This window comes from Megalobrama amblycephala, linkage group LG13, assembly GCF_018812025.1.
Source record: "Megalobrama amblycephala isolate DHTTF-2021 linkage group LG13, ASM1881202v1, whole genome shotgun sequence".
Classification (NCBI taxonomy): Eukaryota; Metazoa; Chordata; class Actinopteri; order Cypriniformes; family Xenocyprididae; genus Megalobrama; species Megalobrama amblycephala.
The window spans coordinates 34218210-34328656 of NC_063056.1; the positions used below are offsets into that span (position 1 = coordinate 34218210).

General features: G+C 37.3%; 1 protein-coding gene and 1 pseudogene across 1 annotated transcript; one reads left to right on the forward strand and one right to left on the reverse strand.

The window, feature by feature from the left end:
* Window positions 1-1714: 1714 nt before the first annotated feature.
* Window positions 1715-71373, forward strand: efna3b (ephrin-A3b). Its single transcript, XM_048153487.1, has 5 exons — window positions 1715-2509; window positions 59672-59958; window positions 60595-60660; window positions 63795-63872; window positions 68735-71373. The coding sequence occupies exons 1-5, from the start codon at window positions 2403-2405 to the stop codon at window positions 68854-68856; spliced, it is 660 nt and encodes a 219-aa protein (XP_048009444.1). The 5' UTR covers window positions 1715-2402; the 3' UTR covers window positions 68857-71373.
* A 3942-nt stretch (window positions 71374-75315) lies between these two features.
* LOC125280816 lies at window positions 75316-79892 on the reverse strand (annotated as a pseudogene).
* Between the last annotated feature and the right edge of the window lie 30555 nt (window positions 79893-110447).

The window sequence follows — 110447 nt, forward strand, 5'->3', positions numbered from 1 at the left end:
GTCATAAGGGCCACGGTGTCACGGGGCCTGAAAATGATACACTACCATTTTTCATCATCTGCTCCTGAGACAGAGAGACACAATTGAATTGGGAGGCAGTATTGCAAATGAAAGATGTTTTATGAAAACTGACAATGGCCTGTCATGGTTATATAAAATGGTTTGAATCGTCGTAAATAAAGAAATGAAAAAAAGGATGGAATAGAAAGGATATGTAAATCTCACTCTAGGGGGAGCGCACAACTGACTTGCTTGAATATTACAATTTAGGAGCTATTTATGATTGCAAATTTCAAACTCAATTTGCAACATACTTAAAATACATAGAATCTTAGTTTGTGTGTGTGAAGGGGATGTTTTGAAGAGGGAATATTTTCCTCTAGACTTACCGTACCAATTTACATTTTTTTGCTTGAGTCCCAAAACTTGTGTGCTGACAGGGCAAAGGAACGACTGTTGAAAAGAGGAGTGAAATATTTCGTTGCTGCTATAGAAACTCTGGCGGAGAGAAGGATGGCAGGCCGATGAGAGTGAGGCACACAAAGAGGTGACAGAGGTAGATCACGAGAGAGTGAGTGAACAAAAGAAGGACTGAAATAGACTTCGAAAGAGTCAATGTAGCTTGACACAATGGGTGTAGGGCGAAGACAGGAGGAGCTGGAAAATGTGTGTGTGTGGGGGGGGGGGGTGCTATGCTTTACAAATGGGCAGGGAGGAAAGACAGGTGAGAAATAGTAAAAAAGAGGGAAAAGACAAAAAGACAGAGGGATTCCCCAATGACACCTAATCTCTTCCTCTCTTTCTCACTGTCCTCTCTCCCTCTATTCCCTCCTTTTCTCCCAATAAATCATTTTGACTTCTGCTTAACCAACTCATTCCCAGCAGACGGGAGGCAAACTGCAACTATCCCTCCTCTGCAACTCTTTCCTTCCTCTCGCTCACTTGCTTTTTCTCATTCTTGGCCAAAAAACCCTCTTAAAAAACCAAAAACTATCAGACTATCACCAAGGCAACGTGTCTCAAGGCATAATGACATCACCTTCATGTAATAAATATTACATAGCACTTTTCCTGTAACTATATTTCCAGCTATTTCTGTATTTGTGCATTTTCTATTCATTTGTATATATACATTCTAGATAGATAGATAGATAGATAGATAGATAGGGGTTGTGTTTGTATGTGTGTACAGGTGTTTATAATTATGGCAGGCTTGGCAAAAGGGACACATCTTTCATACTGATGCAATTTTAACATAAAACAAATTCCACGCGCGCACACAGGAGCACGAGAGACTGATTACTATCATATGAACATTAACATCAGCTCAACATCCTTTATGTGTGGATGAGTAGATCCCATGAGTGAAGGACAGAGATAGAGATGAGCCAATCCATCAATCCATTCACCCTCCTAAGAGGATTTCCCATAATTATTCCATATTAGAAAAGACTTACACTGTCTGGAGAGAGAGAGAGAGCAGGTGTGGATAGAAGGATGGAGGTTTGCGGATAATAGGATATTAAAGCACTGCACTCTGACAGACAGTAAGAGGATTGTGGTGGTAGGTAATTAAAACTGCACTAGGAACGGTCCACATAGTAATTGTTTAGTTAGCCTATATAAATGAAAGTTTTTCTCCTCCGTCGCGAGCGCTGCTGTCTGAAAGCATCTCTGAAAGACGAGAGCTGGAGCCAACGGACGCGCGCTTTTGTCCTGGGCAGGAGGCGGAGCTGGTGACTGAACGAGCACAGCCTACCAAACAGCGCGCGCTGGTGTGTGTGTGTGTGTATGTGTGTGTGTCTGAGAGAGAGAGAGAGAGCAGCAGAGCAGTGGATATGGCCAAAGAGAGCGAATAAAACTCGCTCGAGCACTTGTTCGTCACACAATTGTAAGTGTGAAACATCCCGCAGCCGCGCGCAGGATTCTCCACGCGCATCCAACCAGATACAATCTCACGAGCAGCATCAACAAAAGAGAAAGAGAACATAGTATTACAATCACGGAGCCTCGTTATCTCACGAGTTTCTCCAGCGCTACGGTGAGGACATATATCTCTCCTTCCCGCATTTAAACTCCCACCACCCAGCTGCCTGCATCTCCCTGCTCCGTCCGCGGAGATCCATCAGCGCGCGAACAGCGGTGGTCTCCTATCGGACCGTTGGATTGGGGTTGACGCCATGGGGACTGAGGGAGGGGGTCTTCGTCATGGATTCTGACTTTTTAAACACATAACATAACATATAGATTGCGAAAACCCGTATCTAAGTAGTTGAGCGAGCTGCGCTTTAGGTCGCATCTCTTCCTGTCCTTCTTTACCGAACGGGATGGTTCCAGCGCAGAGTCGCGTGGGGTGAGAAGATCTTGCAAGACTGGGAAGAAAAGCGAGAGATCGAGGGATTATGGCACTCTTCGCGCTCTGTCTTTTTATTCTGACGCTCACCTGCACGAACTTTGACCTGGTGACTGCAGCCAGACACGCTGTACACTGGAACAGTTCAAACATATTGTAAGTAGCTTTTATTGTCATTTTTCCACTAATAATGCCTAATTTATTAGAAACTATATTTTAACAGATTTCAAAAAAATGCTTAAAAATAGCTAAACCCCGCTTTAAAATCTTTTCAGCTGGAAGAGTAGCTACAAAAATAAACCAAATGTCGTAATTATCTATTTTGAAACCAGTTTACCTAGATTTATTGGGATTCCCTTATGGGGCAGGTGCATCAGTAGACCAGGACATGAGCAATTTTGGGATGTGTCATGTTTGTGTGTATTGTGGGTGTTTGTGCATCTCTCTGTATGACCATAATCAATGCATGTATATAATAATCAATAATCAATGCATTTGTGATAGATTTTCTAAACTTCTTGATCTTGAAAATAACTACATGCAGGTTATGTTTGTTGAATAGTAGCGCTTTGTAGTGCCTCAAATTGATTCAAATTGTAGCTCATCTGAGGTCTTTGTTTCATTTGCTTTTAACTAAAGTAATTGACACAAATCAGCTTTACAGTTTTATACCTCAAGCCTCAGTTGTAGTGTCAAAGTCGGCCAGAAAACATGGAAATGATCACTTGAAACTCTAGATGTATAGGAGTGATTTCTGCCCCAAATAGTCTAGTACAGTTACATATGTGCTAGAAATATGTTAGGTTTGCGCTTTTGTCCTCACGGAACCTCTTTCTCTCTCTCCTCCTTGTGTGTTTCCTTCCATCACTTCTCCATTCTCTCTCACTCCCGTATGTTTCTCTCAGGGAGTCTCCGTCTGTCTCCCCCCTTCTGCTTTTCGTTCTCCTCCTTCGTTCAGCATCACACATAGAGCCCAGTGTATAGTCCCCTGTTTCTTTTCATTCCATCTGCTGTAATTAGCAGCACTTTTTCAAAATGACCTCAATATGCCTGCATTGTGACACCATTCAATCTCAGCATCTCTCACTGTCACACACACACTCTCTCTCAGTCTCTCTTTCTCTCACACTTCATTATTTGACTTTATATTAGAATGACTGAGGTGTTTAGGTCACGCTCTGACTGAACGGTAAATTAGAGCAACGGTGCGGATATAGATGGGAGTGTTGGTGTGTTAGTTTGTCATCTGGCACTACCGGGTTTAAAACCTATGAAACAATGCAGGAATTGGCCTAGTTTACAGGTACTGTTCACACTAATAAGTAGCTTGGGGCAGAATACAAATTTGGCCTAAATCAAAATCAAATTAAACACATGGACCTGCAGCAGCCCACCTGCCTGAGAGCTTCTTATTTACAGGAACTCTTATCTAAATCTCAATCACCCTTCACACATTTTACAGTGATTATATGAAAATCTCGAGCCTGTTTTAAGCCGGGCACACACTGTATGATTTTCATGGTCCTAAAATCGACATTGAACACCCCCTAGATATAAATTTGCGTTTCATCCCTATGCGGTTTGGGCCTTTGTATATAAACATTTTATAATTCACATTTTACTAATTGGACTATTTGATCATTATATCGCCACTGTTTTGAATATGGCCATGTGGCTAAGTAATTTCTGTGTTCGTAGGTTGACAGAACTCGCACATCCTCCCAGAATTAATTGATTTTATCTCAGTAAAGCCATGCTTATGCAAACACTTACAGTCTGAATGGTTTTCAACAAAGGGGCTGGGACCCACTAGGGGGCCTCAGCAAGCTTCCAAGTGGGCCCTAGAATGACTTGAAATGATTCAAATGAATATATTGTTATTATTTTCACGAGTTCACACTTACAAATAATCAGATAGAGTAAAAGATTATGCGTATTTGGCGTGCTGTCCGAAGGGAGGGCTCTGAGCTCGCAATTTGCCCCGAACCCAGATTAGCCGTGGATGGGATAGTAACCAGCCGAGAGTGAGGAGTCGGGTTGGTGGAGGGATGCAGAAAACTGTCAAGAAACATAGGTGAGTCGGCCTCCTCTTGTGCTGATTGGATAGATCATTTGAAGACATGGCAAGCCAATTTATTTCTAAAGCACAATTACAAACAACAGTTAGTTGACCAATGTGCTGTAACACTTTTTAAACATGCACAAAAAGCAAAAACATACATTACACACCAATATTATACAACACAGACCAAGGCCGTAACCATGTCTTGAACACTGGGGGAGGGGCATGAATTATTTTTTTTTTTCTTAAGAATTAAATAATAAAAGATTAAAAGGGATTTAAGGGAATAACGAAAAAGTAATAAGAACGGCAAAAGTTATAGGTCTATTGTAGTTAAGTAATCAATTTAAACTATTTGCAAATAATATTTTTTAAGAAATATATTTAATTTGTATGTCTAATATGTCAAAAACGCAAAACGTTTCTTGTCTCGTCACATTCAGTTTTGAATTACATTACTCTATCATATTAATCAAAAAATAGCATGTTTTCAATTCAAAACGGCAAAATTTCATAAAATGTTGAGTAGTTTGCATCACTGGATATCACTGTCTATCGCTGAAAATTTCAATCATAAAACAGTTGTAAAATGTTAAATGTTTAGCTACTTACTAATACTCGCCATGTACTCTATCACTGCTAAAACAAAAGCGTCGCATTGGAATTCGCACTTGTCTTCTGTGAACAGTAAGCCCCGCCTTCTTTGATTTGATTGGTCAGCTCACTCATTCTGACAGTGATGACCGCTGAGGCAGACCAGCCTAAAAATGCAACTTTTAAAACTTTTTTTTTTTTTGTCATCCTAACAACAAATGGAGCGGTGCATAATAGAGTAGCAGAGCAGCATCAATGATATTGGCAGTTTGGCCATTTCTAATTTGGGGACTTGTCCCCCTCATTGTCTATGGTGGTTACGGCTCTGACACAAACATCTAACCGCATAACATTAAATGACAAAATATCAATAAATAAGGACCAACAAAAAAGCCAGGGAAAAAAATTAGTTTTTAAAAGAGACTGAACTCGTTCCTCTCAAACTTTGTTAATAAAACATTATCTATACCTTGAAATTTGTATTGGACAATGAGGGCCTTGAGTCAAAATGGATAAAAACTACTGACCTACATAAAGGGAAATATTTTACAATCCACAAAATTTGCATTTCTGGCCGAAATCATACAGTGTGAACGTATAGTATTTTGATGTTAATCACACATACTTACAGCAAGGCAAAATTCACAGATATTTTTTAAAGAATGTTTAGAATCTGTGAAGAAAATTCATGGCAAAAAGGTCTAGTACAGTCTTATTGGTTGCTCGAAGCAATAGTCAAAATATTTATTTAAACAACATGCAAGGGCCGTTTTGCACACGCCAATTTCGCGTGGGCCAGTTTACGCCTTAGGTGTTTAGCGCTACAGGATTATATCTGTGCCTCCATGTGCTTTTAGATTTACACTAGAGTTCTCTCACTGTGCAGAGAATTGAAAAGTGCCTCTTCCACCCAGTTTCAGCATACAGAGAGAGCCGTCTAACTGCATTAGCATCGGTAGCAGCACGGGGCGGATATGCTACGTGATAAAACCAAATTAAACTGTCTTATTTTCAAGGATTAAGTTTAATAAGACTTCTACAGCAAATGCTATTACACACTTTCGGCCCACTGCACAGTAGAAAGTGTGGACATTAGCCCCATTTTACTACGAGCTACAGTGTTCCTCATTATTTTTATGTGTACTTTGTTTTGGTAAAAAAAAAAGTGTGTGGGGAAATTAGCCTGTAAGCTAGCATTATATGTGTATATGTGTAGACTTCCCTCTCTCTCCATAACTGCTCGGCAACACTGATGACACCCTGTTACCTCAGCTTGGCCTAGTTATACAGCACAGAGAGAGCGATTTAGAGCTGTGATATTTAAGCATTGTATTGCTGAATGTCGCACTATATTCTCGCGCTATATGTCCGCTTAGTCTCAGGAGTCAGAGCCTAAATGTAGCACGGCATGCTAATAGCGCTAATAGCTGTGGTCAGTGTGCTGAATTTGGGTCTACAGCCAGAGCTGCACAGTCACTCTGTCTCTCCTCGCCGTGGACTACACCGAACAAGCTAGTATTCTCTGGATAGTGTTTTGACTCGGGGGTGTGATACAGAGCGCGTGTGTGTGAGTGTTCTACAACTAAACGTCTTTGTTTCGAGCAGAGCACGTTTGATGTAAACAGTAAGAGAGGCGCCGTCGGCTATGAGGTAAAAAACGAAAACAAAGCAACCAGACCACTGCCTCCTCATTCATCTTCTAACAGAGTTATAGCTGAGAGTGTACCTTCAGCTCGCACACATACACACACTGACAATTACTGAGCGCGGTGTGGGCAGTGATCCTAACGGCCCAACACTCTCGCTCCAGTGATGCGCGTCCCGGAAAAACTGAACCGTCTCAGATGCATAATTGAGAAAACAGGGTTGAATAAATACATACGAACTGCTGGTTTTCCTTGGCAAACACACATTCTGCTGACGAAAGGATTGATTCTGTTCACACATTCTCAGTGAATGCTTCATTACAGTCACATGAGGGAACGCTGTGGTATGTAATGGAGAAAAAGCACTGTAAACACATGTGTAATGTTAGTAGAGGTGAAGTGCGTATGGACTCCAGGGGCGAACAGCTCCGCTCTGTTAGAGCACAATTACAGAACGCAAGTGGAAAACACAATCCTGGTCTGAACACAGACAGCATTAAAACTACAAATCAGTGTTGGGTGAAACTGTGGGGCCTATCAAAGTTTGTTTTTGTGCTAACATCTAACTCAGCTGTGTTATTCAAGTCCAAAATATGATTGAAAAATTTATATGATTGAATCAACCTTTAGAATCAACCCATTAGAAGAACATTTTAAGGGTTAAAGCAGGTAAGGTAACTTCACATTTTTCCTTTTTGAAGTGGTTTATTGTCATGAATTATGTAAGATTGGTATGGGAATTGTACAATAAATTTGGTGTCAGGGTGTGGGTTGTATATAAGGGTCTAGATTTTAAAAAAAAATTCTATTTACTTTTTCGGGTGCAATCTGACAAGAGTTAACTCATACAATTCAAATGATTTTTTGCTGCCCCCAGCACAGTAGCCCAAACGTTAACTATCTTACAGTCTTTTTTAAAGATTCATTCAATAGTGCTTTAGCTAGTGTTATCATCGTTGTTCTTCGTGTCCTTTAAGTATGGATACCACAGTAGTGTATGGTCTGTCAATGTGGATTTTTATGTAAATTAGACTGATAATAATGAGTTTATAGAGAGCGTTTACACAATAATTAATTCACTTATTTGCCAACAAAAAAAGCATCTTGGGCATCATTACTGAATATTTTACTCATCATCAAATCTTTCCACCTTGTGTATGCCGTACAGATGTTTACACATGTTTTTGTCTTTGTCGCTCTTTCTTTCTCTTCGGTCTTCAGACCTTTTCTGCTTCTTCAGCCATTCATGTACTGATTCTCCCGCTGTCTCCGCCGATAAAGCTCGATAATAATTGTGTTCCATTGTCTAATTTTTATTCTTCGCATCCCCAAACTACACAAAACTATGCTACTAGCGTATCTACATTAATACATTAAGAGGGTGAACCACACCTTACATAATAAAAAAGAAAACTATTATGAGTACACATCTCATGTGACTTGAGTGTACACCATTCAGATGACTAGCTCTTCTTAAAAAAAAAAAACAATTTGTTGTGTAATTTTTTTTTTTAAATTGCCACCAAACTATGGAATAAACCTTTAATGTTTTTTGTGATGTATTTATGTATATGTACATTTATATTGAAAGTAATCATGACTGTATTCATGAATACACAACGCGAACGTAATTCCTGTTTTTGAGCATCTATTTACTGTTAGGTGAAAATGCATGGTCTGACCTGGCGTGTGCATTTTTTAGGTACTGAAATATTTGAAATTTTTGTTTAAATATGCTTGTATATACATTGATGAGCCAAAACATCATGACCAGTCACAGGTGAAGTGAATATTGTTGATCATCTCCTAACAAGGCCACATACGTATTAAGGTCTGGGTAGATTAGATGGTAAACAAACAATCAGTTCTCGTAATCAACGTGTTGGATGCAGGAGAAATGGTCAGGAGTAAAGATCTGAGCAACGTTGACAAGAGCCAAATTGTTATGGCAAGGCGACTGGGTCAGAGTATTTCTGAAACGGCAAGGCTTGTGGGTTGCTTCTGGTCAGCAATGGTGAGAATTTACCAACAGTGGAGGGACAAACCACAAACTGGCGACAGGGTGTTGGGCGCCAAAGGCTCATCGATGCATGAGGGCAACAAAAGCTATCTCGTCTGGTCAAAACAAACAGAAGGTCCACTGTGGCACAAGTCACACAAAATTGTAATAGTTATGAGAGGAATGTGTCACAACACACAGTGCATCGCACGATGCTGTGGAGCTGCGTATGGAGCTGCTAAGAAGGTTGCCTGGTCCAATGAGTGCTTTTTACACCACATGGACGGCTGTGTATGTTCGTGCTGTTTACCTGAGGAAGTAATGCCACCAGGATGCACTGTGGGACGATGACAAGCCGGTGAAGGGAGTGTGATGCTCTGGGCAATGCTCTGCTGTGAAACCCTAGGTCCGGCTATTCATGTGGATGTGAAACACCTAAACATTCCCTCATGATTAGGGTGTTTCCTGGAACGGAAGTGGCCTCTTTCAGCACCCTGCCACGCTGCACACATTATTCAGGAATGGTTTGAGGAACATGATGAAGATTTCAAGGTGTTGCCCTGTCCTTCAAATTCCCCAGTTCTCAATCCAATTGAGCATCTGTGGGATGTGCTGGACCAGCAAGTTTGATCCATGAAGGCTCCACCTCACAACCTACAGGACTTGAAGGATCTGCTGCTAACATCTTGGTGCCAGATACCACATGACACCTTCAGGGCTCTTGTAGAGTCCATGCCTAAGCGGGTTGGTGCTGTTTTGGCAGCACACGGAGGACCAAAAGCATATTAGACAGGTGGTCATAATGTTTTGGCTCATCAGTATATAAGTAATATGAACATTTTAACTTTTTTTGGCTTCCTTTAGGGGTTCAAGTGGGGTCAGACCCCCTAATCCTTTCAGAAAGTACACACTGTATAAGACGACGCTACTAATGGCACAACTGAAAGAGGATTTGTTTGTTGAAGTGGTGTTGGATCGCTGTCCAGACACTAGAACTAGAAAAAGGGTCTTGTTTACACCATGTTAAATACATGCTTTAGTTGAATAATTGCAGAAGTTTATCCCCCTTTTTTAGTTTAATAATTGTAAATTTTAAAGCTATAGTAAATCTGCAATAGTAAATTTTGACCATATGAAGATATGCCCCCTACTATAGGTGAAGTTTACAAACGTGCGCTCACCCTGCACTTTGACGATTTAAACTTAAGCTTTAATTAATCACAAAATAATTGTAGTTGTATACTTTGTTTTATAATATAATATTTTATGTAATATAATAATATAATAATTATACGATTTTTGGCAAGGGGTTGGTAAGATGTTTGAAAGAATGCTATTATTTGATATAAAAATTAAAATATAAAATAAAAATTATTAAAGCTGCTGTAGGTAACTTTTGTAAAAAAAAATTTTTTACATATTTGTTAAACCTGACATTATGTCCTGACAGTAGAATATGAGACAGATAATCTGTGAAAAAATCAAGCTCCTCTGGCTCCTCCCAGTGGTCCTATTGCCATTTGCAGAAATACACCGCTCCCGGTAAGAAACAACCAATCAGAGCCAGGAGGAGTGTCTTAGCAGTGTCAATCAATCAAGCTCGCGTGCGCGCTGATCACACCCCTCCCATGCACAGCGCCAGCGCATACAGGCTTCAAGATTACCGGTGTGCCGCAGCTTTGCTTAGGGCGGAAAAACAATCCAAACTGCCAATTCCTCGAGTGGCACCTGCTCATAAAATAAAGACGGGTAAACGGAAAAAGACAGATGACGATGATAAAAAAGCCAAAAAGAAAGAATTAGATAGAGCCCGAAATAAAACGAGGGTAAATATCGGTGCGGCTTTTCCGAGGTGGAGGGAGCTACGTGTCCTGAACGGATTAAAAACCGATGCAGAGTCAGCCACATTTCTGCTTGACAAGTAAGTATCCCTGCTTGATTTGTTTAATTTTTTAAGAACTACACAACTAAGATAATTTCAAAACAGGACTGACAAATTATGTATGGCGTGGTTACTTGTAGATTTCAGGGTGGTCCTTTGCATATAACATCGTTTTATTTCGCCATAAGCAAAGCTGCGGCACACCGGTAATCTTGAATTTGACGCCTGTACTCGCTGTGCATGAGAGGAGTGTGATCAGCGCGCACGCGAGCTTGATTGATTGACACTGCTAAGACACTCCTCCTGGCTCTGATTGGTTGTTTCTTACCGGGAGCGGTGTATTTCTGCAAATGGCAATAGGACCACTGGGAGGAGCCAGAGGAGCTTGATTTTTTCACAGATTATCTGTCTCATATTCTACTGTCAGGACATAATGTCAGGTTTAACAAATATTTAAAAAAGATTTTTTTTACAAAAGTTACCTACAGCAGCTTTAAAATATAACATAACTTTTCTACTTTAATATATTTTAAAATGTAATTTATTCCTGTTATGGCAATAAAAAAAATAGCCAATTACTCCTGTCTTCAGTGTCACATGATCCTTCAGAAATCATTCTAATATGCTGATTTGCTGCTCAAGAAACATTTCTTATTATTATCAGTGTTGAAGTCAGTTGCTCTGCTTATTATTTTTGTTGAAACCACAATACAGTTTTTTTTCAGGATTCTTCTTTGATGAATAGAAAATGTACAAGTCCACATTTATTTGAAAATTGTTTGCAACATTATAAATGTCTCTACTGTCACCTTTGATCAATTTGATGCACATTTGCTAAAGTAAAATTAATTTTGTTCCAAAAATTGAAAAAATCATACTGACCCCAAACTTTTGAAAGGTAGTGTATGTAAGACAGAGTTACTGTACAGCAGATTATTGGATGCGTAGGTCATTGTGTAGCTGGTGTGTGAGTGTATTTGTGTGTGTGTGTGTGTGTGTGTGTGTGCAAGAGAGAGCACAGGTGTGTCCAGGTGTTGTGCAGATGGCTCTTACACTTACAGGTTGGTTCAGGTGAGGTGAACTGATTTCACGCTGTGTGCAGGTTAAAATCTTTGGGATAAGCATCCACCTTGCTTATTTCCTGTATTGTCATTAGCAGTGCACAAACAAGGGATTTGATTGGCAGGTGGATGGAAAGACTGAACAGCAAAGCTCATAAATCAGATAACAGTCTGAGGTTTGCATATGCAAATTGCTCGGTGCATATTCATGAGTAAACGGAGAGATCTATCTAAGTGACAGAGAAGACCTGGCTCTCGTTCATCAACTTTGCGTTATCATTGAGTTGAAGCTGGTCTGTGCGCGTGTGCGCCTGATGTGCTTTATAATGTTTGCATCTACGTGAAGAGCAGCAGTCTTAATTAATAACGCCAGTTCAACTGAGGTTGATGAATGAGGCAGTTGTGCATAACCACATCCACTTATCACACCAATCACTTCTGTTTATTTATTCCTTGTCATGGTGAGGGGTTGCAATGAATGCAGGGGATGCCATGTAAGATGTTCCATGCTCTTTCTTTTCTATAACGGCGCCTTTACTTAGTCATTCATAATCACACTATTTATTCATTTAATGTTTTTAATACCCGCCTCACCTTCTGTGGCTCAGCCTCCCTTCATTTCATTCATCTCCTCTTTTTAATTCTCATTATGAATACCATTTCTTTATTTATTACACATCTCCAAACTGTGTGACACTCTCCAAGAGCATGATGGGAGCAGTGATCCCAGCAGTCTTGGCACACTGTAATAATCCAATAAATTACTGTTGTGCTTATGAGCATTTTGGAGTTAGTTCCATCATGTTTGGTTTCACTGATATATATTTTTAAATTATGGCAGATACATTTTAATGATAATTATTTTCATGTTATGGCCAATAGCCAATAAATGGTCAGTATTAAAATTCTATACTATTTTGTCTAAAATTAAAATGAAACACTTCTACAAGTGAATTTAGGCATCACAACATTATAATGTACAGTATGAAAATTTTATATTTATTTTGAGATTTGCTCAAGACTACATTTAACAGTGTTAATAAATTTGCTCATATAGTTTAAAAACTAATTTTAAGTGAGCAAAAATAGGCAGAAATGCACAATTATTTAATTCAATATTGGCCAATATTTATATACCATATGGCCTGATAATGATACATTAAAAAATATCTCTCTGCCAAGAACCTAATTAATATTTTGTGTATCCCTAGTTCCAGGTAGTATCATACCTAAAGGTTATACCTTATATAAGTATAACCTTATACTTAGAAATGTTAGTTCATCAAGCAAGTTTACACATCTATTTAAACTAACAAATGTTATAATATTTATAAAACAAGCCTTTTTGTGACAATTTAAGAGCATTAGACTGATGTGCACATGTACAGTGTGGTTCATGTTTGACCTGAAGGGGCAATGCCCCCTTTTGCCCCCTCGTTGTGCCAATTCTGGTTAAGTAGCCTACTTTTTGATTTACAGCTACTAAGCTCTGAATATACACAAATCTGCATACAAATATATATAAATATACTGTACATAATCCCCTGGATGTTTGCCCAGCTAGCCTAACTGAAAATTGTAAGATTTTCAATATTAAAAAAAAATGTTTTTTTTTTGGTCGATTTGTTAAAAGGGTTGGTGGTTCTCAGCATGCTGTGCAGCATTAATTAATTCTTTGTTGTTGTTGTTGTGCAAAGTTAAACAAAAAAAGTTGTTTGAGGTAAGAAAGTTGAGAAAAGTGAGTCTCATCATGTCACCATGGCATTTTTAGTTTTCTCAACTTTTCATTTTTGACAGTGCAGCAGTAGGAGGGGGTCTGTTTTGTACTTCAGGGAGGATGTTAATGCAGATGGAAATGATGTGTATTTTGAGCCTCTTCCAGTCTCCAATTATTCACTTCAAAAGCAGGCCAGGTTTGACACACCTTTCATTACTACGACTCATGATGATGAAACGAACAACACCGGCTCTCGCCTCACACCACTGTGTTTTATTACAAACAAATGATTTACATAGAAACACCATCTCTGTGGTCTCGTCAACCCTCTTTTTGTGAAATGGCCATGATTCAGTTCTTATCTGAAAGTTGGTTTTCTTAATTTTGAGATTTATGGTCAGTTCTAACTTGTAACGCCTCAAAGAGTAGAACAGTGCTCACGTCTCCTATTTGCAAGGCAAATTCCCCTCAGTACAGCTTGAGAAAAAACAGATTAAACTTAAACTGGTCTCTGAGCCTGACCAAGCTGGTGATAAGATGGTTTAAGGCCCCGATATACTCAAGGCAAAGTTCTTTTTTTGTTCTTTGCTTAGCATTAAAAAGAAGTATTTTTTAAGAGGCATGCTGTTAACGAACATCCCGATGTTGTCCACAAAAATGACAGTGGTGACAAAAAGTCACGTCACGTCATTTTATACAATATCTTGCTTTAAAGTACCCATATTATGCTATTTTAAAGGTTCCCAATTTTGTTTCGCAGGTCTCCTACAACAGGTTTACATGCATCAAAGGTCAAAAAACACTTTAATTTTCTCATAATATACATTGCACATCACCTAATTTCTCAGAGACACAAAAACGACTCGGTCTCTTTAAACCCCTCCTTTCCATGAGCCTGCTCTCCTCTGATTGGTCAGATGGCCCATTCTGTTGTAATTGGTCTACTGGAAATGAAACGCTCATTACCACAGCTGAATTTTGGCTTTGTAAATCCTCAGCGTTTGTACATAGTGTAAGGACAGTAACGATGGTGTCGATTATCAATTCGAGAACTAGTTATTCGACCCAAACCTCCATCGCAAGGATGACTTGAGCAGGACATTTCTCAGTGATACGTTTTACTCAGTTTGTCAATCAATTAAGTTTAATAACTGCATCAATTGTGAGATGCCTCTATCAGCATTAACAAGTGTATGTCCATCAACAAACCGATGTGTTTGTATTTTTTGCACATGTGGGAACTGTATCATTAACTGTATCAATAACAGTGCACATGTTAGCTGAGCACTAACATGAATGACCGATGTAACATTAAAGTTTGTAGAACAAATCTTGCTCCATCCTTTATCATGACTTAAAGTAGTAAGAACAACAGACAATCTGCATTAATTGACACCGTTTTAGGTAATAGTGGGCCCACAGCTGATTAGCAGAACTATTTCAGTAAGACCGTAATAATGTGAGTAAACCGATTAGCCGGAGAACTACACAAAATAAACAAAACTATGTATTTTGAACACTCAGTAGGAAATATATACATCAATAATTAATCATACTTACAGATTGTGATTCAGAGGAGCAGGTTGGTCCAAATGAAGTGGGTGTGCTGTCCCATATTTATTGGACAAGCGTTTTGCAAATCCTGAGTTGACCTTGCAAGTAGTCATCAGTAAAATCACGGGTACAAAAGAAAAGGTTTTAATGTTGTTATATCGCTGTGGACTCTTCACATCCTCATCCTTAAAGTATATACAAAGAGAATTTGTTATTGCAGAGCAGAAAATAGCATCTTCACAACATGTAGACAATACAAATACTGTTACAGTGTTTGAGGGCAGGTCAAAGTAGACTTTGTTCACGGGCGACCAATTCAGACCATAGGTGGGCATTATGCAAATTTGTTACATTGTTATGTATCAACGTAATGGAAGTGAGACTGGAATTACTGACAACTTGTTTTGACAGTTCAGAATCGATTCTTTCTTTTTGGAGACAACAATTTGATTTATCATGCACTTTGATCTTTAAAACTTTGCAATTTGCAGGCCTTTTACATTCACAGACAGCTATATTACACACTGCATGAAAGATAATATCTGAAAAAGCAGAATGGGGCACTTTAAAGCAAGCAGTTTTACAGTATTAAACATGAAAAACAGTGTGAGTGTCGCTTTCAATTAGAATTAAAATGTCAATTTCTACTATAAAGTACCTCTCCAGTGTGTTCATGTTTTTACTTGCATCTGACCTCGATAGTTCGAAGGTGTTTATCAGCCGGAGTGAACTTTTCCATAAAGTATCAAACTACTAAAACTCCAAACAACTTGAACTGACATCACATGACATTTGTTCATCAATTTCGCTTGAAGTGGATCAGAGCAGCCAGCTGACAGATGCCCAATCCCTCTTTAAAACCAGCCAACAATTATCTTGGGCTGGTTTAAGCATTTTTTTCTGCAGAGAAAGACATTAAGTGTGCTTCAGATCACACACACAGACATAAACGTGCATATACCCAGTAATGAATGAGTTTGTATGGTTGTGTGTGTGGTCCCTCTGAGTGTATGTGTGTGGTCTCTTTATCTGTGTGTGTTTGTCTTTTGAAGAAGGGGAAGTGAGCAGTGTAAATGTCTGTGATTTGAACAGGAAGAGCCGTGACTCCCGCTCATTTAAATCCAGCAGGCTGATGGAGGTGAATCGCTCAATGGAAGAGCCATCTCATCTTAATGAATAGAGGAGAAAAAGAACATTTGGAGTCTTTCATTCTGTCTGTCTGTCTCTCTCTATCTGATTCTCCTGTTACTCTGCTCTTTCGAGCTCTGGCACACAGAACAACAGCTATCTTGCACACAGACAGGCTTCAAAGCCTTCAAACACACACACACATATAGTGAAATGCTGCCTGGGACTCGTGTACACGTTGATATACAGACACATGACAGCAGGATATATCCCTGTCTGTGTGTGTTCTGTAAAATTGGGTGGTTTGAAGGCTTTCTGCCCTCTTTTTACATCAACAAAAGACAACTGGCTCATGTGATCCATTTGAACACACACGCAAGTCCACAAGTAGGAGATCGAGTAGCACTAATCTAGACAGACACGCTAATTCACAAAGTATCGTATATGCAAATGTAAACGTGAAGAGGGTGAAAAGCAGAGGCTTTTAAACAGGTTATAATCACAGTTACTGCTGCTTCATGTTAGTTTAGTGTGACCGCCGCGTGATCAGGGTTTTTAGCAGTGGTTAAATGACACTTTCATTTTACTTCTTGTCTACGCATCAGGTTAATCTGCATTAAGAGTGCCTTAAGGAGAAGGAGTGTGTAATTTTTTTATTTTTTTTAGATGTTGAAATACTTTCTTACAGTTTAATATGTAGAGACGACTGTAAGTAAGCTATTTGTAAACGCTGTGGCTCTGCGGGACTTTCAAATTGCTCTGTTTGTTTAAAAATCCTGACCAGGCTGACATAGCAACACTGGCTCAACTGAGTTTAGGGGTGTGGCTATCTGTTTAGCTGACCAATGGCAGATAGAGCGAGTGTTTGGGAAACGAGTTGGAAAACAGTCATTAGCTGAATTTGGAATAACATACTAATATGCTTTTCTATTTCTGCCATTTAAAGATGTATCAGACATTTTAAGAATAGAATTCAGCTATGGCTGCACGATATATTGCAACGGCATGCAATATATGAATGATTTTAATAGGCTACTACAAAACGTTGCACAAAGTCAAAGTTTTAGGTCAAACGCATATAGCAGTGAATAGACTGGGCATGTGACTGTTACTTACGTGACGTTAAAAAGGAGTTATTAACCGCAATAAGTTGCGGAAAACAACTCCTTGCGGTCTTGCGCTGCCTGCTCTCTGACATACACATCCGAAGCGTGCACACAAGCCGCCTCTCTGACAGCGCACGATCCCTTCAGTTCACGCCTTATTGCACTCGAACGGTCAAATACACACACTGTTGTGTCAAAATGTCTGTCTTGGTGAGTATTCATGTAAACACAGTCGGTTATGACTTAAGTGAACGTTATCAGTTGGGAAAGAAAGCGGATGTGTTTCAGTAGGATTCGTGGCTGTGCATTAGGTCTTAAAGGAACAGTATCCTAATACAGTAAACTTGCTGCTGTCTAGATTTATTATGAATCAATGTATATTTAATTCATGTAAAGACTATGCAGTGTTTTAGATTTACATTTGATGATTCAGTTTCTGTATTGTTTCTTACTTGAATGCTATTTCCTAGAAGAATTTGTCCTATTGTATTTGTTCTATTGTTTGTAGTTCTTATTTTTTTAATAACAAAGATAAATTAAAATAATTAAAATAACTAATCGTCTACCCCTAGTTTTAGGTGTTTTTGTTTACCTGGATGATGTTTTATTATTATTATTATTATTTCATTATTTAACCAGGGGAAGTCATATTGAGACTATAGTCTCTTTTTTCAAATTTAGGTTAAGGTTTAAGGTTTAGGTTGTTATAACTATACTTTGCACCTTGACTTAGTTTTATTTTAGCCTGAATTACATTTAATTGGATCAGAAGAATATCTGTTAGCCTACCTGTTTATTTTAGTATGATCATTACATATATAAATGATTTTTTTAAATAGCTAATAAAAATTGTGTTTCTCTAGGGAAATGTTATATTGCAAGAAATATCGTTATCGCAATACTCTACAAAAATATCGCATATCACATATTTTCCCAGTATCGTGCAGGCCTAAATTCAGCTAGACTCAAAATAGTTTTGTGAGGTAAAATTAAATGGTTATTTAGTTTAATATTATTTAATATGCTTGAATCAAACTACAACAACAGAGGTACTTTTTTAGTGTCAGTTCATGTAGAAACAGCTCCTTATGATTATCTACTGCTAAGAATGTATGTGCAACACTAATTCTTATTTGAGAAAATGAAAAGAAAAAAAAAATCACAGCTGCTTTCCATGACAGTTTTCCCATATTCCCCTTTGCATATAACATAATTTTAATGGATAATTGTGAGCGCTTACCCTTTATGAGTGTGTGTGTGTGTGTGTGTAGAATTGGGCTTTTAATGGGGATTTTTGGCCATTAAAGCCATCATTAGCCGGGCCACGAGTGTGCCCTGTTCACCATAATCATGAACATAATTAGAGAATTAGCGAGAGTTTGGGAGTAAGTGTGTGTGTGTGTGTGTGTGTGTGTGTGTGTGTGTGCACGTCATGGATTTTAATGGAGAGATTTTAAATGGACAAGCTAAATTATGACCTTGTATAATGGCCTTTTTTATCAGCCAATGTCAGACTGTGCTTCAGGAATGAGTCTCTATGTCACACTGATGAGTGTACGTGTTTGTGTGTGTGCATTTGTTATTGTGTATAATTCGCGGTTTTGTCTTTTTTTACGGCTGTCAATAGTTTGAAAGTTTTAACCTAATTTTTTACATGATATGTCAGTTAATAAATCAAATTAGTTGCATTAAAGTTCATATACCAATATTTGCTGAAAAAAAGCCCAAAATAAAGATATCAGATGCTAGAATATTTTAAGAGTTTTTTTAAAAATGTATTAACGTTTGCCTCTATAAGCAGCTGACTGCAGATTCACAAAAACACGAAGATGGTAATTAATCACACAAAATGAACAGCTTAAATTGACAGGCCTAGATTTTTTCTACAAAATCCATCTCATTGCATTTAAATCAATTTACCTCTCGAAGCATTTTCTGTCTGACTGCCCTTCTTTTCTGTAACACTCAGTAACTCCTACTCCATGCACATGTAATCCATATAATACAGAATGTACAACAGATTCTGCGAAATAAACTAGCTTCTGTGAGTGCCATCAGAAATGTGTGTGTGTGTGTGTGTGTGTACATAAGTCTTTACTTCCAAATCCTCTCTTGCCTGTATGTGGTTGCACAGAATATCAATGCCCTACTGCAGGTCCCACTATCTGAGTATGTGTGTGTGAGGATGTGCAGTTGTTAGCATTGCAGGCTTATGGTAATAAATGCATTTTCACAGCAGTTAACAGAATTCTGTGTCACATCCCGGGAGAAAGACAGAGAAAGGAAAGGAGATGTCTAGAAAAGAAGGATTGAGTAGAACACAGGTAGGTATTTATAAAGAGAGAGGGGGAGTCGAGAGAGAGAGCAGAGAGCTCTTTTCTTCTTCCACTCTGGGTTTACTCACACGTGCACACACACACACACACACACACACACACACACACACACATGCTAATACAGACTCATTTTTGCAATGAACGGATGCAACAGAATGCATGATTTTTCTGTGGGTTGTCAGGGGTGTAAAATGTACTGATAATTTGATTCTAAATTTAAGTACGGGTATAAAAAAAGTTAAATTATTTAGCTAAACCATGGGGTTTAAATTAGTTTTAATACTGTGCTGGCGTATGAGTTCAATTTTGTCAGCAACACAAGGAGGTAAGAAAGTATTATTGTAGTAATTGTACTTCATTTCTATACATAACTATTCAACTTACTATATACTTTATTTTTATTGAAGTATTTCTGTGAGGAATTTGTACTTTTACTGTACTGTAGTACTTTTAAAATGACCGTGATTTTAACAGTAAAAGACTGTAAAAATGCTGCGGTGAAAAACTGTCAATTGGTTTACTGAAAGTTTCCATACTATATATGGTGAATAACTGTAATAGATCTAACGGTACATTTAATTTAATGTTACGGTAAAATACCGTTAAATTCACAGTTTTTGGAAGTGAAAAATAACAATTCATTGTAAAATTTACAGTGAAAAACCGTAAATTGACATTCCCACAATTCCCTGCGTGACACTTCACATTTGATATATTTTCGTTGAAATAACTCTGTTTCTTCTTAGTTTTTCTCATTTTTTTCTAATCAGTTATGTACATTAGGGTTTTATGTTACATCTAATGTTGTTAAATTAATGTTTATTGCATTTATAAAATTTCATGCATGTTACCATGATGGTGTTTAGTGTGTGTGTGAATGACACTGTGTGCTCTTTTTATATGTTAGTGTTGTCCTTCTCAGCTTGTGGAAAAGCTGCTTGTGATGAACTTTGATTCATCATGTGACTCTTATCACCATTGTGTTTGGTGACTGTCAGTGTATTATAAAGGTACAAAACAGATATTAGTACTTCATTAGGTTGGTAAATTAACATTATATCAGTTAATGAAATATGTTATTTTACCGTAAATTTAACAGATTTTTTTTTTTACGTTGCTACTGTATTTTTTACGGTAAAGTTCTGGCAACCACAGCTGCCGTTTTTTTACCGTAAATTTTACTGGGATTTTTTTTACAGTGTACACTTTTATTTAAACTACAAAGTACATTTCTAAGGATTTGTTACTACTTACATTTTGGTTAAAGTGAGGGTCAAAATTGTACTCAATTAAAAGTCATATATCTAGTTAATGTTTTTAATTGTACTTAAATAGAAAATTAACTTGTTTCTTAAAGGATTAGTAAGGCGGTCTGGCGGAAGCTACATATTTTACTTCATAACTTGTTTAAATATGATTTTTTTTTTTTTTTTTTTACACAAACACATGGCTTCGCTTCAGAAGGCCTTTATTATCCCCCCAGAGCCATGTGGAGCATATTTATGATGGATGGATGTGGATGGAATCACTTTCTTCAGCTCATACTCATTGATCCCTATCACTGCCATTATAAAGCTCAGATGCGTCAGGATATTTATTAATATTTTTGCGATTATGTTCATCAGAAAGAAGAAAGTCATATACACCTAGGATGGCTTGAGGGTGAGTAAAGCTTGGGATCATTTTCATTTCAAAGTTAACTAATCCTTTAAGGCTTGTTCGCACCAGAACAATAACTATAAAGATAACTATAACGATAACTATATTCGTGTCCACACCGGTGCAAGATATTGTTCTGTTTATTCTAAGAACGCACTGCAGATTTGTTGTCTGCCGCCTGAGCTCTTGGATGGATTCTGATTGGATGTAAATTTTTTTGTCATTCATCAGCTGCAAAAAAATAGTTCTGAAAGTGATTCCAACGATATTGTTTCTCTCTGTCGTTATTGTTATAGTTGTGGTGTGGACTATACTATTCTTTTATATTTAGAATGATTTTTAGAACTATATCTGTTTAATTATTGTTATACTTACCGCCCTTAGAGCGAACAGACCTTTAGCTGTTGAAATTGACCAAGAAAACAGCCTTTTTCCATTATTTAAGTACAAAAACAAAGCAGCCCGTTTAATTAAAAGTTTCTCGATGACTCTGAAAGGCATGATACACCAGATGTTAAGTTAAAAATGATCCTGAAACATGTTACTTCAAATTGTTCATCTTTAAATACAGCAGCAGCTAATTTTATAGTTGTTTGACACCAGTATATAATATGCGATTTTGTTTATGCTTATGTCCAGTGCACCTTCAGTGACATAATTTCATATCAAAATGAATTTGACTTTACTTAAAATAGCCATTGATATCAATGGCAGTGTAATTTAATAGTTATACAGAAAATATAGCCCTTTTTTAATTTTTAAAACGACAGATTTATGTCATAAATTTTTATGACCAGTTTACATATGTACTTTGTACTCTGAATTTGTATAGGAAATTCTTTGCCAAAAATAATATTTTTTTTTTCCTTAGAAATGTACTTTTAGTACTAAAATTACAAGTATTCATTTTCACTAATAGTTATTCATTAACAGCACAAATCTCCCTAATAATACTAGTAAATTAGTGTTTGGGAAACCCTTGTTTCGCTAACAGGATGTCACATACGCGACACAATAGCACACTCCGTAACTGTATGAATCTCTGCCTGTTCCATACAATGGAAAATAAAATTTACATATGAACAGTAAAGCTATAGACACATACGCACAGACACTTCTATGAAGGTAAACTCATTTAAAAGTTGAATATACAGTTTCCTCAGTATTGCAGTTGTCACAGGTCTGAGGAGATATTTCTAACAGCTGTCATGAGTTAAATATAATTGAGAGAGGGAGAGGAGAGAAGAGGCTCGGGAGAGAGGGTTCATTAGAGGAGGGGGAGTGGAGAAAGAGAGAGGATGGGGAGATAAAGGAGAGATGGGAGAGAGGAGGGAAAACAGAGATGGGTAGAAAGAGAAATGGATAGAGGGATGGCATGTTGTTGCTATGAGATTGGGTCTTATCTGAGGCTCAAAATGACAGCAAGCTGACAACACTCTGCAGCGCTATGACACGAACAGACTTTTCACACACACATATACATACTCACACTGAGCAACAAGCGCTTACATGCACAATACGGTTGACACACATCATTATGCATGTGCACACATATACTTATTCTCAATCACATGCACGTGACCTAAAGCGTATCATGGTTATACATGTAATTTTGTGTGTATTCTTACACTCACACAGCAACATTTATGTTCACAGTACTGCTCATATACATAATTATGCAGATACACACGTGCATGGCCAGGCTCACACACACCGCTTTTGGAGCCTGGGTTCATTATTTTTGATGTGATGTACAGCAGCTGGAACATGCAGGGGTCTTATATTCTTCCACTGGGACTGCAGCAGACCAGCGAAAAAGCTTGTGTGTGAGGCAATTTATGATATGCATGGTGCGCCGGCTCTGAATACATTACTTGATCGTAATATTTCAGTGTTTTCATCTATTTAATCTACATAATATGCTTTTGCTACATTCTCAGCTTTTTAGCTGCATGTGTGTTTTTGTGGTGTGTAGCATATCGGTATTATTGTATCTTGTGTGTTCAGACTGTCTGGCCTATTTGAATTTGAATCAAACTGTGGAAGAGTTGAAATGAGAGTGGACAAGGCAGGAAAAAAGAGGGAAAGGAAGGAGGTGGGGTGTGGGGGGTGGTTAGTCTGGAGTCAGGACGGGGCAAGATGACAGCGAAAGAGAGGCCAGACTGCCAATCAATTGTAATTATAATGTGGGTCAATTGTAATTAGATTGAACTCTCATGTGACACTGCCACAGTGATATACAGTTAGCATTACGGACCATATGCTGTTTGTGTTTGTTTGTGTCTGTCTGTCACGCTCAGTCAGTCATACGAAGGAGGTCGGAGACAAAGTGGATGTGAATGCCACACAGATTTGACTTTGTCTGATTTTGGGGTCGGCAGATTGAAATACATTACCATGTCAAACACTGGTTTGGGCCTTCATAGTGTTGCATTTGAATTTACCATTTCTGTTTGCTTTATGATAGCATTCCCATTCATCTCAATGGCAGTTGCTCAGCTAGTGCAGGACTCAGCGAATGTATCCTTGTATTCGAATATGCCTACTTCCATACTATATTGATAGTAGGCAAAAAACATATGAGATTAATAGTATTGCCGAATTCATAGTTTTCATAAAACAGTAGGCGAAAAGGATCTGGATGACCTACTACTTCCGACAACATTCTGAAGTGCGCATCAAAATGTGTAGTGTACTATCCTATGAGGCCACAGGACAGCAGTTGTGAATGGCAGTGAAGTGATGCATGTGACAGTGACAACATGGCGGATGTAGTACATCCAAATTTAATTCATATTACCCATATTCATACTATATAGAACATATTTTTTAACACTCACAAAGTTTATCAAATGTATACCTATTTGGACAGTATGCGATTTCGGACACCTCTGGATGCAGTTGTTTTTGAGGCAAGATTGTGTCCCGTTTGGACCCCAAAGCAATTACAATGGCTGAGAGAACTTTTTTTATGGGTATTTTATTCTGAGCCTGATTAGAAATGACAAAAAATCATGGTAACGCTTTATTTTACAGTGCCGTAGTTACACGTTACTACATGTATTTTTTATAGTAATAAAAGTAAATTATGCATAATTACAAGTAACTAACCCTAAACCAAACCCTAACTGTAACTGGATAGTAAGTACATGTACAGTAGTTAATTAATAGTACTCAGTACTTATTTGAGTAATTACAATGTAACTACGGCACTGTAAAATAAAGTGTAACCAAAATCACTTTACCTGTATTTAGTCTTAAAGTTTATTTAATGTCATTTAAATTACATATATAATTTTATAAAACAGTTCTTGTCCTTGATTCTGATTGGTCAATAGCTGTGTTTTATTCATGATAAAACACGGCTATGACCGCTTCACCCAACGGTTCTGTGTATCACTAAACAACACGCTTAGCAACCACTCTTAGCAACGTAAACTGTATGTTCTCAATTGATAATGTTCATTGAAGCTTACTGTATTATGTAGAAGAGTACTGTGAGAAAGAGATCGAGTGAGCGAGTTTATTACCTGCATTCAGATTTAACATTTTCCTTCAGGTCAGTCCTATGTTCATAATAAAAAATCTGTTTAAATGTCCAATGTATTATTTTGTCCTTTTAACAGTTAAGGGGTTTTCCCATTACTGACAGTGCTAGTCAAAGCATTTGTAAGTTGCGTCTTGTTCCACGTTCACAACAATTCTGTCTTTTAAATGTAAAAGTCTTCGCTTTGACACACTCATAAAGACAGTCTTTGCCGCCTTCTAATGGCGTAATAATGTAACTTCTGTTGGTGTTCACGGTCAGGGACTATTTTTTTCCGGTGGAAGGAAGGCTTTAGTGAAAGTTTACTTCATGAAAGTTGCATTGATATATAGGGGTGTGACGAGACAGGTATCTCACGAGACGAGACGAGACTTGAGATTGAGTTTACGAGACGAGACAAGATTTTTACACACTATTTTTAAGAAATCCTCAATGGCGAAATACATGACTAGAAAAAATATTCTGCAGGTATATTTGAAATGTTTTAACTAATCATCTTGTAATGAATGTCATTTCAGTTCTACTTTCTGAGTATGAATTATCATATGCAGTAAAAGACAACAATACTCAAGTACTGTAAAAGGTTTTGCCACAAACTCAACTGACTGACTTCTCTTCTGTATGATTTCAGTCTCTTCAGACCTTGCTGTACATGATTTTTGAGCTTCTACAACCTTTGACCTCCTAACTGAACTCATTTCCACAAACTGATCATAGAAATAAAAACAGTATAAATAAAAATGGTAACACTTTACAATAAGGTCTCATTTATTAACATTAATGTATTAACCAACATCAACTAACAATAAGCAATATCTTTGCTACAGTATTTATTAATCTTTATGTTAGTTAATAAAAATAGTCATTCATTGTTTGTTCATGATAGTTCACAGTGCATTAACTAATGTTAACAAATGAAACCTTATTGTTTGTGCTTAATAAGATTAAGAGAAAACTGTTATTCATTTTTTATGGTAACAACACTTTACAATAAGTGCAACCATAATTGCACTTTCTCAATATTCAAAGTGCAAATAAGACCACATTTTTCTTTGATACAGAGCTAAGAGATGGTTACAACTACACTGCCCAGCCTAAGATAGCTTTCATACTGAGAGATATTAGCATTCCTCAGGGAGCCGCTTTCAAAATGCGGGGTATTGAAATCGCGTTTGAATGCGCGCTCGCGTTTACTTTCACTTCCACGATCGCACGTAACTCTGTAAATATGGAGCGGCGGCGACTGAATTAAATGTTTTTTATTTAAATACAAAGCAAAACCATAGTGGAGGCATAATGTAAACGTAGCGGTGGCATATTCTTTCCTAATCATCCTAACACTCTGTCCAGGGACGTGCACAGGAATTTTGAGGGACAGTTGCTCTGACCTAAAAAAAGGGCACTCCCCTACCAACCCGTCTTAACCGAATCACCGCTTCAGGTGTGCATTATTTTTCTAATAATTCAACGGCCCGTCGTCAATTATTCCTTACTTGAATCACAGCTTAAATAGTGTTTTGACATCGCCAACCCAAGTGCATTTTACCTCAAACTTGCGTCTAGTTAACTTTCTAAAGTAGCAATCGCTTCTCGGGTCGACATTAACACACTGACAAAATTATATTCAGAATTAAAAATATTTTATACCACTTTTTAATGTGTGATTGTGTAAAGGTTTTCACGAGATACCAACCTTTCGCGAACTTGCTTCCAACACTCGTTCTCATGGAGGCGCGGTGTGCACGGAGGGGAGGGGCGTGAGGGGCACGTGAGTGAGAGACGCAGGGAAATGAAATGCAGCTGAACGTTTGCTCTATGAAAGACATTGACAAAGACAAAAACTAAGGACATTTAATCTATAATTTTATTTTATTTTAGTTAGTTTTGCCAAACACACATTACAGTTTTGGTTAGTTGTCGTTTTTTTGTAATGCCTCGGATTTATTTTTATATACCACAATGTTTTTTCCCACCTAGTTTTCGTTTTTTCGTTCATTTTTGTTAACGATTATAACCTTACTCACCTTTCCGACAACGTTAAGTCATCTCACCCGACAACCGCAACAATCTCCTTCTAGTGCCGCTCATGCAGGCTCAGCTCAGGTGCCGGTCGCGTGCAGCGCTGCAGCCACGTTAACAGAGTTTGCCCTTCCCCTACTGACTTTCACTTTCGGACGGGTGCCCGAAAATGGAAGTGAATGAGGCTTTGAGATTTTTTTTTTTTTATTTGATTTTTTTTATCTAGGCCTACGTGAAATTCTGCATCCATTGTACGATTTATTTATTTATTTTTTTCCACCTCGGAAGGGCAACGTGAGTCGAGAAGGGCATATGGGCAGTTGCCCGGGCAACCTGAGCAACCCCCCTGTGCACGTCCCTGACTCTGTCATGGCAACATCACGAGACTACTTTTCGTCTCGACGAGAAATCTCGTCACATATTAGTCTCGCGAGATCTCGTGACACGAGATCTCGTCACACCCCTATTGATATATACTTTTGGCTTTAATATTTGTATTGTGTGGTAACAGTTTTATAAAAGCAATAAGGTACTCGTTTATCGTGAATAAGTCACGGCTGAAGGGGTTGCAGGCACTCCGCTTTGTGTCGTGTCTAACAACGCCATTCAGCCGTGACTTATTCACGATACAGCGCAGCTTCTAGTACCTTATTGCTTACATATTAACAAAATTAAATATTATTGGGGTTAAGAAGCTCACAGCTTAGCCATTTCATGCCTTACAAAAATGATAAGGAACTGTGACAACATCTACAATAAAATATTGAATTAAGCTACTTGCAATGTGTGCTGTCAGCATGTTGCTAGCAGCTTCTTTTGAATGGCAGTCAATGGAAAGATGTTTTTTGCCCTCAGAATGGCTTAATTGATGACCAACTAAGGGACTGAGCTGTGCTAACCAAACAAACTTTGACTTATTGTAGTCATGTGTCACTAGATGTGTCCAAAACTATGTATGTCATTTTGTTGTAGGCATATAAATAGTGTGAGTAGCATGTTCATACTGAAAATTTCAAAAAGAACAAGTGCACTTCAAATACTCGGATGATGCTCTTAATTAACACTTCATGCACTCAACTGTTGTAGCTTTCATTACGTAGTGGAAAGTAAGGGGAAAAATTCATACGCTGACCAGTGGAGTACATAGTGTATAGTATAAATGCATGCTACATTGTTTGGGACTCAACTACTGACTCAATCACACACTCGTACACTTGATATCTCACCTGAAAGATTAAGAGTATTAACTGTTAAAGTATCTAACAAAAGTGTCCAGTGGAATATATTTGTTACAGTCTGATTGTTTCAGTATTAATTTACCAGTCCATTTCACAGTTGCAGATACACATTTCATAATAAATGCCTCCCTCAACCATTACCAGTTTCACTTGGCTGCCTATATGATAGCTGTATGTGTGTTTGTGTGTGTTTTAGACAAGTTAACGGAGTGTAAAGCTGCAAGAGCTGTCACTAAAAGAGACCCCGGCATCACTGGGTAACTGAATGGACCGTATCGGAATCGGCTTATATTTTCTGGTTTTGACACGCCACTTTGACATAATTATACACCAGCCTCCATTCAAAGACAGCACTAATGTTGGAATGAGAGGTTGGAGGTGGGCCCAAAATCCAGCTTTGTCACTCGTAATTAGTGATAAACTTTTCTCTGAGCCTGACTGGGCATCGGCGTCTTGTTTTGAAGTTGGAATCAATCGACAGCGTAGCGACGCCCCATCAGGGATGTGAGTTTCCCACCGGCAACTTTGTCATTGATAATTAGAAGTGAGTTTCTAATTTGTTATTGGGCGTCTGTTGCAGATTCCTTCCTCCTCCTGTTTACACCCATCAGACACGTCTTGGATTATCAATAAGAAGGGGGAAGTCTGTCATGGTCTCTGCTTGATGAAATTTTAGCAGGCAGAAAGGGGTTAATGTTGAACAGAGTGGAAGTAGATGAGCTGAGCAAGAACATCGCTTAAATCAACACAGAAAGTGCTGGTCACATTGCGCTGCACAGTTCTTTTGATTTATATCTGTCCTAGTCAGCATTACAGCTATCTCCCATTGGGACAGTTAAGACTACACATAGCAGAGCCCCTACATACTTACATGTGGTTAACAAATGAAGTAGTGTCCGGTTTCATTGCAATGTCACACAATGACCTAGTAACTACAGATGAGAGCTAGTGGCCTTGGACTTGGACCTTGGACCACACGTCTCTAGCTGATGTGAGGCAGGCTTGTTAGCCTGGGAGAAGATCCTTAAGTGGTTTTTGTGCTTTCTGTCATCGGCTAACCACATAACAGAAGAGTCTCACACGGGATTTTTCACCTGTTTGCTATTTATAGCGAGTCCAAGGTCAAAGAATACCAGCTGCAAGCTGTGACTCGTAGCATTTCCCAGTGCATACTGTCTGCCAGGCTGCTGAAAGGAACATCGGATCTAACTACTAGTAGCAAAGGACTCCTGAAATCAACCTCATTACATTCATTTAGACTCAACATTCTACCAGATTTGATTGATTTTGCATGCCTGCTTTCATGCAGCTAAATTAAAAGATTAGTTCGCTCAAAAATGAAATTTCTGTCATCTCAAATCTGTATGACTTACTTTCTTCTGTGGAATGCAAAAGAAGATATTTTACATTTACATTTATGTGTTTGGTATATGTAAATGAGATATTTTTGCAGTAAGTTGGAATAAGTGGGAACTAAAGCTTTCAAGCTTCATATAGGATGTGAAAGATTTTTAAAAATGGTCCTATTTACTCATAATCTTCCAGTAAGCTCTTAGTTCAAGAACCATTGCGAGTCAGTGTGTTAGTCTAATTCTTTAATGAATCATTTGTGATTTTGTGAACCAGATCTATCAATTCTTGCTGTAATCCAATTAAAAAACTCTCTCATGAATGCTTCAAGAAGAGCTAGGGCATAAATGTGAATAAATCTACTAAAAATAAATTTAAATTCAACTTTCTCTCCTTTTTTTTTTTTTTTTAACATTATTATGGTATGGTACGATATTTAAAATATTCTCTTTTCTGATACTTTTCCACTGAAGAAAAAGTCATAAACAGGTTTAGAAAAAGAAGGTGAGAAAATAAAGTTTTAATGGTTTGCATCATTCATCAACTGCAGTTTAATATTACTAATTTCTCTGTTCAGAAAAAAAAAAAAAACTTCTCAAATCTTTTTTTAGCTGTGTGAAGATTGATTGGTAATGGCTTGTCAACACACACCTCCGCAATAAATCCAGTATCTGAGCCCAGCAAAAGCTAGCCTGAGGCGAAAGTAGTGCCACATCCCTTTGGGTAGGAGACTAGGCTTAAAGCCCTCGGAGCATATTGAAATGCCATGTTCGGCAGATCTCTCATTTGTGAAGCAGAAATCACCAACTAACCGTGCAAAGAGAGATTTTCAAATGGGATTTCTCACACTCTAACCTTGTAGTGCTGGAATTTCAAATGAGATTTCGCCACCTGCTAGCATGCTAGCGTAAGGGGGGATTCACCTACTGTGTGGGGGGCAGGGTTTATCAACCATTAACTACTGTTCATACCGTCGCAGTTTCCCGCCAAAGGGTTATCTCTACCGGCCCACCTGCCTTCCTCGCTGCTTTTCTTAGCGAAGCCTCAGCTAGCAGATATTTGCAGCATGCCTCACCTGTTAATCACAGCTGTGTTATACAGGGCTTTACCACACTACCAAACCCTTATATTCTTGTCACACTATAGTGCTTTACACTATGTGCAGGCTGTGCTATCTCCTGCAGGATTAACTTGCTCTTCGGATGGTTGTCAGATTAGCTGTATGGAGCTATGGATATGCTATCTGCATGATCAGAGGTGTTTAGTTATGTCGGTCACGGTGTAAACTCTTAGTAGTGTGTTGGTTTTGATCTGTGCTCTCAATTTGGATGACTAAAGGAAAAAGTTCAGTGCTATTGATCTCCAGCCAGTTTATTTAGGAGGTATCAAAGGTTTCTTGAGAATACAAACAAACCCGATTCTCGAATCAGTGTTCCCACACTTTCTGACCAAAGGCTTCTCATTACTGGAAAAAATATTTTGTAGAAATCATTTTGTAGAGGTTGTTGGGAAGGTTTTGATTTGTAAGTAAGTCATGAATTACTTGATTTTAATGAATGTATTTATTAGTGTACAAATTTCTCCAAATAGACCATAAACAGACAGACAACCTTGCAGAGGTTATTATCATGCTAAATCATTTAAATTCATTTAAAATATATTTTTTTACTTATTTCCATGACTTTTCCAGATCTTGAGTTCCATAGCCATCGGAACCCTGTTTGAAGCTCCCAACGCTGTCAGCCATAGCACAGAGTTTCTTAACTGCTTTTGCTTCAGGGCCCATATTTTACATTGACCCAACACTCTGTGGTACCAAAATGATTTGTTTCAAGCAAAGTTATTAATATTACTACGTACTGTATAGACTCTACATTATTCAAAAATATTAACATGACATAGGCTGAATATAAAGCCATATAAAAACCTTTCCACAAAGAACTTTTCATTCTCTGTTTTTTTTTTTTTTATGTGACCTAAAGATCATTGCACTGATCTGAAGAGCCTATAATAGAACTTTAATCTGTAACATTCTTGATAGGAAGAGGATTTTTTGGTAAGATTGAATGCGTGTCGGGAACCCCCTCTGCTCTGATGTCATAGGGTTTGCGTGTGAGCTTTACGGGAGCAAGGACTCTGATATTGTCTTACGCTGACCGAGGCATGTACAGTTTCATATTTTGCCAACACTGCATGTGAGTTTTCAAGTGATCGTTTAGTGTAACATTGAGATGAGTCTGCGTTGTGGCGTCTGAGCTGATCGAAAGACTTCTACAACTCGCATCTCAGCCTGTGAATCAGCAGAAGCAAACACCCACACCAAATTCACAATGTAAATAAATCCACATTATTTGGGGTGGAGAGATACATATCATCTTTACAAAAGAAGACAGGAGGAAAGGCAGTGGAAGCCAGAGAAGAGATGAGTGTTGGATCTTTGAGAGTCTAGTTGACAGCATGTAGAGGGCTCGAGTAAATCCTGGGCTCAGAGGAGCCGCAGTGTGAAATAGAACAGCTTACACTCACACTGGGGGACTTCGGGACATCACATTCCTGCTTTCATCCATTCCTTTCTCTCCTTCTCTCTCAGTTTTGCTCTTTCCTCCCTCTCTCCCTTTCTCTCTGGGGCCATGCTGTGTCTCCTCTGATGCCCCATAAGAAGAGCAGTCACGGTCCATTGAGCTGCATGGACAGCAATTTGGTTGAGCTGCACTCAAAGCTCAACTCATGAGTTTCTTTAGGAATAGTGTGACAGGAGTGTGTGCGTAGTGAAAGGTTTAAGGTTGATGCTGGGATCTCAAACAATTTATTCCAGAGATTTTGCTGTATTTTAATGCTAAATTGCTAAAGCAGCGAGTTTGATACTTTCCGATCGGTCTAAAGAACAGACGCGGCCCCTGGGCTAAAAAGACTCTCTGGCTACGCATTCATATGGATATGTGTGTGTTTGAAATGCTGTTTTGTGAAGCGCAGACTTTTTTTTCATATGTATGTGTCCGTTTGAGTCTGGCATTGCTACTTTAACCGCGCACGCTACCCCATTAGCATGTCAATTTGGCGGGTTCCCTCAGCCTGGGTTTGGATTCCAACTTTTAGTCTGAAATTAATCACAAATCACTCCCACAGAGAGTTTCACAGAGGGGAAATACAGCCCACTGTGACTGAATCTTTGTTCCAAAGGAAGGAATTCGATTTACTGTGAGAATTTTTCATCTTTTGTACTCAGTTTTGTTCAAATTGTTAATTTTCCTTTCACCCCGGTTTGTTTTGAAGGAATATCAGAGTTTTATTTAACCTAGCAATGTTAACATTAGCTATTTCCTCAGTCATTGTTTTGATTGAATAAAGCCTGAGAGAGAGAGAGAGAGAGAGAGAGAGAGAGAGAGAGAGAGAGAGAGGGAGTGAGAAAGGTACTTGAGGTTAAGATAAAGGCACTAGATTCCATTAAACTTGGATTCACTTCTTTAGTTTATATATTTAGCCGTTTAGTGAGTGATCTGATGAGTATTGATTCAGCAGAGTGGAATCATTGCTGCTGGGGCGGACGGCGTGTTCACACAGCTAATCTTTCCATTTAAATTATACATCTCTTTTAGAGCAAGCGAGCGAGAGAGTGACGCTGTGTTTCAATGCCTTCCAATGCGAATTTTGACCACTATTTCTATGCATAATGGAAAAAAGAATGGGGCCAGAAAAATTTTATTAGGTAATCAAATATTTAGAAAGATTACCTTGAGGTGTGCACTGAATGAGACCAGGCCACAGTCAATGGCAATCTTTATCCTCACTCTTACTGTGTGCCTGAAACCAGGGTGTTTGTGAGACTTTTCAACATGTACTGTAGAAATATAAATATTTAAATCGGACTTTTAGCACCTTGGGCTGTTTTTCACTCTTTGTTCGAATGTGGTCACTCGTGACTTATGCCACGCTCCGGTGCGACGCATTCTGGGCATTATATTTTACCATGGCGAGTCTGAGTTTGGGTTTAATGTTCAATAAATGAGCCATATCCTTGCTTCTAGTTCACACACACACACACACACACTCTCTGGCTCTCTGCAGTGCTGATTGGCAGTCATTGTGCTGGAGGGTGAAATATGACTCTAATGTGTTTATCTGTAAACTGTGCAGTGTGCGTTATAAAGTGCCATTCTCACTCCATACGACACAGCTGATTACGACGGCCTCGCTTAGTTTAGCCCTCAAGATAGAGAGAAAATGCGTAAGAGGAACGACTCTATCACTCCTCTTTTCAGCCTGACGGCATCAAACCGTGTCCGTTCGATCGCTCACATCAGCGCCGCAGGCGGATAACTATTTCGGAGTGCTCTGACCATTAAGGATGGCGCTCGCCATCATAATAAAACAATGAAACAATTAAAGTGTGTGTACGCGCACAGGAATTGCTTTTTAAACAGGTTTTTCATGCTTCGCCGGACTGGGAGAGTGACTCTATTCCACATCGTCGCCGCTAGTCTTACGAGAATAATCATATTACGGACTAATCGCTTGCGCACGCTCGCATCGTATGCTTGACCAATCAAATTAACAAGTCATCAAAGTGAACTTCAGAGTAATTTGCTTTTCTGGTCCGCCAAGTGAGACTCCCTATCTGAGCCACACACACGCGCACCGTGGGATGGAGGGATAAGCTCCTGGGAGAGCAGGATGGGAGCAGGGCCATCAGTAGTTAGTGGAGTCTCATTGGTGAAACACACACTGCAAATGGTTCAGGTGTACAACTATGCAGAGCGATGATTTCCCCTGTGTGTGTGTGTGTGTATTATAGGAGGAATTCGTGTCGGAGTGTTTAAAGCTGGATTTGTGGGTCGGAGGGGTCCGACTGTGCACATCTGTTGAGAATTAGAAATCGAAACCTATTTACAGAGCTTATGTACGTAAACTCAACCTATGTGTCTGACGTGAAATCGAAACCTTTTTCACTGACAATCTCTTTTCGGCTCCCTGGACTGAAGCATTACAGAATATGAGACTGAGCCTGTTTACTGAAGCTCTCAGCAGACAAACTCTAACAAGAGAGGAAGGCCAAGACCTGGAAAGAGAGAGAGAGAGAGAGAGAGAGAAAGAGAGGGAAAGAGAGGGAAGGAAAGAGAATGATGGAAAAAGAGATTGGATGTCATGCTCAAAGTGTGATTATTCTCTCTCTCTCCCCCTCTTTTTCTCTATTTCTCTCCTGCCCTCTCTGTCCATCAGTGCTGTTCATGATTAGAATTAAATTGAATTAACGCAGGCATGAATTTACCCACATCCTCATAGATTCTTTCTCACACACCAATACATAAAGTTCATAATCTTCATCCGTATCAAGGATATTATATTATATTATATTATATTATATTATATTATATTATATTATATTATATTATATTATATTATATTATATTATATTATATTATATTATATTATATTATATTATATTATATTATATTATATTATATTATTATACACTGCTATGGATGGATTATTATTTTTCTAGCATGTTATATGTTTGGCAATGGTTCTTTTAACCCTAAAAGATGGAGTGTGTTGCTTTTCATTTCTTATACAACCATGTATTAAGATGTATCATGGCCATATTCCAGGATGACAATGTCAAGATTCATCAGGCTCAAATTGAGAAAGAATTGTTTTCACACATGAATTGGCACTGACCTTAACCTCAGTGTAAGTTTTATTGTTTTTGATTAATTTCAGTTTTCATTTTTATTAAAGGAATCAATTGAGGAATTGTTTTACTAAACAAGCTTATTAAAGGGTTAGTTCACACAAAAATTAAAATTATTCCATGATTTAATCACCCTCAAGCCATCCTAGGTGTAAAATGCATCCATCCATAAAAAAAAAAAAAAAAATGAATCCATACAACTCCAGGGGGTTAATAAAGGCCTTCTTAGGTGAATCGATGCGTTTGTGTAAGACGAGTATCCATTCACAACCATTATAAACCTTGGAGGACTAAGGATATTTTTAAATATATCTCCAATTGTGTTCGTCAGAAAGAAGATTAATATTATTGAATATTATTCATATACACCTAGGATGGCTTGAGGGTGAGTAAATCATGGGATAATTTTCATTTTTGGGTGAACTATCCCAAGATAGTTTTTTACAAAAATGTTTTGAAAATAAATTTTCTTTCTAGTTTTAGGATCGGTGTACAATAATAACTGGAGTATTAGTTTGATCTTTCCCTTTGAGTAAGTTACAAGCCCATAACGTGTGAAATTTTCATGATGAAAGCAGTCTGCCAGTATCATCTTGTGAATTGCATATATGTGCATGTATTATGTTGCTGAAAGATGTACTATCAAAATTAGCATAAACATAGAAAATTCTAATTTAAATATGTCATCCGTATGAATATTTGATTAGATCCTAGAGCAACTCTTAGTTTCCCTCCTACTAGTGTGAATTCAGGTGAATGCTGCCTGCTGGAGCCGGAATGGCCTTGTCTGCATATGACTGTGACTCTAGGATGGAAAGCCAGTGTGCCAGGATTCAGGCTTCAGTGCTTCTTGTTCATTTCTCAGTGATGGCTCAGCAGCGATGGCATTCCTTGCTTTGTCATTGCTGAAGATCTCATCCAGCACATTACTGTGCGCGCCCTGTGGAATGGATGAAAACCTGGAGTCATAATCATTGCAATGAACACAGATCATCATTATGGTCCTTCTAATGTTTCGCCTGAGCTTTTGTGCCTGATGGATTGGAGACGTACTCTGAAAATGTAAAAAAAGAGAAGATAATGTGTGCTTCTGCTTACAGTGAGAGAATGTCTGTGTGTTTATGCGTCCACTGGTTAATTATTCACCATCGCGCCACATGCTGTTATTTTGAATTGTGATGTCATTTCAAAACACTGTATAGCACAGGGCACTCAGATTAGCTGGGAGACAGTTTTACAGTTATGACAAATACAATTATTTTTACCACCATGAATTTCAGGAATGCACTGATTTTAACATTCTTGTCAATACAGATACTTACAATAATTTTTTTGGGCAGATATTAAAATATATGGTATATTATTAATTATATTTTATAAAACTAACTTTTATCAAATAACAAACTTAACACATTTTTATGCATGGATAGACACAGTAAGATATTACTCTTAAAAAGACAGTACTCTTCAAGAGATGGTTCTCTTAAAACATTATATATTTGACAAATTATTGCTGCCCCTATATGTTATCCATAGATGACTGTAAATTACATCTAAAAATAGAAGAAAACAAGAGTCAACAAATAAATATCCAGTATCAGCCAGTAAATATCCAATTGTTGTGCATGGTGTTCACTATAATGAAGGGCAGTGCATAATTTGAACCAGATCCCGCCAGATCCTGTTCTGGAAAATGTCAGATTTTAGATTTTTGCTGTCCAGCATTCGTTTTTAAACGTTCTGGCATTAACGTGTGCATTGCATGTGAGACAGAGCAAGTGTGGGTTTATGCAGATGTATTTGGAGGTTATGTTTTGCTATTTGCCCTCAACCTATATATATTTTTACCAATCATCTTTCATTCTCATTGGATGGTGCTTAACACTTTTTGTGCGCAGTGAGCCAAAATGTCAAGCATATTTTCATTTTTCATATCCGTGAGGATTAAGTTACTATAGAACAATCTTTAAAGCCACCCCAAAAATGAAACAATTGTCATCATCATGACTTTCTTTCTTCTGTGGAACATAAAGTTCTGTAGATATTTAGAAAAACTGTATTTGTTCAGTCAATGAAAGTCAATGGGGTCCAAAAATTTGAAGGAATGTCTTATTTTGTCTTTTTTGTGTTCCTTAGAAGAAATAAGGTCATTTGGAATTACATTCTGTCATAATTTACTGTTGGAAAACAGTTTTGGTTCCTACTGACTTCCATTAAATGGGAAAAAATACAATGGAAGTCAATAACAAACAAAACTGTTTGGTTACCAACATTCTTCAAAATATCTTTTGTGTTCCAAGGAAAATAGAAATTCATACAGGTTTGGAAAGACATGAAGGTGAGAAAACGATTGAATTTTAATTTTAGTTCTTAAGAGAACTACTGGATAACATTAAAGGCCAAACCAAATTGTGCCAAAGAGGTCACTCACCCAAGGGCCATAAAAGATGGCTGAAAAGGGAAATAGGAAGAGAACCTGACCTTGTTGCAGCTCAATGCCTCCTTTCCTTCACCCATTATAATGAGAGTCGTCCTCTGCTGCACCAAATCTATTTATGATAGATTGCACTCTGGAATTATTTACGACAAAGGAAGTCTGGACATTTGGAGAGAATCTGTCCTCCAGACACCCACATACTCATCCTCACTTTAACACAAAGGGCAGTTTTCCACCTCAGGAGATGAAGTTTGAAATGACCTCCGGACACACATCAACAGCTGCCCCGCTTTTCCTGTCCATTTACACACTCACTCTTTCTCTGAAAGGGAATTGTATTGTTAGGGGAGCTATTCTAATTAGAGTTAATTACCGCAGACTCTCTCCTCTCTGTGGTAAAGTGAGCGCTCTGTCACACGACTGTAATGGAGACGGAAATAGAAACGGGATACTGGGAGACAGAATGTTTGAAGGGGATTTAGTGAGAGTTTGTGTGAGTTCCTGTGATGTTGTGTATCAGGATTGGTAGAATCATTATCTGTCACTTTGACTGACTGGGTTGTACATTTTCCATCATGCTCTATTTTTACGCATCAGTAAAACATTGTAATGCTTGACATTTTTAATGTGACATTTGATATCAAGAGCTCTTATACTCTTTCCAAGCGCTGTGTTCTTGATATTTTCTGTTTATTTCCTCAAGCAATGCGAAAAAGACCTGTGACACTGGTCTTGTGATCTGGTTACCTGATTTAATATGTGATCTGTTTCATTGGACAATCAAGCATTGACTCATTGGAAAAACAGGCATCTACCTACATTTTTGCAAAACTCCAATAACTTTTATTCCTTTTCACTATTCCTTTCCTTCCTGGTTCCTTGCAAAATTATGTTATGGCTTCAAAACACCTTTTACCATAGTGCATGATTTGAATTTGTCACATTTGCATCACACAACCAGCTCCATATGTCTGGCTTTTCTGACCTATAATAAACTTGCTCGGTAGCTCATCTGGTACAGCTTCGGAGTCCCATGGAACATGAATCACAATAAAAGAGCTCAAAAACTTGTAGAAGCAGCATAAAAATGAATAGCATAAATGGCATAGTTACTTCAGCTGAATTTTTGGTCACGCTGTCAGCAGTGTTGGGGGTAATGCATTACAAGTAACTTGAGTTACATAATCAGATTACTTTTTTCAAGTAACTAGTACAGTAATGCATTACTTTTAAATTTACAACAAAAAGTTACTTTTTCAAATAAGTAACGCAAGTTACTTTGTTTTCCCAAGTATTGACTGACAGCTCTCCTGTCCCCATTTTGAGAGAAATTGTAAGTGCCGAGGTGTTGTGTGCGCTGTGTGAACATGATGGTTATTGTAGTTCTAAACTAAATGTGAGTAGACATTGACTCATCAGTATTGTAGTATTCCTCAGTAGTCAGTATTCCTCAAAATGAATAAAACAGTAAAATACAATCTCAGAATACTGCACAAACCTACAATAATTAGATATATTAAATTAAACAAATATACTTTGTGTTTAATCACACTTTATTAACCAATGTCTTTGCTGCTGACCTTCAATGATCCAATTCAACCATACTAAAAAGCAAACATGACTTCAGATAAACATTGTTTATTTTTTTTATTATTTATTTTTTTATTGCTGAAGTAAGAGTGTTGAACTTTCTTCTCCCGTATCCTATTCTTCCAGTAGCTCCTCACTGCAGAACACGAGATCCAGGATCCAGATCCAGGGGGTGGAGATGGGTAGGTTTAGGAATATGTAAAGTGGGAGGAATTGGATCCAGATCCAGGGGTGGAGACAGGTAGGTTTAGGGATCGGGGTGGAGACCAGTGGCGTACGGGACACCCCCGCAGCCCCCGCGGTGCGTGGGGGCCCCCACCCTATGATGGGCCCCGTCGCAGATTCACCTATTTATGTTAGACTACTTTATAGCCTTTGCTTTTTTTTTTTTTTTTTTAGAACTGAACTCAATTGACTAAAGATGAAAATAAAGCATCCAACTGAAGCCCAAAAATGCAAGCAGAAGATCATAGAAAATAGTGCTAAATTACCACAAAAGGGGGAAAAATTCATCACCGTTGTTTCCATCGCCGTTTGTAAGGTAGCCAAGACAACAAGATTTGATGCGCTGTGTTACTGTTAGCGGGTGTGTGCCGAGACAAATAAATATGTTCGGTCTTTGCTGAGACATTATTATTGTTATTTATATTATTATATGTTGCCCAAACGTATTTACCCCATATTCAGCTCTGCTAATGGTCAGCAAACCGGAATGTCTGAAGTTCTTTTCCAAATGTAGCCTAGCCAATAAGTCTAGTTATTTCTTTATTCTTTTACTGTAACTACATGAATTTAGTTTAGGCCTACATCATTTGATGCACCCATCGAAATTACTGAAAATTTGCGGCCGAAACAGCAATTTACGTGCTTGTCTAGAAGGGAACCTTATATCCGCCTATACGCAAATTTGTGTCTAACTTATAATTTAGACCAGCTAAAATATATTGTTAGACCAAAAATATCTTATCAATTAATTAAGTAATAAAGACATGTAATAAAGTAATAAAGAAATTTAATAAAAACAGAAAGACGTCTATTGCTTCAGCCTTATTTAAAGGCCGCGGAAACATGAGTTCGTTTGTTACGCACTTCAATCCATTCCACAACCGACGTTTTTGGTTTTCTTCCTATTTATTAAATATAGGCAATTGGTTGATGAAACATTGATTGAAATTAAGATACAATTTCTACAAAACGAAATTCACTTTAAAGAAAGACTTACTATAAAACAAAACTTAATGAAGCGGTCAAATTCATGTCTGTCCCGCTGCATGTCTCCCGACATTGCGCATCCGTCATGCTATTCACTTTTCATAATCAACATAGGTGACATTTAAAAAAATAATAATATTAGGCTATAGCCCAATATTAAAATATAAATATAAAACTAAATTGGCTACATTTTATCCCTCTGGCCGACGAACGCGCCGGCGCTTTCTGATAGATTTTTTCCTCATGACATCTGAAACAACTTAAAACAGGCTTTCCGTCATTTTTGGCGATAGCCTACAGATTAGTGCAAGACTACAAATGGTCTACTTTTACTACATTTTATTTTATATTTACGCTCACAATAACAACAACACCTTGTAGGCGACTTTTGTAAAATAGAATAAATAAAAAAACAGGGTGCGCTTTCAGCTGTCTCTCTGCGAGAATCTTTCTGAAACGTCTCAAAAACTAATTTAAACTCGGCGAATAACTGTACCTAAAAGAAAGAAAAATCTCAATTTGATAAGAAATGTGTAGGTCTGTGTTAAATAAGAGGCGATCTATCCGCTGGAATGTATTGTTTCTGAAATCATGGCCTGTGCTCGTTGCGGCTGTTATCCGTTCGGCGCTCCTTTGGTTTTAATGAGTAAATTAGCCTAAATATTTATTCCTGCCGGTATTTTAGTCTGCGATATCAAAACCACTAAACATTATATAGGCCTATCATATAGGCTAGGCTATAATATTATTCGATAATAACATCAAATAAATCAATGCAATGATAATTCACCACATGATTCACTGTTAAATCAGTTTTTGTAAACTGTGGGGCAGATGGACTCAGGTGCACAACAAATTTTAACACATGACATCACAGCTTGTGGGAGGGGCCCCATCTCATTCTTTGCGGGGGGGCCTCACAGACTTGCGGTACGCCACTGGTGGAGACGGGTAGGTTTAGGGATCAGGGGGTGGAGACGGGTAGGTTTAGGAATATGTAAAGTGGGAGGAATTGGATCCAGATCCAGGTGTGGAGACAGGTAGGTTTAGGGATCGGGGGTGGAGACGGGTAGGTTTAGGGATATGTAAAGTGGGAGGAGTCGGATCTGGATCCGACCTCGCCTCCTGGATCTCGTGTTCTGCAGTGAGGATCATCTCTATTATTCTGCAATCCAGAATGGCAGCACAGCTGAAAGGTTTGTTTGATATGCGCTCTCTACTGTACAGGCGTAAAAATTCATTTCCTTCAGCTTATTCATTTGACTTTTGGTGTGAAAGGACCTTTACATTTGCCAAAAATATAACTTCTCTGTTGTTATTAAAAAAACTAACAAGCAAGTCCAGTCCAGGTGAGAAAAAGTAACACAAAAGTAATGTAACACATTACTTTCCATGAAAAGTAACTAACGCAGGGAGTAACGCAATATTGTAATTGCAGTATATCAGTTTACGGTTAATGGTAGGTGGTAAAATTATTTTCAAATGTGATAGAGCATTAAACATTTAGCGTCACTCACTGGACATTTCATCTCCGAACTCATACGATACCTACAACAACCAACATAATAAAACATTGCAAGATTCATGTTCATCTGTTTTGGATGAAACTGAACATGCTTTTTGTTGCACTCACTTCTGGCACATGTCGCAACACGTGCAAGAAGCTACGTAATATAATTTAGCAGAAATGTTACCACAAGCATGTTTTTTGAGTGAGCCTGAGCTGGAACAATCTTGTTTCTCTTCTGGTCAATTTTTGCAGCGACCGCACTTTAAAACTTCTACATCTTTAATTCTATTTTAACTGAATGTTTGGGAATAGCAGTAGACTAGATATCAGATTTTTTTTTTTATTTGTCAAAATAACAGAAAGCATTTTTTTCAAATTTGATAAATGTCTGAAAATTGGTCACATCAGTTTTGCTGGATTTCCTACAAATCAGGCTTTGTGACAGGCAGAGGGAGGGACAGACAGAGATAGAAAGCAGCCAAGAGAGGGAGGGAGCTGATGAGAGAGAAACAGATTGAGAGAAAACGAGAAAGGGAGGCTGGGAGACATGAAGGGGTCAGTCCAAGGAGATAAGGAGGGAGTTAAATGAGAAATGCACACAGAAAAACAGATATTTTACATATGGTCCAGTGACAGCTCAGAGGGAGGGAGAGAAAGAAAGGACAAAATGAAAAAAAAAAATAACAGCGAAGATAGTGAAATATAGAAGAAAGAGTTGAGCGAGCAAGGATACAGGAAAGGGACAGATTGTATAAAAAAGGAAAAAGAATTACATGACCCTTACAAAGAACACTGTGCAGACACACTGTAAAGAATATGTTATCAGGTAACCTAGAAAATGTGCTTCATGTGGTAACATCGAGAAGAACTGGTTTTAATGAAGTCATAAATATTATTTAAAAGGGTTGAATCCACCTGACTACATTTGGTTACACCAGCTAAGGTCATTTTTAAGGGTCAAATCAAGTATAATAGTGCCTAAAGATAGCAACTTTGTACTGTTTGGTAATTCGGTACTTTGATTTACTATTGTACTGAATGTTCACTATGTTCATGCACCATGGTAATTACATCAAAGTAGAAGGGATGTACCAATATTAAAATTCTGTAAGATAAGCAGATAAATATTTTCATGTAATAAATGGCAGATATTAAAATTTCATACTATTAGTAAAGAGGCTATTACAGTATCTGTACATGATGTGTATGGGTTATGTTCTCCTTTTAAAATTATTTTTACTATTTTTTTTTTTTATTATTTGGTAGGAATGGAAAAAATCCCAATTACTGTAATTTTATCGTCTTCATAATGTTTGACAAATAAAATATTAGTACAAAATCATACAATTATGTCTAAATACATAAAAATAGCAAAACACTAAATCATTTTAAATGCTACAAGTGAATGCTACAGGTATATAATGTACAGTAGAAAAAAATAGATATTCACCATTTGGATATCTGTTGAAAATTACATTTTTTTTTTTTTTTTAAAGTGAGGGTTTGACAGAAAATGTAAAAAAATAGAGGAAATGAGCTTGCACAATTAAATATCCAATATCAAATGTTACAGATTAAAAAAACCTGTATACAAATAAATTAATAAACTATATTGTGCAAACAGCATTTTGTACCAAAACTGTGTCGGAAAAGATCCCATCATGATGGGATGATTTATACAAGAGGAGTGAAAACAAAATGACATGTTCATTGGCATACAGAAACAAAATTAAAAGAAAGAACATCTGTGTGTGTTTATTTGTGTGTGCTGTTAGTGTCTGTGAACTCTATATGGCCGTATCGCAATTCCAGCGTGAGTGAATAAATGTTTCTCTTTCTCTTTTGCAGTCTCATTATTGCATCTCTGTAACGTTGCGTTATCTCTGTAATCTTGTAATAAGATAAAGCTTCTCATTTTTATTCAGTGTTCCCCATTTTCTCTCAGTTTTCCTTGCTTTCTCTGTTTTGTTTTATTTTTCTCCTTTGTGCCAAAATCAGCTCTTCATTAGTTTTCCTGAATCGCTTCTTTATCTCTAGCACATCTATTTCCTTCTCTCGTTCCTTCTCCTCTGTGTTACTACAGATACTCTCAGCTGGCTTTGTTTGCACGTTACCATAAGGAATGTGAACTTGTTCGAGTTGTACATGGAGAGGATGGGTTTTTTTGTTGTTGTTGAATGGAATGGACTATAAAGGGACTGTGAAAAGTGTCTCTCTCCTTCACTCTCTCTTGTTCTGTGATATTAAATTTTCATCCCCTGTAGCAGAGAAAGAGGAAGGCTGCCCGCTGACAATGGAAAGTGAGGAAAATAAATAGAGAGGGAACTGTTTGTGCGTATGCGTACGGTTTCAGTATTTTGTATGAATAAGCTCTTTTTCTGTATTTTAGACCTCATTATCTACACGAGTCATAAATCTTACTTGAGTTACAGATGTAATAAACCTCTGCTAATAAATTTCTTCTGATGTAAAAAAAGAAATTTTTTTGCCTCAACAATATGTATGTCCTCCAATAAGAATTAGATTATGGCCTTTATCAACCTTAAAGAGGATATTAGTATGATAAAGTGAATTTTTGATGTAAAAAAAAAAAAACATTGTAAAATTATTGGATTTGACAACACAACAAGTAAGATAACAGTCAATTAGCTTTTCATTTATAAAAAGAAAATGATTGTGTCTCAACTAAAATGACACCTAATTACATCTATTCTCAGATTATGATCTGAAAATATAAATTAATGACATTTCTAAAATTAATTCTGCTCTCGGTCACCTCTTATTTCCTCCTGAACTAAATATAATTTCTATCATTTAAATTCAATACTTGATCTTTGATTTTTTTTTAAATGCTGATTTATTAAAATAGGTTAAGAAATAAACTGAAATAATAATAATAGTTTATGATTAGTAGTTATTGTTTGATGTTCATATTTATGAATAATTTTATTATAAAAATAAACTGAAATAATAATAATAATTATTATTATTATTATTAAAATGTTAAATTCAATTATGTTTGTTATTTTTCAATAAAAAATAAAAACATGAAAATAATATTATAAACTGCTGCCAGTATTTAATAATAATAATAAAATTGTTTATTATTATTATTATTATTATTTTATTTTAAACTGGTTGTTTTTATGGTGTTATAATAATAATGATAATATTGTTATTAATAGTTATTGTATAATGATAATTTTATTATTTTTTTATTATAAACTAAATTCAAATTGGAATAATAATAATAATAATTATTATTATTATTATTATTATTATTATTATTATTTTAAATTCATCTCTTGGCTTTGGTTATTTGTTAATTAAAATAATATAATAATAATAATAATAATAATAATAAACTAATATTATAAACTTCTACCAGCATTTAAATATAGCATTTGACTCTGAAGCAATTGAAAGGATTTTTTTTTTATTACTATTTTATTTATTTATTTATTTATTTATTTATTGTTGTTCTTTTTATTTTTCAGCTTATCAATCATGTTCGGTAAACACCATCTGTCACAAACACGAAGATGTATCTTTAATTTCACCAAGCTGATTGCTCACTAAAACCCCCATAGTCATGATGTTTTCAAGTCTTTTCAAGTTTAATTTTGACGTGACATAAAGCGGTGAGATAAGTGGCTGAGCTGTTTACTTACTTTTCAATTAATGTTAGTCTTCTCATTTACGCCATCATTTTGTTAATTCAAGACTGATGCGCGGAATACACACATAAACAAGAGGCTGGATTTATCACACAAACCAGTCATATCCAATCATAACCAATTTCATCCAATCAAAGTGCGATGGAGGCATTGCCTCCTCTCACATGACCTTACCCCATTCATTCTCAATTAACCCCCACAAAACCCACCGCACCCATTTAGGGGGACTATTGATTTTCTATAAGGGGAAGGGAGGCACGAGAGACACAGACTCCCGCTGTAACTTTACCTGTGGGTGTCGCTATTGGACAGTGATCCTTTAGAAATACGAATGACTTTTTAATATCATATTTTGTAATATTTGCTTTGTTTTATTTTTGTAATATGGATTACTATCTAATTCTATTTTTTTTTTTTTTTTTTTTTTTTTTTGATGAGGCACTGTCTCCCTTGCCTCCTCGGAGGAAACGCCCCTGTTATATATATATATATATATATATATATATATATATATATATATATATATATATATATATATATATATATATATAGGTATGTAGGTATACAGAGAATGATTGAGAGATGTCACCAACATCCGTAGTGGCGTATTGACAAGTATGGCAACAGTAATCATAAGATTAAGAAGAAAAAGCAAAAAGAAGTGAGTGAGAGTAAAGGGGGGAGAATGAGTCTTGAGAACGATAGACAGCAGACAGAGATGTCTAAAAGAGCGCCCAAAATAAAAAAAAGAGAAACCAAGACAAATGGAGGATAGAGATACAGAGACAGACAGATGTGGAAGTGAGAGCAGAAAGTGACAGAGTAAAAAAAAACTAGTGAAAAGGGGAAAAAGTAAGCAAGAAGACCCTAATGAAAAAAGAGCGTAAACCAGCCTAAGCTAGTTTATTGCTCTTAAGCTTGTCGGTTTGCTGGTTTTAGAGGGGTTTTAGCCTGGGAGACCATTAAAAACCAGATATGACCAGCAAATCACCTTTTATCTGTTTTTTCAGCAGGGGAAAAACTAAAAAAGAATGAAAGAGAGGTCAAAGAAACAAAGGAGAGTGGTTTGTTGTTCTTGTTTGACAAAATGAGCTTTTGTATGGTGGGCAAAAGACTTATTAAAATATTTATCAGTAAGATATACACAAAGAGACACACACAGTCTATCCGTCCTCTTTTTGTTTTGCCGCACACTTTCACATCTTTGACAAGAGGAGATGGCAACATTAGACATGTGGGAGAGGAGAGAGGGCAGCGAGGTTAATGGAAACACAAACACACTTACAGCAGAGTCCTATGTGCCATTTACTCCAGCTCACATGTCTTTGGGACTCTAACTGGCTGAAAGTGTTCATGGAATCGACTGTGACATATACTGAACTGGACCCGCAGCTCACACATTTCTCCCCGCATCCTGTTCGGCTCAAAGCCGCTCATGGACAGAGACCCAATTGTGTAAACAGTGTTAGTGCGAGTGTAAATGTAGTTTAATGACAGCCCTGCATCTGTGTGTGTGGGAAAGTGGGTGGGCTCGGGTTTGGAGAAAGCGCTTTTAGAGTGAGTACTTGAGACCATTACACTGCTCCAATCTGCTCTTTTCTTAACCGCTGTATTGATTCTCCATAAGAGCCTCCAAACTACCAGTATCCAGGGCTGTAAACATGCCACGCGGTGGGAGTGCGTCTGTGCATACATGTGATGAGGTAGTGGGGCTTGGTTTGGATCAATGTGAGGGTCAGAGGTTAATGTCTTGAAACTACAGCTCGATAAAGGTGTGCAGGTTTTTCGTTTTTAGCGGACTGAGAGCTTTGGAGATTAGCTGAAACTGAAGTTCAAGAGTCTCTTTATTTACTCTGCCTTTTAATTTGCTTTTGTCTTTAGCACCTGGAATATATATATATATATATATATATATATATATATATATATATATATATATGGTAACACTTTAGGGTCCAATTCTCACTATTAATTAATTGCTTATTAGCATGCATATGATATTCTGGCAATGTTTACATTGTATTTTTGCTGAAATACTATCACCTTTCTGGCTATAAAGACAGTGATGTGGTTTATTTTGTGCTCAATGCTGCTAGTTTTTCATCAGCTGTCATGTCAAGTCCAAAATATCCTTGCTGCATCTAATTCTGTTTGTTTACGTTCGTTATTGTAGTACTGTTACTCACTGTACTGTAAAGTTTTCTCACTGGTGAATGACACATGATATAATCCATTAACATGTTAATGTGTTTTTGAGGAGGCGTGGCTTTAGACGGTGATTTGCAGGGAGGGTGAGACTTATTCTTTCAATGCAAGCAGGCTAAAGTTAGCATTTTCCCAGATCACTTACTGCACCTTTAACAACTGCCTTACTAACTATTAATAAGCAGTAATTCATTATTGAGGCTAAAGTCGTAGTTAATAGTGAGAATTGTACCATAAACTAAAGTGTGATTTTAATCCAAAAATAAACAAACAACAAAAAGAAAGTAAAGTGGCAGCCCCTCATGGACGACTGCCGCATATAAATATTATAAAACACCAACATAAATGTCCCAGGCCTGGTCCTCTCTCGTCCTTCACTATCATTACTCCTCCTTTTATCCTTCCAGAGCTCCTCCTTGGGATTTGAGACCGTTGTGGAGCCCAGGTCCAGGGCCTCGCTCCATTCCCGCAGCTCTCGGCTCCACCCTGCTTGCTAAAGTGACCACAGTCATCTAATTATGCTTAATACTCATTAAAGTCAAACTTTTGTCGATTGTCCCTATTACCTCAAATGACTATTTCTCTACAAGGCCAGAAAAATGCCAAATAAGACCAGAGTTACTGGCCGTAACAACCCTCAGGATGGTTATAGAGTTGCCATCAAATGTATGTGCTGTTAAACTGGTTGTTGTTATTATTAGGAAATGTACTCTTAAATAATTTAACCAACTTGCTCAGCAAAATGAAACCCAAAAACGACTGACATGACAAATTTATAGTCTTCTAAGCAAACTGTGGTCTGGGACCAAGTTATTATTGTTAACAAAAGTAAAACTAAAACCAAACAAAAAATTTTTTTCATTTAGTTTAAGTTGAAGTAATAAAATAACTAAAACTTAATAAAAAAACATTATAACATAAAAAAATAATAATGACAAAAACACTCAATACAATTACCACAACTTTACCTAAAATTAAAATGAAAGCAGAAAATCCAAATTAGAATTTTTTTTTTCTGGACTGTCAATGTTAACTAATAATACATTTGAGTTTGATTGAAAGTGTTTTTCTTCAGGTTTAAACATTTAACATTACTCTAAAAGTGGTGTAGAACATTAACAATAAAAAATCCAGTTATTTAATTTTGCATATTGTTATGCCTTTTTAAACAAGTCTTTATTCATGAAAATATGTTAATATATTTATATTTCAGGAATAGTGGCCCTTGCAAGAAAAGAAAATACAATCCACACTAAATTAATTACTTGTTCACTTGCAATGATAATAAAAATGGTTTGAGTCGACCACAATGTTTTGTTTTGTGAATTACAAGATTAATTTTTAATATAATTATTAATTGTAATTTGAAGAGATTAATTAAATTGTCAATTAATATTATTATTTTTTAAGGATTACTAATCGCACAAAAGTAAACAAATGTATTGAACAACTTTGAGTATAGAATGTGAAACCAGTTGAGTCTCACTGGTCTAGAGTATGTTTAGGACTTAAGCCTGACGGACACGTCCTCTTTCTCCTCTTTGGTTCAACGTCCTGTTTCACCTTCTCTTAGTCTGTCCGTCCCAGTTTCTCACTTCTGTTCCTGTCGTTCATTTTTTTCATTTGCATTTCTCTTCTTCCTCATCCCTTCATTCCTCCCCTTCACTCCCCTGAATGTGTCCATCCATCTCTGTCGTTCATCATCCATTTATTTGAGATGCGCACACACACAGTCAATGCTAATTCAATTTTAATTCATGACACATGGCCTGTACTGAAGTCAAACGCTCTTAGAATGGAACCCTCAGCTCAGACCCCTACTTCACTCTTTGTCTCTTTTTCTCTCTCTCTCTCTGTCCCTCTTTCCTTTCTGTCTGTCTAACAGATTGTTTTAGAGATCCATTTAAAGCTCCAGACTTGGGTAAAAAACAAACAAACAAAGGAACGGAGTGAAAATGTTTTTGCTCTTTCAAAGCTCAGGAGACATAAATACTGCATGTTTCATAAAAAGGGAAAGATCACCTTAATATAAAAATTCTGTCTTCATTTACTCACCTTCATGCAGCTCCAAACCTGTATGATGTTCTTTTTTCTGTTCACAAAATGTTTTTTGTGTTTGTGTTCCACAGAAGAAAGTCATACAGGTTTGAAACTACTTGAGGGTGAGTAAATAATGACAGAAATTTCATTTTAAAAATTTAAACTCTCTTTAAGTATCACATTAATCTCAGATGATTCTCCTACAATTTTACTGGATCATCAAAATAGTCACAAAAAAACTGTTGACAGAATGTAGGTCTATAAAATAAATGTAGATAGAGCTCACATGATGTGGTCTTGGAAGAATTTGATGAGAAATTTGAGTTCTCTGACTTTTCCTTGCAGATATAAGGATATTGGCAAATTTAAGCACAGTTTGGAACATTAAGATCTCTTCTGAAACGCTTGAGGAGACTCGTCTGAGATTACAAGTCTTATTCTCTGGAGGAAGATCTGAGTAGCAGGAGACTTTAGAAAAAGTTCCCATTTGTCTAGAAAAAAGAATTGATTTCTTAAATATATCTTACTTTGTGGTTATTCTTTGCTATGGGGATGGAATATACAAAGATAAAGGCAAAGTGGTAGGATTTGACTGAAGTGAAGTTTAGTATGTAGTCATCAGTATATTTGACACATATCTGGCGTGGCAAGACATATAACAATATTGTGGGTCTTGAAAAGCAGGAATTGAGCAATCACACCAGTAAAAGTCTGTGACTAAAAATTCAGTTCATTTTCCATATATAGAGAAAAAGATTTTTAATGGTGCTATAGAAATCTTTTGAAACCTTTCAAAACTTCCACATGTACAACGAGCTCCAGAGTTATTAATCAAAGGTATTGAAACTTTGCGTTCACTCACAAAACCTTTGCATTCGTTTGCAAATCTTTTACGTCCTCCTCCCCCAACATTTCTTATTATTATCAATGTAGAAAACAGTTGCGCTGCTTTATGATATTTATTTATTTATTGTTTATTTATCAGGATTCTTTGATGAATAGAAAGTTAAAAAAAAAAAAAAACAGCATTCATTTGAAAATGTGTAACATAAATGTCTTTATTGTCACTTTTGATCAATTTAATACATCCCTGCTGAATTTTTTTCTTCCTTTAAATTATGTTTTGCAGATTTTGCTAAAAATTCAAATATAATATTTATACACAGAGCCAATGAATTTAAAATCAACAGTTTTATATTGTACCATCCTTAGCAATGTTTCACTCATTCCCCTATAAAAACATATTAAGTATTTCATATACTTTTTATCTTTTTGTACTTTCATTTACGATTAAGCTTTGAATTAAAGGTTGTGATTTATCTTGGAGCTGGGGGTGGTTTTATTCATGGCCTAGAACTCCTTATTGAAGAGTTTTATAAAATCCCTATGGAGAAAATCAATGGGAAAACACTTCTGGAACCAAGGCTACTGACAAAATGGGCGGTTACTGTTGCGCTCGATATGCCCAACAGAGCTTAATCAACACATTAAAGATAGCCTCATACTGCAGGACAGACAGTGGCTAGGCTATAACAACACGTATGTGGTACATAGACACTAATATATATATATATGCCTTATTAGTGTCTGTTTCTATGGGCTGCTATACATAAGCTGTCCGCCATATTGGAACGGTCAAATCCAGTCCGTGGCCACTCGAGAACAAGTTCACTGTGCATCTGCAACCTACTTATTCACATGTATGCATATCTATATTTTCAGTTGACATTAGCAGATGATTTCCACAGCATTTAGTATATCATTAACGTGATAATTCCGCATATGGATATTGCATATTGAGTTATACATAAAAACACAAACCAGCACATTCTCGCATCTGAAAGGCTATCCCATTTTGTCTGGAATTTATAGCTCGTGGATTTTACAGCCACAGGCTGCACAATGCTGTGAAATATTTGATGAAAATTCATTGATTTGTTAGTGTGAGTGATGACCAGCACCATGTTAACCATTCTAAAATGGCGGACGCGTCAACATGTCTGGAGCGGTCGAATGCGGCATCTGCGTATATGCGATAACAAGAATTAGAACTAATCCCAAAATTAAACAATAAAAAACAATTGAGCAATCACTTAGATTATAAGATTTGCTTTCCAGGTGTATGATGGAAGGTCAACTGCCCACAGCTAATATAATAACATATATAATAGCATACAAGAATAAACAGACGTGCCTTCACACACACAAACACACAAAGAAACAAGGCCCGAAAGACACATACATTCTCCCTCTTCATTGCTCAGAGGGGAGCTGTGTTCTGTAAACTTACTTGAACTTGCAATAAAGAGAGCGAGGAGGTGAAGGAAAGATGCAGAGGAGAGCGAGAGAGCCATATCCTCATTGTTGTTCAGAAGAAAGGGGGTAATAAACAGTAAAGTGAGGACCAGTGAGTGTGTGTGTGTGTGTGTGACGCCAGTTCATCGTAGAGGTGACTGAAAAGAAAATCGAAAATGGCTAGACTGAACTGATATATTGAAAGGGATGAAATATTGTGTGTATTGAAAATCATATCTGCACCCTCTGTTTAATAAACAGACTCTCCTGGGTTGACTTAAAACTTCACATACTATCGACCAGCATCAGAAAGTGGCACTTTGTGTGTGTGCGTGTGAGTGAGTGAGAGTGAATTTATCTGTTGGATTAGTACAGTTCAGAAGGCTAAAACTTGCCATCAGTGCTGTGACAGTGAGCGACTGCATCGATACAGAGGGAGAGAAGAGGAAGGGAGAATGGCAGAAAGGAGTGAGATGTAGAGAATGAGCCGCAGAGAGGAGTTAAAGTGAGAGAGAGCAAGAGATTGGTTGGTTTCTAATTGCCTGTGGCAAATGGGCTTTGAAACGAGGGGAAGTGAGTGGAGGTGTGTGTGATTTACGCTCACACAAACACACACACTCTGCTGATGTGAGGGGAGCGGTGATGAGGTCGGCCTTGAGAGCAAGTAACAGCGGCTGAACTCTCCCCCACCGACACATATCAATTCCTTAGCAGATTTAAAACCAAACACACACTCTTTCTCTCTCCCGGCTGAAACACTGATTACGAGAAAGTTTGATTGATTAAAACCCTGCTCTGAACCCAGTGAATAGTAAACGTCTGTTTGGCTGCAGAGTGTAGAATCACATATTAATTTTATTGGGGTGGCATGTGGTACGTTTGCAGCCGCATGCGTGTGTGTGTGTGTGTGTGTGTGTGTGTGTGTAAGAGAGAGAGCCAGCGGCAGTGGCTCTATGATGCCTCTGAATTTAATAACCTTTCAATAATTTACCGCTGTAGAGGAGGAAAGAAAGGATGAGTGAAAAGAAAAAGAGAGAAAGAGTAACAGAATGATTAGAGTGATTGACCAAATAATAAGATGGGAGATGCAAAATGGCGAAAGAAACACGGAGGACTAAATACTATCAGGGGAGTCATGCACCTGTTTTTTGAGGCTCTTGGCTCATCTTCATAGATAAGAAATGACAACAAAAACAAAAAATATGCAGGTTAAATGCCTGATATGGTTTAATAAGCTTTTTTTGTAGGAAAATGGAATCAAGAAAAATTACAACAAATAATAATAAATAAATAATAATTTAAAACTATTGAAAATCCAGTAAAATTGAACTAAAAACTTGTACGTGCAGGTCGCACAAATGCGCATTTATTATTTTTGCAGTATTTAGTTTATCCACAAGGTGGCAACTGTGCCCTGGGGACGTCGATTTACAAGGTAGTCAAAGAAAAATGGCATAAGCAGAACAGGCAGGAACGCATGCAAGCTACAGCGACGATGGAGGCCTACATAGACGAGATTGTACGAAGTGGTTAGTTAGTACCCTCATTTGTACAACTCTAGCATGAAAGAATACTAAGATGTTTACATCGTGGCGAGAGACTACTCAAAACTGCACATGCGTCGAACGCATTTGTATGCGTACAAGTCAAATTAAGTATACTTTCCAAGGCTGCGCATTCGACTGTGCACGTACATTAGCGTACACGTAAAAAAAAAAAACACAAAGTATACCCAGGGCTTTAGTGGTGGAAATTTTTCAATGAACCTTTCTGCAAGTCACTTTGTTACTCCAGTAGGTGGCGACAAATGGTGACAACAAGTCTTTATAAGTGAGCAATTTAATCATTTTCTCAAGCGATTTATTCAAAACCCTGATTTATTCAAAACCCTGATTTATTCAGGAATGTAACAAGTGAGTGAGTCGCTAAATCATTAGGTGTGTTCAACTCAGGAAACAGGAAGTGAAGCTAAAAATTAAATTCGGATATGCCTTGAAGCCTTCCTACCTTGAAATGCATCCTCCAAAGGCAGCACTTTTAAGCTTTCGGACGAAGCCAACGGCTTACTCACTTGTTAATTTCTTGAAAGAATCAGTATTTTTTAATCAAATCTCTTGAGTAAATGATTCAATGACTCAATCACTTGTTTCGTTCCTGAATGAATCAGTGTTTCTGAATGAATCTTGAGTAATAAGGTGTGTTCGACTTGATGCTGCGCTGTGCGGACCAATCAGCGAGAGCGTTTAGAGAGCAGACAACTCCGTATGCTTTTGAATCTCTCTTGCGGTACTTTGCACAGGGCAAACACTCCTAATTACTCAAAGGCTGGCTGCTAAGTCATTGCCTGATAGGGCAACGAGGCAACAAGTCAGCTTCCTAAGCTTTCGGATGCAGCCATCGACTCACTCGAGATTCATTCAAAAACATGATTGATTTAAGAATGTAATAAGTGAGTCATTTAATCATTTACTTAAGCAATTAATTCAAAAACGCTGATTCATTCAGGATTGTAAGGGAGTCACTGAATCATTTACTCAAACAATTGATTCAAAAGAGAGTGAGTCATTGAATCATTTACTCAAGTATAATATTTTTGTAATGAATCATTTAGGAACGGAACACCTGTGTGTTGCTCGGAGATGCAAAGTGGTTTGGCTTTGTTTGAAGCAAAGTAGCTTAGACAAGGTAACTGCAATATTGTGTCTAAAATATTACTTAATATGAACATCTCATTTAACTGTTGTACAAAATCATGCTGTTGGTCTGAGTATCAGCGTGGCTGCAGACGAATCACGTGACATTCAGAACGCCAGCAGTCTTGTTCATGTGATAGGCCCTATTGCTTAACTGACTCAATGCAGAGGTCTGTATGTTAACTAAACACTCTTACTTTTAGTCCACAGTCATCAGTGGATCTGCAGGTGTCCTTTATAGAACGCAGCATGTGTGTTTGTGTATTAACACACCTCACATGTGTTTTGTCAACTGTTCGCAGGACAGATGCTCTTCTTTAATTAAACGGATTGAGGGGGTTAATTAGAAGAAAAGAAAAGAACAACGAGGGAAGAGAAGAGAGCTGCTGTTTCTCCTGTGGTGCTGATTCAGCTCTGCCATCTCTCTCGCTCTCTCTCTCATTACAAATATGCTCTGTAGGCACAATTATTCTGCACATATGTAACTATAAGAAATGTGCATCTTACTCAAGTTCTACATGGAAAGGATGAGAATTTTAATTAATATGTGTCCAAAAACAAGCAATGGATAGTAATAATGGGATTTCTTGGTGTACTTGCAACATTTGATTAATGAAGCAAACTAAAACGCTTATATAGGCAGTTATGTTTCAGATGGTATTATTGGTTTTCTTGGCTTTTGTTCTCTATAGGCCTCTGTCTTTCTATCTCTCATAGTGACATTGATCTACCGAGTCTTGATCTTTCTCTAACCTGCTGCCCAGCTCAGCATCTTGCATCCTGGACCCACACAGCCCATACATACAGCCTGTACACACATATACAATCACGTAAATCTTGCATGTATGTTCTTTGAAATGTTAGCTAAATAGTTCCAATGATTAGCCCTTGTAGACAGATGGGTTATTACTCTGAGTTGAGAAGTGTGTGCCAGCCTATTTTAAATATTCCATAATTTGTTTTAATGATTTGAAATCTCCTACAGTGGGGTTGTTTCTTCTCTTCATCGCCCCCTCGTGGACATAATAACAACTGCAGATTCTCCATCAGTCTTCCACCTCTGACTTTACTGCCATCATTCCCGCACTGCAAAGAAGTATGTAATGAAAGACAAAAAAGGCCTTTTGTTTTAGCTCTCATTTTGAACGGCTTCTTTTGTGTGCTTTGTCCTTGAAATACAAAACAGTAGATTTATGAAGGAAATCTGACAGGTTGCGTGGTCACAACGAAATGTGCTCGCAAACACACGCATTCAGTTTTGGCTCATCCTTTATTTATTTTTTAATCTAGGCAATGGTCTCAAAGGTATAAGGGTATATTTTTGAATGATAAATCCTTTTGAAAATTTCAGAACAGGCCAATTTGACACGTCTTACTTTTAAATGTTAAACATTTATTTAATTAGTTTATGTATTAGCAAAACAATGTTTATGGTAATATATACTTTTACATTTTTGCTATTTCATTGATTGTTTTGTTTAATAGGTCTAGTTGTTTTACTGTTTGAATTGTGTTCAGGTAGCGCTATTTAATTGTTGACATGAATGAAAACGATCTGCGAGGGATAGAATACATTGCTTTCAATGAATTGTTTTCTTCTAACAACATATCGATTGTTCAGCTGACGAAACGTCTGTCTGAAATAAATAAATAAAACATTTCAGTAGACTAAAACTCTATAAAACTGTTTTAAAGTTGTGAAAATTACATGATCTTTGACCTTTATACAGTGCGTGCCATAAAGAATGTTCTTTAACAGCCTCGTTTTCATTTGCCTGAAATTTAAAATGGCGTCTAACATGAATGTCTGTGCTGTAACGAACAACATGCCCTACTATTGGTCAGCATGTATTGAATGAACTTTATAGCTTAGCCTACCTTTATTTGGCCATTAAAGGTGCCCTAGAATCAAAAATTGAATTTACCTCGGCATAGATGAATAACAAGAGTTCACATGGAAAAGATATACGTTGAGTTTCAAACTCCATTGCTTCCTCCTTCTTATATAAATCTCATTTGTTTAAAAGACCTCCGGAAAACAGGCGAATCTCACCGACTGTTACGTAACAGTCAGGATCATTAATATGTATGATCCCAGTATTTGTATACGCCAGCCCATGTTCAAGGCATTACACAAGGGCAGCCAGTATTAACGTCTGGATCTGTGCACAGCAGAATCATCTGACTAGGTAAGCAAGCAAGAACAATACCGAAAAATGGCAGATGGTGCAATAATAACTGACATGATCCATGATATCATGATATTTTTAGTGATATTTGTAAATTGTCTTTCTAAATGTTTTGTTAGCATGTTGCTAATGTACTGTTAAATGTGGTTAAAGTTACCATCGTTTATTACTGTATTCGTGGAGACAAGAGCCGTCGATATTTTCATTTTTAAACACTTGCAGTCTGTATAATTCATAAACACAACTTCATTCTTTATACATCTCTCCAACAGTGTAGCATTAGCCTGTTAGCCACAGAGCACAGCCTCAAACTCATTCAGAATCAAATGTAAACATCCAAATAAATACTTATACTCACAGGAATCGATGCATGCATGCAGCATGAATGACGAACATCTTGTAAAGATTCATTTGAGGGTTATATTAGCTGTGTGAACTTTGTTTATGCACTGTATAACTGCACTTATAGTCGAGAGGTCGGGAGGGCAGGGAGCGAGAGATTTAAAGGGGCCGCGTAGCCTGAATCTGTGCATAGTTAATGATGCCCCAAAATAGGCAGTTAAAAAAAAATATTTAAAAAAATCTATGGGGTATTTTGAGCTGAAACTTCACAGACACATTCAGGGGACTTATATTACATATTTTGAAAAGACGTTCTACGGCACCTTTAAGACTGGAAACACTAAAAAGATGAGTCCTGAAGTTTGTGCCCACATATAGACATTTTCTTTCAAAATTAAACCAGTAAAAAGAGTGACGGCCTCCTGTTTTCCCTATTACGACTTGTGCAAACAGTTTAAAGGTAGTTCACCAAACAGTTGACAACATTTAGTTGCGGTGCCCCTCAACCTCGTTACATAAACATTCTTCAAAATATCTTTGTTCAGCAGAACAAAGAAATTTAGACAGTTTTTGGAACAAATTGAGGGTGAGTAGCCTAAATTATGACAGAATTTTCATTTTTGGGTGAACTATCCCTTTAAGAAGAGTCACATAACAGTGATGGCACTAAAAAGATGAGTCCTGAAGTTTGTGCCCACATATAAACATTTTCTTTCAAAATTAAACCAGTAAAAATCTTTACATTTTTCCCCGTTTGTTTCCTTTCCGTTTCGCACATGATGTATGAATGAATGTGTGTGTAGAGGGGTGTGACGAGATACTACCTACACATTGCGCTTACACACCATAATTTGCATTTAAAAGTCAGAAGTGAGACGGAGGAATAGAATGAGAGGAGTAAGGGAGTGAGTGATGATCAGAGACGAGTGTGAAGGGGGAGAAGCGTTAATGCAGCGTTTTGATCTTCATTTAATAATTGAATAATAATCTCCCAGGAGAAGTGACCTAGAACCGAAGAAAAGAAATTGATATTCATTTGCGCTTCTAAATACTGACACCTGCTGGTCAGTCGTTATTATGGCAACCTCCCTTCATTGAGAGCCCGCTGAGTTTCACTCCATTCTCTCTGCGTCTGCTAGTGTGACATTGACAAACGAGTGCAGTGAAGAAGGGACCGCGGTTGCGTTTTGAATTCTGACACTTGCACTGCAACTTTTCCTACCTGCAGTAAGACTCGTCCCGCGAGAGCTGCATTCACTCCGCGCAAACGCTCCTCGTTGTTTATATACGTTGCGTTACGCGCGCTTTCATCAGACTCTGTCATGGAATGGTAAGACTCATTGTCAATACAGCTGTGCACTGGAGCGGTATAACAATATATTACTACAGGTCCCAACACAGCCATCACTCGTCTCTCCCTTCTTCATGCTCACCTTCATTCTATTTCACAGGCCCGAGGGAGCTTCCCCGAAATGCAAATGTCTGATACAAGCCTGCACTGATTCTGCCTGAACTTCAGCCGAAGAAAATGCATTCATCATTATGTGAAAACTTATTTGTCCTCCTTTAACCTTGAAGGAAAAGGAAAGACCTGTGTGTTTGTGTTTGCGCGCGCGTGTGTGTGTGTGTGTGTGTGTGTGTGTGTGTGTGTGTGTGTTTGATTTACAAAACAACTACCTGCTTTGCCCTGATATGTAATGATATACTGTAAATGTAGCTAGATAAATATTCTAAAAGTGAATGAGCTCCACTCAGATCACAGGATAATTTCCTGTATAGGAGAGGTCACAGGGGCCGAAAAGAACTCTTTTTTTGCTTTTCATTTTGGTAGAATGTGAAATCAGCTGCACCCGACCTCTTGCCATTTTAAATCAGATGTGCTTGACTGATTCTAAATTTGAGGGCATTTCTAGTTGTTCTCACATTCAGCTTGGCTATTTATCTTACAAAAAAGCAGAGAGTTTTCATGGCAAAAGTTTAGTGATGATTTAGTAATTGTCGAACACGTTTTTCATTACGCAATTGCAGGTTATAAGGTTTCTTGTTATCATGTTAGTGCATGTTATCACTTTGAGAAAACCAATGAAAATCAAAATGTTAACAGATAACTATGCTATATACCAAATATAATGCTGAAAATAATGATGTATGAACCATTTATGTTAAATATGGTTTGAAAAACGTAAAAATTTGAAGTATGGATAAGTGTGGAATTTTGAAATGGAAAACGTGTAGGAACCCTGTTAAATGATTGGTGACTGGTCACAGCACCACAAATACACTTTCCTTTATTAAATTATGTAAATTTGCACTATATGTCAGAGCGCTGGCCACAAGTCTATGGCTTTGACACATTCATATTAATTTTTTCCAAAATTGGTAATAGTTTTGCATTTGTTTATACTGTATGCTGAGTTGTCATGTTTTTTTTGTTTTTTTTTGCAAAGCTTGGTGGATGTATGTGTTAATGCAAAATATGTCCAGCATTATTTGAGCAATAATTGACTATAATTGTATATGTGTGTTTCTCTGTGTCATCAGACTTCGTAAGGAGGGCTACACGGTGCAGGTGAATGTCAATGACTATCTGGATATCTACTGTCCTCACTACAACAGCAGCCAGAGAGGTGTGGCCGAGCAGTACGTGCTCTACATGGTCAGTTATCGTGGTTACCGTACGTGTGACCCGCAGCTGGGCTTCAAACGCTGGGAGTGTAACCGTCCCCACGCCCCACACGCACCAATCAAATTCTCGGAAAAGTTCCAGCGCTACAGCGCCTTCTCACTCGGCTATGAGTTCCACGTTGGGCAGGAGTATTATTATATCTGTGAGTATATAGTGTGCTTTATTTCAGCTATACACAATTCCAAGTCTTTTGTTGGAAGCTATTTACATTACTGTATTATAGTATATGGATGTCAGACAACCTGTCCAGGACATGTCCATCAAAAAAAAAAGAAATAAAAAATTATATTCTGCTTCGAAAAAAGCATTACTACATCATTTTCATAACAATTAAGTATACCATCCCCCTCCCCAAATTTTCATTATTATGTGAATATTAATTTAAATTTAAATTTGTTGCCCTGCCTTTAGTATATGGTGAGTTCAAATAATAAAAGAAATCTTTGTATTTATGTCTTATTTTCAAATTATATTATATATAAATTGGCTTATTTATTACTGTATGTGTAAGTGCATAATAATCCACACATATATACTATTATACACAATGCTAACACTATACACTACTGTATCTGTAGGACCTTATGCATGCATTGTCATATAAGTTGTTATTTACATACAAGAGTACAAGCTTCTTTTTAGATACTAGATACTTGTATATTATTATTTATTTAAAGCTTCTCTGTGTTCAATTTTATAGAGAATATTACAGTTATGGAACCTAAGAAGTATTTCTGATGATTGACAGATGATTGAGATTGTGCTGTTTTTGTTTTAGCCACACCCACTCATCATCACGGCCGGAGCTGCCTGAGATTAAGAGTGTATGTCTGCTGCTCAACAGGTATCGACCTCTATCCATCCATCTGTCCATCCATCCATCATTCCATCATACATCAACTCATCATCTCATCCATCCATCCAACTATTCTATTTTTCAGTCAATTGATCCACCTGTCCAGCCATTTATGAAGTGCACTCAATCCGCGTTTCTATAACTCTTCTATCTGTCTTTCTGAGGATTAAATCAATCTGTTTACAGAGACAGCACACTCTCTCCCTCTCTTTCCCCACTAGGTTTCATGTCTTAATGTTGTTGTTTGGCACTATACAGTGATTCCCAACCAGGGATACAATTACGATTATGATTTTGCTTCATTAAACCTACACATCACACCATTCAAAAGTTTTGGGTCTGTAAGATTTTTATTTATTTATTTATTTGTATTAAAAAGAAATTAATACTTTTATTCAGCAAGGATGCATTAAATTGATTAAAGTGACAGTAAAGAAGATGTTTATAATGCCACTAAATGTTTCTATTTTAAATAAATGCTGTTATTTTTAATGATCTTTTCATCAAAGAATCATGAAAAAATGTTTTTCACTGTTTCTACAAAAACGTTAATCAGCACAACCGTTTTCAACATTAATTATCAGAAATGTTTGTTGAGCAGCAAATCAGCATATTAGAATGAACTCTGAAGGATTATGTGACATTGAAGACTGGAGTAATGACTGCTGAAAATACAACGTTTTAAATATATATTGAAAAATAAAGTTTTAAGTTGTAATAATTTTTCACAAAATTACTGTTTTTACTTTATTTTTGATAAAGTAAATGCAGTCTTGGTGAGCAGAAGAGATTTATTTTTAAAAACATGGATCAATTGTACCAACCCAAAATGTATGAAAAGTAGTGTATATAACAGAAATTGTAACTTATTAAAAGATTCAAAATAAAAAAAATATTACAAAGACCTGCACATGACATGCAGGAAGAATGTATAATAAAATATAACAAATTAAGAATTAGTTCCCTTGTTTTAGTTAAATAGTGGCCATGAATTAATATTTTTTTCACACAACACTTTCATTTGTTCCCTTGTTTTAGTTAAAAAACAAGGACACATTGTACTAATTTGTTCCCCCATTTTAATTCCGTTAGATTGTGGCCATGATTTAACTAAAATAAGGGAACAAATTGCTAATGTGGCCACGATATATTATATTATATTATATATATATATATATATATATATATATATATATATATATATATATATATATATATAATTTTTTTGAAGCTGAATGTAGTTAAAAAAAAAAAACATACATATAAGGCTGTTAAAGTATATAAGACAAAAACAAAGATTGGGAAACACTGCTCTAAACCATTCTATTGCTCCTCCTCTGTCATTTCTTCCCTCTCTCTCTCCCTCTTCTCTCTTGTTTCCAGGTGCTGTCAGGATTCATGTTCTCTCACAGTCAGTTTGCTGGCACTGAGTGTTATTTTAACCCCTCACCCTCTCTTTCTGTCAGTGCTCATGTTCATTAATAATATTCCAGCTCAGTGTATGAATGTGAGAGAGAGAGAAAGAGAGAGCATACTGTGTGCTGTCTTAACCTCTGCCCTCTTTCTTGGAGTCTCTGAGTTCTTGTGTCAAGATGAATCTGTTAGTCCTGCTCAGTCAGGTCTGAACTCCAGTGCCTTGAGTTCAAAGGGCTGAACCATGGCTGATGTATTTATAAGGATGTGGAAAACTACTAATGAGCTGATGATGAGTTGAGTCAGGTGTGTTAGATTAGAGAGATACGTTTGCATTGATGGGGGACCTTTAAAACCAAGATTTGGATCCACTGAGCTAAAAAATAACTAACAATGCAGTTGTTTTCCAGTGCATTTTTCAAAGTTGGATCAAATTTGATACGTCATCTTAAAAAACAGCACATTAATTACACAATTCTGTCATTAATTACTCACCCTCATGCCGTTCCAAACTCGTAAGACGTTCGTTCATCTTCGGAACGCAAATGAAGATCTTTTTGATGAAATCTGAGAGATGTCAGTTCCTCCATTGACTGTCATTGCAACAACCACTTTGACCAGTGGTCTCAAACTCAATTCCTGGAGGGCCACAGCTCTGCACAGTTTTGCTCCAACCCTAATCAAAAACACCTAATCCAGCTAATCACGGTCTTCAGGATTACTAGAAACTTCCAAGCAGGTGTGAGTTGGAGCTGGTTGGACCTAAACTGTGAAAATAATTAATTGCATCTTTGACGGTGCATTTGTTGTGAAAGCATAACAAATTATTAAGATATTATCTGACAAATTTTTACTTTCTGTTAAGCTGACAGAACATATTTTTTATGTACTTACTATTAGAGAAACATTTTCGATTCAGATTTATTTGTAAATCAATTTACAATAAATGGAAAATTTATTTCATATTCACAATAAATGACAAATTGTCACTTTCTCTTAAGCTGGCAGAATTTTTTCTACCCACTACTATAGAAACATTTTCATTTCAAAATTATTTTGTGTCAATTTCACAGTTAATTAAAAAAAAAATATACAAATTTTTTTTCCACAATAAATTACATTTTTTCTTTGTTGAGCTGATTGTATGTATTTTGTCTACCCACTAAGCATTTTACAATAAATACACAATAAATATTAAAATAATACTGTTTCAAAGTAGATTTACAGAGAATAACCCAAACTATTCCTTGAAGACAAGGAAAGTAATGTTTTTGTTTGTTTTTTTATCACAAAACTAAATGCATGGTTAAAATTAATGGCAGTCAAAAGAATAAAATAATCACAATTAATCATGATTTTCTGTAAAAGTGTAAAAAAAAAAATCAAATTCAATAAATGTATAAAAAAATAGCATTAATTTTGATAGCCCTAAAAAATTCAATCACATTTTTCTTGGGTCCTCCACTCCATGATGGGATCCCTGTAAATCCCTTGACTGTTGACAGTTGTTAGACAAGTTATCGATTAGTAGACCATGGTTTCATGATTCATAACCCATCCCTGTGACGCATGTAGCCTGAACTAGGGAACGCCAACTATCCAGTGTTGTATGACCTGGAGGAGCTTACAAATAAATTCCCAAGTCCTTTGAGAGCATGTATAAGATCCTTCAGAGTGTGTGTTCTGATTCTCCTTTCATGTCTTCCCAGCATCTGATTCAGATGATGAGCCCCAGCCCACAGAGCCAGACTACACTCTAAGACCTAACATCAAAATCGATGACCTCGGTGAGTTACGCACACACCAGACGGACCACACTGACACTTATACATATGCATATAAATCACTGACTAAGTTGACATTTACACCCAAGGTTTCTATGCCCAGATCTGTGGCATCCACACGCCTCTTTCTTAGTCACACAGCAAGCTCATAAATCATAAGTGTGCACGTCTGAGTGGATTTATTGTTATAAATCAAATTGGGTATGAAGTTATGAAATTAAATCCACTTCATGTCATTTGAATGTGTAATAAAAATGCATATGAGATCAACTCTAATTTGCTTTTCCTGTGCACCAAATAAACACAGTAGTTATCTGCTAACACACAACTTATAGGCAATGACTGACACTAATGAAGGCACAAGCTAAAAGGCAAACGAAGCGTGAGCTGCTTGGCTATAGTTAGCTTGATTAGCGCTGAGGCTAGTGTTAGTGCTGATTAGCAGTGGCAGAACTAGCCCTCCAGTTCCCAGGCTTACAGTCACATCCTGCACTTCATCACCACCGCGGTAACCTGACTCAAGGACAGCGACGACCGCACCATTTAAATGAGAGAAAAGAAATTGATTTGACTTCAAGTGTTTTTAAGGAATAAAGAGGCATCGATTTGTTCGTGTTTTTTTTTTTTTTTTTTTTTTTCCCCGAGCGTGTGTTTTGAGACAGATGGATGTGGATGTGTTTTGGGTCGTCTCTGGGTCGGAGCCACCCAACGATTTCCAATAACTGGAATCTGAGTACCGGCTCTCTCCCGCTCGCTCCGATTGGGGGTTCAGTTTTCAAACAGGCCAGAGAGGGGAAGAGAACAACCGCAAGAGGCCAGCCGGGTCGCAGGAAGCCACACATCTCAGTACTGCTCCATACATCTGTGTCCAATAGACAAAAGAAACCCTCTCGTCCTTGCTCACTGCTGTCCCATTAGTATTGACCAACTTAAAGAACCAATGGAAATTATACATTTCTAAAGTGTACTTCTACAAACAAATCAAAAGATACTCACAAAACTGCCACATGAAACTCTAGAATGCTGCAAGTGCTTTTAAAGTAAAAGAAAAAAATACATAAGCACTTACTAATTTAAATAAAATCGGATTCTGAAAACATTAGAAACATAAATTCTCATTTGCAGGATTCTTAATGTCAGTTCTGTAAATCTGCTGGAGCAGTTAGTCCCATTAATGGCAGTACGTTTCACGGTACGAAACGAATTTATATTAGTACAGAGCGACTCGCACAAACACGCAGGCAATCACAAATACAGATGCAAGAAACACAAAGGCAACTTTTATTTGGCCTTTGGGGAATAATACAGAGCAAGAAGATGATGTGTGTGGCATTGTGCTCATACAATTCTCTCTATATGCTTTTTTAACAATAAAAACAAACCATTTCCTGCTTGTATTAAGGGATATTGAGTTAGATATCCTACACTAACAATGAACAATACTTTTACAGCATTTATTAATCTAAATTAGTGTTGATTTGATTATATACACTGCTGTTAAAGTAGTAGTTCACTTCAGAATTCAAATTTCTCGATATTTCATCCAAGATGTTAATGTCTTTCTTCAGTCAAAAAGAAATTAAGGATTTTGAGGAAAACATTTCTGGATTTTTCTCCATATAGTGGACTTCAACTGCTACCAATGGGTTAAAGGTCCAAATTGCAGTTTCAATGCAGCTTCAAAGAGCTCTACACGATCCCAGATGAGGAATAAGGGTCGATTATCATTTTCTAAAAAAAAAAAAAGTCTATACTTTTTAACAACAAATGCTCATCTTGCACTTCTCTGCGATGCGCCACGCATTATGTTATCACGTTGGAAAGGTCAGGGGTGACGTAGGTGGATGTACCACGGTAGGGCGAAAAACATCTCATTTTCTCTTCCAACTTCAAAATCATCCGATATCATTGTTTTACCTTTTTTTGTGTGTGTGTAAAGGCTGTTTGCCTTAGTCTTTGCACTTTTTAGACACTGGATCAGTACTTTCGCCTGCGTCACACATGACCTTTGCAATGTAATTTCGTAATGTGTGGCGCAATGCAGAGCAGTGCAAGATGAGCATTTGTGGTTAAAAAGAAAATAATATTTATTTATTTATTTATTTATGCAAAGCCCCTTGAAGCTGCATTGAAACTGCAATTTGGACCTTCAACCCGATGGTAGCAGTTTAAGTCCACTATAAGGAGAATAATCCTGGAATGTTTTCCTCAAAAGCTTTAATTTCTATTCGACTGAAGAAAGAAAGACAAAGACATCTTGGATGACATGGGGGCGAGTAAATTATCAGGAAATTTGAGTTTTCACCACATGGACTCATTGTGTCATTGTGTTCAGGTGTTTGTCTCATTATCCTCTCACTATTAAATTTCAGTTCTGTTTGTGTTCATTGTCGGGTCTCGTTTATGTTGGCGTCAGTTTATGCGAGTTGTGTAGCTGCCGCTGTTGGATTACTCTGTGGATTATTAAAGACTGTTATTCTTCATCTTTGTCGTTCGTTCGTCTCACCACACAACCCCATAACAATTGCAAGGCTAATAATATACTGATTTGGTGCTCAAGAAACATTTATTCTCCTTCTTATTCATTTATTTATCACAGTTGAAAACTTTTTTTTTTTGTGGAAACCATGATAATTTTTTTTCAGGATTCTTTGATGAATAAAAAGGTCAAAAGAACAGCATTTATGTGAAATAGAATTTTTTTTAAAGGGGTTGTTCATTATGATTTCACTTTTTTAACTCTAGTTAGTGTGTGATGTTGCTGTTAGAGCACAAACAACATTGCAAAGTTACAACACCCAAAATTCAAAGAAAAGAATTCTTTCTTTTAAAGAATTCTCTGTTTAAAGACTACAACAAACGGCTGGTAGGGACTACAATGAGCTTCTTCCTGGGTTGGTGACATCATAACCCTAAAATTTACATAAACCCTGCCCCCGAGAACACGCAACAAAGGGGTGAGGCCATGTTATTGCAATACAGTACATAACACAAATGCAATAGCATGTCATAAAAGCAAGATGCCAAACATATGTTATAACTGTAATTAAACTAAACTATACCTGTTCTGTCTGTTCTGCAGCATTTATTCTCTGGCTCTGTAGGATCTTATTTTCATGACAGAATATGCTAATCAATGACTTTAAGATATCCCACATCAGCCACATAAATTAATCAACTATCCATTCATAAATGTCTCTCCATATCCGACTTTGGTTTGAACATAAAAGGCCGAACAGTTTCTAACATTTTCAGTGCTTAGAAGCAGCAGCTCATTTGCATTTAAAGGGACACACAAAAATTGAGCGTTTTTGCTCACCTTCAAAAAGTGAAAAATTTAACATGCTATAAAATATTATCTGTGGGGTATTTTGGGCTAAAACTTCACATACACACTTTGGGGACATCAGAGACTTATTTTACATCTTTTTACTTTACTGTTCTATTACATCTATTTATTTTACATCTGTAAAAATGGCATTATACCACCCCTTTAACAATATAAAAATCTTAACTGTCACTTTTGATCAATTTAATGCATCTTTCTTTGCTGAAAAATAGTAGGCCTATTCATTTCTTTTAAAAATCGTATTGACCCCCAAATCAAATTTTTAACATTATATGTTGTAGAAATTAACATCAGCTAATGTATTATAAACAAACGTGAATTAACAATGAACATCAGTTTATTCATTGACATTATCCTAGATGCTGTTCATTGTTATCTCTTGATACCTAATGCACTTAAAACTTAACCATTTGAACCTTATTGTAAAGCGTTACCGTAATATTATATCTGATGCAAAGTTCTTTGTTCCGTAATGTAAGATTTGACTTCCCGTTCAGGTCACTGATAGGACAAGCTCATCAAATATCTCTGTAATCCATTCTTCAAATAAAAACAACTTCACACTTTCATCTGATCAGCTGATTAAGTCAGATGACACAACAAAGTACAAATTCAAGCAAACTAACAAGCTAGAGACGTCTGTTCTTCCAGATCATGTGATTGTATCTGGCCTGAGTTGTGGATGTTGGCACAGTGTTAAATTCCAGCAGGTAAACAACATGTCCCAGAACATCCCACACAGCTCTTCTCTCCTGCCTGGCATCCAACGACTCCTGTCAATCAAACATTGTCTTGCCATAGTGGTTATAATGCACTTTATTTGCACAGTACCTTATAAACTTTTAAATTAAGAAAATATGATTTAACACAAAGCAAAAAATACAGACTATTAAAAACAATAATAATATTAAGTCTTGTTAAATTCTGTTGTAATTAAAATGTTATCTGCGTAAAAAGGTGATAAAAGACAAATTAGCACCCCAGATGTGTCTGGAAAAACTGTCACATCTTTTGTCTGTGTGCAATAACAGCATATTATTCTGTCAGCAACACACTCACATAATGTGTGCGTGTCTGGAGATGTTTTTTTGGCAGCCAATTTGCGTCACCCTCTGTTCCTTTTGACCTATAAGTGAAGACGTGTGTTTATGAACTTGTCTATCACAAAGTCCCTGATCTGGAAGTCACCTGCTCGCGGTCGCAGACACCAACAAACCGGTTATGTTAGATGTTCATCTCCGGTGATGATGAAGCAGAATTCCATAGATTATTTTGGCACATCTGACACTCCTCTTGTAGCTGATAATAGTATACATTTATGTTTTTTGTTGTGTTCACAATGAAGCCTGTCTACTAAAGACATCTTCAGTACATACCTGCCTGAGTCAACATGTTTTATTTTTAACTCCTTCCCTTAGGCCTCAGCTGGTCAGAGAGTTTTCTATACCTTAGTGAGTCACGCAACAATGGTGTCTAGACCTCAGCTGGTAATTTTAATCTGTCTGTCTCTCTCTAGATGACTATGATAATCCCGAGGTCCCTAAATTGGAGAAGAGCATCAGCGGTAGCAGTCCATCCAGAGATCGCCTTCTCCTAACCGTGGCATCACTTTTCTTCATCGCCCTCTCGGTCTCCTAGCATCCACCTCCTATCCGTCACAACACCAACGAGGCCTTGGGGGGGAAAGGAAGGATCCAGGGCCGATAAGTTTGCAGATAAAAACTTGGAAAGGAACAGAAAATAAATGAATCACTTGATGCTGCAACAGCTTACGAAGTGTCAAGCACCAGCCCACAATTCAACAGTTGTTTCATGTCTTAAAACGGCGACACAATTTGCATGTCGCACAGACGATGCTAATACATATTTGAACACCATAATGAGAACTATGCCATTTCAGTTTCAATAGTGCAGATTTTATGTGTGTGTTTATGAGTTTGTGTGGCGGCTTCGGTGCTTGGGGGCGGAGCGCGTCTTTTCTTCGCTCTGAAGGTTTGATGGCTCCATTATCTTTGAATTGGCAGGTTAAGAGTTTAAAAGCGTGTCAGATTCCGTTTGATAAGATCTGTAATGAAACCGTCGAGAAGCTCCTGTTACTCTTCGCTCAAAGCTGGCAAAATATCTGAACCACCGTTTAATCCAATTCCAAAAGTGTTTGTTTCTCTCTGTGTGTTTCTGTTGCTAGAGAGATGTACAAACCGCTGGATGATCATGTAATTGCCGTCAGGGATGAACAGCAATATTCATTTGATGAGTTTAAACAAGTCTATAATAGAAACCGATCTCACAGACTTGAAATCAGCTCATTTTTTACTTTTCTATTGACGAGGCGACAATTTATAAAGCGTTAAAAAAATCCAATTACATCTGATTCTTATTTGAACGTATCATAGTCGCACATGAAAGCAGGAGCCGATATGGTTGTTCTGTGATGCAGAAAATTGAGAAAGAAGTGATTTCGCATGAGCGCCAGCACAAACGCATTAAACACATCGAGACAAACAGAAGCCAAATAGCTTTTTGTTGTTGTTTTCTTTCCTTTTCCTTTTGATAAAAGGTGCTTGAGTGAGTGAGTGAGTGAGCGAGTGCAAGTGTGTATGTGTGCGAGTGCATTAGCTCAGTGATGCTGGAATAATCTCCTCTAGACTTTATGGACTTGAACTGGAGGTGGACACCTACACAGACACTGTACATAAGACACGTGCATTTATTTATGTGTGGACATTGTGGACGATCTCCGCTCATTCGTTCGGACCACACTGATTCCCGATGGATTCGGAAGAAGTCCAAACCATCTTCAGCGGGTTTGTTCCAGTTTGAACCGGCTGTCGCTGCTTGCTACTTGACTTCTTTCGGTGGTGATCAGCAAGACCAAATGGAAATTGAGGGGTCTGGTGGTTATAATCCGTTTCTACGGCAACAGTTATTCAGCTATACACACACACCTAAAGGCACTAGAGTCCAGCAGGAAATCAGAACAACACACATGAAAAGAAATAACAGCAATTACTGGCAACGATTCTGGTGACACTTTTGCCAAGAGTAATACAAGCAAACAAATGCTTCGGGGCAGGTAGTTATTGCGTTCTTATGAGCTTTTCAAGGAATAAACGGCAGTGTATGCATCAATCATTTTACAAAAAGGTTCAAAATTAAGGTTCTAACTCTTTTTACATAGATTAGGCCTTATCACGATGGTAACGACATCATATCACGGCTCATGATAATAGCAACCAGCGCCGCTTCTCGCTCTAGAGACATGCAAATACTGCTTAAACTACCGATGGCATGTGGTTTAGGAGAAATGATGTGTGGTAGAGGTTTTCTAACTTAGATTCATAATGGACATCTTCTCTCACACCTACAGGCTGTCTTTAACAAATTGATAAAGCCGTTTATTGTATCATTCTGCTTTTGCTCTGAAAAATCATTTCAATTTCTGTGGAACATTACGTCTGCTTTATATTCCATTACTACGGCTGCTGTGGTTTCACTGATATAGAGCAACTTCAGAACAAACTGAACACTAATTTGAATGCTCGAACTTATACTTTACAGACTTGAATCTACAGTTCATTTGTTTCATGTTGTCTTTCAAAGACGTTGGGTTGAGGATAAGTAGTTTTTTGTGCATTTGGGTATTTCGGGGGTTCGTTTTTTTCTGATGGAATAATGTAATATTTCAGAAGAGTGGATCAGGCAAAGTATCACTCTTCAAATGTTGCACTTATAAAAACTTGGACACGAGAATTGTGTGTGTGTGTGTGTGTGTGTGTGTGTGTGTGTTAGATTGCAATTGTTAGAAGTTGTTTGTTTTATAACTAGACTAAATCTTTCAGTATGTGTGTGTGTGTGTGTGTCTGTGAAAGAATGAGAGATCAAAAGGTAATAAAGATAGAGGACGGTGTGAATGCGTGTGTTTATGCAAGTTGTTTTCCATTGTTTAGTCTAGGCATTTTCTGTGTGAGTGGGTGCGAGTCAAAGAAACTGTATTGTTTTGGACGAAACAACAAAAGCATTTATTAGGGTTGGAAACAACCAATTACAATCATGTTTACCTTCAACTGGAATGAATTTAAAGAACTTGAAAAAAGAAACTGTAAACTGAACAAACCATAACAAAGCTTATAATAATAATAATCATGATAAAAAACACCAAGCCTTTGATTCATATTTGTTACAGACACAACAGCACAGTTTATGAACTCATATGTTTGGGTATTGAAATGTCCTTCTGAATTTGATCACTGTCAGATGAAACCAAAGGACTAAATCTAATTAGAGTACACAAACATCATCTCCCCCTCACTCTGACTTCCCATCTGCACATAAAATATAGTTTCAGGTTTCCCACTGCTGTCATCAAAACCAAGCCATACTTTTCCAATCTCGCAATCTCTTGTATTTTGTTCACTCCATCATCTCTTTCAAATCTATTATCATAGTGTTGGTTATCTCTGCGCAGTGTGTGAGAAGCAAGCAGCCCGAAGATGAAAGGATTACTATCAGAGGCCGACCTGATGCTGGAACCGTCTTATCTAATCACTTCTCCATGAAGATATTTCTACATATCAATCGACATTGCGGGGCTTGACATGTCACTTTTTAAAAATGACACCTATGCAAGCAATTTTTACATTCTGAGCCTTCTTTCTTGGACCAACTTACACAGATAACTATGTAATTGTCTGTGCAAGATTACTATACTACAAAATTATGTGCAGATTTGTTTTTTATTTTTTTTTAAACAATACAATAAAATAATTGCAATTCATCTCATAAATTTCAACCAGCCTTTTAAAAGCAGAATGAAAATTAAAACAGTACAGTATCAATAATCAATTCAGTAAGTATGCTTTATATTTAGGCTATTTTAATTTTTTGAGTTATTTAGCTGAGTCATAGTAATTTACTTTATTTCTAACATTAATTTAGACTGCCCTAAAAATAGCCTACATTTCATAAAATCCTCTCTCAGATTTTCTAAGGACCCCTAGCACCCTCTTGTTGGGTCCCTGGGGGTCCCCGGATTCTACTTTGAAAACATCTGCTCTAAATCGGTGTTTCTCAACCTGGCGTCCAAGTGCTGTGGTATGTAATTGCAATATGGGTCTGTAAAATAATTTCCAATATAGAATATCTGCTTAATATATCATATGTATATTCTGACATGTAACCTGTTCCCATGAAAATGAAGAACTGATAATATGACGAAAGATTAGACAAGTCATTTCAGAACACGTGATTTGTTTTCCAGCTAGTGAACGATAATATCAGCCAATCAGAATCCACCCAAGTTTAGGCATTTAAAAAGGCACACGAGATGCAGGTACTAAAGACATTGTTAAAATGACTGCAGTGGTTCAACCTTAATTTTATTAAGCAACGAGAATATTTTTTGTGCACAAAAACAAAACAAAAATAATGACTTTATTCAACAATCTCTGCTCTTCCCTGTCATTATCCTTACACAGTTAGCACAGTGAAGGCTTCCATGTTTACGTCCAAATACAGACTCGGTATTGGCCAAAGTTGGTCACGTGGGCAGCACAACGCATGTGTGTGATGTGATGTGATGCAAGAGCCGAATTTCGACTAACCCCACAACTAAACCTAATCCTACCAATACTAGGGGGGTAATAATTTGGCAGGGGTAGGAATTCGGCACCACCGGCCAATAATGAGTCGGCTTTCTGACATAGAACCTGGAAGCACTGGACATAAACAGTGTATGAGAATGACACAGAAGCGAAGATATTGTTGAATAAAGTCGTAATTTTAGTTTTGTTTTTTCACTCAAAAAGTATTCTTGTCACTTCATAAAATGAAGGTTGAACCACTGTAGTCACCTCGACTGTTTTAACGATGTCTTTAGTACCTTTCTGGACCTTGAAAGTGTTGATTATATTGCTGTCTATGGACGAGTCATATAGCCTGCCTCTCGGATTTCATCAAAAATATCTTCATTTGTGTTCCGAAGGTCTTACGGGTGTGGAACGACATGAGGGTGAGTAGGCTAATTATGACAGAATTTTGGGTGAACTAACCCAACTCTTAATAGGTACTGAGGAGAACGACTAAAAATAGATGTTGCTGAACTGTATTTAAATCATTTTTTCTTAGAGTGGCTTGATTCAGAGCAACGTGTTTAGACACAAACTCTTACATGACTGACTGACGTGACGTTAATTACTATGGCTTGGCTGGTGAGTAAACCGTCTGAACACTCCAACAATAAGGTGATTGATCCGACCAGACACTCGCTGCTTTCTGCTACCGACCACAACGAGCAGACGCTGACTTCATCTGCTGTGGGGAAAGTACAAAGACGCCTCGTTAAATCAAATGATGGAGCTAATGAGTAAAATTTCCCATTTACAAAGTAGAACAGTAGCTATGGCGTAGACAGACAGCAACTGAACATCTGTACTGTGATGTGATTATTAGTGCATGTAGGAAAACCTCAGTAGCAAAAAATAAAAATGTATAAATAAATGCAGTGGTTACAAAGTTTACTGCTAAAGTAAAAGGGAGTCTTTTAGCATCTCTCTGGTGGTTAAAGTCACCATGAATTAAAAAATTGTCGATTCTTATTTTTGAATGGAATATTGCAGTACTTATTATAAATTATCCATGCATATCAACATTTAGCCTATTATATATATTTTTAAATTCATGTGCCCTCGTTTACCGACGCAAGGGTGGGATAACCTGTCACTCACGTGAGATCACAGCAATATAGCAAACCATAACGATCCAATCAATTCCGATGGACAAAATTAAGTCCCGCCCTTATTTATTTATCTATTTTCTTGTTCGAGAAGCCGTTTCACTCACTCAATTTCTGTTTAACGCATTACCGACTTTAAAGGGATAGTTCACCCAAAAATGAAAATTTGATGTGTATCTGCTTACCCCCAGCGCATCCAAGATGTAGGTGTCTTTGTTTCTTCAGTAGAACACAAATGATGATTTTTAACTGCAACCGCTGCCGTCTGTCAGTGGTATAATGCAAGTCAGCGGGAACTTGGACTAGTGATCGACCGATATTGATTTTTTATAACCGATACCGATTATTTGCATGTTTATGTACCTGATAACCGATATGCAGAACCGATATTTATTTACTGTTATACTTCTGTTTTTGACAATTATTACAACACAAATGAGCTGAACAAACCATTTTATTTATAACAATCACTCCCTCCTTGCATACAAAAAAAACCCTTTATATTTATACACAAATAAATAGAGGGGTCTGAGTCCAAAAAATTAAAGTGCACTGTTACTAAGTGTCTTTGTTTTAAAATAAAAGCTTTGAGGTAAAAAAATAAAGCACAAAAATTATTATAACATATTGGTGGATGCCAACTGACAAACTGCTGTTTGACTATAACTTAATCAACCGCGATCGCGCATGGAGATAATAAATAATTAATTTCCACAAAGCGGTAGGCTATATTTATATGTGTATTAGCGAAATAATTGTGATGTAGTAAATGATAATATAATCTAGGGTGTTTAAACAAGATAATCTTGTCAAAAGTTTCATTCAGTACAGTGGCCGTGCTTAAGCCTCCTGATCATCCGTCAGTTGCTAAGCAATATGAACGAACTTTTTCTTCTAGACTAATGGTGAGCAAATACAACAGATAGAGAATTAAATTCAGCGCTTTTATTTTCAACATGCACTCATTCATGTCTGTTTTATTTAATTCATGTAAAGTTACGTCTTTATTGGGGCAGGACATGACGAATTACACTACGTGACTCAATGAGTTCATCTCAATTGTTTAGAAACAAACTGCATAAATTAACTATAGGAATTTATGTCTCAGATCTCATTTGTGCATGTCTGTTATGTTAAATAAAGTTGATTAATTAAAGCAAACCAAGTAGAACATATACTTTACCTGTGCACTGAGTTGTTGTTGACTGATCTCCTCAGACGCCCGGGCTGCAATGGCGGAAATCTCAAAACGGCCACAAGATGGCGCCGTAAATCGGCGAATCCGATATTACAAAACCGATACCCGATTATGGAAAAATGCTTAAATATCGGGAAAAATATCGGTAAACAGATATATCGGTCGATCACTACTTAATAACAACAGTGGCGGTTCCTCTCAAGCTTGGCACACCTTTATCAGCTGCCGTGACTAGAAAGTGATTGTAATCTAATTGTTCACGGTCCAACTGGCTTGTGACACGTACTTCTCCTGTGTTGGGGTTAATCCACCAGTGATATTGTATGTTAACTCTGCATTAGTCCCACTGTCTGCATCTGTGGCTACCACATCCAAAAACCTTGTCACTTGGCTGGTTCTCCTCAGCAAATTCACATACAAAGTGGATGAGACGACTGGGGAGTTGTCATTCATATCTGTCACTTGCTTCTTCAGGGAGTTTGTGCTTGACAGTACAGGGTTACCAGAATCCACTGCCACAATTTCAATCCTGTAGTCATTGATCCACTCATAGTCCAGTAGTGTAGTTGTCTAGAGAAGGTACTTCGTTTTGCGGTCATTACTGTTTTCACTAACTAAACGCAGCTGGAATGGGACGTCCCTAGTGACCATGCAGGTCACAACTGCATTTTCACCCTCATCATGATCTGATACAGCCACCAGAGCCACAGCTGTGCCCACAGTCATGCTCTTCGATGTTTTAGCGACGCCATCTTAATGCTTCACAAGACCGATTCTCCGGATCCTGATCAGGGGTGCATTGTGCACGTCCTGATTTTGCTGAGTTAGATGCGTTCCTGGGTCAACATATTTTGGTGATCCTGAAACAACATTCCAGTCTGAAAATTTAGTCTTAACCCTATTCCTACCCCTAAACCTAACCCTACCCATAAGTTATCCCACAAATCAGAGGGAAATGATAGATGAATAACACTGATGTAGAAGCACCAATTCATGATTTTAAGCCTAAGCTTGACAATCTGTAAACTTGTCCCTCAAATCTGATTGGTTGATTTGAATGTTGTTCCAGGATCAACAAAAACGTTGACCCAGGAACATGATGTACTCAGCAAAATCAGGTTATGTGGTGCATTCTCATTCTGATCTTTCGCTGTGATAGTCACAAGGGCTTTGGAGAATTTCGATTGGGGACCGTCGTCTTTAGCTTGGATGTAGAATTTGAGCATGCTGATTTCTTCATAATCCACAGAGCCTTTCACACAAATGGTGCCTGTGTTGTGGTCAGTGCTTAGAAGAACTTGGACTACTGGTGATGCCTGATGGAGTTAGGTCACCTCTCCATTGGGCCCCATCTCTGGCCTTCACTTGTAGAACAGAATGACCCACTGGGCTGTTTTCTGGCAGATCACCATCGTAGTGTGACTTCTCAAATTTAGGTATATTGTCATTGGCATCTGTAATGGTGATCCTGAGCAGGGCATAACTCTGGCTGGATGGAGAGCCACCATCAACCACAAATATTAATATGTAATCAGCAATGCCGTTGCTTCCAAAATCTTTGTCAGTCTGCTACTCAGCTCAGCCATAGCAGTTTCTGGTTTCAAGCATGCCTGCACTTTGATTTCTTCTTCTTCTTCTTTTTGGCTTTTAAAAGAATATTTCACCGAAAAATAAAAAATCTGTCATCATATAGCTACTCATGCTCTTGTCATCCCAAACCTGTATGAATTCCTTCTGTGAACTTAAAAGAACATATTTTGAAGTGTTTTTTCCCCCATACACTGACACTAAGTCACTGTTTACACCTGGTATTAAGATGTGTTTTGGTCAGTAGGATCACAAGTGGACAATGCTAAATAAATACAGGTGTAAATGGGGTCTAAAACATTTTGAGCTTGTCCACTTTTCCAGAGGTAGTCGAAAACACATTTAACCAGATTGCTTCTGCAGTGTAGTCGAATGTGGTTGAATGTGTTCAAACTTTGAACAGCCACAAAAGACCACCTACTCTCCGCCTGCTGACCTAATGTGTAAACATTATGGGAAGCGCGATAGCCAGATGATTGAAGACGAAAAACATACCAAGCACAATGTTCTCTCACCATTCCTGATTTCTAACACACACTCACAATGTTTTGGTGTCAGAGCAGAAATGAAAGCTGATGCTTTCTGTATGTTTTTCCGTCATCTCTGTGCATGCTCATATGTAAATATTGTGCAAGCTTATTTTATCCATTAGATCAAAAGATCTGGAAAAAAACATAGATTTACCAGCCCATAGACCCTCCCTTTGAAGAAATCAGGACAGAAGTGGTTGAAAGTGGACAAAAGAAACAGATTAAAATACCAGGTATAAATAGGTATGTGTCTGCCTCGTCTACTTGGAATCCAATCAACCAAAACTGATCTTAATACCAAGTGTAAACAGGGCCTGAAAGGGGTCCAATGACTTCAAGCAGGTTTGCAATGTATGAGTAAATAATGACAGAATTTTTGTGTTTTTTATTATTATTTTTTTTTATTGAGGTTGTACACCAAGCATCTCACTGTAAATATAGCATGTTGAAATATAGTAGTCAACAGGTGTTACAGCTACATTTATTTAATGTAAAAGATTGGATTGGATTAGAATGGTCCTCACCTACTGATCATGTACTGAGCTCTGGTTGTTTAATACCGTTACATCATGTAATCAGCAAGACAACAGAGAGAACTGCAAGATCAGTTTGCTCTACCTCCCTATACAACAAAAAAAATACTTTTATAATTAATAAATTATATAAAACAGTTAGTTCTGGCCCTTAATATTTGACAATTGTTTTGTTTTTGTTTGTTTTTTTGTTTTTTTTCAGAGTCCCCAAAAACGCTGTGTACATTCGGGTGCAGTTTAACTTTAAGGTCACCAGGTGTCTCTGTTTCGTCTGTTGCACATTCAGAATAATAATACTGTGGATAGTTTTTCCTAATCCATAAATGAATCCCACAGTGTCTGTTGTATAAGAGGGAGTGTAGTGGTCTTTGATTACACCATCTGGATTGAGTGTAGTAGGTTATGATATAATATCCATGTGAAACAAGCACAGAGATGGCACAGACACGTTTTCACAGAGCTATTGATCTTTTTTTTTTTTATTGGCAGTTGACATTTACAGTTCTATATATAGATTGTTTGCAGAATTAATCAATTAATTCTCATGAATGTATTGTAAAAATTCCATATTTCAAAACACATATACACAATCACTCTTACGTAGCCCACTGGAACATTTTCCCTGACATTTCCTATATGATCAATGACAGATTTATTCAGTAAAATCGTCACCTGATCAAACTATTTGAAATAAGACTTTTGTGTCAAGTTATAGATTTGGTAAAAATATATTATGCTGAAAACACAGATGCTGAACCTCTGGAGAAATTAAACAAATAGTTCACTCAGGTAAGTCGTGAAACTTTGGAACTATTTGTTCCATGGATCACAAAAGGATTCAATCTGAATGATCCAGTTTAACTCAATTCAATGATTCAATGATCCAGTCAGAGTGATTAACAGCTCACAGTTGGAGAAGATTATCAGTGAATAATGACTATATTTTGGCCTATTTCACAGTAGATATAAAGTCATAGGTTTACGACAACAACGGTGTGAGTAAATGAAGACGGAATTTTTATATTTTGGTGAACTTTGTGTGTTTTACTGTGTATTTTGTAAATCTACAGTTTAAGAGGGGTTTACCGTATTTGTGTAGGGTCTGTCTAAATCTTGACAAAATCTGATGCAGGACTGAACAAGGCGCATCTGCCTTTTTTATTCCACAAGATACTCCTTGATCTTTGCTGAACTTTCAGAGGAAGCCTCTCCACCCACTTCCTATTGCTCATAACTGTTGGTTTCCGTGGTACCAGGATTGCCGCGGTTTCCGTCTTGACTCAGTGAAATGAGGGGAATCTGTTATAAGAATTTAAAGTGTGTGAATAAGGCCCACCCACTCACCCCATATGGCCCAATCAGAAATAATCTTCCAGTGTAACTATGTTAGCATAAATTAGCATCCATTAGCATACCCAAAATGATTAGTCATGTAGGCGACATGCCGCGCGCGACTTAAAATACTTCACAGAAAAACGATTACTTGATTCTCCTCAAAGCAAAATGATTCCCACATACTCATTAGCGCCTTCAGTAGCCTCATTACTCTGTAAGCGCTTCCCTGAAAGCCCAAATCGTGCCATTTTTCACACAGAGAATTAACCTTGCCTTCGCACCCTGCTCCAGATGATTTAGTTTTTCTCTGTAATTTTCGAAAATGACCGTAAACACTAGACAGTGAAAGTGTCATTACTGGAGGGAGATGAGATTAGCAGTGTAATGCTTAGCGCTGGCAGAAGGACTGAAGTGGGGAAAAACCAAAGAGCTAATCCAGCACTAATGATATTAATAACTGTCCAATCACATTCATCGCCAGTGGCCACTTCATATTTCTGAGCGACATCATCACCATTCTTGTCCCCTCTATTGCAGGCTAAATGTGGCGAGCATGTGAGCTGTCAGTCATATGGCCGGTCTATATATGGCAAAGGGTGTTTCATTAGTCAGTGTGTATCGAGGCAAAAATGACTGAAATGTTTCGCTTGCCAACTGCTGAGAATTTTTGTCACCCTCTGATTTGCCTCCTTTTCCGCTTTTAACCCTCTAGGCATCTCATCTCCCACTCTCTCTTCACCCTCCCCTCTCTCTTTATGCATAATCCTTTTTTAAGGCTGCATCCATACAGCTCTCAACAGATGAATGTTATTTATAGACTCCCTATCAAACCTCATAGTGCACACTTATTTACATAGTCTTCAGAAAACAGATAACCTCAATTAAATATAATTAAGACCACTTTAATGACAATATGGGTTCAAGCAATCAAACATTTAAACATTAATTCTTTCTTTTTTATTTTTTGCTAATATATATATATATCTTTCTTCTTGTAATTCTTTGCTCTTAGAATTTAAAAAAAAAAAAAAAATAGGGAAAAATAAGGAAAAATTGCAGGAATTTCTGCCCACCACTCAGTTTGTATCATGTAGGAAATAAAATAAAGCAGTGCAGTATATACAGCTTAAGCATTAGCACATTATGCAAGCACAAATATGCTCCTCAGACTAATACCAAAACCATTAATGTTAATGTAATTTCTAATCATGTTCTTTTACTGTTATAACCGAAAAGCGTTATACAATAATATATAAATATGTATAAACATATTTTTGGAACCAATTTTTAATTGGAAAAGTCTGTTCTGTAGATAAATAAATAAATAAATAAAATAATGAGTTGTTAACAATATCTAGTGATGGCCGACTTCGGAGCGTTACGAATCTTTTGTGCCGAATCAGTGATTCGGATCGCGTGTCAAACCACCAAACTGCTGAAATCATGTGACTATGGTGCTCCGAACCACTGATTCGATTTGTAAAGCTCCGAAGCTTCATGAAGCAGTGTTTTGAAATCGGTCATCACTAGATATTGTTAAAAAGTCATTATTTTGTTTTTTTGGTGCACAAAAATATTCTTGTTGCTTTATAATATTAAGATTCAACCACTGAACTCACATGAACTGATTTAAATATGTTTTTTAGTATGGATCTTGAAAGAGTAAGTACCATTGCTGGTGAGGAAGGCCTCTGAGCCATCAGATTTAATCAAAAATATCAAATAAAAAGATGAACGAAGGTCTTACGGGTGTAGAACGTCATGAGGGTGAGTAATAAATGACATTATTTTCATTTTTGGATGAACTAGCCCTTTAAAGTGACAGTATCGCTGCTATATGCTGCTGCCTGTATTTTTAATCAAACAACAAAGGACAAAAAAATCTCACTGTTCTTGACTGAATAACTTTTGTAACTTTAATAATGATTGTTCTATATTTAATTCTTACAGTGGAAAACAATAACTATTTTATTTATTTATCACTTTTTTGCAGGTTTGGCCAGTGAAAATTTGAATTACTGACCTGACCAGTAGAAAAAAATCCTTAGATTTCAGCCCTGCAAAATTTTTAATAATTCTCATGAAATGCGGTTTCCGTTTGGAAGTTGCTTTGGGATCATTTGAGTCCTTCAGCTTGGGTCACTGGGTTTTGTTGCAATGGATATCGGATGTATTGACCTAATTGAATAATTAGACAAACCAAGGGACATGGATTATTTGTAACTAAGGCCAGACCTTGTCCTTATAAGCCACCTAGGGCACACTACACACAAGAATGTGCTGTTAAACAAACTCCATTATTTAATCTTCGGACTGTAAGAGGTATGAAATATGACAAATATTTTGCAGATTAGTTATCCTCTGTTTTTCCTGCCAGGTGATTGTATGTGGGAATCGAGCCGCACTAGTGTACACATGTTTACATGTATGAGTCGAGCAGATGGGTTGAGTCAGTGCTGCCGTCAGTGTGATGGAGAGCGGGGTGGGATAAAAACTGAGTTCCACCTGAGCTCTTAAGACTTTTCAAACTAATTGCATTACACTATCCTTTGACTGGATGAAAACAGCACCCTGTCCATTAATGTCACCCCTCCCACAGAACAACTGCGAAACCTAATTAGACTTTCACTCAATCATGACGCCTGTTTCATAACTACGGAGAAAAAAATTCCATGCAGTATGATCACATTTTGCAAGCACACATACACATGCTTCCTCTTTATTATCTTACATTGTTTTCCAGTATCTATACTGTCAAATTCTATACACTACCGTTCAAAAGTTTGGGATCGTTTTTTAAATGTTTCTTGCTGATGCTTATCAAGGATTCATTTATTTGATCAAAAATACTGTAAATAGTAATATTGTGAAGTATGCAATTTAAAATTACATTACTGTCACATTTGATGAATTATTACATCCTTGCTGAATAACATTTTTTCCTAAAGTTCACATGAAACATACATGCGATTCCAAATCCTTTTTACTTTGCACTTTATAAAGAAGGCTGATGACCCATTGTTCTCATAAGGTACTTGTTGCAAAAAAAAGTTTAAAGTTCAACTTTGTGAAGACCGCCAAAAGCATTTTTCATACAACTCCTATTTGCGTCACAGTATGCATGACTGCAAACCAAGTATGAATATCAAATATTACTTTAAGGAGCATTTAAATCAATCATATACCCACACACAGAGCATGTGAGCACATACACAACCTCAAAATTCAGGTTGGCATAAGCAGTGGATTTTTTAAATGGCATTTCCAATTGAGCACTGCATGTTTAAATCCCTACAAAGTGTATTGAGTATTCTCCAGTCATGTTATCTGATTAGACATGTTTGATTTATGGCTGGAAACTCTCAAGGAATCCTCTCAAGATCAAGACAGACTAAACTGACTAAATTTCATCTTAAGAACAGAGACAGTTCATCCTGAGGTTAAAACCACTAGCTAATACAACCAGAGATCTGTATCTGCTTGTTGAACAATATATGAATCATAATCCCATTACAGGTTTGCAGTATATGTTTGATTGGCCAGACAACCAAATCTCAAGCACGTGAATGACATGGTTTATTTCATTACACTGAAGTCATTTTAATTTGGCAGTGACAAATGTGACCTCAATTGATGTGATACTGACAGGTCAATAGCAGAAACCACCTCAGGACAAACGGAATAAACAGAGTTTCAATACACAAGTGAGTAAAATGATTTTATTTGTGTCCTTGCTGTTATCATGCTTGTTCCGATGTGTTGAGTCATGGTGCCCATGCGAATGCCACTTTTCTATAAATAATCTGGGGTCACCAAAAAATAAAATAAATAAAATAAGCAATTCATATTTTTATTCATGAAGCACACATTAAATTGATAAAAAATGACACATTAGAATGTTATAAAAGATTTCTATTACAAATAAATCCTGTTCTTTTGAACTTTCTATTCATCAAAAAATCCTGAAAAAAAAGTCTGAAAAAACAAGCAACTGTTTTCAACACTGATAATAAGAATTTGTTTTACATGACACTGAAGACTGGAGTAATGGTTGCTGAAAATTCATCTTTGGCATCACAGGAATAAAATATATTTTATACTATATTAAAAAAAATAGAAAAGTTATTTTTGTAAATTGTTAAACAGTTAAATTTTAATAATATTTCACATTATTGTTTTTACTGTATGTTTGATCAAAGTAAAACAGCCTTGGTGAGCATTAGAGATTTGTTTCAAAAATATTACGGTAGTGTGTATTTCACAATTACATATATAAACTGATGGCTGCTCAGTTTGTGTTACGATTCCAGTAAAGCACAATAAAATGTACTTTAATATATGAATGAAATACAGTTGTCACTGAATCTCAGTTCTCAACATGACTTCCATTTATGTGGACTAAAAGCATGTAGTGCAGCCCAAGATCATTTCTAGTCATCATGGCCACTCATACTTGGGCTGACAAAAGCATCTAAAACAATAGTTTTCTAGGTGTGTTTCTTCTCTTTTAAAAGTAATGCAATCAACATGTATTGCAACTCTTCTAGCGAGAAAACAATAGCATGCGTCAGCATCTTGGAATCCTGCCGAAGCTGCATCTACTGATTCAGAGTCTCGGTTCAGCTATCAACATGGGATTTATGGCACGTTTCAAAAGTTTTCAACAAATAGGCCTTAAAAAAAACCCAGTCAATATCAGTTGCTTCAAGATACAGGAACAGATTTCTGGTTCTATCAGTGCAGAAACATGTCCTCTGATTAGTGTTCGGGATGCTGAACATATTTCTTTTCCTCCCTGACAGATTTTCAACAGGTTTCTCTTCACTTTAAATGATGCATTGTGGCCATCTGGAAATAATTATACAGTCTATTATTCAGATCTGTGAGATTGCTGTGGATTGCAACAAAAGACCACAATAAATATCCAACTGCGCCCTCTCTTCTCCTGATTTTCCCTTTCTTCAGAAGGACGCACATGTTCAAAATTGCGCTTTTTCCTAGAACTGAAAAAGAACATTGCACAAAAAACATGATTGACTGTTTGATCTAGACCCAGCTTTTGTAAGGAACAGTGAATTATGAATTTTGATTGCTGAGATTTACAGGGGCTAAAGGTTATTTTCGATCACAATATTTCTTTGGGTCAGTTCGGGACAATGTGATGCCCTAGCTTTGCTGAAAATAAAAGATCATTCCATTGCACGATCATTAAAGCCCCATAACAAAAACAACTTAGTGAGGTACAGATTTAAAGCTGGCACATCTCTTGTGTCTTTTTCTAGCAGATGGATGTGAGAGTGTGTGTATTTATACACTTTCAGTCAATCACTATTTCCTGCTAATTCATTTAGTAGTACGTTCTGATTCGCCCAGTAATCTCCTGAAGGTCAGTAAATCAGCTCAAAGTAGTGGTCAGTCTGTCCTTATGTGACACTGAATGACCAATGCCTTTAGTTGATCATGAGTGATGCAGATGCAGGTTTGCAAGATTGGGGCTAAATGAGGTCTGGATGAGCCGCTACAAGCCGAAGTGACCTTCTGGAGGGTTTTGTGGAGAGATTTTAAGATTTGAGCATTTTGTGGACAGAATGTCAATCCCATGGCCTTCGTCGCTGCTATACGTCCAACCGTGCATCGCAGGATTGCCCCCGCTGGCCCTTAGATGTGTCTTTGGAATTAAGGACTGATTGAACCTGTTACTTCACGTTAGTAAACACGACCTTCAGTGCTCAAATCCAGCCTAGTGGGCGTGAATTAAGATTCTGTTTACTCTCCATCTGAAGCATTGAGTCATGTAAGGACAGCACAAGAACAACAAATGCGCTGTCTCACACCTACCAACACATTACCGAAAGATTAGAATAACAATTAAATTACCAAACATTGCTTCTGTGAAATGAGACAAGAAAAGCAGAGATTAATGTTGATTATTATGTATTATTATCTTCTATTAATAATCCTTGATTTTAACAATAAGAAATCAAATCAGCATTTAGTTTTTTAGGTTTATGGGTGGGGGGGGGGGGGGGGGGGGGCTTGAGATTAACTTTTTTGCTCACCAGTCACTGTGGCTAATGGTTTTCCAAAGTTACTAGCCTCTCAGCATTTTCACTGGCCACAGTTTTGACATCAATACCATGGGGGAAAACTGCCATATAGATATGTTTAATATTATCTCATAATTTGGCAGCAGGTATAGGTTGCTGTCACTTTTAGATCTGATGCACGGATCCATTACACATGCGTTTTATTTCTCAACTGTTTACGTTCACTTAAAACTGAATGTGTTTACATTGTGTGTATCTGACTGGTTAAACACAATAAGCATCGAAAAAGAACTCAAAAAGGCGGCACGCACTTAGGGTGTGAGCACAAAATCTGTGGGAATGAGTAAAATTTTGCGCAGTACAAACAATCCCATGCCGAAGTTCAAGCCCTGTAACACCAACAATATTCATCCAGAACAAATGAAACAAGTGAGTGAGGGGAGGTGGGTTTGTGTGCCAACTTGCTGTTGGAGAGATGCGATAGCAATAAAGTGCAGCTGGTATCTTATATGTATCTATTTTGCGGAAAATGAGTATTGGAAGCATTTCAGATATTTCAGTATTGATGACGCCTGCCTTTACGTGCACATGAACTTTAAAGACATCCCATTCTTAATCCGTAGGGTTTAATATGGAGTTGGCCCACCCTTTGCAGCTATAACAGCCTCAACTCTTCTGGGAAGGATTTCCACAAGGTTTAGGAGTGTGTTTATGGGAATTTTTGACCATTCTTCTACTGTAGAAGTGCATTTGTGAGGTCAGACAGTGATGTTGACAAGAAGGCCTGGCTCGCAGTCTCTGCTCTAATTTATCCCAAAGGTGTTCTATAGGTTTGAGGTCAGGACTCTGTGCAGGCCAGTCAAGTTCCTCCTCAACAAACTCGCTCATCCATGTTTTTATGGACCTTGCTTTGTGCACTGGTGTGCAGTCATGTTGGAAGAGGAAGGGGCCATCCCCAAACTGTTTCCACAAAGTTGGGAGCATGAAATTGTTCAAAATATCTTGGTATGCTGAAGCATTAAGAGTTCCTTTCACTGGAACTAAGGGGCCAAGCCCAACCCCTGAAAAACAACTCCACACCATAATCCCCCCTCCACCAAACTTTACACTTGGCACAATGCAGTCAGGCAAGTACTGTTCTCCTGGCAACCGCCAAACCCAGACTCGTCCATCGGATTGCCAGACAGAAGCGTGATTCGTCACTCCAGAGAACACATCTCCACTGCTCTAGAGTCCAGTGTCGGTGTGCTTTACACCACTGCATCTGACGCTTTGCATTGCACTTGGTGATGTAAGGCTTGGATGCAGCTGCTTGGCCATGGAAACCCATTCCATTAAGCTCTCTATGCATGTGTTCTTGAGCTCATCTCAAGGCCACACGAAGTTTGGAGGTCTGTAGCTATTGACTCTGCAGAAAGTTGGCAACTTCTGTGCACTGTGTGCCTCAGCATGCACAGACCCCGCTCTGTGATTTTACGTGGCCTACCATTTCATGGTTGAGTTGCTGTTGTTCCCAATTGCTTCCACTTTGTTATGATACCACTAACAGTTGACTGTTGAATATTTAGTAGTGAGGAAATTTCAAGGAAAGGACTTATTGCACAGGTGGCAACCTATCACAGTACCACGCTTGAATTCACTGAGCTCCTGAGAGCGACCCATTCTTTCACAAATGTTTGTAGAAGCAGTCTGCATGCTCAGGTGCTTGATTTTATACACCTGTGGCCATGGAAGTGATTACTTTTGGCAATATAGTGTTTGTAATGAAAAAATGCCTTTTAAAAAGACTACAATTGAAAAACACTGGAGCAATTGCTAATGAGAGACGAACGAGACACATGGCTGGAGAGCAGCGGGACTTTTATTATGCCACTTTTATAGTCGCCGCTTTTACGCTTTTTCCGGTCATGAGTATGTGGGGTAACATAGAACTGTTTTATCATATTAGATACATTTGACTGTGTTGAAAATGATGTTATAACGTTAATCTGTGCGTTCGCTCAGCAGCAGCTTTGAGACAATTGTTTGCCACTAATAAAATTGGAAAGTATTCAGAAACTGGTGTACTAGTTAACCAAGGAGACAACAGAGTTAAGTTGCGACCTTGAGAAAATGTGAGGCATGTGATCTGTAAAGAAAAGGAAAAATCTACATAACTGTGAGCAGAATATTTATTGTGTGTATTTCCAATCATGCTGTAGTTTATTATGCAAAAAGTGTGAAAATGTAATTTAGAATATAAAATTGTATAAATTGTATTCCAAAATGTAATTTCCATCACCGCCATTTCCGTCGTTTGAGATGCGTTGGAAATGACACTGTGGTGAAATGTGCTGAAACTATTATGTGTAGACATAATAGTGGACAAATTAAATAAACTATTGAGAGTGAAAAGTGTGTTTATGAGTTTATTTTCTAGTCCACAGAGCCTTCCCGTTGTTGAAGAAACACCTAATTATCTTCAGTCTGAAACAGTTCTCATACCATCACGAATCAGGGGAAAGCTGACATTAGATTTGCCAATTAGGGATTTATTATTATAAAAATGCATGTATCAGAGGACTCAGAATGGGGTCTCACAAAGCCCCTCTGCCCTTTAATGACTGATGAAACTGGAGGTAATGAAAAGCAAAAACACAGAGTTGCTCGCTCTCTCTCTCTCTCACACGCACACACACAGAGAGAGAGACAAACATGTTCTAAACCAAAACCTTAAATGTTCCCGCAATTTACCAACAAACAGATTTCAAACCTTTCAGAATTTAATATGAACATTTCTTATCAGAGTTACATGGTCAAAGATTTTGAAGAGCTCAATCCTCTGCACTTCACTGTGACCCAACCAGCCGAACCGACTAACAAACACAGCACTTATATAACCTTGCTTTAAAAGAACATATTCAGTCCATTCAGTGAGGAGACAGAGCACATTACAGAGATGGACAGTTCAACAGAAAAACAGAGGTGGGAGGGAGTTGAGGTCAAGGTTCGGATCACAGGGTTCTCAGTATTTTGTATGTTTCTTTTTTTTTCTTAGTTGCTTTTCGCATTACATTTTGTGTATGACACAAATATTAAAATGTCAGATCAGGGTCACATAAAAAAATAGAGAGAGCAGATAACAGCTTATATATGCTCAGTCACTGGGACATAAATCATAATCTCAGCCATCAGACCCCACTCATATAGCTTATTCAAAGTAGGGCAGAGTTATTTCCTTTTTAATCAGTTTCATATCATTCACATTTCCTCAAAGGGACAGACACACTTGTTCACTCTGACAGCTGTTTTTCCTCCCGACCGGCCCCCTTTCATTCATCCATACATCTCTGTGTTTCTGCCCTTGAGTTCTCACAGTCACAGTGGCTGATTGTCTGATTGTTAAACACACACACACACACACACACACTCCTTTGCAATGTCAGTGATGTCAGATCGCAGAGAGTTCACAAACATCACACCACCCTTCAAAAGACTCTGGGAAACAGAGAAACAACTGTGGAGGGAGAGATGCGGAACTTGAATAAAAGTTTTATTTGCTTTTAACAAGAGTTCTGAGAAGTGAAAACACACTTGACCTCTCGTAAGGAGATAAAATTATCTAGCAACATTGACTCAGGTCTGAGAATAAAATATTGTCTACCTATTATAAATATGTGAAGCTTCGCAATAAGCATCAGCTATGAGTCACTAGCGGAATTTGACAAAACAGCCCACAAACCATGAAGGCTTACTGCATGTTTACCTCTTTTTATGCGCGTGCATGAAAGCGTAATGGGAAATGTGAGAGATGAAATCCTATATTGCTCATAAAACAATTCATACGCATAGACGATTAGAGGATTTTAAAAGATCCATCATGTGACTGATGAATGGCCCATAAACAACAGACGTGTAGAAATCAATGAACTTGTTGCTTAAGCAGAGACTGAGATTTGACGCTCCCTGTGCTCAAAATATTGTGACATTGCTAACATTGCATTGTATGCCAGGCTTTCCCCTTTGACAGCATTTTAGTTGCTACGGTCTATTTATGGAGGGCATTCCAGCGTTTAGTCACTCTAGGTAAACAGAGGTTGTGACAACCTTTATGCTGTTATGGAGAGAAAATACGTGACTTGCTTTTATTGTTGAGTGTTACAGGTGATGTCATTACTCTAGCTGACATTCTTCCTCATTGTTTTCCTAAGATTCCCGTTGAGAGGTTATTTACGGTATGCAAACTTGATAAGATGTAGTCATTACTGAGGTCTTGGCATTAAGTTTTATACATAAAAAATAATTAAATTTTCATACAAAAAAAAATGAAAATTTTCATACAAAAAAATAAATAAATAAACATTGCGTTATGTCCTGATTTATGTCCTGGATTTATGGATTTATGTCCTGTTTAATTATTTTATCATCATTTCAATATTTGATGTAATTAACATTCTTTATGTAGAATAGATATATGTAATGTAATGATTTAATTAGGTTTGCATGTATGTAAAATATTTTTGAAAATGAAATAAAGCTGTTAAAATGTTTTACAGATTTTACACACACACAAAAAAACACTGAAATAAATTTCTAGATCTGGACTGCTGAACATCCAGAATAAGTTCTACAAATTATTCATGTGTTCCCAATTCAAATGAATCAAGTTCCATTTTACAAAATTAAATTGCACTTAGTGAAATTAAATTGTGATGAAAATGTTCAAAAATTGCATTTCAATTTTAGTTAACTTACTTGAATAAATACATTTTTGAAAATAAGAATGTGCATTAAAAAATTAATGGGTCTCATTCACTAATAGTTGTGTAGATTTTTTAGTTACTTCTCATGAAAATCATTCTGATGTTAGTGAATTTGGGGTATTCTAAATGAGCGGCAATGTGCACGATCAGTAATTTGCATAAAAACGCCCAAACCATGTCCACACACACTTTAATTTGTTCTTAACATCGTTCTGATGTTAGTAAATTTGGAGTATTCTAAATGTGAAGAAAGGCTGTGCGGAATGTGTGCCTTATATGGATATGGTTTGGGTGTGTTTTATGCTAATTACTGATCGTGCATATATGGCCGCTCGCGTCAAACTTGCCGCTGTTTGCAGATGTGCTGTTGCCCGATCCTTGAGCAATGCCAATAATTTAATTATATAATTTTATATATGGATTGTATAATACAATTAATGCAACTTTCTTCAGTATAATTATAGTCATGTTAGGATGAAATATAACTTAACACGATTATAAGGCTGTATACAGAGTAAGGGCTGTTTGCATACATGTGGTTTCAGTTGTTCCTATGTTTTTCCACAAATTTAGGATACATTTTATTGCGAAATTTGTTCTTAAAATCATTCGTACGCACATTTTACGCACAAATTTGGGTGTACACATGCTTAGTGAATGAGATCCACTGCTTTCTCTTTTCTCATTCTTTGTGGGGGGTTTTTTTTTCTTATTTTTTGTAAGTGTCTTTAGCCCTTGTCATCTCTCTGTACATCCTCTCAGTTTTTCCACTGCTTGTTTTGAAATGACACTCAATGACATATGCTGGAGTTAATATATTTTCTGTCTGGTTTTAATTTGAGAGTCACATTGTTTTATATCACACAAGACCGTGACCAAAACCCACAATACAAATTCAGTGACATCACCGGCCATGTAAACACACACACAAACAGAGACATTGCGAAACCAAACTCTGTATTTATACTATAAACATACATTTGCACAGAATTCTTGTTGTAGAGGACAACAAACATTGTGTATACGCTGCCTTTTTGAATTTGTATAATGAATTGCCGTGAATGAGATGCCGTGAAGCAGTTCAGCCGTCCCATCACCCACCTCCTTGTGTATATCATTTCAGACTTTCACTCTAATTCTTCAGCAAAATATATTCATAACCCTCTGAAGTCCCACCGGCTGGCAAATCTTTCACAGAAGTCATTTCCTTGCGTGCAGTGAAGTAACTTACAATCCCACATGCAGCTATTTGCATACATTTCCAGAAACTAATTTGTCTTTGAATGTCATGCTGAATCAAATAAGAATCATTTCTCTTGAAATCATCAATCTTACCCAAATGCTGCTGCTAAACAAAAGTTATGTGTGATAAATGAGAACATTGTGAACATTAACAGTCACACAAGCGCTAATGACTTTTATCCTGTGGTAAAATTTATGCTAGCAAACTGTTTACCAAAAAAAAAAAAAAAGAACAATAAACAGTAGCCCGCTGAGGAAAAGAGGAACTATGCAAGAATGAGCATGAATTTATGGGATATCGTAACACCCATCCTGGAGTTTATAGTTTTCGAAGTGTAACACTCTGTGCTCTTGTAAAACTTTAACCGAATCATTAAAGGGCAACATGCTAAAACATTCACTGAAACGACTTAACATTAATGCCTGAAGTGCTCTTGGCCCATCCCTGGATTAATAAATGAAAGTCTGAATACATCAGGGGCACCAACAGGGCAAGAATGTCATCCCAGGTCTTTGAACAGGGCGCCCTATGGTTTCAGATTAAAAGGGGGACTCGAAGCATGAAGGTTTTGTTTATCGTCCTCACGGCCACATCATCTAACATGTGTAAGAAACTATGTTTGATACGTGATCTCAATTCAAGTTCGAGGGCAACTCAATCTGATGCAACATGACCGTTTATGGTTACGTTTTAGCTCTCGGCTCTCTGTAGGTGCTCTCAAGTGTTTTACAGTGGGGTAAAAGTCCTTCCTGTGTAAATACTGAAGTGCACCTCAGGCCATAAACACATGGAATACATCATTCGATTGAGATAAGGACTCGCACTGGAATTTTCTTCTCAGTCAACCACCCTTATCGCAGTTGAGAGCGTGCTCACAAACACACACGTTAGGTTCACCTATAGATGCACGTAGGCATTTGGATTTGCATAGGACATTGATCATGCCCTTTGAATTTTCCTTCCTTGATTGGGTGAATCAGGAATTGGTCAGTATAGACATGCAGTGGTACCCACACATACACATGAATGAATACCTTTACATATTTGGATTTGTACCCCTATTGACTTGTAATAAAAGGGGGGTTGGTTTTCCATAATGTGACCCAGCTGTTCTAGATTTGTCACAGCAAACCAGACTGCCAGGAGCCGGTAACGAGCTGGACTTAATTAATATCTAACACCCCCGTGGCCTGAACCTCGACCTGCTTGTTCTCTCTTTCATTCTCTCTCCTGCTGAGCGTTCTCCACATGCAGTGAAATAATGAATGCAAAAAGGAGAGCAATAGAGCTTTTAATGTGAATCTTTAAATGAGGAACTCTGCGCACAAATGATCTTTGGAAACCCTGCTGCAAATCATCTTCGCAAATCATGCTGCTAAACACAGTGGAAGGCAAAAGTCTACAAGGAGAATTGGGGATTAAACATTTAAAATATAATATAAACTTAGAAATGTACTGAAACTTTTAAAATAATTAAAAAACAAACAAACAAACAAAAAAATGACAAAATGAGAATGGAAAGTACTTCAAGTACTTTTGGGGGGGGGGGGTCATTTTCACAATTCTCTCAGAAGATCTTTGCACAGACTAAACAAGAGCCTACTAACTTTGACGGCATATTTCATTCATGTATTTTTATGAAATACTATGGATTAATGCATAATGTGTATTTTAAAGCTGCAGTCTGTAACTTTTTTTGGTTAAAAAATTTCCAAAATCAATTTTTGAGCAAGTACATAATGAGCCAGTGTTCAAAACTCCTTACCTTAGCCCGATTAACAACGGAAAGCTTGTAATAATGTTTTCTAATTCAAGTGGTACTGGTAGGTTTCCATGGAAAATTGGTAAATTTGGAGTATACTAAATGTGACGAAAGGCTAGAAGGAAAGCGTGTGCGGAAAGCCCTTATATGGATATGGTTTGAACATGTTTTATGCTAATTAAAGTTTTATGATCGTGCACATGGCCACACTTGCCGCTGTTTGCAGATGTGCTGTCACCCAATCCTTGAGCAAATAATTTAATTATATAATTTTATATATGGATTGTATAATACAATATAACTCAACATGATTATAAGGCCGTATACAAAGTGCTTGTAATAATGTTTTCTAATTCAAGTGGTACTGGTAGGTTTCTGCGGAAAATTTGAGCATGCCACCATTCGTCTTTGCGTCATGACGGCACGTCTGTTTGGTGGCGGATCATTTATAGCCTTTTCTCAGCTGGAATAATTAAACTTATCATTTTGATGGTGGATTGTAATCCAGAAAGGTCCAAATGACAATCATCAGTGAAAACTGGAGATTCACCCATAGTCAAAGCAAAAGACTTCAGACTGCGGAGTGGCTACAGAAATTGAAATCAACATGTAACACTAATACACACTATATACACATAGACATGCAATGCTGATAATAACATTAACAATTTGAGAACAAAGTATAACAATAATAATAATTTGCTCGGTTTGATGTGATCCAAGCTAAGTGATCATTAGATTTAATCAACATTGGCAACACAATTTATTGTAATGCTTTTTTTCTCAGTTGCTCAGAACAAAAGTGGCAGACATGTTACTTACTTGTTCAGATTACATTTTCCAGTGAATATTCTTACTTTGGTCAACCATCCAAGATGTAGAATCTGTGATTCCAAAGTATAGTATCCACCGGTGCGGTGACTGACAGCAAACATTAGATATATTCGCACTGAGTCGTCGTGCTGATGCACAACCAATGTACAGGTGCTGGTCATATAATTAGAATATCATCAAAAAGTTGATTTATTTCACTAATTCCATTCAAAAAGTGAAACTTGTGTATTATATTCATTCATTACACACAGACTGATATATTTCAAATGTTTATTTCTTTTAATTTTGATGATTATAACTGACAACTAAGGAAAATCCCAAATTCAGTATCTCAGAAAATTAGAATATTGTGAAAAGGTTCAATATTGAAGACACCTGGTGCCACACTCTAATCAGCTAATTAACTCAAAACACCTGCAAAGGTCTTTAAATGGTCTCTCAGTCTAGTTCTGAGGGCTACACAATCATGGGGAAGACTGCTGACTTGACAGTTGTCCAAAAGACGACCATTGACACCTTGCACAAGGAGGGCAAGACACAAAAGGTCATTGCAAAAGAGGCTGGCTGTTCACAGAGCTCTGTGTCCAAGCACATTAATAGAGAGGCGAAGGGAAGGAAAAGATGTGGTACAAAAAAGTGTACAAGCAATAGGGATAACCGCAACTTGGAGAGGATTGTGAAACAAAACCCATTCAAAAATGTGGGGGAGATTCACAAAGAGTGGACTGCAGCTGGAGTCAGTGCTTCAAGAACCACTACGCACAGACGTATGCAAGACATGGGTTTCAGCTGTTGCATTCCTTGTGTCAAGCCACTCTTGAACAACAGAGAGCATCAGAAGCGTCTAAAGACAAAAAGGACTGGATTGCTGCTGAGTGGTCCAAAGTTATGTTCTCTGATGAAAGTCAATTTTGCATTTCCTTTGGAAATCAGGGTCCCAGAGTCTGAAGGAAGAGAGGAGACGCACACAATCCAAGTTGCTTGAGGTCCAGTGTAAAGTTTCCACAGTCAGTGATGGTTTGGGGTGCCATGTCATCTGCTGGTGTTGGTCCACTGTGTTTTCTGAGGTCCAAGGTCAACACAGCCGTATACCGGGAAGTTTTAGAGCACTTCATGCTTCCTGCTGCTGACCAACTTTATGGAGATGCAGATTTCATTTTCCAACAGGACGTGGCACCTGCACACAGTGCCAAAGCTACCAGTACCTGGTTTAAGGACCATGGTATCCCTGTTCTTAATTGGCCAGCAAATTCGCCTGACCTTAACCCAATTCAATGGTCGGTATTGTGAAGAGGAAGATGCGATATGCCAGACCCAACAATGCAGAAGAGCTGAAGGCCACTATCAGAGCAACCTGGGCTCTCATAACACCTGAGCAGTGCCACAGACCGATCGACTCCATGCCACGCCACATTGCTGCAGTAATTCAGGCAAAAGGAGCCCCAACTAAGTATTGAGTGCTGTACATGCTCATACTTTTCATTTTCATACTTTTCAGTTGGCCAAGATTTCTAAAAATCCTTTCTATGTATTGGTCTTAAGTAATATTCTACTAATTTATATAGTATATTATATTAGTATATATACTAATTTTCTGAGATACTGAATTTGGGATTTTTCTTAGTTGTCAGTTATAATCATCAGAATTAAAAGAAATAAACATTTGAAATATATCAGTTTGTGTGTAATGAATGAATATAATATACAAGTTTCACTTTTTGAATGGAATTAGTGAAATAAATCAACTTTTTGATGATATTCTAATTATATGATCAGCACCTGTAAAGGTGATATTTCTGCAAATAACTGCAATTGCAGGTTTCAAACAGAGATGGCGACAAAGAGGCAAAACTTACGGACTGCAGCTTTAACTACACATCAGTATCTTCGCTGATTTAAATCTCCCAGTTAGTTGTAAGTTACATTAGCTGTGCTGTATGTGTTTGATTCACTAAAAACAACCAGCTCAAAAGATTCATTAGTTTGTGAGTCAGACTACATTGGTCATGCTGTGTGCTTTGCGCTGTAGAATTAACGGAAGGTCACATTAGACTTTAAGCAGACAAATTTTCTTCGGACACTAACAGTTGTGATGTGACATCATACTCTATGTCGTCTTTTTTGTTGAACAAAAATTCAACATACTAGAAATAATAACAAATCCGACATATAAAAATACTACTCCCCTTTCCTGCAAAACTCTGTGTAAAAAAGTGTAGTGTGACCTCCACTTTAGTATTTAGTATTGCAGGAAACTCAAGAGTATTTTAGTATGATATTCCTTCCGTTGAAGAATGCACATCAATGAACATTTTTTTCAATGGAACTGGTGATTCTGAATAAATATATGCACTATACACAAAATTGGATTGTTTCATGTATATTGTTTTTCTATCTAATCTTATGTTTGTGTGTCAAAGATGCTTTGAGACTGAGTTATAATTCTGTAGGGATTGGGTGGAGATCTGGGTTGGACTGACAGGAGGACACACTGATTCATTACTGGGCAGGACTATGAAATCAGGGCCAGTGTTGGTGATCTGTGATTTGTATATTCAGGCCAGAATAGGGTGTGCTGGACATTTGGCAGTCCAGACAGAGGATTACGCACAGAGAATCGAAGCATTTCTGAATGATAAGCTCATGTTGGGGTCAGAAGCGTGTTTGGAATGACACGTGGCACGGCTAGAAGTGTTCGCTGTAGGGTATGAATGAGTGTAGGGCAGGTCAGGAGAGGGTATGTTTGGATGCGTGTGTGGCCACAGATAAAGCCTGTCTGGGCGGTCAGGAGAGCGTATGTTTGGGTCTGTGTGTGTGGTCACACAGATTTGTCTGAGCTGAAATCAATGTGTGTGTCTGAACAGAGTTGGGTCATGTGATCTTGATTAAGTTTCAACACAAGTGTGTGATTCAGTTGTGTGGTTGGTTCAATCATTGCTGAGTGTGACCTAGTTGAGTTGCTCCAGGCATATTAAGCTACAGTGATCTCTGATGACTTATTCAGTGCTTATTCACACACTGTAATCGGCAGATATACTGGAGTAAACAGCCCTGGTCTTATTTTATTTTGTTCTTATCATATTATTCTCCCATATCTTTAGTTTAGCTTGTGTGTGTGCATGTCTGACTGAGCCCAAAAACCTGAACTGAACCCACAAATGAATCTCTGATGCCGTCATCTACAACCCAATTTCAGAAAAGTTGGGGCATTTTGTAAAACTTAATAAAATCAGGAATCTGCTATTTGTTAATTCTGTTGAACCTTTATTTAGTCTTTAATTGTTTTCATTGGCCAAATTAATTGCATTTTGTAAATGATAGCTGCAACACACTCCAGAAAAGCTGGGACAGACTCCAAACAGTTTGCAAGCAAAGATGGGTCATTGCTCACCACTTTGTGACAAATTTCATGAGAGAATTCAAAAATCACATTTCTCAATGCAAGATTGCAAAGTATTTAGGTCTTTCACCATCTACCATTCATAATATTGTGAAAAGATTCAAGGAATCCAGAGAAATCTCAGTCCGTGTAGGGCAAGACAGAAAACTTCAGTTGAATGTGTGTGACCTTTGAGCCCTCAGATAGCATTGCATGAGAAACCATCATGCTACTGTGTTAAAAAAAAAGAAAAAAGCCACATGGGCTCGTGAGTACTTTGGAAAACCATTGTCACTTAACACAGTCTGCCTCTGCATCAAGAAATGCAACTTGAATCTCTGTTATGCAAGGACAAAGCTATACATCATTTCTATGCAGAAATGCTGCCAAGTTCTCTGTGTCCGAGCTCATCCCAAATGGTCCAAAGGACAGTGTAAATGTACGCTGTGGTCAGATGAGTCCACGTTTTAGCTTGTTTTGGGGAAAAAACAGACATTGATTTCTCAGTCCCAAAGACAAGACAATGCCAGGCCACATTCTGCATGTGCTATAACAGAGTTGTTTCTTAGACACTCTACACTGTAGAGTGGATGTGCTTGACTGTCTGCCTGCAGTCCAGATCTATATCTTATTGAAAATATATGGTCCATCATGAAAAGGAGAATCAGACAACGATGACCACAGACTTTTGAGCAGCTGACTTGTATTAGGCGAGATTGGGGAAAAATTCCACTTGCAAAACTGCAACAATTAATATCCTCAATTCCCAAATGATTAAAAAGTGCAATTAAAAGGAAAAGTGATATGAAAGTGTGATTTGTAGTGATTGGAAATCTCTTTTTTTTTGTACTTTTGTCAGTTATATAAAGGTTAAAGAGAATTTAAAAATCACAGATTCTTGATTGTACTGCATTTTACAAAATATCCCATTGGGTTGTCAATGGAAATTGGGTTGTACTTTAATTAATTTTGTAGAAGCTAATTATCACTGACTAGATTTTCATTTGTAATAAGATGCTAGGGTATTTTGGATGGTTGCCAGGGCATTGCTAAATGATTGTTAAGGTATTTTTAGTATATTGCTATATGATTAATGTAACAAAATGCTTAATTTAAACTCTTTCCAGATCAGGTGGCTCTCATTAACAGATTTAATACCGTAATACATGCTCAGAATAAACAGGAGATACAGGAGCAGTAAATGCCTGTTAATGTCAGGTATACGTAGGTGGAACGGGTGGTCAAGCTGAACAAATTCAATAGAAAGAGAGAGAGAGTGTGGAAAGAAATCAGCCTTGGTAGAGGAGGAGTAATAGGATGTGAATGGATGTAAATCAGAAATACAGAGGAGTGACATAATGAAAGGTTGAAAGAGTGTATGAGTCAGTGAGAGCGAGTGAGAGGCCTCTTGGTACTGCCACAAAGTCCAGCCACACATAAGAGGACTGTAATTAGGACCATCCCAGAATAGAGGAAACGTTGGAAGGGAAGAAAAGGGAGGTAAATGAAAGCGAAAACATGTTACAGTACATCTCCAGCAGCACACAAAACTACAACCTGGAAAACAAGCAAGAAACCTCTGAAAAAAAACAAGTATTTTGCATTGTGTCCCATATACTAATCATATTCCTCATTCTAATATGTAGTTAAAATAATTTTTTAGATAGTTGAAATATCCTGAAATGTAACATGCTGTGCTTCATCTTAAACTATTTTAAACTATTTTTAATTTTGATGTTGAGTATTAGAATAATAGAAAACTACTCCAGTAAAATCCGGATGACATGACACAATGGAGGCAAACTGGATCATTAGTTTATGACAACACTTAAGTTTTGTATAGTAAATATACATCAAATTATGTTTACTTTTACGTCTGCTTCTCTCGCAAGCAAAAAGTGAAGAGTGCAACTTTATTTGTCAAGTAAATGCATCCAGATGTTTGTTACATTTGCCCAGTACATGTTCCGCATTTGAAGACTAAGGGGGGAATTCACTAAGAACAAACTGTGCCCACTGAAATTCATGTTTATTTGCACATGCTGTCTGTATTAATATGGAATCTGTTTTACTGAAGAAACTATGCAAATCAGGTAAGCACAATTCCATCTTGTAAGTCAGTCTGGCTCACTTTAGGACTGCTGAGCATCACTACAAAGGAAAAGTTGAAAAAAATATTCCAAATCCATAAGTGTAACAGACTCCAGCTAGTAAAGAGCTGTGCAGGTATACCTCACTCCCCTGGCCTCAAGAGGCATACTAGTGACTGACGCTGGTTCAAAACCCGTTTGGATCGGTGTGAGTAGGACCAGTTACATTGGTGCCGTGACCCAGATGAGAGTGAGGTTTAGTGTGGTGAGTGTGACAGAGCCAAATAGTAAAGAGCTGTGCAGGTAAACCTCACTCCCCTGGCGTCAAGAGGTGTATTAGTAACTGATGCTAAAGGTTGTGGTATTTAGCATCCTTGTTAGCATGCCTGCCTCCCATGCCAGTGACGCTGGTTCAAATCCTGCTTGGAGCGGTGTGAGTAGGACCAGTTGCATTGGTGCCATGACCGAGATGGGAGTGAGGTTTAGTGTGCTGAGTGTAACGGAGTCCAGCTAGTAAAGAGCTGTGCAAGTAAACCTCACTCCCCTGGCCTCAAGAGGTGCACTAGCAACTGACGTTACAGGCTGCGGTCTTTGGTGTCCTTGCTAACATTCTGGCAAGGTTCTCTCAAAGTGATAATCAATCTTCCAGTAATGTTAATAGAATGTGGGCTCAAAAAATTCTGGTCTTTAATAATTTTCTCAAAACATTAGCACAAAAACATTATTTATACATTTATGGAATGTTTTTTTTTTTTTCTGATACATTTTAGTTGGATGTTCACTAAAAGTTTTTTAAATGTTACTGCTTGTTTCAGAATGTTCAGAGAACATGCAAAAGTAACATTCCCATAATTGCAAAATCGTAAAAAGGAATGTTCCATTAACGTTCGCATAACCAAAGAAAAAAACGTTTTAAACCATTAAAAAACTGTTCAGAGAACATTCAAAAATAACGTTTCTATAACTTAATGGGAACGTTAGCAAAATGTTCTAAAAATATTTTTGTTAGCTGGGTCATTCTTAATGTTTTGATTCATATTTTGATAATAAAGTAAATTTGTAAATGTATTATGAAAAATAAATCTAGATCTAGATCACACAGGCTCACACATATTATATAGCCAGCGATGTGGCTAGTCAGAGAGACTCTGCTGTGGTCACTGGACATGCTCTTTGTTCTAAACCCATAATTGCTCCCTGGTTTCCGGAGTGTTATCGATGGCTAGTGCGTAGACAAGCTAATCCTTTAATTGGGTTAAATAAACAGTAATCCCCCCAGGCAAACGTCACACCGTGTGTTCTGTAATGGAGATCCTAATCTACTCAATCACACCGACCCACAGACACACGCACACATATGCTTCCATAGCACTGACCAATTCAGCCATTGCATTACAGGATAGGAAATCAGTACTTTTGCTGTTGTCCAAAAAAAAAATAACATCCTGAAAACAAGAGTTTTAACTGAGAGGCAACATTGTATGATTTTAAGACTTATTGTGAATAAAGTTTATTGTTTTTAAGCATAAACCTCACTATATTTTTTTTTAGATTTGTGCTTCAAAAAATTGCCATTCGGGCAAGAAAAATGTTTAAATTCAGGATATATTTTCTAAAAATTCTAAGTAATATATAAATTATGATAAATAAAATATATACAATATAATAATATAATTCAAAATGGTGTACATTTTGTCATAATGAATCAAGAAAGACATTAAAAATAACAATAAAACATTTTAAGGATGTTTAAAAAAAATGAGCAGATAAAAAAAATCTGAATTAAAAGTTATTTTTTTTGCAGTGCTGGCTTTGACCTTTGACCCTCAAAAAAGAACGACCCACCTAATCAGCACATTTCTTCACATGCACCTTGTGTTCTGAATACTACATGCTGACATACTGCTTAAAATAATCCTGTCCTGCAAAATCAAACTGTTGAGTGTTTGTAGTAGCAGCCCATTCTTCGGGATATACACTGTCAATAAAACTGTCAATTTCAATATTTGTTCATGCATCAAGTTGCACCAATCATCACTGCACCAATTTATCAATGTAAAAAATGTTCAGTTTTGAAAAGTGTATGTTGAAACTCCAGATCAGATGTTAAATTCACATCCTTAATGAAAATGCGCATTCTGATCCATTGTGTTGTGCATTGTGTTAACTGCTGCCATAAAAACAAAGTGGAACTTAAGGCTAACTAAAGGTTCCCAAGTTTGTTTTGGAAGTCTCCTACAATAGGTTTACATGCATCTACACTTAAAAATAAAGGTTCTTTATTGGTATCAATGGTTCCATGAAGAACCTGGAACCTTTCTATTCCACAAAAGGTTATTAGTGGGAAAGGGTTCCTTAGATTATTCAAATGTCCTTTACACTAATTTAAAAAAATGGTCTTTTAAGAATTGTTAAAGGGTTAGTTCACCCAAAAATGAAAATTCGGTCATTAATTACTCACCCTCATGTCGTTCCACACCCGAAAGACTTTCGTTCATCTTCGGAACACAAATTAAGATATTTTTGATGAAATCTGATGGCTCAGTGAGGCCTGCATTGACAACAAGACAATTAACACTTTCAATACCCAGAAAGCTACTAAAAACGTATCAGTTCATGTGAGTACAGTGGTTCAACCTTAATGTTATGAAGCAACAAGAATACTTTTTGTGCGCTAAAAAAAACAAAAACAAATAATGACTTTATTCAACAATATCTAGTGATGGCACAAAAAGTATTCTCGTCACTTCATAACATTAAGGTTGAACCACTGTAGTCACATGAACTGTTTTAAATACGTCTTTAGCAGCTTTCTGGGTATTGAAAGTGTTAATTGTCTTTCTGTCAATGCAGGCCTCACTGATCCATCGGATTTCATCAAAAATATCTTCTTTGTGTTCTGAAGATGAACGAAGGTCTTACTGGTGTGGAACGACATGAGGGTGAGTAATTAATGACAGAAATTTCATTTTTGGATGAACTAACCCTTTTTAGTGAACAGTTCTTTGATGAACCCAAAATGGTTCTCCTATGACATCACTGTGAAAACCCCCTTTTGGAACCTTTATTCTTATCAGTGTAAGGCCAAAGAATTTTATTTTCTCATATTGCAGCATAACCTCATTTCTCACAGTGTCTGAAATGGTTTGAAAAAGAATTCAGTCTCTCTAAACCCCTCCTTTCCGAGAGCCTTTTTTGATTGGTCTACCGCTTACAGCGCGTGTCAGAAATGAAACATTCAGCTGAATTTAAGCATCAGAGGCTTCCTCAGCACTTGTATACACTGATTTTATCATATCAATTCAAGCCTGAGTCCTCATTCTTGTAAATTTGCTTTCGCAGCACAGAAAATAGCACATTTTCGACAACATGAACCAAACTCATCCAGGCCTCAGCTACAGCTACTGTATTTGAGAGCAGGTCATAGTAGATGTTGTTCACAGGCAGCCAATGAAGACCATAGGCAGGCATTTTGCAAATTTTTAACAAACCTACGTAGGTTCAAGCAGTTCAGAATTGGTTCCGTTTTTTGGGAGATAATAAATCCATTTATCATGCACTGCGATTTTCATGCGATTTTCATCACAAACAGCTATATTACACACTGCTTAATATCTGTAAAAGCATAATATGGACACTTTAACACATTATTTAATGGCCTGTATAAAAATGTACATTTTGATCAGAAAAAATACCCTTGAGGTGACAAATTCTTGGCAAATGATGAAGTCTGCTCTTAGTCTAATTACACCCTTGCAACTATTTGCTCACACAAAACCACACATCTATTTGTACTCATATTTGCAGCAAATAGTCACACACACACACACACACATACACTTGCATGAGCTCATAATATCAATCGTCTGTGTTTCTGGTTTATGTCCTGTGGGAAGATCCATAATACAGAACAGACCGTCCCAAATATCCAGCACCAGGTGCATGTGTGTGTGTATGGCCAGAGGGAGAGCCCTTCATGGGCAGAGTAAGTGTTAGACGCTGAGTTCTTGTTAATTACGTGTCACTTATGCAACAAGTTTCACACACTTCCTGCTGCCAATAACACAGGCTGTCCCAAACACCCCGCCAAACAAACAACACGACACAATCGCATAGCACATGCACACTAACTACACAACCATAAAACAAAAATGTTAGTTCATCGTGATACTTAAAGTCACCGTGAAATCAAAATGGACTATTTTTGTTTTTTTGTTTTTTTAAATGGAATATTGCAGTGTTTGTTATAAATGATTTATCTGTGCACATCATTATTATTTTTTTAAATTCATGTGCCCTCGTAATCTTTAATCAAAGTAACTTTCTCTCCCCTTACTCTTGCAGTGACATTTCTTTTCTGATGATGTGTTGACTGAGATCACAGCAATAGCAAATGACAACGATCCAACAATCCAATCAATTCCTGATGGACAAAATCAAATCCTGCCCTACAATTTCTCATTCGAGAAGCCATTTCACTCAGATATATATATTATAATTGGGAAGAAAAGACTATCACAACTTCTGTTTCATGCTGCCTTCAATGCACTAATAATGTAAACAAACTTGAGTCTTATTATAAAGTGCTACTGCTTTTTTCCGTGAATCACAGATTGATTTTCACACATTCAAGGCAACTGCAAGATAAATCACACCAAAGCAGAGAAAAAGAGCTGTCAGTTGCAAAAACACAAAATGCTGTGTTGCAACAATGGTATCTAACAATTATTGTACACAATGAGACTGAAATACTCTGAAATTAAGAAAAGGCCAGAAGAGAGAGAGAGACAAGGGTGAAAAGGTGAACGAGAAGGAGGGAGAGAGGACATGAGAAACCATGACTAGACCGCAGAGGCTAGTGTGGTCAGAGCCTGGTGTGCAATACACACTTATTCTTTACCTCTCTCCCACACATACATAAATACACAGAGTGGATCACTTACACACAGGACACAGTTACTTGTAAACCATGTATTAAAATCTACATTTTGTGTACTTTTTTGAACACGAGGGACAAAGCGAGTGTAGGTTGTCAATGTTAACGCATAAGGCTAAATAAATATGTTTACAGGTGTCATTTTTTTACACTTTAATGCAGTTATTAAATTTGATATGATAAAATATTAAGGCGAGGCACCCCAGGTGAATAGGGTAAAAAAATTAACTAATAGATATCACCATACTACCCCAGGTGATTGATTACATTAGAAATTGCATTGCAAACATTTTTGTTTGTCAAGTTTTCTAAAATGTTATGTTTAAACATGCAAATGAGGCATTATCTAATTAAATATGCACTAATTTGAATACATTTCTAGAACAAAAATCTGAATATTGGATGGCGTCAGGTTCATTAATTTTTTGGACATATTAAATTCAAAGGTTTTTACAGAGGGAATTTTGGATATCTCTTTTTATCACTCCATAAATCAGAAAATACTATCAACAGCCAGAAAAATATATATATATATTTTCACCATTTTTTTAGGAATAAAATGTTGTATAAAATCAGGCAAATTATATGTCAACAAATCCCTTTGTAAAAACCTTCAGAATATAGATAGGAATAAAACTGTAAAGTTTGGTGTATGTAAGTTCTGCTGAAGTGGAGATTTCTGACTCAGAGCAGGAGAAAAAACTTAACATTTTGAGAAAATGGCCTATAAAGATATTTACTGTAATTGAAATCTAGACGCAAATAGATAAAGTGCTATAAAATATACACTTAAAAATGTGTTTTGGATGTTTTCTTTCCACCAGTCTGTAAAAACACTTTGTGAAAAGCCAAAAAAGTGCAAAATCTCAAAATTGACAGGTGCCTGAAAAAACAGTGTTTTTGCCTGTAGTTAGAGGACTTGAATTTGATTGGTCAAACAGCATTCTTGTCGTCTGTTATTAAACTAACAAAACTTAATATGAAGTGCATGTGTATTATATCACAAAAAAAGAATTGCCAACGAATTGAACATGCTGTGTCACATGGTCATAATCAGTAAAAATACCAACCCTTTATGTAACCGTCACATGTAGCTCCACTAATGGACTTGTGGAAAGGCGCTTCGTGAAGGGATTCAGGTGTTCACTTTCGTTCGGAATACCTTTGGAAATGGCCAAATCCCTTTCCTGAAGTGCCCTTCAAGGGTACAAAACTGTCATTTAAAGGGTTGGTTCACCCAGAAATGAAATTTCTGTCATTAAGCCGGCATTCTGATGTAGAACACGGAGGCACTGCACTGTGTCTACGACGTAAACAGAGTAGGAGAATGACAGAAAAGAGAAGAAATTGTTTTGCTTTTATGCACAAAAAGTATTCTCATTGCTCCATAACATTGAGGTTGAACCATTGTAGTCACATGGACTATTTTAGCAATGTATTTGCTACCTTACTGGGCCTTGAAATGTACAGTGACGTTGCTGCCTACGTGTAGTTCAGATACCTCTCGGATTTCATCAAAAATATCTTAATTTGTGTTCCGAAGATGAACAAAGGTCTCACGGATTTGGAATGACATGAGGGTGAGAGATTTCATTTTTGGGTGAACCCTTTAAAGTACATATTTTTATACATGAAGTACATTTGTGTAATATATCAAAACAGAATAATTTAGGTTATGTGAACTCAAACTCTCCCATACTCATATATGCAGCTAACAGTCACATACACACACTCTTGCATGAGGTGAAGGGATTAATATCACAATATGTTTGGAACGATGCATGGGGCCCTATCATACACCCGGCACAATGTGATGCCAGATGCGACACAAGTGTTTTTTGCAAGTTTCAGCCCGACGCAGTTATCATTTTCACGTCCAGCGCCACATTGTTTAAATAGCAAATGCACTCATGCCCATCTGTTCACCCATTGGTGTGCTGCTCTGAAAACGAGGTGTGTTCAGGTGCATTGTTGGCGTATTGCTATTTTGAGGCAACTGAAAATGAAAAAAAAATAATAATAATACTGCGTTTACTACCATTGACTTTAGACCAGGTTTTTGTTGGTCAATGGCGCAGCAGCACACAAACATTTTTAAATATTAAAGATAAAAGGATTCCTCTCTGGAGAAGCGTTCAGTCTTTCCGCTTGCAAATTCCACAAAGTACATAGTGAATCCACCATGGTTACTGGCTTTTAAAGGGAATCAGAGATGAGACGCTGATTCGTTTATTGCACGTTATGTCCAAAACACACCCATTACTTATTACTTTTTCCGTCGTTAAACTAGCAAAAGAGGATTTCGGACATGCCCTAAGTGCACCTGCACCATTCGCTTCAGACCATGTGTTTAGATTGTTAAAATAGGGCCCGTGGCATCCAATTCCCACAGTACAAAAAATTCCATTAGGAATTTGTCCAGTTCGTCCACACTGAGACTGTTTCTATCATTCATTTCTGTTTTTGTGTGTTCCAGACAGACTGTCGGCCTGTGCATTAGGGGTGAGAATTTGTGACTGTTTATGCAGATTAAATCATTACGCCAGTAGGTCTAGGTGGTGGCAAGTGACAACTTTATGAGTGCATCAACGGATTTGTTCAAAACACAGATTCAAATGGCTATGTTTAATAAATGAGTCTTTGAATCATGAAAGCAACTGGAAATAATGTGCCTAAACTGTAGGCTAAGTTACTCAATATTAATTTGTTGTTTATTGAACTGTTGTATAAATGCAACACCAATTTCGATTAACTGCTTAATCACATAACTTTCATTCTGTTCTGTGTGATAGGCCAATGTAAAACTGATTGAAACACAGAATGCTTACAGTCCCCCCCATTCCACTGCACTGCTTTTGCCCTAGACTAGGGTTGGGCAACTCTGACCCCCGAGATCCATTTTCTTGCAAAGTTTAGCCCCAACTCTAATCAAACACACCTGAACAAGCTAATCAAGGACTTCAGGATTACTCTAACGCTACAGGCAGGTGAGTTTGATCAGGGTTGGAACTAAGCTCTCAGGAAATTGGATCTCGAGAGCCCAGCCCATGCCCTCTCGCGCATGTTGCACTCTTTAAAATAAGTTCTGCTTTTTTAGATCTTGCTGTTTTTTGTTCCACTTTGCTGCGTTCCATGTAAACAAAACTATTCAAAAAGTCTGCATTCTTGAATAGTGAAAATAAATGATCATATTCTATTTGTGAAATATCACCCCAATATCATTAATAAAGTTTGAACATCAGCTGAAGGCACACATGTAAGTTTAAATGCATAAATTGTGTAGAAAGTGCTTTTATTATTGAACCATTGCAAATTTGTTTCATTTGTGCTTTAGGCTTTGACAAATGCAGAGGCTGTTGTGAGATGTGTAAAGAGCACTGCATAAATTTACGCTATTTGTCACCCACACAAATTCCCGAACCTAATAATTACACAAAGGCCTATTGTTTTGTTTTCTTGTCTAAAAGGAGCTGAATATTTTCCCTTTAAAATGACTAATCATGATTAAACATTTTGGCAGTGCTAAATAGGCCTATATGCCTTTTAAATTCAATGGATTGATTTGTGCAGCATATGGCAAACATTCTTGAGCATGTATTTACAGAATATACTCTCATGTTACAACTGTTATGGAATGTGTGTATTTTTATGATACACATGTTCATGAACACACTGGGCACACGGGCATGTAAGCGACTACAGCATGTTTGAAGCCTTTCCAGGTCACGACCTCATGAATTTAAATCAGCCTTTGTCATTTAACACCTCACTTACAGTTCAGCTCAGCATCTACAACCGCACATAAAGCAGGACGTACATCTAGACGTATGCATTTGGCAGATGCTTTGAGTGCATTTAATAGTAATTGTGTTGTGAGAATCAAACGTTTGGCATTGGTGATGCTAGCCACATTCAATACCAATGCATCCTTAAAGGATTAGTTCACTTCAGATTTAAAATTTCCTGATAATTTACTCATCCCAATGTCATCCAAGATGTTTATGTCTTTCTTTCTTTAGTCGAAAAGAAATTATAGTTTCTGAGGAAAACATTCCAGGATTTTTCTCCATTTAGTGGATTTCATTGACTACCAAAGGGTTGAAGGTCTAAATTGCAGTTTGAGTGCAGCTTCAAAGGGCTCTCTTCAGCATGTGCTTTCCAGTAATGCTGGCATCTGACTGTATGACAATGCTACTTCTATTTTAATGCAGATACATAATCAGAAGCATTTATGGTTTTTAAAAAAAGTGTGTCAGTGTGTATGCAGTTGTGTTCGTCTGAGTCATGGTGATGATTCTCTAAACAATGACTACACTTCAGCTCAGAGTATGATCCAGCATCCCTCTGTCTGCCTTTTTGTTCCTGTTATATCTTCTGTTCTTGTGTTTGAACATCACAGAAAGCCAAATATACACATACAGTGATGTGTGATCATGAGTGTGTGTAAATTGTCACCCGTCGTGTCTCGCCTCCACAATAAAATCAGCCCATCTGGGGTCCTTGAATATGTGTCTTTCACTGCTGATGAATTGAGTGCAAACACGTGTTGAGTTGCTGAGACAAAGAGACCTGAGGACAGAAGACTGAAAGAAAATGTTGAGTTTAAGTGAGTCTTCTTGGTGGCGTAATGCGGCATAGACTTTTTCAGAGTATATATATCTGGCCATCTAGATGATTATATTTCCTGAATGTTTCTCTTTATCTTTTTGGTGTAATTTTCTTGCAAACTTGAACAACCTTAAAGTCCCCCTGAACTAAAAATGTAAGTTTTTTAGCTTTTAGTATGAATATGTTGGCCTTAATGTTATGAATAAACTGGTGTGTTCTCATTTAGGAGATATAAGCATTCAAACTTACAGTCTCTCACTTCCGCTAAAATGGATCATGGATTTTCATGACATCACCATCAGCTTCTCATTAGATCTTCTGTCCAATCAAATGCTCTCCAGAATCTAAAGCGTCCCGTCCCCTACATTATAAACAGACGCTGAAGCTGCGGCTGAAATCGGTCACTTGTTCACACATGTACTATTTTCTACATGGTGAATGGCACATAGTGCACTATATAGGGGATAGGGAACGATTAATTAAATATGCTTTCTATTGAGGCTAATGAAGTCTGGTTTCACGTTAATGTCACACAAACTGCAGTGCACACAGTCTGCTCTAGTCCAGAGACACGATAGCACATAGCGGATCATATCCGCAAGTCTGCGCAGACCACAAAACGTTTTAGACCCATTTGAATTCTGCACAGAATGCTATATTTTAATTAGATTAGTAGGAGAAACGGATAGAGATTAGAAGGAAACTGAGGTTTACCGAGCTCAACGGCTCTGGCTGTGCTGTGATATAAACTAAACTCTATTGGCTTTTTTAAAAAGGGGAGGAGCTGTTCGATATGTCCTGCCCTGTCTTCCTGTTTCAGTTCAAATTATAGTTCAAATTGAATAATTCTGCATGTTCCAAGGCACTTCAGTGGGGCTTATGTAGGCCTAGAGTGGTGATCAGGATTATTGGCACCCTTGGTAAATATGATCAAAGATGACTGTAAAAATAAATCTGCATTGTTTATCCTTTTAATCTTTAATTCTTAAAATTAGCAAAAGTCTAACCTTTCATTGAAGAAAAAGAATGGAAAGTGGGGGGAAGTCACATTATGAAATAAATGTTTATCTACAAAACACGTTGGCCACAATTATTGGCACCCTTTTATTCAATCATTTTTGCAACCTCCTTTTGCCAAGAAAACAGCTCTCACTCTTCTTCTGTAATGCCTGATGAGTTTGGAGAACACCTGACAAGAGATCAGAGACCATTCCTTCATACAGAATCTCTCCAGATTCTTCAGATTCCCAGCTCCATGTTGGTGCTGCTTCTCTTCAGTTCACTCCACTCATTTTCATTAGGGTTCAGGTCGGGGGACTGGGATGGCCATGGCAGAAGCTTCATTTTGGGCTCAGTGACACATTTTTGTGTTGGTTTTGATGTTTGTTTTGGATCACTGTCCTGATAGACGATCCAACCACTGCCCATTATTGGATTTCTAGCAGAAGTGGTCAGGTTTTGAATTTTTATCTGTTGGTATTTGATAGAATCCATGATACCATATATCTGAACAAGATGTCCAGGACCTCCAGCAGAAAAATAGGCCCACAACATTAAAGATCCAGCAGTATATTTAACTGTGGGCATGGGGTACTTTTTATCCATGTGTGCACCAAACCCATCTGGTGGGTTTGCTGCCAAAAAGCTCTTCTTTTAGTTTCATCTGACCATAGAA

Coding starts and splice junctions, on each gene's coding strand:
- efna3b (XM_048153487.1), top strand. CDS start 2,403: ATGGCACTCTTCGCGCTCTGTCTTTTTATTCTGACGCTCACCTGCACG. Junction 2,510..59,671: donor TGGAACAGTTCAAACATATT/GTAAGTAGCTTT, acceptor CTGTGTCATCAG/ACTTCGTAAGGAGGGCTACA. Junction 63,873..68,734: donor CATCAAAATCGATGACCTCG/GTGAGTTACGCA, acceptor GTCTCTCTCTAG/ATGACTATGATAATCCCGAG.